The sequence below is a fragment of the Capricornis sumatraensis genome, chromosome 8 (genome assembly GCF_032405125.1).
Source record: "Capricornis sumatraensis isolate serow.1 chromosome 8, serow.2, whole genome shotgun sequence".
NCBI lineage: Eukaryota > Metazoa > Chordata > Mammalia > Artiodactyla > Bovidae > Capricornis > Capricornis sumatraensis.
In genome coordinates, this window is record NC_091076.1 from 46959033 (window position 1) to 47103211 (window position 144179).

A 144179-nucleotide genomic window follows, 5' to 3' on the forward strand; every position below is an offset into this window, starting at 1 on the left:
AGTCCCAGGTCCCAGGAACCTGAGGGGACAACAGTGTAGCCATAGAAATTTCTGAGGAGTTGAAAGACTTAGGTCACTCAGCTCAGGACTAAAACAGTTCTGAAAAGTTTCCAAAGTAACTTCATCACTCACAAAGACTCAAAATTAAAACTGTGTTTTTATGTTTTCTTACTTTGGTATGCCTATGTGGTTTTAACGCAACACATCACAATCACTGGGATCTATAATTTAAACACAATGTTAAAGTGTCACCTTAACTCTGTTGGGCTATGAGTCATAAGATGCCTTCTGTTAAACAAGTGTGAGAGATCCCTCTGGAACCTACTAGTTAAGTCAGTCTGACTCAAGAGAGCATTAAGCTAAAAAAAAAAACAGAATAAGCAAACTTTGAATAAATGCCCATGGTCCCTTGAGAAAACATTCTTTGGTTATGTGTAGTTATCCATGAAGATCTTCTTACTAGCTATGTTAAACATAATCTAGAAGTGAGCCCACAAACCCCCTTTTTTGTGCTACCAGAGTTGTAGGTTGTAATGTAGGAAAAATTATATAGCTGACCAAAATAGCCTGGTAAGTGAAATCTGGAATATTTCTTTAGAATCACTATTTTCTGTTTTTCTTGTTTTAATTTATGTTTAAGCTAAGGAAAGCTAAATGCTGCTTGTTTAGTAACCAATTACCAGGAATTTCAGATTAATATTGGTCTATTCTTCCTTATGTCCAAAATATTTGTTTATGTCCATGAAAATTATGTCTATTTAACACTACTTTTAGATAAACTCCATTCCCAGAAACCTGAGAACATATTTATGCAAAGGTAAGTTCTTGGCAATAGTTAGGTTTCTTACCCTGATTCTCTTGAAGTGTCAAAAAAAGACCATCCACTGGGCTGTATTCTTCAACTTTAAAGGCAGAATCACCTTCCTCAAGGAGGCAATAGAAACCGCATTAGGAAATCCCTAACACTCTGCTGTCATTGCTGCTACCTGGCTTCATGGTTGCTGGAACATTCTTTAAAGTGTCCTTCTGCTAGTTTCTTGTATTCCTTATTGTCACCCCCTTCTCTTAATTGCATTCTTCCTATTTAATCTCTTCTGGATGTGGAAACCATCACCTTTGCCTGCCCTCACTATCAAAGTGGCACAGAAACATGCTTGAGCCCCATTGGTCATAGTTTATAGTTTCTTCATTAACTATGGTAAAATGCCTACTATTCTTTGTTAACTGTTGAATCTAGTTATGTGTTAGTTTACTGGCTTTCACTAAATGCACTGAGTTAACCTTCTTCTAGCTTTGTTAGGTAGTAAATCTGTTAATTTGGCACAACCTTGTGTTTCCTTGCCTTGGCATCCTGGGTTAGTAATTGCTTCCCTATAATCAATGGATTTACTCATTTCCTAATAAATGCTCCTATTTATCTTCCTAATTGTAGATCTTCATCTTTATTTAAAAGCCAATTTTGGAAAAAATGGCATCCTTGCCTCTTTAAATTTGGATATTATGTAGAAACAGCATTTCCTTCATCTAATAAACATTATTAAGTGGTTAGCTAGTTTTTAGCATTCTGCTGAGTGCTGTGGAGAAAGCAACTGTGTTCTCATGCATTCATGCTCAGTTGTTCTGACTCTCTGCGATCACATGGACAATAGCCCACCAAGCTCCTCTGTCCATGGGATTCTCCAGGCAAGAATACTGGAGTGGGTTGCCATTTCCTCCTCCAAGGAATCTTCCCAACCCAGGAATCAAACCTATGTCACCTGCTTGGCAGGTGGACTCTACCTCTTGAGCCACTGGAAAAACACAAACAGTTTATATATACCACTGGCAATTTGAATAATAACTATGTAGTATAAATAGGCCCTTATATATCTATGTTTTTCACTACATGACACTTTTTAAGTGTGTAAAATGTTGTCATAAACTTCCACATTCCAAGAATTTAGCTAAAATTCTAGCTTGGATCCATCCATCCGTAAGTAAGAATCTCAGAGATCACAACTCCATTTCATAGAATCTACAGTAAAGCTTTTACTACATTTGAGGAAAATAAGAAGCATACTCATTGGGTTTCAGAACAGCCCCTGGTGGAATGTAGCCTACCTTGAATAAATGTTGGTTTGATTTTAAGTATCAGCCAAAGATGTTTGGACCAGGAAGTAACAGAGACCTGAGTCTGCTACACTCTGCTAATGTGGCCTGGGCAGTTTATTTTACTTCCCTGGGTGCTAGTTTCTTGATTAATATTACAAATGTGGTAGAATTAACACTGGTTAAGAGTACATTACTGTGTGAAGAAAATGCAATTGTATCACATGGGATTGGTAAAGTATATAAACATTTAGGCAACAGGGAACAATTCTAAGCAAATGACAAATTTTCCAGGATTAGACAATATGTATTAGATAAATTTAGAGGAGAAAGAGTTTGGGACCCTTGAGCCAAAAAGTCAATTATAGTTATTGTAAAATGATCTAGATGATCCAAAGCGACAGACCATGAGGATAAACTGAACAGGCATAGAAAACAGGGAGAAGTCATTAGCCTTCCTCAGACAGATGGATCCCCTGGTGTATTACATAACACATGTGAGCCCAAAATGAGAGGTTGCATCAGCTGTTATTCCTAGAACGTTCCTAGATGGACATGGCCAGATGGGTTGACTTCAGAGTAACTGGATATTACATTTCATCAAACTGAGAAGGAGAAAAAGCAGGTTCATGGTAAGAATATACAGGATGATCATCTTTCCCCCATAAGGTTTTCTGGAAAAGAAAAAATAAACACCACAGGCAGATTACTTATAAAAGTTGTTCTAATATAAATTTGCAGTTGATGAGAAAAGTAATGAGAAGTGAGTCATGGCATTCAAGGAAAAAGCCAGCCTCATTTGGATGAACTGGGAGCCCAAAGCACCCACTAGGACTTATAATGACTCATGCAAATGTGCAAATCAGTAGAATGTCAGATATCTGTATTTGGAGGCCAGCATCTGAGTGAAGCTGGACTAATACATGAGGAAGGCAACAGCTTTACAGTTGTGTTTTAGAAGAGAGATCTTCGAAGAAATGAGGGTAAATGTTACATCCATAATTCAGGCTGGTCTCCACAAAATGGTTGTGCTTAGTCATGTCTGACTCTTTGCACCCCCATGGACTGCAGCCCTCCAGACTCCTCTGTCCATGGAATTTTCCAAGCAAGAATACTGGAATAGGTTGCCATTTCCTATTCAAGGGTACTTTCCCAATCCAGGAATCGAAACTGTGTTCCTGCATTGGCAAGCGGATTCTTGACCACTGTGCCACCTGGGAAGTCCATAACAGGGCTGTATGGGAAGTCAGATTTTGAAAGGAGCTTGTCCTTCTATGCACTAAAGGTTTGCACTAGCAAACAATAGTGACCATGGTACCAGAAGGAGTTCTGAAAGCAGCCCAGGAGGCCAGTGGAAAATTAAGTCAGCAAGCAGGTAATTGTTCTGTCCATGATCCAATTAGGGACACAAAGAACCACAATTCACTTCCTGCAGTCATTAAAGGCAGCAAGGGAAATGAACTGCCATTGTCATAAAAACATAATTAAGCGTGCATTGTAACTGCAAATAGGGAGAAACAAACTGATTTTTCAATAGGCCACTAACATGTTTTAGCACTTACTTTTGTTCCTAGCAGGCAACAAATTGACAGCACAACTTTGAGCACAAACTGGTTGAAGGTCACAGAAGGAATGAAAATAACCCCTTAATGAAAGACTTCAGATGAGAAAGAACATCTTATCTGGGGAATCCATTACAAATATTTCCTAATGTAAGCTACACATACCTGAATCCCCTGTTTTTTGTTTGTTTGTTTTAAGGAATCAACAATTTCCATATTCCAGTCCAAAAAAATTGAATAAGAAACTCTGAAACTAGGACCCAGGTATCTGCATTGTTAAATGATTCCCAAGGTTTTGAAGCAACCAGCTTACCATGAGAATTCTGCTGACTGCTGCTGCTCATTAAATATGAAATAGAAAAGAGCTACAGTCAATTAAAATACTACCATTTTATTTTCTGTCTATATGTGTGTCAACACCAGGCTCATCAAAACTAAAGTATAAAAATGAATTCCTGCTAAGTTATAGCTATATAACTTCCCTGTCCAATTTTCAAAGAAGGTTTAAGCACTCTTTTAGAGAAAATTAAAGATTGGGAAAAAATGTACGTAAGCAAAACAATAGAGTGACTGGAATAAAATATCAAATATAGTTTAAAATCAACATAATCCATCATGATAAAAAGACAAAGAAGCAAGCACAACCAGCAAAAAATAAAATGCCAAAAAGAACAACTTGCTAAAAGTTTCATTCCATCACGGTTTGTATTATACCCTTGGGTGTTTACCTTTGTTGGGTTTGAAGAGCTGGAAGTAGACTACAAAATATTACAGTGTTTGAGTTGGGAGAAAAGATTCATTTTTAAAATAAGTAACTGCAGAGACATGGACGGACGTAGATTATCACACACGGTGAAGTAAGTCAGAAAGAGAAAACCAAATGCTGTTTATTAATTCATGCATGTGGAATCTAGAAAATGGTATGACAATATATAATAATGTGTGCTTAGTCGTGACTGACTCTTTGTAATCTCAGGAATGATAGCCCACCAGACTTCTCTGTCCATGGGAAATTTCCAAGCAAGAATACTGGAGTGGGTTGCCATTGTCTTCTCCAGGGGATCTTCCTGATCCAAGCATTGAACACAGTTCAGTTCAGTTCAGTTCAGTTCAGTCGCTCAGTCGTGTCCGACTCTTTGCGACCCCATGAATCGCAGCACACCAGGCCTCCCTGTCCATCACCATCTCCCGGAGTTCACTCAGACTCATGTCCATTGAGTTCGTGATGCCATCCAGCCTTCTCATCTTCGGTCATCCCCTTCTCCTCCTGCCCCCAATCCCTTCCAGCATCAGAGTCTTTTCCAATGAGCCAACCCTTTGCATGAGGTGGCCAAAGTACTGGAGCTTCAGTACTTTCATTCCCTCCAAAGAAATCCCAGGGCTGATCTCCTTCAGAATGGACTGGTTGGATCTCCTTGCAGTCCAAGGGACTCTCAAGAGTCTTCTCCAACACCACAGTTCAAAAGCATCAATTCTTCGGCACTCAGCCTTCTTCACAGTCCAACTCTCACATCCATACATGACCACTGGAAAAACCATAGCCTTGACTAGATGGACCTTAGTTGGCAAAGTAATGTCTCTGCTTTTGAATATACTATCTAGGTTGGTCATAACTTTTCTTCCAAGGAGTAAGCGTCTTTTAATTTCATGGCTGCAGTCACCATCTGCAGTGATTTTGGAGCCCAAAAAAATAAAGTCTGACACTGTTTCTACTGTTTCCCCATCTATTTCCCATGAAGTGATGGGACCGGATGCCATGATCTTCATTTTCTGAATGTTGAGCTTTAAGCCAACTTTTTCTCTCTTCTCTTTCACTTTCATCAAGAGGCTTTTTAGTTCCTCTTCACTTTCTGCCATAAGGGTGGTGTCATCTGCATATCTGAGGTTATTGATATTTCTCCCCGCAATCTTGATTCCAGCTGGTGTTTCTTCCAGTCCAGCATTTCTCATGATGTACTCTGCATAGAAGTTAAAGAAGCAGGGTGACAATATACAGCCTTGGCGTACTCCTTTTCCTATTTGGAACCAGTCTGTTGTTCCATGTCCAGTTCTAACTGCTGCTTCCTGACCTGCATACAGATTTCTCAAGGGGCAGGTTAGGTGGTCTGGTATTCCCATCTCTTCCAGAATTTTCCATAGTTTATTGTGATCCACACAGTCAAAGGCTTTGGCATAGTCAATAAAGCAGAAATAGATGTTTTTCTGGAACTCTCTTGCTTTTTCCATGATCCAGTGAATGTTGGCAATTTGATTTCAGGTTCCTCTGCCTTTTCTAAAACCCGCTTGAACATCAGGGAGTTCATGGTTCACGTATTGCTGAAGCCTGGCTTGGAGAATTTTGAGCATTACTTTACTAGCATGTGAGATGAGTGCAATTGCGTGATAGTTTGAGCATTCTTTTGCATTGCCTTTCTTTGGAATAGGAATGAAAACTGACCTTTTCCAGTCCTGTGGCCACTGCTGAGTTTTCCAAATTGAACACAGGCCTCCTGCATTGGCAGGCGGATTCTTTACCACTAGCACCACTGGGAAGCCTGGAGAAGGGAATGGCAACCCACTCTAGTATTTTTGCCAGGAGAACTCCATGGACAGAGGAGCCAGGTAAGCTACAGTCCATGAGGTCACAAACAGTTGGACATGACTAAGCAATTTTGAGAGAGAAAGAGAAATGGTATAAATGAACTTGTTTGCAAAGCAGAAATAGAGACACAGACATAGAGAACAAATTGCAGAAACCAAGGTGGGAAGAGGGGATGGGATGGATTAGTTCAGGATTGGCATACTACTATGTATAAAATAGATAACTAATGAGTTAAACCTACTGGGGGAGCCTGGTGGGCTGCCATCTACGGGGTTGCACAGAGTCAGACACAACTGAAGCGAGTTAGCAGCAGCAGCAAACCTACAGTATAGCACAGAGAATACCACTCAGCCCTCTGTAATGACCTAAACAGAAAAGAAATCCAGGGAAGAGCGGATATATGTAAATGTACAACCAATTCATTTTGCTGTACAGCAGAAGCTAACACATCATTGTACAGCAACTATATCCCAACAAAAAATAAGTAATAGTCGATACTTATCCTGGGTCATGCTCTGTGCTGCGTGCTGAGTGCAGATCAGTGGTTTTCAACCAGGAGCAACTTTGCCTCTCAGGAGACATTTGTCAACATCTGGAGACACTTTTGCTTGTGAAAACTGGGAAAGGTGAGGAAGGTGGGATATTCCTGGTTATCTGGTGAGTAAGGCCAGGGTTCTGCTAAACACCCTACAGTGCCCAGGACAAGCCTTCATAGGCAAGAACTATTCTGCCCAAAATGTTACACTGTTGGTGGGAATGCAAACTAGTACAGCCACTATGGAAAACAGTGTGGAGATTCCTTAAAAAATTGCAAATAGAACTGCCATATGACCCAGCAGTCCCACTGCTGGGCATACACACCGAGGAAACCAGAATTGAAAGAGACACATGTACCCCAATGTTCATCGCACCACTGGGGTGTTCATCTAGCAACCTAGATGTCCCTCAGCAGATGAATGGATAAGAAAGCTATGGTACATATACACAGTGGAGTATTACTCAGCCATCAAAAAGAATACATTTGAATCAGTTCTAATGAGATGGATGAAACTGGAGCCGATTATACAGAGTGAAGTAAGCCAGAAAGAAAAACACCAATACAGTATACTAACACATATATATGGAATTTAGAAAGATGGCAATGATGTTATGCAACACAGCAAAAAAGACACAGATGTGTATAGCGGACTTTTGGACTCAGAGGGAGAGGGAGAGGGTGGGATGATTTGGGAGAATGGCATTGAAACATGTATACTATCATGTAAGAATTGAATCACCAGTCTATGTCCGATGCAGGATACAGCATGCTTGGGGCTGGTGTACGGGGATGACCCAGAGGGATGTTGTGGGGAGGGAGGTGGGAGGGGGTTCATGTTTGGGATCGCATGTACACCCGTGGTGGATTCATGTCAATGTATGGCAAAACCAATACAGTATTGTAAAGTAAAATAAAGTAAAAATAATTAAAAAAAAAAAAAAAGAAAGAAACTTTGGTATAGACTGAACAAGCCAATAATGCTGTTTGACTTTATGGAATTTATTTAACATGGCCTTAAACAAACATGTAAATTAGTGTATGACAAAATATTGTCAAAAGTGCTTTGACTAAAAGAAGCACTAGAACATATTATAACATTAGAACTAGATGTCCATCAGATCAACAAAAAAGAACCAGTTCTAACAGATGGTAGGCATTCAGATCTGTTTTGAATGAATGAAATCCTCTCTATACCCACAGTTACAATAGCCTGTAGTATGAAGACCTTTTTCTTTCAATTTCCTTTAACCCTATTGCTCTTCAATTATTATCAACCTATGTGAAAGTGGATACCAAGAGTGTTGTCTGAACTTTATCCCAGTACCAGCCACAGCAGCCATTCCTCCAATGCCTTTCTAGAACCTGCTGCCCATGGTCTCTCTGCCACATAAACGGAATCTCAGCTGTTTAATCTGGTCATATTAGAGCAATGGTCAGTGGCTGGGAGTGGATGAAGGAGATTTTCTCTGATGATGTTAAGATAGAATATGAGATTGTATAGAAGTACTAGCAGAATAAACAGTCAGTTACAGGATACGTCTCAATTTAGCATCTATAGAGCAGCGCAACTGCATCCTGTCATTTTTTTTTTTTTTCCTGATTGGAGAACCATTTTTCTAGAGAGAAAACACTTCCTGACTGTGGATCTGAAATTTCTGGTTCTAGGGAAACACAAAAGCCTAAGAAATAAAGGCCAATGGTATTCAAGTCTGGACATTGGTTAGAATTTTGGGGGAAAAGGGTATTTTCTTTCCATTGCAATTGTTGACAGGAAAATATGAGTCTGTATTGTCTGACCACAAAGGAAGGCAAACTTTCCTAAAACAAGAGTTAATTGAGAGAAACAAATCAGGGCATGGTGCAAGGATATCACTTGATCTCCAGGATCCAGCTTTATGCCAGATAACCTGGGTGAATGTGTCAATTTGATTTAAATCATAATAAAACTAAGCAAAATTAGATACTTGTGTGGTCCTAAACTAAAATCCAATTGAACTCACAGGCAAATAAGACATGTTCCTGCCATTAAGAATTTCACAGCTGTTTAAGAGGAAACAGTTTTATTTGTGAGCATCTATCATAGCTTAGTTCTTGTATCTATATACTGGTTAGGTACAAAGTAAGACCTAACTTTGCTTTGTTTTGTTACACACTGTGCTTAGTAACTTTCCCAAGTTACAGAAAAAGTAAATTATCATCCAGATTTTGAATACAACTCTTTCTGATTCTAAAGCTTCTGCGCTTTGTTCCACCTTATGTTGCCTCTGCAATGATCATACAAAGATAATAATTTAATTGTAATAATAAGATTCAAAGACATTGCTGCTAGTATGCAGAAGTAAGAAAAGTAGAAAATTGTACAAGTGTTTCACAGACCATCATTTTTAGTTTGCAGAGTGAGGAAGAAATAAAAATAAAAGATGGTCTTTTAGGAGACTAATTTTTATGGATCCTTTGAGCCAAGCACTGTGCTCAGCATATTACTATATTAACTTGTTTATCCTCACAGTAACCCTATCAAGTGATTGATATTATTTTTACCATTTTTAAAGCTAGCATGGGGCATGGAGAGCTGAAGCAATTTACCCATATAACCTTTTCATAGGATTAAGATTTGAACCCAGGTAGTCCAGCTTCAGAGCAGACACTTTATACCCTACGCAGACACCTATACGACTATCCACAATCCTATATTTGGTCTCATATGGACTGTACACAAGTGACACAGTAAGTTTAATGAGTATCAGTGGCAAGAAATCAATGAATATGGTGAATTAGATCCCAGCCTGATATTTGCTTATATCACTTATAGAAATTTATTTTTCAGAATAATTAATTCATTTGAGATGCCCTCACTATCAATGTACACGCTATCAATCTGACAATCAATTTTTTAACAGAACAAGGACAATTATAAAAGTTAACATGTTACAGTTGAAGGTTAAACTTTAGTTAAATAGTGAGAGACAACATCTCTGACAACTCATTTACTGGCAGTGTAGTACAGTTAAGTTCAATATGTTTATTCAGCCACTATTTTGTGTCCCTACCCTTACCAAACATAGAGTCTATAAAGCTAATTGCAGTCTGTCAAATAAAATCATAAGATAAAGCTACTTTTTTAGATAATATACTTTATGTCTCTGTGTATGCATGTGTCTATGTATATACATGCATGTGTGTGTGCAAAGACACTTCAGTTGTGTTTGACTCTCTGTGATCCTGTGGACCATAGGCCTCCAGGCTCCTCTATCCATGGGATTTTCCAGGCAAGAATACTGGAGTAGGTTGCCATGCTCTCCTCCAGGGGATCTTGCTGCTCAAGAGATCAAACCAGCATCTTACGTTTCCTGCAGTGATAGGCAGGTTCTTTACCACTAGCACCATCTGGGAAGCTCTATATACACGTATGCATATACGTAAAATATATACACATTAACAAACACAGAGATGTAATTCCCTTTATCTTTTTATATATGCTGGGCTACATCTAGAAAAAGATAAATAAGTCCTAATGATTTCAGTTGTATCTGCTTTTGCCTCAAAACATGGCATAGAAGTAGTTACACTCCTTATAGCAAAATTTTAAATAAAAGATTCTACAAAATCATATTTAATCAACTCTGCTACTTGTATAATACAAAGCTTTAATAAACAGACAAATACAAATATAAATATGATCACAATGTAATATCAAATATCATGGAATTTATTGTATGCTATGAAAAAGTGGCTGTACCACACTTGCTACAAGTTTGGTGAAATTACTCAAACTCTCTGGAGCTTAGGTTTTTGTTTTTTTTTTTTTTTCTTCCATAGTTAAGTATGAATCTAAAATTGTTGTAAGATCATTGAGATAATTAAATTAATTATACTGATGCCACATTATAAAGACTTAATAAATAATTGCTTTAATTATTTAATGTGTATAAACATTGGAAAAGACCCTGATGTTGGGAAAGATTGAAGGTAGGAGGAGAAAGGGACAACAGAGGATGAGATGGTTGGATGGTATCACCGACATGATGGACATGAGTTTGAGTAAACTCTGGGAGTTGGTGATGGACAGGGAAGCTTGGCGTGCTGCAGTCCATGGGGTTGCAAAGAATTGGACACAACTGAACGACTGAACTGAATTGAACTGAGAGAATTCTAATTCTCAAGCGGGTCAAACATAAAAATTCTTTGGCAGTACATCTCTTCCATTTCTTTTCATTTCATTTCACAACTGAGCTACTGAACTGAACTGATAAACAGTTCCAGTGTATATAAGCTGTGTATTATTCATAATCCATAACACTGCTTTCTGAAATAAATCAGAATGTTAAGAAGCACTTTAATCAAAATATTGACATCTAAAAGAAATTCTCTGGAGATTTTTTAAGTTATCTTTCAAAAGGATTGAATGTACTAAGAGAAATCAGGACACATTTTGAAAAAAAAAAATTAGAAAAGCATTCTGAGAAAATGTTGCCTTCTTTTCTTTTTTCATAATCCCTTATAGTCAGTATCTACACTAGAAAGAAGCTACAGTGTTTGTCTTTTGGTTGCTTTGGAACCTGCTTTCACGAAGCTACCTTAGTACAAAAGCACCTTTAATTCTCCCCTGTGGGTGATGGATGCAAAGCAGGAGACCTGGCCCTGCTGGTCCACTCCTTCAACTCCTCACCGACCTCTGACTCCTCCCATGCTACAGAGTGAAAAACCTTCTTAAAATATGATTGTAAACTATTATATTAATTTGCTCAAATTAGCCAAGAAGCATAAGCACTTAAAAGTGCCTCAGAATATAAACAGTGTCCACTATGATGGGCACAATTTACATAGAGCAAACTGTTGGAACACAAGAAAATAGATGTACATCTGTGTTACATATACATGTAACATGGAAACACTGCTTTATAGAGACAAATTGAAAAAGAAGCTAGTATCAATTGGGTGCTGATTAAGTGGAATCCTATACAGTCACTAAAAAGAGCATTGTATATCTGTACATATTGAATCAGAAAGCTATTCACAAATGTATTCATGAGGGGAAAATAATCAAGCCACAGAGCAACATGTCTTTTTTGAAACTATTTATACAACAGTCTACACATAGATATAAATATATATATATGAATAGAGATGTATCTGAAACATTATTTTCCAAACCTTAAAAATTATTCCCTTTGAATGTTATGATTTTAGATAATTTTTGTCTTTATATGATTTTCTTATTGTTTACATTAAATACGTACATTGAAATTTTTACTAAGTAAATGTAAAACTATCAGATGCAGAACTCCAATATTCATAGATGTTGGTGGGGTACTTGTTGAGTTGTATCCAACTCTTTGCAACTCCAAGGACTGCAGCCTTCCAGCCTCCTCCAACAAAATTTTCCCTGCTGCTGCTGCTGCTAAGTTGCTTCAGTCATGTCAGACCGTGCGACCCAATAGACGGCAGCCCACCAGGCTCCTCTGTCCCTGGGAGTCTCAGGCATAAGTAAATTTTCCCAGGTGGGTTTCCAGTTCCTTTTCCAGGTTGATATTCATTGTGCCAAGCTAAAGTAAAATTGTATTGAATTTGATCCAGAGAGAAAAGAGCAAATATCTGTTCAGTTGTCATTTTGGTCTATAAACATTTAACATGCTATCTCAGCTGGACTTCACATCAATGGATTGAGAAAAGTAGGATCACACTTGTAGTTAAAATAAGCAAATTGCTGCTAAGAGAGGTCAAGTCACTTAGTCAAGTTTACACAGCTAGCAAGTAGTAGCTAAAACCAGGATTCAAACCCAAGTTCCATTTTGTTTCCAAACGCACAACACAGAAAAGAAATGGTATGAACCAAATTAAACCTAATCATAACTTCTTCCTGCTTCCATCTCAAGATTTATTTATTTTAAATATCCAACTAATATAAAAAACTGTTAAGGAGTTTATGTGATTACTTTTAGTGATAATATTTTATGTTATAGGTAATAAAGAGAAGAATTACAAGAGTTTATTGAACCAGGTTCTTTTTAAAGTTTTGACATGGATTACCTTATCTAATATTTACAACCAGCCAATGAATTACATGGACTTCCCTGGTGGCTCATATGGTAAAGCATCTGTCTACAATGCAGGAGAGCCGGGTTCGATCCCTGGGTTGGGAAGATGCCCTGGAGAAGAAAATGGCAACCCACTCCAGTACTATTGCCTGGAAAATCCCATGTACAGGGGAGCCTGGTAGGCTACAGTCCATGGGGTCGCAAAGAGTCGGACACTACTGAGCGACTTCACTTTCACTTTCAATGAGTTACATGATGAACAAGAGTAATTGAGAGTCACATAATGAACAAACTGTGGTAAATAGTTAAATAACTTACCCAAGTTCCCTTAGAAAGTGAGCGGTGAAGCTGAGGAGTCAGTCTCAGGTACCCTAACTCCAAAGCCTGCCCTCGTGACTATAATTCTTTCATAGTGGCCATCTTTGCAAGCCAGGTGTTTGCCTCACTAAGCTGCTATTTTTAATGTAAATGTGGGCATTGTAGTAGCTCCAGAGTGTCTCCTGGTTATATACATGCACTTCTTCTAGCACTGATAATTTTGGGTGCATTTCTCTCTTTTTTTTTTCTTTCTGCCACAGCTCATATCACAGTAGCTCTTCCCTATGACCTAATAGACAAAAGTGAAAGAACCACAGAGTTACTCAGCTGTTGCCCTTGGCTTTTAGTTGCTATTCATCAACTGAACAGGCTAGAAGACCCCTCACGTGTCTGGCCAGAAAACAACCAGCCTGAATTCTGTCCATTTGCACTCTGCCTACTGGCCTTATTGAGCCCTAATGAGATGACCTGGGAAGAATGAGAACTGTACAACGTCACAAATTGAAGACTACCTATGTCAAAGCAGAAAATGTCAATTTACATATGAAAGGATAATCTTCTGTTTATACTTCAAAACAAGGCTGTAATTACTCCTCCAAATACTATGCAGTTAGAGGCCATGAACAGCCACTAATAAGTAATACTCTCTCGTATTTCTTCTGTATACTGAAATTTCAAACCGAGAAGCAACACTTAGCTCATTCAAATTAATTTGCATGTGATCCAGAACTTAGACTAATAAATATTTAGAGTGTGAATTTCAGTGTGAATGCAGAGAAGATTGTAGGGTGCATATTATTAAATTCTGTGTAAATATATGTCATGTATTAAAGTTATAAAAGTTAAAAAAATTAAATTTCTGAATAAGTAATTTGTGTATACCCCAAACCAATCATCAAATCACATTTGATATTTTCATATAGTAGGAATACTGAAATTTATAATAAAAATAGTTCAAGCGTCTTCATACCCATCAAAGGATACATGCCCAGAAAGGTAAAAAAAAAAAAAAAAAAAAAGATGTCCCTAAGGGCTTTTCGCTTTAGTATTATTCAAATAATTACTCATACTATCCTGATGTGGCTACTGGGCTTGAATCCTAGGCTGGCTTCTCTACGGGAGATCAGAGGAGTGTGAGCTATTCCTGATGCACAGTAGGAAGCCACGGGATTCAAACTGCCAGAAGTTTACCTACTGATGGAAAATTAAAATGAATGAAGCAATTATAGAGCTACAGAAAAAATGTATAATTAACCTTAGTATTCTTTCTCTCAGTTTGAGTTATGACCCAAATGGTTAGTTGGATTGAGCTAATGTTACTTTTAGAAGAAATGTTGAATATATCAATCCTATAGAATCATTAAAAATTTTATTTTTCTTAAAGGCATCACAAATGATTTTTTAATGATTTTTGCAAAGAGGAGTGTAAAGGGACTGCCAAACTCACTACCTTCTAATGGACTTACTCATATGAAGTGTATTAAATCAGAAAAAAATGATTTCATTCATTACCAGCTTTAAATACATAAGTCTTCCTTATCGCTGTCATATAAATAGATAGACAGCTGGAAAATACATAAACTATGTATTCACACCACACATACACATCACTGAATAGTAGAAATGATGGAGAAGGAAATGGCAACCCACTCCAATATTCTTGCCTGGAGAATCCCAAGGACAGAAGAGCCTGATGGGTTATAGTCCATAGAGTCTCAAAGAGTCAGACACAACTTGAAGCTACTAAGGAAATGGCAACCCACTCCAGTGTCTTTGCCTGGAGAATCCCAGGGATAGGGGAGCCTGGTGGGCTGCCGTTTCTGGGGTCGCACAGAGTCGGACATGACTGAAGCGACTTAGCAGCAGCAGCAACACACATCTAGTATCATATATATTTGATTAACTGAATTGCATTGATTTTATTTTGACTATATCTATTTTTCACACACTCCGCTGAACTTCACTCCAGTCCCACAAGGTGCTTAGCCAAGCAAACTTTGTCTTTCTGACTCTGGGCAAGATGGCATTGTGGGAAAAAGAAAAAACTACAGGGATTAAGAGAAGACAAAGGATCTGTCCCTAAGAGCCCCAGGATCTGATCGATGTGACCTAAGCAAACGAGAACCAGTCACAGAAACACACAAATCAGTGTGTCAGGACTGAGGAAAAGTGCCAGGAGGAGAATGTTGGCCACTAACAGACAGAGTTCCTGCCCCCACTCTGCCCCCATGTAGCTGCAGGAGAGCCTTGGATTACAAGCTTATTTTCTCTAATCCTTTCTTTCTATCTCTGGAAAACAGGTCTGAGCAAACCAGTGAGCCTCTACATTGGGCAAGTCTTTCTGGGCCATACCTCCCTCCCTGGTGGCTCAGACAGTAAAGAATCTACCTACAATGCCCAGGTTTGATCCCTGGGTCAGGAAGATCCCCTGGAGAAGGGAATGGCAACCCACTCCAGTATTCTTGCCTAGAGAATCTCATGGACAGAGGAGCCTGGCGGGCTACAGTCCAGGGGGTCGCAAAGAGTGAGACATGACTGAGCGACTAACACACTGTAGCTAGTGGGAGGCTGCTATATGGCACAGGGAGCTTAGCTCAGTGCTCTGTGAGGACCTAGGGGGTGGCATGGGGGTGGGATGGGAAGGAGGCTCCAAAAGGGGATGTATGTATGCGTACAGCTGATTCACCTCATTTTACAGCAGAAACTAGCATAGCATTGTAAAGCAACTACCAGTCAGTCAATTCAGTCACTCAGTCGTGTCTGACCCCATGAATTGCAGCACGCCAGGCCTCCCAGTCTATCACCAACTCCCGGAGTTGACCCAAACTCAGGTCCATTGAGTTGGTGATGCCATCTAGCCATCTCATCCTCTGTCGTACCCTTCTCCTCCAGCCCTCAATCCCTCTCAGCATCAGGGTCTTTTCCAATGAGTCAACTCTTTGCATGAAGTGGCCAAAGTATTGGAGTTTCGGCCCCAGCATCAGTCCTTCCAATGAACACCCAGGACTGGTCTCCTTTAGGATGGACTGGTTGGATCTCCTTGATGTCCAAGGGACTCTCAAGAGTCTTCTCCAACACCACAGTTCAAAAGCATCAATTTTTGTGCTCAGCTTTCTTCACAGTCCAACTCTCCCATCCATACATGACCACTGGAAAAATCACAGCCTTGACTAGACGGACCTTTGTTAGCAAAGTAATGTCTCTGCTTTTTAATATGCTATCTATGTTTGTCATAACTTTCTTTCCAAGGAGTAAGGGTCTTTTAATTTCATGTCTGCAATCACCATCTGTAGTGATTTTGGAGCCCAAAAAAATGTCAGACACTGTTTTTTCACTGTTTCCCCATCTATTTGCCATGAAGTGATGAGACCAGATCCCATGATCTTAGTTTTCTGAATGTTGAGGTTTAAGCTGACTTTTTCATTCTCCTTTTTCACTTTCATCAAGAGGCTTTTTAGCTCCTCTTCACTTTCTGCCATAAGGGTGGTATCATCTGCATATCTGAGGTTATTGATATCTCTCTTGGCAATCTTGAGTCCAGCTTGTGCTTCTTCCAGCCCAGTGTTTCTTATGATGTACTCTGCATACAAGTTAAATAAGCAGAGTGACAATATACAGCCTTGATACTCCTTTCCTGATTTGGAACCAGTCTGTTGTTCCATGTCCAGTTCTGACTGTTGCTTCCTGACCTGCATACAGGATTCTCAAGAGGCAGGTCAGGTGATCTGGTATTCCCATCTCTTTCAGAATTTTCCACAGCTTATTGTGATCCACACAGTCAACGGCTTTGGCATAGTCAATAAAGCAGAAATAGATGTTTTTCTGGAACTCTCTTGCTTTTTCCATGATCCAGTGGATATTGGCAATTTGATCTCTGGTTCCTCTGCCGTTTCTAAAACCAGCTTGAACATCTGGAAGTTCATGGTTCATGTATTGCTGAAGCCTGGCTTGGAGAATTTTGAGCATTACTTTACTAGCATGTGAGATGAGTGCAATTGTGCGGTAATTTGAGCATTCTTTGGCATTGCCTTTCTTTGGGATTGGAATGAAAACTGGCCTTTTCCAGTCCTGTGGCCACTGCTGAGTTTTCCAAATTTGCTGAGTGCAGCACTTTCACAGCATCATCTTCCAGGATTTGAAATAGCTCAACTGGAATTCCATCACCTCGAACTATACCCGCCCCACAAAAAAGATAGGGGATTCTCCAAAGACAAAAAGGAGTTTAAACAGTGAGCAGACAAAACCTGAGCCTTATTCAAAGATGAATAACCCCCCCTCCTTTATGTCACACACAGCAACACAAAGGACACTCTTCAGATATGGTGAACTGTTTGAGTCAAATCAAAATGAGTGTTGAGCACAAAAGCATATTTTCAACACATTGCAGAAAGTTCCTTCTTTTTCTCCCTCAGAACACTACATTCAAAATCTTCTCCTGAATATATACACATTTTAATGTGATTAGTGATGAAGTCTGCCCTCCCCAAGCAAGATTAAGCTTAGTCTTTGTATTCTTGGCACATTTTAGGGATGAAATAAATATGTTACCTTGTGTGGTTCTGTTTGTGAAGGTTAATAGATAATAAAAGAAAAGCACATATGATGGTCAATGGTTAATTTTGTTAATACTTAAAAAATGCATGAAATTAATAAGCAAATTACTAATACTTTAACAGAAACTATATATAGCAAAAGGCACATGGAGAAAGGAAATGTAACTCAATAACAGCAAATGTGAAAATTTTCAATAACCGAAAAAATAGAAAATAATAACAAATAACATTTTCATTTATCTAATTATCAAGGATTTTTCCAAGCCATACTACATTATATAGTCTATAAAATCATGATACTATATAACTCAAGGATTCAGTGAAATGGGCAGATTCATATAATTGTAGGAGAATACAAATTCATACCACTTAAGACAAGCAATTCCTAACATGTATCATGAGTCTTAAAATTTTGATATCTTTTGAGATTCAACAATAACTATCCTAATTCTTTATGCAAAGGGGAAATGTAGAAATAAAAAAACAAAATGTTCACCAAAATGCCATTTAAGGCAATGGCAACCCACTCCAGTACTCTTGCCTGGAAAATCCAATGGATGGAGGGGCCTGCTGGGCTGCAGTCAATCGGGTCGCTAGGAGTTGGACACGACTGAGCGACTTCACTTTCACTTTTCACTTTCATGCATCGGAGAAGGAAATGGTAACCCACTCCAGTGTTCTTGCCTGGAGAATCCCAGGGACGGGGGAGCCTGGTGGGCTGCTGTCTGTGGGGTCAGACAGAGTCGGACACGACTGAAGCGACTTAGTAGTAGTAGTAGTAGTTAAACATTAGGGTAAAAACATTAGTTTCCAGAAGTTTATAAATGGTCTGGAATATAATGAAATATTTACTTAAAATTTATTATGCCAACATTGAAAATGATGTTTATGAAATATTCATACCAATAGGGGAAAATGTTACCATATGTATCTTGTACAGACAGGCATTGTAATTAATCACACCCCACTGCAATTGTTTCCTTACATGTCTGATCTCTTATAAAATCATAATCTCTTCAAAGTCTCATATCTCATCTTATTTATCTTTTTTATTACAAGTAACTAGAACGCTATTACCTAATTTGAGCCCAATATATTGTTGAAGTGTGAAATGAGTAAATGAATAAGTAAGCACATAAATATGTGTATGTCATTAGGAAGTTTTCTCCCTGAACAGTATCTATGTCTGCTACTTTATGTGTTTTGTGACATGGAATGGTGCAACAGAAGACAGTTAATCTATATCATGCAAATCCTGTGCTCAAAAAATCCCTTTTGAAATCCAACACCTCATCAGGTGGAAAGCTTTTTACTTTCCCTTTGATTTTATTCAGCAGGTATAAGGCTAGATACAATGAGTTCCTGATAAGTCACAATCCTGAATGGATTTTCAAAAAGCCTCTATAATTTAAAGGAGACATAATTTCCAAAGGCCTTGAACAATATGATAAAATTTACATATGTGTGCATGCCAGCACACACAGACACAGGAACACACAATCTGTCATGCTATCCATGCCTGCCTTTCCCAGCTCTTATTTCAGTCCTGCTAGCCCTAAATATTGCCTGCAGAGGATGCCAGAGAGTGAAAAAAATTGCTGAGCTCCTAACTGAGCATTGACAATCTCATATTGTGACTTTCAGATGTAAAGGAATGTTGAATGGTACTCACTAGAATTATAGTCATGTGTGTTATACCAGTTGCTTAATCTTCAGATCAGGCAGAGTATAATAGTACCACCAAGCCAGGTCAATTGCCAGACAGAGGCATGTATCTCTAAGATCACATAGGGATATGTGGTGCCTGCATCAAGGAATATTCATTGAAAATCTGATCTTCAGACACTCAAAAATGACTAAAATATGCTGACCCTGTAGGTAGCATTGGGGTTTACACACATATCATATCAATTATTCATGAAATGGTTTGTGCATAAAGAGTATGTTCCAAGGTTATTTATAGACATAAATAGGAAAAATTCATAGGAGGAAAAAACTCAAAGCCGTATTCACACAGCTGTTCATTCTATCACAAGTTTCTCAAGTCAGATACAAGGGCTCCAAAAAGTGCCTTGTGATATAGAATGTCTCCTGAGTTAACAAAGTAAATTCAGACAAGGCGGGAGTGATGCTGAGCTGGAGATTGGAGCTGAATTGCTAACAGAACAGGCTTTTGAGTCTGATACCAGAGCTCAGCTCCTAACACTGCCCTCATTACCTGAGGGCCTTCAGTGACACAATCAGTCTTGCTGCCACTTCCCCATCTATAAATGGTAGCGATGATGATGATAGCAATAATAGCAATGACAATATCTATCTCATCAATTCATTGTGAGAATTAAAGTGAAAGTGAAGTCACTCAGTTGTGTCCAACTCTTTGCGACCCCGTGGACTGTAGCCTACCAGGCTCCTCCCTCCATGGGATCCTCCAGACAAGAGTACTGGAGTGGGTTGCCATTTCCTTCTCCAGGGGATCTTCCCGACCCAGGGATCAAACCAGGGTCTCCTGAATTCCAGGCAGATGCTTTAACCTCTGAGCCACCAGAGGTCAGGCTGTGAGAATTAAATGATGCCACAAACCACTTAGCCTAGTTCACGTGTCAAACTAAATACTAAATAATACTATTTAGTTGACTAAAATTTTAAGTTCATGTGACTCAAGTGATAAGCCAGTAGCACCTGACAACAATGGAAATGTTTTACCAATCTGATAAGTGGCATGGGTTTTGGTTTTTTTTCAGGTACAGTCTTATAAGGAGATTAGGCAGCTTAACACAAAAGACAAGAAGGTAAAAATTAAGACTAGTAAAGGCTAAGAATATCAGGATTACCTTTATTTTTTAATATAATTTATTTTAATTGGAGGCTAATTAATTTACAATATTGTATTGGTTTTGCCATACATTGACATGAATCCTCCACAGGTGTACATGCATTCCCGATCCTGAAGCCCCCTCACCTTCCTCCTCATCCCATCCAGATGGTAACGGGATTGTTTTTTAAAAAGCTCAGAAGCATAGAAACATCGCAATGTAAGTTGTCGACTAAAAATTGTCCCTTACTATCTGGTTCAGAGTTGGACTGTGAAGAAGGCTGAGTGCCGAAGAATTGATGCTTTTGAACTGTGGTGTTGGAGAAGACTCTTGAGAGTCCCTTGGACTGCAAGGAGATCCAACCAATCCATTCTGAAGGAGATCAACCCTGGGATTTCTTCAGAAGGAATGATGCTAAAGCTGAAACTCCAGTACTTTGGCCACCTCATGTGAAGAGTTGACTCATTGGAAAAGACTCTGATGCTGGGAGGGATTGGGGGCAGGAGGAGGAGACAACAGAGGATGAGATGGCTGGATGGCATCACTGACTCGATAGACGTGAGTCTGAGTGAGCTCCAGGAGATGGTGATGGACAGGGAGGCCTGGCGTGCTGCAATTCATGGGGTCGCAAAGTGTTGGACACGACTGAGTGACTGAACTGAACTGAACTGAACGGATCTGGTTCTACAAGGACAAAGACACTAGCTGCTGCAGCTGTTGACCTTCAACAAAACTGAAAAGAGTTCAGGCTAGAGACCAGGAATGAGGTACTGAATGCTTCGGGGAAAAAGTGGCAGAATAGGCCTCCAAATATACATTTTCAGGACAAAATTTTATAAGCCAAATTTCTTGCATTTTCTCACACCTAGAAAAGCACTAGATCATTAATGGAAACAGCTGCTTCTCAGGACTAGCAGCACTCTTCTGCCAAAATGTTCGCTTGACTGCTGGTACCCACCTCACTAATACCGCATGTACACAGACCTCTTCTTTGGAGTGGTTACCTGGAGCTATCTAAGTGGCTATCTCCCAAACTATAGTTCTCATTTAACCCTAAATAAAACTTAACTCACAGTTCTCATGTTGTACCCTTTCTTTTCAGTGGACAAAGTAATGGAGTAAGTCACTTCTGGGGCCTCACTTTGATCTGATTACAGGCTTGGCATGGAGGCAGGGGAAGGGCAGGAACTGAGTGCAGAAGTTCAGATGCTTCTGCTGTTACAGGGACTTTTCAGTCACTTGACTGCATTCACAGCAAAAACACAGCCAGAGGAAGGAATGGAGGAATGGAGGGCTTACCTATAGCCTGCCTTTGAGAGATGAAAATAAGATCCTAAATAATATGGTTCAGAAAAGAAATGATGAACATTACCTATTCAATAAGCAATATTTGTTTTTCCTAGAATCCTCTGATTAACTAAGCATGCTAACCAGAATTGAAATATTATAGTAATAAATTTTTTAGAAAACATAATTTTTGTTTAAAAATATCAGTTCATTTTTGCTAACAAAAGTCATCTCAAAAATTTTTAGTGACTTTACAATTAATAAAACAATCCTTCATGATACTCAGGTCCAGTTTCTCTAAGGAGAGCATTTTAAAAAGTATTACAGCTGCAAACATTATTTTGTTCAAATATTTTGGTTTCCCCTTCATTTTTTCATTACACAGTATTTGTTTAAGTATACACAGGATAGAGGCAATCAGTAATTTAATACTTGCTGCTACTGCTGCTGCTAAGTTGCTTCAGTCGTATCCGACTCTGTGCAACCCCATAGATGGAAGCCCACGAGGCTCCCCCGTCCCTGGAATTCTCCAAGCAAGAACACTGGAGTGGGTTTCCATTTCCTTCTCCAATGTATGAAAGTGAAAAGCGAAAGTGAAAATGCTCAGTCGTGTACGACCCTTAGCGACCCCATGAACTGCAGCCCACCAGGCTCCTCGGTTCATGGGATTTCCCAGGCAAGAGTACTGGAGTGGGCTGCCATTGCCTTCTAGAGTTACACTATTACAATCATTGATCACATACTGAACTATACATTTGATCGACTGCTTCAAGTCTAGTCATCATTTCTGTCGAAGGCTCAGTCATATACTTGGTAATACAAGAAATAATAAGCTTGTGAAACAAGCAAAATACAAATGGTATAGTTAATAACATTAGTGGAATTAAAAGTAAATATTTTAGCCATGAGCCTCCCACACAAGTTTTCATTTTAAAGATTGTCAAGACTAGGGAATGGGTCACTTAGAGCAGAAATCTAATTTTACATGTGGTTCAAATATGTTACATTAAAGAATTTATCAGGTACAAAAATACAGCAGTCAGTTTGAATTATAGCACAGACATCTCCCTGAGATGCTGTGAGGTGTCAAGGGTCTTGCAGTTGTGTAGCACTGCCTTTCTCATCATAGAGATCTCAGAAATCAATAGGCTAATAGTCCGGTTGCTGCTGCTGCTGCTGCTAAGTCACCTCAGTTAATACTGTGATGTTTTGTCACATTTTCTGAACAGCCAAAAATTTCTATGATGGATACCTCGTTTTCCTGAAAGACCAGTTGTCTCATAATGCAATCTACAAGACAAGAGAAGTTTTTAAAAAAATTTAACATTAGAGTTAAGATCTGTGAATAGCTAAATGGGAAAGACCAAACAACCAAGAGGTTGTTTCTTAATTTCCACACTTCAGCTTGTTGTTTCAGGTTGTTTCCACACTTCAGCTTCCTTATCTGTAAAATAAAGGTAAAGAGGCATGCATCTATACATCAGAATCTATCATAAGCCCTAACAAATAAATTATTTTATTTGCATATCTACCCCCTGGACAATATTTTCTTCTCCATTTTACAGAGGAGGCAACTGAGATACAACAAAGAAACATCACACTTATTCAGAGACACACCCAGAATTCAAATACAAGATTCTCAAGCTTGCCTTCTTAGTCACAATGCTATATTTTGAAGTATAAACAAGGACATCAGCAAAAGATCATGGTCTATAAAGTGTACACAAATGTTTCCGGAAGATCAAACAGTTTAAAACAACTCTAGAATTAGGCATTTCAAACTCCTTCTGTCTGTAATCTGGGGCTGGGGGTGGGGGGGGGCGGATTTTCACCAAAAATCAACATTGAATTTCACAACTCTGTAGTATTCTCTTGGGTTTAGAAAGAATTTGAGATGGAAATGAGTGCTGACATAAGAATTTGCGACCAGATCAATGTGTAATTATGCTTTGGGTATACAATTCTCTGAGGAAAAACTGCACTGAAATCGTCCTGAGAGACTCAGCTTCGGCTTATGGATGATTGGAGATAGGCCACATTAGGAAGAGAAAGGAATTACTGATGAGAGGCAGCACACTGTAGAGGCATACTTCCAAAAATGCCCTGCCTCAGCCAACAGGGCAGGGAGCCTCAAGTCAAAAGGAGATTCAGTATTTCTTTCTCTTTTGCTGGTGATTGCATCAGCCGAGCATAAGTGAGTTCAGTTGCTTCAGTTTTATCTGATTCTGTGCGACTGTATAAACTTGACCCCACCAGGCTCCTCTGTCCATGGGATTCTCCAGGCGAGAATACCGGAGTGAGTTGCCATGCCCTCCTCCAAGGGATCTTTCAGACCCAGGGATCGAACCCGTGTCTCTTATGTCTTGTGAAATTGGCAGGCGGGTCCTTGACCACTAACACCATACTACTACTACTACTACTAAGTCACTTCAGTCGTGTCCGACTCTGTGCAACTCCATAGACGGCAGCCCACCAGGCTTCGGAAAAGGCAATGGCACCCCACTCCAGTACTCTTGCCCGGAAAATCCCATGGATGGAGGAACTTGGTAGACTGTAGTCCATGGGGTCGCTAGAGTCGGACATGACTGAGCAACTTCACTTTCACTTTTCACTAGCACCGTAAGTGTATACTAAGTGCTAATCTTTCTGAAGAATATTTGTGTATTTTTTTTGGTTCGAGATAAGAGTAAACAGCATATTGAAGATGATCTTTTCAAGCAGGTCTTTTTAATCTCTATCTTCTACCTCAGAGGATAGCTGTTTAAAAATATAATAAGTATAGGTTTGGTTTGCAATTAGAAGTATAAAATATCACAGGAATTAAAAGAAGACATAATAATTAATAATATCTATAATAATATAATAGCTGACTCTGGAACCACCATCACATTGCACAAGTCCAAGCTCAGTGACCACTGTGACCATCTACACTACAAATGTTGCCCTGTAGAACTATGTAACATCATGATTCCACTGGTAGTTAACTGATCTAATCACTTTTTAAGATTTTCTATTATTTGTTTATTTTGCTGCACTGGGTCTTTGTTGCTGCACACTGGCGTTTCCTTAGTTGCAGGGAGCCGGGGCTATTTTTGTTGCAATCCATAGGCTCTAGGCACATGAGCTCAGTAGCTGTGGCACCTGGATTTAGTATGTGAGATCTTCCCAGATCAGGAATCAAACCCATGTCCCCTGCATTGGCAGGGAGATGCTTAACTACTACACCATCAGAGAAGTCCCTCTAATCACTGTTTATATGTTAACTCGCTTAATCTTCAAACAATTATGAGAAAGCAACTATCATGTCCCCATTTCAAAAAGTTTTTTTTTTTTTTTTTAAGGCCAAGTCCTACTTTACACAGTAAGGAATGAAAGCATAATTCAGAGCAAGGCTTTCTGTTCCTAAAATCTACTTATACCCACCACACTCTGCTTCTTTGCTAGGAAGAAGAAAAATACAAGGAAAACAGAATCAAAAATAGTAGTGACTAGATTTAACAACGCATTTCAAGATAGACTCAGCACCCTACAGCCTATTTTCCCTACTGGCTAGAATTTAAAGCCTCAACATAATTTAAAACTTAACTATCAGAGAACACTATGAAATAAACAATAGTGAGAGGAATGGGGAAGAAAGTCAAAATGTGAAAAAGGACTCATGAAGGAAGTGATTTTTCCAGTTTGTTTCCCTCCTCTGTCTGCCAGCTGAACAGAATGAGGCCCAGTTGTGGAACATTGCAGTGGCATCAAGACATGAAGAAGAAGTTCCTCCTTACTGACCAGGAAAGGCCTCTGTGAGCTGAAGAATGTGGGAAGCAGCCACATTTTGTTTCTTGCATTTTTCTTTCCATGTCCTGCCCAGGGACAGACCCAGTTATTAAGATCTGGCACTGCAACATCAATGTGGGCATTTAAGACTCCAAAGGGGAAAGAGAGAGAGAAAGAGTGGAAGGTGGGAAGGAAGGAAGAAATGAAGGAAGCAAGGAGGAAGGGAGGAAGGGAATGAGGAAAAGAAAGAGGAAAAAAGGAAAGGAAAGGAAAAAAAAAGACAGAAAATACAAGAAAAGAAGGAGGAAGAAAGAAAGAAAGGAAATATCCTGCCTGACTTCAGACTATACTACAAAGCTACAGTCATCAAGACAGTATGGTACTGGCACAAAGACAGAAATATAGATCAATGGAATGAAATAGAGAGCCCAGAGATAAATTCATGCACCTATGCATGAATGGACATCTTACCTTTGACAAAGGAGGCAAAAATACACAATGGAGAAAAGACAACCTGTTTAACAAATGGTGCTGGAAACTGGTCAACCACCTGTAAAAGAATGAAAACTAGAACACTCTCTAACACCATACACAAAAGTAAAATCAAAATGGACTAAAGACCTAAATGTAAGATCAGAAACTATAAAACTCTTAGAGGAAAACACAGGCAGAACACTCTCTGACATAAATTACAGCAAGATCCTCTATGACCCACCCCACCCCCCCCAGAGTAATGGAAATAAAAGCAAAAATAAACAAATGAAACCTAATTAAACTGAAAAGCTTTTGTACAACAAAGGAAACTATAAGCAAGGTGAAAAGGCAGCATTCAGAATGGGAGAAAATAAAACAACTGACAAAGAATTAATCCCTAAAATATGCAAGCAGCTCATGCAGCTCAATACCAGAAAAATAAATGACTCAATCAAAAAATGAACCAAAGAACTAAACAGACATTTCTGTAAAGAAGACATACAGATGGCTAGCAAACATATGAAAAGATACTCAACATCACTCATTACGAGAGAAATGCAAATCAAAACCACAATGAGGTACCATCTCACACCAGTCAGAATGGCTGTCACCAAAAATTCTACATACAATAAATGCTGGAGAGGATGTGGGGAAAAGGGAACCCTCTTGCACTGTTGGTAGGAATGCAAACTAGTACAGCTACTATGGAAAACAGTGAGGAGATTCCTTTAAAAACCGGAAGTAGAACTGCCATATGACCCAGCAATCCCACTGCTGGGCATACACACCAAGGAAACCAGAATTGAAAGAGACACATGTACCCCAATGTTCATAACAGTAATGTTTACAATAGCCAGGACAAGGAAGCAACCTAGATGCCCATCGGCAGATGAATGGATAAGGAAGTTTGTGGTATATATACACAATGGAATATTACTCAGCCATAAAAAGGAATGCATTTGAGTCATTTCTATTGAGATGGATGAAACTGGAGCCTATTATACAGAGTGAAGTTAGAAATTAAATATATTAATGCATATATATGGAATTTAGAAAGACGGTAATGATGACCCTATACACAAGACAGCAGAAGAGACACACATGTAAAGGACAGAGTTTTGGACTATGTGATTTGAGAGAACAGCACTGAAACATGTATATTACCATATGTGGAACAGATCATCAGTGCAAGTTCAATGCATGAAGCTGGGCACTCAAAGCTGGTACACTGGGACAACCCAGAGGGATGGGTGGGGAAGGGAGGTGGGAGGGGGTTCAGGATGGGGCACACATGTACACCCATGGCTGATTCATGTCCATGTATAGCAAAAAACCACTATAATATTGTAAAGTAATTAGCCTCCAGTTAAAATAAATTAATCAATTAAAAAAAAAAAAACAGAAAAATGTCCAGAGAAACTCAGAAAATGGGTCCTGTATCTAGAAGTCTCAGTACAATCTGTTATTTTTCTTTCTTTTTTCTCTTGCAGTTTCTCCCTCAGAATTGCTACAACCATGTAGAGCTATGTGACTGAGCAGCAGGCTAACACTATGGGTAAACACTGCTTTTCTGACCAGTAAAACTGGGAATGAGGTGCTCTACATGCTGGATGTAGATTCTGCAAAATAAAATCTGGATAAAAGATCTATTAATTCTGTAAATAAACTAACATGTGTCCCAGACTCAGCCCCAAGCTGTGTGTGCATGGAGCAAGCAGATAGAAACATATCTAAGGCTATGAGAATTAAACAGCAATATAAACCACCACCAACTCCCAAACTAAGACCTGAATTGCACACAACAAGAGCAGATCTAAAACAGCATAGCAAAAGATTTGAAAACTAAGCTAATCTTGGAGTTTAGCTAAAACTTGCTGTTTGAATCTGACTTTAATGATTGACTGCTAAAACAAACAAAAAATAAGTTTTCAGAGGATTTTAACAGGGCCCAGAACTTGGCAGGCAATGTTCAAAATGCCTAGGATAGAATTCAAGATGAATTGGTATACAAAGAACCAGGAATATGTGACCAATTAAAATAGATAATTAACAGATGCCAACCTTGAGATGGTTTAGATGTAATTTTAAATCATCTATTATAAGCACACTCTATGATATAAAATTAAGTACTTTTGAAAGACAGGCATTCTCACTACAAAAATAGAAAGTAGAAAAAAAGGAAACAAATTTAGAACTAAAAAATAAAATATCTGAAACTTTAAAAATTCACTCAATAAGATAAATAGAAAAATGAAGAGGTTAGAAAAGAATCAATGCACTTGAAGACAGAGCAATGAAAATAATCCAATCTAAAATTTAATAAGAAAAATATATTAATGAAATGAGAACACAGCCTCAGGAACTTATGAGAACTATAAAAAGTACTAATATTCATATCACTGAAGTCCATTATAGATATATATATACATATATATATGGGCTTCACTGATGGCTCAGTGGGTAAAGAATATATATGCGATGCAGGACACACAGGAGATGTGAGTTCGATTCCTGGGTCAGAAAGATTCCCCAGAGGAGGAAAATGACAACCCTTTCCAATATTCTTGCCTGGAAAGTCCCATGGACAGAGGAGCCTGGTGGACTACAGTCCAAAGGTTGCAAAGAGTCAGACATGACTGAGTAACTAGGCACCTAGATATATGTGTGTGTGTGTGTGTGTGTGTGTGTGTGTATGTGTGTGTGCATGTGTGTATATGCAGAAATATACATATAACATAAATATATGCAGAATACATACATATATATGCAGAAATAATGGCTTAAAGCTTCCCAATTTTGCTGAAAGATACAAATCTATAGATTTTTATGATCATTATATATATATATAATAAAAGAAAATTATCAACTAGAATTCTATGCTGAATAAAAATGTCTTCCTTTGAATAAAGACAAAAAACTTTTCCAAATGAAGATAAACAAAGAGCATATTTTGCTGTTAAACTTATTTCAAATGAAATGTTAAAGTATATTTTCAGGCACAAAAGAAATGACACCAGAGGGAAACTTGAAACTTCAGGAATAAAGGAAGAACAAGAACAACAAAAAATGGTAAAGATGTAGGTGAATGCAAAGTGATTGTTTTCCATCTTGATTAATTTAACATGAATGACTATTGGAAGCAAAAATAATACTGTCCTCCAGTGATTAGTTCAAAGAACATAGATACATTACATATGACAATTATAACATAAAACAAGGGAGTTAAAGGAGTAGGGTTAAAAGGTTTATATATTTTCTTCAAGGTGATAAAATATGAATTCCAAGTATACAGAGAAAGTGAGATATGTATGTTTTATTTTCTAAAATAACCTTTAAAAAGTAATACCATGAGATACTAGAACTCCCTGTGGCTCAAACAGTAAAGAATCCACCTGCAATGCAGGAGACTATGAGAGATAGCTAAAAAGTCAATAGCTGTTGGTGTTCGGTCTCTAAATTCTGTCCAATTCTTTGTGATCCCATGGACTGCGGCATTAAAGGCTTCCCTGTCCTTCACTATCTCCAGGAATTTGGTCAAATTCATGTCCTTTGAGCCAGAGATGCCATCCAACCATCTCATCTTCTGCTGCTTCCTTCTCCTGACAAAACATGGTCCACAGGAAGAAGGAATGGCAAACCACTCCAGTATCCTTGCCACAAGAACGCCATGAATAGTATGAGAAAGTCAGTAGATAAGCTGGAAAGAAATATTAAAATATCAAAGGTATTCAAAAGAAGATAGGAAAAAAGGAGGCAGAGAAACAAAATCATAGAAACAGAAAGAAATAAAATAGTTGACCAAAAACCTACCATACTGTGTCATTTATTGATGCAAGAAATTGATCTATTAATGTCATGAAGACACAAATTAAACAAAAGTCATTGCCATATTGGACAGAAAAAAATTAATACCCAATTTTATGTTGTTTACAAGAAACATGTTTTAAGCATAATTATCTAAATAGTACAGCAATGAAAAGAGACTATGCAAGTATCAGTCTAAAGAAAGCCACAGTAGCTATATTAATATATGACAAATTAGATTTAATATCAAGGAAAAATGCCAGATATATTACTTAACGATTTTAAACAGGCCTTTCCATCAAGAAATACAATTTTAAATGCATATGCCCTTACAAATCAAGTTTCTAAATAAATGAAGCAAACTTTTAATAGAACTTGAAGTAAAAATAGTCAAATTTGTTTACTTTGTGAAAGACACTGTTTTAAGAATGGAAACAGACTGGGGGAAAATACTTGGAAATCATATATTTGACAAAGCACTAGCATCTAGACCATGTTAAGAATTCTAAAACTCAACAATAAAAAATAAATAATCCAATGTAAAAAGTGATCAAAAGATCTGAATGTTAACTTCACCAAAAAGATATATGGATAGTTTGGGAAGCTGTACAATGGTCCCTAGAGATGTCTACATCTTAGCCATCAAAACGTGTGAAAGAACTTTAAAATTGCACTTGTATTAAAGATTTTGAGGTGAAGAGGCTAGTTTCCATTACTCAGGTAGGTTTTATATAATCACAATGGTCCTTCTAAGAGGGAAGCAAGACAATCAGAGGCAGAAGATATAAGTTGGAGAGCAGAGGTCATAGAACAAAAAGCGTGTTATGCGCCTTGCCTTGATGATGGAGGAAGTTGTCATAAGCCAAGGAATGCAAGCAGTTTCTAGAAGCTGGAAAAGGCAAGAAAGTAGATTCTTTCTTAGATTCTCAGAAGGAACACAGATCAACCAGCACCTTAATTTCAGGTGCTGCTTTTAGCGAAACTGATTTTAAACTCCTGACATACTGAATTATTGGATAATAAATCTGTGTTGTTTCATAAGCCACTAATTTTTTTTAGCAAAAGTATATAGAAATATATCAAAACTACTACAGGTGGTGAATACTTAAATGAAAACTCATCATTATCATTTGGGAAATGCAAATTAAAATTACAGTGGAACACCACCACAAAGATACTAGGATTATAAAAGAAATAAAACCTAATAATATCTAATGCTGATGAAGTTGAGAAACTAGAGCAATTACACATTGCTGACAGAGCTGCAATGCGATGCAACTACTTTGGGAAAAAAGTTGGGCAGTTTCCTCTAAAATAAACACTTACCCAGAAATTCCTAGTTGAGGCATTGACCCAAGAGGATTGACAGTTTATGTTCACACAAAAACTGAATGCAAATGTTTAAGGCATCTTTATTTACCTCCAGAAACTAGAAGCAACCAAAAGGTCTTTCAACTGGTGAATAGACTTAAAAAAAAAATTTTCATGATACAATCATCAGTAGAACTCTACCCAGCAATAAAAAGGATTTAATCAATTATTGATACATGCAAAACATGGATAAATCACAAATGAAATATGTTAAGGGGAAAATCAGAGTCAAAAGGCAATGTATTATGCAGTTTCATACATGTATAGCATTTGGTGACGGACAAGCAAGCCTGGTATGCTGCAGTCCACGGGGTTTCAAAGAACTGGACACAAGTGAGCAACTGAACTGATAGTATTCTGGAAGAAGCCAAAGGTCAGAGAAGAGCTCAGTGGTTGCCAGGGGGAGAGCAAGAAAGATTTAGAGAGTGATGATGCTAATGATACTGATGATGAGAGCTATATGACGATATTTAATTGTCAAAATTCCTACTGCCATGCACCAAGAGAGTAAATTTTACTGTATACAAATTCATAATTTTTTGAGAGTAGGAACCAACTTACTGTTTTCAACCTAAGTATGGTTCTGATTGCACCACAAAGTGTAACAGTTATTTTAAACAAAATTTTAAAAATTCTCTGGTCAAGAATGTTCTGTCCAGAATGCAGGCTTGTAAGTTACATCGTAATACTGTGAATATTACAAGAACACATATATCAGTAAGGTAAGTGGATTTTTTAAATGTCCCATCAGTCCAGTCACTCAGTCATGTCCTACTCTTTGCAACCTCATGAACTGCAGCACACCAGGCTTCCCTGTTCATCACCAACTCCCAAAGCTTACTCAAACTCATGTTCAGTGAGTCACTAAGGCCATCCAACCATCTCATCCTCTGTTGTCCCCTTCTCCAACTGCCTTCAATCTTTCTCAGCATCAGGGTCTTTTTAAATGACTCAGTTCTTCACATCAGAAGACCAAAGTATTGGAGTTTCAGCTGCAGCATCAGTCCTTCCAATGAATATTAAGGACTGATTTCTTTTAGGATTAATTGGTTGGATCTCCTTGCAGTCCAAGGGAATCTCAAGAGTCTTCTCCAACACCACAGTTCAAAAGCATCAATTCTTCAGCACTCAGCTTTCTTTATAGTCCAACTCTCACATCCATACATGACTACTGGAAAAATCATAGCTTTGACTAGATGGACCTTTGTTGGCAAAGCAATATCTCTGCTATTTAATATGCTGTCTAAGGCTGTATATTGTCACCCTGCTTATTTAACTTATATGCAGAGTATATCATGAGAAATTCTGGGCTGGAAGAAGCACAAGCTGGAATCAAGATTGCCAGGAGAAATATCAATAACCTCAGATATGCAGATGACACCACCCTTATGGTAGGAAGTGAAGAAGAACGAAAAAGGCTCTTGATGAAAGTGAAAGAAGAGAGTGAAAAAGTTGGCTTAAAGCTCAACATTCAGAAAACGAAGATCATGGCATCCAGTCCCATCACTTCATGGGAAATAGATGGGGAAACAGTGGAAACAGTGTCAGACTTTATTTTTTTGGGCTCCAAAATCACTGCAGATGGTGACTGCAGCCATGAAATTAAAAGATGCTTACTCTTGGAAGGAAAGTTATGACCAACCTAGAAAGCATATTGAAAAGCACAGACATTACTTTGCCAACAAAGGTCCATCTAGTCAAGGCTATGGTTTTTCCAGTAGTCATGTATGGATGTGAGAGTTGGACTGTGAAGAAAACTGAGCGCTGAATAATTGATGCTTTTGAACTGTGGTGTTGGAGAAGACTCTTGAGAGTCCCTTGGACTGCAAGGAGATCCAACCAGTCCATCTTAAAGGAGATCAGTCCTGGGTGTTCTTTGGAAGGACTGATGCTAAAGCTGAAACTCCAGTACTTTGGCCACCTCATGTGAAGAGTTGACTCATTGGAAAAGACTCTGAGCTGGGAGGGATTGGGGGCAGGAGGAAAAGGGGACAACAGAGGATGAGACAGCTGGATGGCATCACCGACTCAATGGACGTGGGTTTGGGTGAACTCTAGGAGTTGGTGATGGACAGGGAGGCCTGGCATGCTGCAATTCATGGGGTTGCAAAGAGTTGGACACGACTGAGCGACTGAACTAAACTGAATTGAGGTTGGTCATACTTTTTCTCCCAAGGAGCAAGTATCTTTTAGTTTCATGGATGCAGTCACCATCTGCAGTGATTCTGAAGGCAAAAAAAATAAAAGTCTATCACTGTTCCCACTGTGTCCCTATCTATGTTTCATGAAGTGATGGGGCCAGATGCCATGATCTTTGTTTTCTGTATGTTGAGTTTTAAACCAACTTTTTCACTCTCCTCTTTCAGTTTCATCAAGAGGCTCTTTAGTTCCTCTTCACGTTCTGCCTTAAGGTTGGTGTCATCTGCATATCTGAGGTTATTGATAGGTCTCCTGGCAATCTTTTTTTTTTTTTTTCTTTAGTTTTTTTTTTTTGTATTCTGTCTTTTTTTTTTAATTTTAAAATCATTAATTCTTACATGTGTTCCCAAACATGAACCCCCCTCCCACCTCCCTCCCCATAACATCTCAGTGGGTCATCCCCATGCACCAGCCCCAAGCATGCTGTATCCTGCGTCAGACATAGACTGGCGATTCAATTCTTACATGATAGTATACATGATAGAATGCCATTCTCCAAAATCATCCCACCCTCTCCCTCTCCCTCTGAGTCCAAAAGTCCGTTATACACAGCTGTGTCTTTTTTCCTGTCTTGCATACAGGGTCATCATTGCCATCTTTCTAAATTCCATATATATGTGTTAGTATACTGTATTGGTGTTTTTCTTTCTGGCTTACTTCACTCTGTAAAATCGGCTCCAGTTTCATCCATCTCATCAGAGCTGATTCAAATGAATTCTTTTTAATGGCTGAGTAATACTCCATTGTGTATATGTACCACAGCTTGATTCCAGATTGTGCTTCATCTAGCCCAGCATTTCTCATGATTAAAATTAAGTAAGCAGGGTGACAATATACAGCCTTGATGTGCTCCTTTCCTGATTTGGAATCAGTCTGCTGTTCCATGTCTAATTCTAACTGTTGCTTCTTGACCTGCATGCAGATTTCTAGGGAGGAAGGTAAGGTGGTCTGGTATTCCCATCTCTAGAAGAATTTCCCATAGTTTGTTGTGATCCACAGAGTCAAAGCCTTTGGCGTACTCAGTAAACCAGTAGATGCTTTTTTGGAGCTCTCTTTCTTTTTCGATGACCTAAAGGATTTTGGAAATTTGATTTCTGGTTCCTCTTCCTTTTCTAAATACAGCTTGAACATCTGGAAGTTCACGGTTCATATACTATTGAAGACTGGCTTGGAGAATTATAGCATTTACTTTGCTAGCATGTGAGATGAGTGCAACTGTACAATAGTTTGAGCATTCTTTGGCATTGCCTTTCTTTGGGATTGGAATGAAAACTGACCTTTTCCAGTCCTGTGGCCACTGCTGAGTTTTCCAGATTTGCTGGCATATTGAGTGCAGCACTTTCACAGCATCATCTTTTAGGATTTGAAATAGCTCAAGTGGAATTCCATCACTTCCACTAGCTTTGTTTGTAGTGATGCTTTCTAAGGCCCACTTGACTTCTCATTTCAGTATGTCTGGCTCTAGGTGAGTGATCACACCATCGTAGTTATTTCAGTCATGAAGGCCTTTTTGTATAATTCTGTGTTCTTGCCACCTCTTCTTATATCTTCTGCTTCTGTTAGGTCCATACTATTTCTAGCCTTTATTGTGCCTATGTTTGCATGAAACATTCCCTTGGTATCTCTAACTTTCGTGATGATATCTCTAGTCTTTCCTATTCTATTGGTTTCCTTTATTTCTTTGCACTGATCACTGAGGAACGCTTTCTTATTTCTACTTGCTATTCTTTGGAACTCTGCATTCAGATGGGTATATCTTTCCTTTTCTCCTTTGCCTTTCATGTCTTTTCTTTTCTCAGCTATTTGTAAGGCCTTCTTGGACAGGCATTTTGCCTTTTTGCATTTCTTTTTCTTAGGGATAGTCTTGATCCCTGTCCCTGTACAATGTTAGGAACCTCCATTCATAGTTCTTCAGACACTCTATCAGATCTAATCCCTTGAATATATTTGTCACTTCCACTGTGTAATCATAAGGGATTTGATTTTAGTCCTACCTGAATGGTCTAGTGGTTTTCCCTACTTTCTTCAATTTAAGTCTGAATTTGGCAATAAGACATTCATGATCTGAGCCACAGTCAGCTCCTAGTCTTGTTTTGGCTGACTTTATAGAGTTTCTCCATCTTTGGCTGCAAAGAATATAATCAATCTGATTTTGGTATTGACCATCTGGTGATGTTCATGTGTAGAGTCTTCTCTTGTGTTGTTGGAAGAGGGTGTTTGCTGTGACCAGTGCATTCTCTTGGCAAAGCTCTGCTAGCTTTCGCCCTACTTCATTCTGTACTCCAAGGCCAAATTTGTCTGTTACACCAGGTATCTCTTGACTTCCTACTTTTGCATTCCAGTCCCCTATAATGAAAAGGACATCTTTTGGGGTGTTAGTTCTAAAAGGTCTTGTAGGTTTTCATAGAACCATTCAATTTCAGCTTCTTCAGGATTATTGGTCAGGGAATAGACTTGGATTACCATGATATTGAATGGTTTGTCTTGGAAATGAACAGAGATCATTCTGTCATTTTTGAGATTGAATCCAAGTACTGCATTTCAGACTCTTTTGTTGACTATGATGGCTACTCCATTTCTTCTAAGGGATTCTTGCCCACAGTAGTAGATATAATGGTCATCTGAGTTAAATTCACCCATTCCAGTCCATTTTAGTTCACTGATTCCTAAAATGTCGATGTTCACTCTTGCCATCTCCTGTTTGACCAGTTCCAATTTGCTTTGATTCATGGACCTAATATTCCAGGTTCCTATGCAATATTGGTCTTTACTGCATCAGACCTTGCTTCCATCAGCAGTCAGTTCCACAGCTGGGTGTTGTTTTTGCTTTGGCTTAATCTCTTCATTCTTTCTTGAGTTATTTCTACACTGCTCTCCAGTAGCATATGGGGCACCTACTGACCTGGAGAGTTCATTTTTCAGTGTCTTATCTTTTTGCCTTTTCATACTGTTCATGGGGTTCTCAAGGCATGAATACTGAAGTGGTTTGCCATTCCCTTCTCCAGTGGACTGTTTTGTCAGAACATTCCACCATGACCCATCTGTCTTGGGTGGCCCTACATGGCATGACTCATAAGTTCATTGAGCTAGACAAGGCTGTGGTCCCTGTGATCAGATTTAAGTGTCAGGGTTTAAGGTATGCCCACTTGACTGGATAATCCTATTTTGTTGTGTTCTGTCCTTCCTCCCTTGCTTTTAAGTCAGTCTTAAAGTAAGTTTCATTTCTGTTTCAGTTATGATGAAAAAGCCCATACCTATAAAAACAATGAGCTAATTCAACTTTATCTAAGATAGCCCATAAAGGAGAGAAGGAGATATTTGACATCAGTGTTTTAAATAGCCATTACATTTGTCTCCTTTCTCCAATCTCCCTGAACTCAAACTTGAATCATTTCTTCATTTCCGATCCCTGTTAGAAACCCAACCTCCCTAACAGCCTTCTGAGTGCTAGAGTCTTACTGCAGGCTCTCTTCATCTCTTAATATGTTCTTAGCCAATGCAGTTTGAGACTTACCTATCATTGCATTTTTGTGTAAATGTGGGTGAGAAATTCTAATAGAAAGGCAAAGATAGCAATCAGATTGGAATATTTTGAGTAACAGCAAGGTGAATTAGAGGCAAAAACTAAAAAATCTTTCAGGAAAAGATATTGAATAAACAAACCTTACAAACAAGGCTTCCAAGCTGGCACTAGTGGTAAAGAACCCATCTGCCAATACAAGAGACTTAAATGACCTTGTTTGATCACTGTGTCCGGAAGGTTCCCCTGGAAGAAGGTATGGCAACCCACTCCTCTATTCGTGCCTGGAGAATGTGATAGACAGAGGACCCTGGTGGGCTACAGTCCACATGGTAGCAAAGAGTCAGGCACGACTGAAGCAACTAAGCATACAGACGTGCACACGCAAAACATGCCGAACACCTAAACCAGAGGCCCTCTAAAAGTATTAAACTGTTCAGTTCAAGTTAAGTGATGAGAAATTTCAAATAAGAGAGGGTGTTTCACTTTCTTTTTTTTTTTTTCTTTTAACCTGTAAGGTAATCAATCTATTGATTGATTAAATCTCTGTTGGGTACTCAACCCAATCTTGCATCATGAACAAGCTCTACTGCTTCCCACTCAGACACACACACAAAATAAAACACCAGTATATTGGTGTATGAATCGGCCATATAATAATTCAAATAGAGTGATTAAATTTCTGCTAGCTTATTCCAGAAAAGTAGAACTTTCTACTTCTGGTTGACTAAGAACCCATCTTCCTCCAGAGAAAAATGAAATCATTTGCTTCCAGATGAAGTAGAGATAAGTCTCAAAAGTTGGTTCCCTCTTTTCATATTTTCCACATACTTGAAAATAACTACATCTACAATTTATGGTAGAGATTAGGAGACCCAAGAGTTTCTATTCACTCCAAATAAGACTATCAGATTTTTGTGCTTTCAGACTTAGACTTAAAAAATATCCACTACAGTGAAGTAAAAAATATAGAAAAACCTTGAAATCTAGTAGTTAGCAATTTAGTCTAAAATAATATTTGTCCTCTTTGCACACAATTAGTTTGATTATAATTAAAGTGATCTGGTAATATAAGTCCCATATTCAGAAATATTGAATTGAACATCAGTTATATACAGAACCCAAGTAGCAGGTAAGTTAAACAGAGGACAAAATTTGACACCTAACACTTTTAAAATAGCACCAGGATCAGCAAAATACTGCTTGCTTTTACAAATAAAGTTGCATTGGGACATAGTCGCACCCATTTGTTTATGTGTTATGGGATTCCCAGGTGGCTCAGAGGGTAAAGTGTCTGCCTGCAATGCAGGACACCTGGGTTTGATCCCTGTGTTAGGAAGATCCCCTGGAGAAGAAAATGGTAACCCACTCCAGTATTCTGGCCTGGAAAATCCCATGGATGGAGAAGCCCGTAGGCTACAGTCTATGGTAGGCTACAGTCTATGGGGTCACAAAGAGACACAACTGAGCGCCTTCACTTTCTTTTCCAGGCAGAGAAAAGACATGGTAGACAATTGAAAAATTTAGTCCATAAGCACTTATACATGCTGCCTGGGCAGATCCAGAATTATTTTATGGAAGTAAGAAATGTGATTTCTGCAGATTAGATAAGAGAAGACCCAGGGAATGTGGCTTAAGATAAATATTATCAAATTTGTGACATAGGTTTTCCTGACTCCATTCCTCACCAAAAGGCCAATGAGCAATGTCCACAAATAAGACATCATTGTGAAAATTCCAGAACTGGAGGTGAGACTGAAGCATGCCCTGGACCTCAGAGATGGAGAAGAAGCACATTGGAAGAGAAAGGGGAGCAACGTCACTCTGGGGCACTGCCCCTCCCCACATGGGGAAGGACTCTGGGGTGTCTAGGTTCTGGGAAGGGAAAAGAGAATATAACATGGGCATTCAGTTCCCCAGAAGTGTAGGAGGCTTCCTGGGAGGCCCATTCAGGTCTTGTCTCATGGAGATCACTGAGGAACCTGTGGGACTTGACATGTGGGGATTAGATGGTGATGGGGAAGAGGGCCCAGGCTGGCAGCAACCAAAGCTGAGATCTCGCGGGCTGTGGTCCTGCTTGCAGCAGCACCCATGCAGAGATCCCAGCCATCCGGGATGCTCTGTCCATCTGCACAGCTGAGGGTGACCTTGTAGGGCCAGGGCACTCAGTGCTACCTAATCCGGGCCCCACGCAAAAGGTTGTACTGGTCCTGGAGCCTTTAACCACCACACCAGGGAAAGGAGGCCATTTCACAGTCCTGCCCAACCGCTGAGTGTAGCCACCAGTCCCGCCTAACCAGAAAACCTTGGCCCCCGGAGCTCCTACTATAGCCCCTCCAGGGCATGAAGCAAGCCAGCAGCTCCACGTAGGCTCTGGCGCCACATAACCAAAGGCCCTGCAGAGCACACCAGGCATCCCAGAGCCCAGCCTGCTGTAGCCCTGAGCGGTGGAGTCCAGCCTGCAGCCAACCCAGTGCCAGAGTCTAGCCTACAGCCCACCCCAGCAGAAAAGCCCAGCCTGCACTCCTGCCTAGCTGCTGAGCAAGGCTTGAGGCTTTGCTCAAGTAGACAGCCCAGCCAGCGATGCCACCCAATTGCAAAGCAGAGCCTGCAACCCCCTCAGACAAGGAAACACCTTGACTGCAGCCTTTTGTTAGCAGCTCAGTCTTGGCTGACTCTTTGTGCCCCCATAGACTGTAGCCCACCAGACTCCTCTGTCTGCAGGATTCTCCAGTCAAGAATTCCAGTGTGTAGCCATTTCCTTCTCCAGGGGATCTCCCCCACCCAGGGATAAAACTTGCATCTCTAGCATTGCAGGCGGATTCTTTGATGTCTGAGTCACATGGCATCAACATACTAATGATGTTCTTTACAATTCCTATTATATATTGACACATTCCAAATCAACTCTATGCAAGACATTATCTAGGACTCCATAGAAGATATAGATATGAAGCAATTTTCTTCAAAACTACTAATAATAAGAGAAAGTAATTATATACATGTCAGAAGGAAATGGCAATCCACTCCAGTATTCTTGCCTGGAGAATCCCATGGATGGAGGAGCCTGGTGGGCTACAATCCAAGGGTCGCAAAGAGTTGGACATGACTGAGCGACTTCACTTCACTTCACTTCAGAAACACAAGTTAGAATGTGATGGAACGTTTTTGTTCTGAGATCCCTTTGTATTGGAGCCAACTTACTCTAATGTGTTTCTATGACCTCCTCGCATATACCTTATTGCTCAAAATTACCAGAAACCATTTTATGTTACCTCATTTCAAATTTTTTTCGCTTAAAATATTAACTTGTGACATGAGTTGTATATCTATACCTTCCAAAAAAAAGGTTCTCATAATTAACGCTAAACAGATTTCCTTTTAATGCCTCTTTTTCTACCTTATCAGAGGACTGCATAGTATTAACATATATATATATACATACCCAAAATGTTTTTTATACATGTGCAAGTATGGAGCAATATACTTCCACAACCTGTGTCTTCAGCATACTTTTCAAAGTTATATTAAGGATGTCTTGCAAAAAATAAGAAACAGCCTAAATTTTCAAGATATCTGAATTGGTAATTCACTCTAATGATTAAATGACTCTGTTCTGCCTGCCCACAAGATATTGAAATTGCAGTTATCTTAAATGCATTAATGCATAAAAATGACTAAGATATACAAGTAACTATATTGCTATATTATTCTGTCCCGCAAATGTCACAGGCAAATTTAACAGCATGTGTTCAAACAGTATTGACACAATGGTTCTTTTATATATTACTCCTCTGAATGCAAACTATAAAGACATGAAATGTACATCCCTATCATAGAGATGCTTCATAGTGAAATATAAATTCTGTTATGAAAGTAATTTCAAAGTTAAGTCACAAGTTGACTCAAGAGTATAAAGCTAAAAGTGATACTCTAAGATTTGGATGTTCACATTATATTTTAAATGGACATTAGTGCAAGGTGGCGACTAGAGAGTAGGTTTCACAGCAGGAGGAGTCTTGCGTGTGAGTCACACAGTCTGGCGATCCCAGTAGCTCTCAGGAGCGGACCAAAACTGATAGCTTGAGTGAGCAGTGAGATGCAGCACCTCTGTTGAGCATCTGTGAGGTTGTTCTGCTGATATATAAGGTCTGGAACACAGACCTGCTTATATGGAAGATCTGGAAGACCCTCCATGTGGGCATGGAGGAAGGCACACTGAACCCATTCAGTTTAGGACACTAAAAAGTTACAAGAGGTTAGTTAGGGAGCAGCGTAGCCCTCAATGATTTTGTTTGAAAATTTCAGAAAATAAGCAATCAAGTTCAGCACAGTTCAGGAAATCTTTGTGGAAGTACAACGTACAAACCTTCACACTCCAAAATTTCTAATCTTCAAGAGGTAGTTGGTTAACTGGAAATGGCAAGTCATGGTAAAGCAGAAAGAAACTATGCTGGTGACCTCAGTTTTACTGGCAACCAAGAAATCAACAAGCTCTGGGAGACAGTGAAGGACAGGGAAGCCTGGCGTGCTGCAATCCATGGGGTCACAAAGAGTTGAACATGACAGAACAACTGAACAATAGCAAAAAGACACCAAAGCAAAGGTGATGATAAATTAATAACATTTCATATCTGCCCTCACCCTTTATTTCAAACACTAAGTTTTTGCAGCATATTTGACTTGGTACCATCTTTGAGAAGTGATGCATATTAACCAGAACTGTATAGACTGTATAAAATAGTAGTTAATGTATAAAATATATATATATAATGATGTATAAAATAGTAGTTAATTAGCATAGAATGAGAATCACAATAACCAAAGAGAACAAATGCATATAGATTATAGCCAGTTCAATCTCTCTTCGGAGAAGGCAATGGCACCCCACTCCAGTACTCTTGTCTGGAAAATCCCATGGGTGGAGGAGCCTGGAAGGCTGCAGTCCATGGGGTCACTAAGAGTTGGACACGACTGAGCAACTTCACTTTCACTTTTCACTTTCATGTATTGGAGAAGGCAATGGCAACCCACTCCATTGTTCTTGCCTGGAGAATCCCAGGGACGGGGGAGCCTGGTGGGCTGCTGTCTATGGGGTCGCACAGAGTCAGACATGACTGAAGTGATTTAGCAGTAGCAGCAACCTCTCTTAGCAGGTAAGTTACATAACAAGTCAAATAACTCAAAATGCCAGTGTATTACTTGTAATTAATTAGACAATACTATGATGTGATTAATTAGAGAATTCTACAATTCCATGATGGTGTGATCACTCACCTAGAGCCAGACATCCTGGAATTTGAAGTCAAGTGGGCCTTAGGAAGCATCACTATAAACAAAGCTAGTGGAGGAATTCCAGTTGTGATGGAATTCCAGTTGAGCTATTTCAAATCCTAAAAAGTGATGTTGTGAAAGTGCTACATACAATATGTCAGCAAATTTGGAAAATTCCGCAGTGACCACAGGACTGAAAAAGGTCAGTTTTTATTCCAATCTCAAAGAAAGGCAATGCCAAAGAATATTCAAACTACCACACAATTGCACTCATCTCACACGCTAGCAAAATAATGCTCAAAATTCTCCAAGCCAGGCTTCAACAATACATAATCAGTGAACTTTCAGAAGTTCAAGCTGGATTTAGAAAAGGCAGAGGAACTAAAGATCAAATTTCAAACATCCGTTGGATCATCAGAAAAAAAAAAAATAGAGTTTCAGAAAAACATCTATTTCTGCTTTATTGAGTATGCCAAAGCCTTTGACTATGTGGATCACAACAAACTATGGAAAATTCTGAAAAAGAATACCAGACCACCTTACCTGCCTCCTGAGAAATCTGTATGCAGATCAAGGAGCAACAGTTAGAACTGGAAATGGAACAACAGAGTGGTTCCAAATCAGGAAAGGAGTACATCAAGGCTGTATATTGTCACCCTGCTTATTTAACTCATATGCAGAGTATATTATGCGACACACTAGGTTGGATGAAGCACAAGGTGGAATCAAGTTTGCCAGGAGAAATATCAATAACCTCAGATATGCAGATGACACCACCCTTATGGTAGGAAGTGAAGAAGAACGAAAAAGCCTCTTGATGAAAGTGAAAGAAGAGAGTGAAAATGTTGGCTTAAAACTCAACATTCAGAAAACTAAGATCGTGGCATCTGGTCCCAACACTTCATAGCAAATAGATGGGGAAGCAATGGAAACAGTGAAAGACTTTATTTTGGGGCTCCGAAATCACTGCAGATGGTGACTGCAGCCATGAAATTAAAAGATGCTTGCTCCTGGGAAGAAAAGCTGTGAGCAACCTAGACAGCAGATAGCATATTAAAAAGCAGAGACATTACTTTGCCAACAAAGGTCCATCTAGTCAAGGCTATGGTTTTTCCAGTAGTCAAGTATGGATGTGAGAGTTGGACTATAAAGAAAGCTGAGTGCTGAAGAATTGATGTTTTTGAACTGTGGTGTTGGAGAAGACTCTTGAGAGTCCCTTGGACTGCAAGGAGATCCAACCAGTCCATCCTAAAGCAGATCAGTCCTGAGTATTCATTGGAAGGACTGATGCTGAAGCTGAAACTCCAATTCTTTGGCCACCTGATGCAAAGAGCTGACTCATTTGAAAAGACCCTGCTGCCGGGAAAGATTGAAGGTGGGAGGAGAAAGGGAAGATAGAGGATGAGATGGTTTGATGGCATCACCAACTCGATGAATATCAGTTTGAGTAAGTTCTGGGAGTTGGTTGGACAGGGAGGCCTGGTGTGCTATGGTCCATGGGGTCTCAAAGAGTCGGACACAACTGACCGACTGAACTGAGAGATTTCTAATTGTCAAGTGGGTCAAACATAAAAATTCTTTGGCAGTACATTTCCTTCATATAAGGAAGATACATTGAGAAGTAATTGGTAATCAAACGTTTGCTGGTATATCGTAGACTTAAAACAAGTGATATAGTTTGAAGTTTTAATGCTTATTGACCCAGGCTTGGGTAGCCTGACCCACTCAATCTGGAACCAGACAGATAGTATATTGGGAAGTACAGCCTTTCCTTGGACCATGCATGGAAGACCAGGGCCTCAATGGCTAGTTATAGCCTCCTCAAAGCCATCTTCCTAATATTTACATACAGTTTTTAATCCATCTCCTCCAAGTCAACCCCTTGGCTTTTGAATTAAATATAGTTCCAGGCTGCTTTCTTCTACCCTGGAGTTCAAGAAATGAAATACATTTCTTAATGTGAGCCTTCAAGATCCTGGGGGTTTGACGGTGGTGATGAGCGAAGTCTCACTTAGTTTTATGGTTTGTTTCTCCCTTTCTTTTACAAAATTATACCATTTAAAGTTGCATGGCATATCAATTTTTTCCTAACAGCACTTTGTTGTCCGTGGCTCCACACTTAATTTTTAAAAGCTGTATAGATCTCCCATGATGCCTTTTAGGAAATGTTACACCCCTGCATCCATTGTACACTCCCCCTCTCTGGCAGTGTATTTCTTCAAATTTGTTATTCTTCCTCAGTCATGCTAGGCAAACTAGTCCAATGAGGAAGTGTCACTGTAAGACACACAAGCAATACAGTGTGGGTGTTTACTTTAAAGATCTCTATACTAGTATGGTTACAAAAATGCTTTAAGGTTCTTGCAAAAGTATACTGTTGGCTAAGACATATGTAACCAGTCCCAAAGGAAAACATTCATCCATCCTAGGAAGATAAGCATTTTGTCACCTCTTCTGTTATTTGCAAAATCCTCTGTTTGCACTGGAGCTAGCTTGTGTACTCACCATGCAAAGTGATGCAGAGCAGTCTTAGTTTCTTTCTGCTACCTCTACACTCAAATCATTGCTCTCACCTCCATCTTTCGAATTATACTTTGCTAAAAATCTGTATATGGGGGCTTCCCAGGTGACTCAGTGGTAAAGAATCCGCCTGCCAATGCAGGAAACTCAGGAGTTCCCTGGGTTGGGAAGATCCGCTGGAGAAAGGAATGGCAACCTACTCTAGTATTCTTGCCTGGGAAGTCCCATGGACAGAGAAGCCTGGCATGCTACTGTCCATGGGGTCATAAAGAGTCAGACATGACTTAGTGACTGAGCAGGAGCACAGAAATAAAACAAGAAATTAAGAAATAAGCATATGACTTGTGCATATCCATCCTAATGGCTGCTCATTAGCTACACAAAAATCTCAGCTAAGGCTTTTAAAATGAACACTGAGAAATGATAAAAATGTAGATCTGACATTATGTATATTTTACCACAATTCAAAAAGAACACCTGTAAAGTATTTATCAACCTGCCATCTTCCTTCTCAGACTGAGCAGAGAGCAGGGAAGGAGGATGGTTTCCTTAGCCTAGTAACACCCCTTTAATTCTCCTTTTTGTGTTGTTTATTTCCATTGCAGAATAATCTCCCTAATGATTGACACATTCTTTCTTTAGATATGTTAATATCTTAACAATGCCTTAGAGCTTTCAACAATATAGTTCAACTAGCCTGGAAATCATTCTTTGACAGAGGACATTCAGGGAAATCATTATTGCTTGCATTTCAAAGTTACTTGGGAACATTTTACCATTATTTCAGTGCATCACCTACTTTTGCTTTAGAACATTTTCCTTTATTACTTAACTTTTTATAGGTAAGAAGGTATTATATGTAATAATGACTATGTTCATTAAAAGCATGAATTCCAGAGTCCGATTTCCTGGATCTGCATTCCGACTAATCCTCAAACAAGCTGTGTGGCCCTGAACAACTTATTTTATCTCTGTGTATCTCTGTTTCCATAGATGCAACATAGAGATAATAATTATATCCTCCATTAGGGTTGTTGTAAGAATAAGTGAGTTAACAGATGTAAAGTATTTGGGATAATGTATGGCACATTAGTGCTTCCCAGGTGGCACTAGTGGTAAAGAGCCTGTCTGCCAATGCAGGAGGCATAAGTGATGCAGGTTTAATCCCTGGGTTGGGAAGGTCTCCTAGAGGTGGGCATGGCTACCCACTCCAGTATTCCTGCCTGGAGAATTCCATGGACAGAGGAGCCTGGTGGACTACAGTCCATAGGGTCCCAAGAGTCAGACACAACTGAAGCGACTTAGCTTGCACACACATAGCACTATTATTTATTGAGCTTATTCTGTAGGCTATGTATAGGAATCAATGAAGAGAAAAGGGGGAAATGCACTGTTTTCTTTTTATACTGTTAATACTACTTTAAATATTTGGGGATTTACTCTCATAATGACCAATTCTGATAACAGATGGCTATCCAATTCAAGTCAGCTCAGTCACTATCTACCCGGAGTTAGCATCAGATTCCTCAGGTTAAGGGCTCAACTCTCACAAAACTGCCTCCACTTCAGCCATAAATTGCAAGTCCCAGGTTGCCCCAAGTGCCTCTGACTTAGCAGCTATAAGTCAGGGTTCTCACAGCTCGCTCCTAGGATTTTATTATTTGTTATAACAGCTCACCAAGCCCAGTGAAACACTGACTTACAGTTAGCAGTTTATTTTCTAGTAAGGGATCTGATAGAAGATACAGATGAACAGGCAGATGAAGCAATGCACATCTCAGAAGGCTCCTGAGTTCAGGACCTTCCGTCCCCTGGTTATTGAAGCACACCACTCTCATGGTACATGGATGTGCTGACCAACCCAGAAGGTTTTCAAACCTTATTACTGCAGGGATGTTTTATGAAAACTGCATCCCATAGGTGTGATCCATTGCTAACTTAGTGTTCAGTCCCTCTCCCCTTTCTGGAGATTAAGGGGTGAGGATAAAAGTTCCAAGCTTCCATTTATGGCTTGGTACTTCTAGTAACTAGTTGCCGTCTAAGAACCCACCAAGAGTTGCTTCCTAAGGACAAAAGATACAGCTATCATCCAGGAAATTCCCAGGGACTTAGGAGCTCTAGGTCAGACACACCTATTGAGTGAGTTTGAAGACTGAAGATTAGCTGAAGTGGGACAAAGACATAGTTAGATAGATAGATAGAGATATACCTTCTTATTTCAGCTCCTTTCTCAACAGGATACATGGAGTTTATATTCCATTTAAAGTGACAGGCCAAAAACTCAAATAACACAGGCAAATAAAACATGCAGATGTTGGGCTCAATCCCTCAGTCATGCTCAACTCTTTGTGACCCCATGAACTGCAGCCCACCAGGCTCCTCTGTCCATGGGATTATCCTGGCAAGAATGCTGGAGCAGTTGCCATTTCCTCCTCTAGGAAATCTTCCCAACCCAGGGATCAAACCTGTGTCTCCTGCATTAGCAGGCAGATTCTTTACTATTGAGCCACCAGGGAAGTAACAGCATGTTACAGTGAAGCTTATGAAGAAAAGAGAACAAGAGTTGAGATAGAAAATAATAAAGGGAAATTTGTTCAGATAGAAAAGTCAGGGAAATTTTCTCTGAGGTGATCACATTCAAGAAAGTGAATAATTACCTATTTAGAGATCAGTGACAAGAACATAGCAGTGTATAATCATGAAGAGCTTGGTTTTGAGTAGCTAAAAGGAAGTGTTGGGAAAGATGCAGTGTGTTGTTTGGTGGTATTTCATAAAGTCAATCATCTACCAATATTAATGCAAAATTTCTTTTTACATTCATGAGCCCAGTGCTTGATCCCAGAAGCTTCCCATGTTGGTTTCTGTAATTCAAGCAAAGCTTATCAAGTTATCAAGGGCAAAAAAGAAATGCTATAGGATCATAGTACAAAAGATATTAATTTTGAAAAGTTACTGTTTTAGCATATGTCTTGAGATAACCTGTTTTCCCAAATGTCTAGTGACTTTACAATTTTGGTTCCGATTCCTATATATGCATCTATAAAAGGATTTAAACCTGGATGCAAGCTATGAGATTTCACCTGTGACACCATAAGTGGCACCAAAACTCTGTTGACAATGATCCACTGTGAGCAGCGGGAAAGGGACAGACCCAGAGCCAGAGAAAGACAAAAAAAAAAAAAGAACAAAAACACAAATGGTCAAGAAACAATGGACTGCAAAACCAGGCAGGTGTGAAGACATCTAATGAATTGAGACGAGAGAGACAGGTGTACAGTCCTGAAGGACCAGAGGAGGTCACCCAGGCCAGATCTCTATCACAGATGATGCTATGCTGCAGCATCAATTTATTATTCCATATTGAATATCCCAGTTGTAATTCTAGCATGTTTTCATGTAAATAATCTGACCTGCAGGTTTTCACAGAAGGAATTCTGGCAGATGGAGCCAACTTCTAGAACAGTTTAACACCAAAAGCAACATCTGGTAGGGCCCCAGGAGCAGTTCAGTGAACCCTAAACTATCAGCCAGGTGGAATGCTTATTTGATGAGATCTCATGGAAGACTCAAAGCAAGCACAATGTAATTAACCACAGGGAGTGTCAACTGGATACCACAAAAGGTTCTTGATGTAACAGCCCCACCTTTATGATCAGACACAGCTCATTGCCTTAAAGTCATAGACAGAAATATCAGTCACTTCCTAAAGTATGAGTAACCAAAGATCCCAGATACCTTTTGTACAACCATCTTACCATGAAGTCGTGAATACTGATGCTTAGAGGTTGATAGCAGAGTGATTTTTTTTTTTTTTTTTGAGATGTCCTGAAGTGAAGTGAAATGAAGTTGCTCAGTCGTGTCCAACTCTTTGCAACCCCATGGACTATAGCCCACCAGGCTCCTCCATCCATGGAATTTTCTAGGCAAGAGTACTGGAGTGCCATTTCCTTGTCCAGAGGATCTTCCTGACCCAGGGATCAAACCTGGGTCTCCTGCATTGCGGGCAGATGCTTTACCATCCAATCTCCTGGAGTGTGGTAAAGAACACACTACCCACCGGTCAGAATGGCCATCATCAAAAAGTCTACAAACAATAAATGACTGGAGAGGATTGGAGGGAAAGGAATCCTCCTAAACTGTTGGTGGGAATGTAAACTGCTACAGCTGCAACAGAGAACAGTACAGAGGTTTCTTTAAAAATTAAAAATAAAACTGCCATATGATCCAGCAATCCCACTCCTGGGCATATATTTGGAAAAAACCATACTTTGAAAAGATACATACACCCCAAACTTCACTGCAGCACTGTTTACAATAGCCAAGACATGGAAGCAACCTAGATGCCCATAAATGGATGAATCATTAAAATTATATTTTAATTCTCCTCTAAGAATCTCACCAAGTCATAGAGCATTATAGTCTACATACTGGAAGAATTAAAATATGTATTTCCTTAAATCTTTTTTGAAACTGATTCATCATTATTAAACACATCATTAAGAAAGAAAAACCTCCTCCTATTAAACTTAGCACATGGCTAGGATATTATCAATTGTAAGATTTATCCCAATTTCAGAAACATTGAAATATGCAAAAATAAATAAATTTGATAAAAGTGTGAGGTAACAATCATCTGGCTTAGTACCTGTTTACCATGAAGATATGGAGAAGGCAATGGCACCCCACTCCAGTACTCTTGCCTGGAAAATCCCATGGATGGAGGAGCCTGGTGGGCTGCAGTCCATGGGGTCGCAAAGAATAGGACACGACTGAGCGACTTCACTTTTCACTTTCATGCATTGGAGAAGGAAATGGCAACACACTCCAGTGTTCTTGCCTGGAGAATCCCAGGGACGGTGGAGCCTGGTGGGCTGCCATCTATGGGGTCGCACAGAGTTGGACACGACTGAAGCAGCAGCAGCATGAAGATAACATGACCTTTGGAAGTGGAGGTATGTGACAGACAAATTTAATTTCTTATTATCATAGGAAAGAAAACTCTGTAAATATGAAAGAAATAACAGATACAATTTGTGGGTCATATAAGACATTTATTTACCAAATGATATTTTCCTCAGTAAACTCAGAATATATGATGCAGACAATATTATTCCAATGAAGCTTGTTGAATGATGATGTTTTCTGACACATTCATTGATAAGAATCCATATACAGACACTTCATGGATCTAAGGTGCAGAGAGGAGTAATATTCACAGTTAGTTTGTGAGTGAGTGGGTCTATGTTGAGGGAAACTTTTAGAAGTGTGAGTGGAGGTGGAGAGAAGAATCTGGGACCTGAGTTGCTAGAAAATATTATCAGTGTCATAGATGAAAGAAGGATCCTTTCATTCATGTGGCAGAAAGTAACAGTTTTTAAAAAACTAATTAAACTCGAAAAGAGAGAAACTAAATGCAAAGTAGACTTGATCAAGTAATTATCTATTCAAATATGCAAATAGTCAATAGCTGGTAGTAGAAGATACAGTCTGGAAATTAAAAACAGCCGTCTAAATATAGAATTGGAAACAATATGCAAAACAACCTAGAATGGGCCTAGACATTAAAAAAAAAAAAAAAATAGAGAACATGAGTTTTGTACTTCTCAGTCAGCTCAGTTCAGCTCAGCTCAGTCGCTCAGTCGTGTCTGACTCCTTGCGACCCCATGGACTGCAGCATGTCAGGCTTCCCTATCCAACACCAAATCCCGGAACTTACTCAAACTAATGTCCATTGAATTGGCAATGCCAGCCAACCATCTCATCTTCTGTTATCTGTACCTGCTTAAAAAGGATTTGCAGAAAAATCATGGGAGGAGAAAAAGCTAAAGGCAAATCTTGACAGGATGAAAGAGCTATGGAGAGTTACCTAGAGAGAAACTAAAGGAAGTACTGACCTTTGTCTGCCCCATAAGAAGGGAAGGACAATTTAGCAAGGACAGTTAGCACAAGTTAGACCTTTTCTGTAGGGCTTCCCTGGTGGCTCAGATGATAAGGAATCTGCCTGCAAAATAGGAGACCTGGGTTCAATCCCTGGGTTGGGAAGATCCCCTGGAGAAGGGAAAGGCTATCCACCTCAGTATTCTTGCCTGGAGAATTCCTTTTCTATAGGGTCATCGATAGAAAATATCGCAAAGAAAAGGATTTCAACAACATAAAAAGTAAATATGCAATTACCATCAATTAACAATGTTATCCCACAGGAAGTGATCAGGTCATTAGTTAAATATTCTTTCTAAATTCCTGTGGCCACTTGCCATTGATGAGATAGTGCTTCCCAAAGTACTTTTGACAAAGCAGCTCTACAGATGACAATATATTGAAACGGGGGAAGAAATGGTTACATTATATAAATATGATAGAGAAACTCTGGGTTAAACAATAGCAAACAAGTTGCTTTATCTGAAGCATCTCAAAATTTTTTAATGAAATCGTGTAGGAATCTTCAACATAATCTCTAATTTAGACTTGACGATGGTACCTTCTTTCTCATAGGGCATGTTTATGGCGCTGCTGGAGCTCTATAGAGATCAATTCAGAAAATCCTGATGCAGGTGAATCTCTGCCCTCAAAGAGGGCCTGTAATAATATCTTCCTCAGACTATACCATTTCTTTTTTTAAATATAAATTTATTCATTTTAATTGGAGGTTAATTACTTTACAATATTGTATTGGTTTTGTTTTATTTGAAAAATTATGTGAACTTTTTGTTTCACCAAACAATGAAGGTGTGGAGAAGATTCTTCTTTAGAAAACAGAGAGAAGGGGGCATTATCAAATAGTTCTAAAAATAAACAAAGGACTCCCAAGGTGGAAATTTTTACTTGATACAGATATGAACATTGTCTTGGGGATCTAATTCTAATCTCTTAGAAATGTGGCGGCTTGATTATAAAATCATTTTGCTTTCTTTCCTTTTGAGAAGCTACTGCATAGACATTATGCTTATGAGATTGAGTTACAATCTTCTAGCTCAACTTTACAGATTTTATTTTCTCAAATGGAGAAGTATTAAATTTATCTGTTTGTGTATCAGGTAGTATTAATCTAGGGAGTGATGAACATTGCCTTTATAGCTCAGTTGAGCCAAACACCATTTCAGACCCTGCAGCCTGGGTTCTATTTGCGAAGAGTTAGAGCAGAAATTTAGGAATTCCTGCACGTCCAATGCCATCATGTGGATCCTCCCATGGAATTTAACATTATGTCTGGTGAAATGTTAAGGTATGTAAGCAATACATCTTTGCTAGTGTCAGGAGAACATCAAATTCATATTAGACTCTAAGAAATAAGTGTTTATTCTGTTCTGGCTGCAAACAGCACTTTGGTAGCCTGGCTGTTCTATTCATTTCTGCCTGTCTCATAACGCTCATAGAATATGGATTACTTAGCCTCTCATTTAGCCCATGATCAGATTTAAACATTGAAATATTTTTTTATATAATAACACTGTCTGATGCTATTTTCCATGTAGCAAAGATACTAATCTTGTGAATTATCACTCTTATCTAATATAATTAAAGTCCTGTTGCTTGTTGTTCAGTCACTCAGTCATGTCGGACTCCTTGAAAGCCCATGGACTGCAGCACAGCATGTTCCCCTGTCTTCACTTTCTCCTGGAGTTAGTTCAAATTCATATCTATTGAGTCAGAAAGAGTTGCTTTTGACATTGCTGCTTGGAAAAAGTTAATTCAAGTATCCAAAGTCACACACCAAATAAGTGGCAAAGCTGGGCTTTTTTATTTTAAAGTCCATGCTGTTAGGGACTGAGTACTAGTTATTCAGAAGATCAGCACTCTGTGGCCTTTATACTATAGGCTAATTGATTTGAATGGTCAAATATGTGATGCTAATGAGCCCCAAATCACAAATCACTGTCAGGATTGCCACTGGTTTCACAGTTGGCCTATGAATAGGTGAAAAGGTTTAGGCTTAGCTAAGGTCAGCTTAGACTACAAACCGAAGAACAACTTTGAAGTAGCCAGTGCTTTCTGATTACCACCACACATGCCTTTGCACATTTTATAGTGACTTTTGAGTTTGAGACTAGAAGCATAGGTCAATTGATTCAATAAAATTATAGAAGTTAGATGTATAACTCATAGTCTAAATACTTCCATCTTCCCATTTTGTGTTTCTTCTCAAATAGCTCACTCTTCCCAAAGCCAAAGCACATTCAGTCTCCTTATTTCATATCACTTACACTTCTTAAATATATATGCTTAAAAATGATCGTTTTTGCACATCACAACTTATTTCATAAATACAGCATCGTGCACCATGTGCACATGCTCTGTCGGGTCAGATTCTCTTGGACCTTGTGACCTGTAGCCCACCAGGCTCTTCTGTCCATGGGATTTCCCAGACAAGAATATAGGAATAGGTTGCCATTTCCTTCTCCAGGGAATCTTCCCAATCCAGGGATCAACCCCCATCTCCTGCATTGACAGGCTGATTCTTTCCCACTGAACCACCAGAGAAGTCTGTGTGTATGTGTGTACTTTACATTTCTTAGTTCATTTATTCATTAACTGACACTGGTTGTCTTCCTTTCATGGCTGTTGTGAATCATACTATAATGATCGTGATAGTACAAATGTCTGTTTTAGCTGATAATTTAGTTTTCTTGGGATATCCACCTAGAAGAAGGATTGTTGGATCATATGGCAGCTCTATTTTTTATTTCCTTTAAAATCTCCATACTATTCTTCACAGTGGTTTTATCAGCTTCTATCCATACCAACAGTGTACAAATGGTTTCTTTTCTCTATGTTCTTGCAATTTACTAGATTTCATGTTCTTAATGACACAACAGGTGTGAGATGATAGCTTACTGTCATTTTGACTTGACTTCCCTAATGATTAGTGATGTTAAGCAACCTGTCATGTACCTATTAGCCATTTGTATGTCTTCTTTGTAAAGATGTCTAGTCAGATCTTTTGCCCTTTTTAAAATTATGCTATTTGTGATTTTATGCTGTTGAGTTGTATAAGTTTACTTGCATATTTTAGGTATCAAAATGTGATTTGATCACATTATCAAATATATGATTTGCAAATATTTTCTCCTATTCTCTATGTTGTCTTTTCATTTTGTTGATAGTTTCCTTACCTGTGTAGAAGCATTTTAGTTAGTTGTGGACTCATCTATTTGTTTTTCCTTTGTTGCCTTTATTTTCAGTATTGAATTGGAAAAAATCTTTGCCAACGTCAAGGAGTTTCAGTTTAGTTCTATTCAGTCTCTCAGTCCTGTCTGACTCTGCGACCCCATGGACTGCAGCACACCAGGCTTCCCTGTTCATCACCAACTCCTGGAGCTTGCCCAAACTCATGTCCATCAACTCAGTGATGCCATCCAACCATCTCATCCTCTGTTGTCCCCTTCTCCTACCTTCAATCTTTCCCAGCATCAGGGTCTTTTTCATGGCGTCAGTTTTTGCATCAGGTGGCGGAAGTATTGGAGTTTCAACTTCAGCATCAGTCCATCCAATGAACATTCAGGACTGATTTCCTTTAGGATGGACTGGTTTGATATCCTTGCAGTCCAAGGGACTCTCAAGAGTCTTCTCCAACACCACAATTCAAAATCATCAATTCTTCGATACTCAGCTTTCTTTATACATCCATACATGACTACTGGAAAAACCATAGCTTTGACAAAATGGACCTTTGTTGGCAGAGTAATGTCTCTGCTTTTTAATATGCTGTCTAGGTTGGTCATAGCTTTTCTTCCAAGGAGCAAGTGTCTTTTAATTTCATGGCTGCAATCACCATCGGCAGCAATTTTGGAGCCTCAAAAAATAAAGTCTGTCACTGTTTCCACTATTTCCCCATCTATTTGGCATAGTGATGGGACCAGATGCCAAGGTCTTAGTTTTCTGGATGTTGAGCACAAGCTGGAATCGAGATTGCAGGGTCAAGGAGCTTATTTACCCTTTATGTTTTCTTCTAGGAGTTTTCTGGTTTTAGGTTTTATATCCAAATTTTTAATCCATTTTGGTTTGATTTTTGTGTAGTTTCACCATCATTCTTGACTGATGTCCTTGTCATTATTTCCTCCATAGAGCATTTAAACCCAAGACATCTTATCTTTCTATGTTCCTCACTTATGATTATGATTTTTTTTTTCACTTCCACTCTACTATTCTTATAATCCTTAGAAAGAATCAATGAAAAAATAATCTCTGGTCTATATCTGGAAGGAAATCACAATTATTCATACTTTATCTGATTCCTCCAAGTCCTGCTAAATCTCTCTACCCCACACTTAGCAAATTCAAAGACAAAGGTTTAACATAATTCTTAATACTCATAAAATATCCATCTGTGGGTACTAAATGTTCTTACTAAAGATGTCTATGAGACTAGAAGAAACTGAAATGATGCCTTAATTCATCTCTCATGTACTAATTAAGAAAAATATTTTTAAAAATTCAGGAAGTTTCCATACATACATTTTAACAAGAATAGGAATATAGCAGAAGTTCTGCTAAAATGTTTACCACAGTATCATTTTCATTGAAGTGTCATATTTAAAATTAAAACACTCTTTCCCAAGCAATTCCACTGAGCAAAAGTCACTGTGTGTGGTTTTCAGATTATTGTATAATTACCTCTCTGCATTTAACATTCATTATGATGGGAAAATGAATCTGTGCAATCAACATTTGTTTAGACACACTGTTTTGTCAGTACTTGGGTAGTAAATGTCACTAAGCTAAATAAAAGCATTTCTTACATATGCCTGTGTAACAGAAAAGACACTTGGGAAGTTAATTCTGTCCTGCTGTTGATTTTGAATGTCAGTTAGCTTTGACAATGCAATAAAAATTGGTTCAGGTAGTGTTGACAGCTGATGAGGATGGGCTAGAGCAAGCAATTCACTGTTGATTCAGAATCTTAACACGGTAGTCCTTGAATGGAGAAACCTAGGTGACTGATATGTAATTCAATACGTACTAAAATAAATTATGGATCACTTTTGTTAAACTGATTCAGATTTTTGGATGACATAGACTAGAAAAGATAATCCTTTCCTATCATCCAGACATTTTGATAAGACTCCTCAATATACTATCTTAAACCACAAGTTAAGGGCATAACAACTGATGAAATGTTTTCAAAGATTATCATGACTATTTACATGGAAACTGGCACCAAATTCCATGCTATCTGCTGGACCAGGGGGTCAGCAAACATTTTCTACAAAGGGCAAGATGGTAAAGACAAGGGCCCAGACACTCTCTGTTGCAACTACTCAGTTCTACAGTTGTAGCATGGAAGTAGCCATAGATAATGCCTAAGCAAAAGAGCACACGAGTTCCAGGAAGACTCTGTTTACAAAAGCAGGCAGCAGAACAGATTTGTCCTGTAAGCGATAATTTCTTGACCCCTATACTAGATTATGACTCCTCAGAAAGTTGATGGTTGGTGTGAGAAAGGTAGTATTCCCAACAGCACAGTGTGTTTATGAGAGATGCTTCCAATCGTCTTTGAAAGGCTCTTGGGTTCTGAACCTATGGAGGTTTAGAGTGGAGTCACACAACAGAGCAATTGTACATATATGTCACATGTACAATTCATCATGCATGTCCATTGAAAGCACTCCTTCCAATTAAAAGGGGTTAACCTAATCATCTAAGACTTTGGCTTAAATTTTCTGTCCATGACAGTACTCTATTTAAATGTTAATGTTTTTGTGCAGTGGAAAAAGCACTACAAAAAAATTTTTTTTTTCTAATTCTGTTCTAATCTCTCTGATAAGTAAGTATACAATCCTGGGCACTTAATTTTAGGCCTTTGAACCTGAGTTTTTTCTGTATAATAAAAGCATTGAATTTGATTATTTCATGTCTCTTCCTGCTCAAATACTCTGTTCTATATATGGTCCATTTTCAGTATCTTTAGTACAATTGCTGCAGATAATGAATTAGCAAATGCTAAGCCATTGATCCCAGGAGGAAAACTAGAATTAGGTTTCTGAGAGCCTCGCACGCTCGTGCTCAGTTGCTGCAACCATGTTTGACTCTTTGTGACCCCATGGACTGCAGCCCACCAGGCTCTTCTGTCCATGGGATTCTCCAGGCAAGAATACTAAAGTGGGTTGCCATGCCCCCCTCTAGGGATCTTCCAGACCCAGGGATCAAACTCATGTCTCCTGCATCTCCTGCCTTGGCAGGTAGATTCTTTACCAATAGCACTACCTGGGAAGCCTGAGTCAAAACATGGTCTCTCTGGTCAAAACATTCTTTTAACCTATCCATACATATACTTGCTTTATGTGTATTTATATTCAAAGATATTGTATTCAGTAAATGGTATTAACTTTTTAGCATTAAATTGATAGCCAAAAGCATGAAAACTCATATTTGAGCAGAGTTTACCTAAGATACACTTTCTCCCTAAGGCATAGCACAGCCTTCTGGAATGTATGAACCCTAGACAACACTTCATTGTCTTTGGATACCTTTTTGAATAGTGAAATCAGCAAGATAAAGCACCAAATGGTCAAAGTTAGTTCAGTTTCGTCACTCAGTCATATGTGACTCTGCGACCCCATGGACTGCAGCACACCAAACCTCCCTGTCCATCAGCAACTCCCGGAGTTTACCCAAACTCATGTCCATTGAGTCGGTGATCCCATCCAACCATCTCATCCTCTGCTGTCCCCTTCTCCTCCTGGCTTCAATCTTTCCCAACATCAGGATCTTTTCAAATGAGTCCGTTCTTTGCATCAAGAGGCCAAAGTATTGAAGTTTCAGCTTCAGCCAGTCCTTCCAATGAGTATTCAGGACTGATTTTTTTTTAGGGTGGACTGGTTGGATCTCCTTGCAGTCCAAGGGACTCTCAAGGGTCTTCCCCAACACCACAGTTCAAAAACATCGATTCTTCAGCGCTCAGCTTTCTTTATAGTCCAGCTCTCACATCCATACATGACTACTGGGAAAACCATAGCTTTGACTAAATGGACCTTTGTTGGCAAAATAATGTCTCTGCTTTTTAATTTGCTGTCTAGGTTTGTCGTGGCTTTTCTTCCAAGGAGCAAGTGTCTTTTAATTTCATGGCTGCAATCACCATTTGCAGAGATTTTGGAGCCCCCCAAAATAAGGTCTGTCACTGTTTTCACTATTTCCCCACCTATTTGCCATGAAGTGATGGGACCAGATGCCATGATCTTAGTTTTCTGAATGTTGAGTTTTATGCCAACTTTTTCACTCTCCTCTTTCACTTTCATCAAGAGGCTCTTTAGTTCCTCTTCACTTTCTGCCATACGGATGGTGTCATCTGTATATCTGAGGTTATTGATATTTCTACCAGCAATTTTGATTCCAGCTTGTGCTTCCTCCAGCCCAGTGTTTCTCATGATGTACTCTGCATATAAGTTAAATACACAGGGTGACAATATACAGCCTTGACGTACTCCTTTCCCTATTTGGAACCAGTCTGTTGTTTCATTTCCAGTTCTAACTGTTGTTTCTTGACCTGCACACAGATTTCTCAGGAAGTAGGTCAAGTGGTCTGGGATTCCCACCAGATGGTCAAAATACCGTCTCCTTCCTGTCTGCCCCCGAGGGCTCTGGGCTTTTGGATGCGCACTGGGCTCCAGGCCTTTGAACCGCCACCTGGCGCCCGATTTGGCCCCTGTTCTGGAGACACCTCCCTGGGCCTGTGCGCGTCCGGCTGACCCGACTCGTGGAGCCACTTCTGGCCTTCGGCCAACCCGAGGTGGTGGGGCGAGGTGGCATGGGTCTTCTGCCTCGTGTGACCCCACTGTGGAAACCCGGGGTGGCCTGGACGACCCCTCCCTGAGGCTCCGGCCGCGTGTCTGGCGTCCCCCGCTCGTGCCCTAGAGCAAGCATGTCCCCGCTCTAGCCCGCGGCAGGGGAGGCTGCTGAGGAGGCCGAAGGCAGCCCAGGTGACTGTCCTCACCGGGCCTCCCCCTCGCCGTGGCTCCACTGACGGCTGTGGCGATGCCTGCTCTCCCGGGCCGGCCTGAGCCTCACCGCATGAGGGACCGGCATCCCGGCCCACGTATCGGCTCCCCTCGGTCTGTCCAGGCCCTCGCCGTCTTTCCCCTGCGCGGCCGGCGGGGAGGGCGAGGATGGCAGGGTGCGCCGGCTGCACCTTCGGTCACCTACCCGCTGCCTCACCACGTCTTATGAGGCAGCAGACACTCTTGCTTCGCCTTCTTGGTGAAATGGTCAAAGCACGGTGCTAAATTGCGTACAGGACACAGCTCCAGCATGAGGACAGAACCAGGGAAGAAAACAGCAACAGGAAGGCAGCTTCAGCTGGGACCATCCTTTCGGGTGACTCAGAGTTGCTGCCACTCAGTATCTGTCTGTGAATGACCCAAGTGCTACACGTTTTGCTTTGGGGTGTTACAAACAAATCGAGTTAAGTAAGCAAATTTGCAGTACCGAATCTGCAAATAATAAGTATCAACAATAATTTTATTTAAATAAAGTTATTACAAATCTCTGTGTCCAGTAATCTTATTTTAATTTCTTTTATGTTTTTCATTAAATTCCTGATGAGGACTCTATGTATCTAATCCACTCAAACCAAATACCTTCAACTGTTATGCCTAGATAGCTACCACAGTCCTGCACTTCTTGCTTTTTCTTCCGCACTGATTCCCGAGTTATCTTGCTGAAAATAAATATGAGTTTTGACTTCACTACCTAGCAATCCATGTTAATTCCTCATTAGCCTTAGAAGAAAATCCTAAAATCCAAACTTCCTAGATTGGTATGTAACACCCTTTAATCTAAACTTGACTCATCTTCCATCACCACTCTTCTTATATTCTCACATCCATATTTACTCATTTTTTAATAGGCCTGTGCCTTTGCAGTTGCTATGTTCTTCGTTTACTATGCTCATAGCTCAGAGTTTATCTACTCTGAATTCATTCTTGATTATCTTAGTTAAAAAACGAAAAACATTGCCTATAGCATTGAAATTACCTGTTTACATGAAATGGTATGCACTAAAGAGTCATTTTCTTAAGGACAAGAGAAATCTCTTAAGGATATTTTACATTCTAAGAGCTCAGAATGAGGCTGTGGCATAATGGGTGCTCAATAAAGCAGGACAGCACAAGCAGAAGACTGCTTCTGCACTTAGTATTCATTTAAAATGTTCATTTACTACCTATTAGTTACCAAGTATTATTCCAGATTTTATGAATAAGACAAAATAGTGTTTGAAATTATAAGCAAGTTACTGCATCGTTTAATATGTCAATGTCCTCATCTACTAAATGAAAGAAAAAAGTATTGTTTCCTAATAGGGTTGTTGTGAGGAATGAAGGAGATAATAGGTAGATGCCACGTAGCACCTTGCCAGAAGGTAGTAGATATTATATAGTAGATATTAATATTATAGAAGGTAGTAGATATTAATCTTATAGGACTTAATGTTGGATAAATTATCATTTCCAATGGTGTATACCTAAAACTCCTATAAGGGTTTTAAAATGTATTGAGTCACAGAACTCTTTGCAATCTGATAAGGCTTTAGACAATCTCCTGGGGAAGGTAGAAAGGTTATATACTCACATGCATGACGTGATTTACATAACCTTTAGAGTCTGTCTATAAATTTCTTACTCAGGGTCATTTTAGATCACTCTCTGTATTTCATAACTGTATTCTTAAACTTCCCTTGTTAAAGGTTTTTCCTAATTCTTACTAAGGTGATATATCCTTTCTCTACTGGAAAAGAAAATATTCTCCTATGGATATTCATGGTAAACACAGCCTATTATCTGGCTGCAAGCTACAGAAAAACCTAACTAGTTTGGCTTTAAAATATGAGTTTGTTTTTCTCATAAAGTCCAGAGAGAAGTGGAAGCTGGAATTGGCTCAGTGCCTCAGTGTTAAGGTGAATATGTCTGTGATTCTGTAGTCCTTTCCATCATGATTTCTGAATGGCTGCTGTGATGAAGCCACCAAGACTGCACTCAAAGAAGAAGAGAAAGAAAGGGAGGCAGTATGCACACCAGAAGGAGGTCTCTTTCCCAGAAAGTCGCAATGTCGTCCTATTTACATATCATGTGTGGTGACCGTATTTCCTAACGATCCTGTAAGCCGCATGCCAGGAAGGCGTTCTCATGGGTTGCTTTGAGGTATGTTATTAGGATGTTATTTTCGAATTTTTTATAGTTGTAAAATACACATATCATAAAATTTGTCATTGCCACTGTTTTTAAGTGTACAGTTCATTGACATTAAATATTTAACATGTATCATGTGAATATCCAGAACTGCCATCAATCTCCATAACTCATTTCATTTTGGAAAACTGAAGTTCTATATCTACTATAGAATAACTCTTCATACCTCCTTCCCTCCTGCTCCTGAAAATCATCAGTCAGACGTTGTATCACATTTTGCTCATTCATTCTTTTGTCGGTAGACACTGGGGTTCCTTCCATGTTCAGCCATTGGGATTTTCCATTTGACTCATTCATTACCATCTCAAATAGATTTTATTTCTGTTGACAAGAAAGAGAAGGAATAAATAGATTTTATAAGCACTAGTGCTGTTTCCATACAAAGTAAACAGCTGGGGGCAGATTTCATACCCCCAGAAGGAGTTAGAATAATCCAGAATTATGAGCCTTTCTCAATACATTTTAAAGATAAGTTTACAAATATATTTCTCTGACTCTAAGGTCCCTATTCAAAACATTAAATATAGGGTATCTCTTTGTATTAATAAAAATAAAAATTTACCTATTTCTAAATTTTCCTAAAGATTGCTTCTCCTTCAGTACCTCTAAGATATGAATTCTGAAGACATGTCTTAAAATCTAGACATTTCCCTGAGAAACATAACTATTCTCAAAAATACCATCATTTCAAATGAGGATAGGTAGGTGTGAGAGAGAGACAAAGATAGCAGGGTGAGAGGCATGTGCCCTAGAGGTGTTAGAAGAGACAAAACTAACCACCTACATGACCAGCTTCCTCAGATAGGATAGGGGTAGGGGCTAAAACCAACAATTGGTTTTAGGTCACTATCTAGAGGAATATTGGGCTTCCCTGGCACTCAGTGGTAAAGAATCCACCTGCCAATGCAGGAGATGTGGGTTGGATCTCTGGGTTGGGAAGGTCCCCTGGAGAAGGATATAACAACCCACTCCAGTATTCTTACCTGGGAAATTGTATGGACAGAGGAGCCTGGTGGGCTACATGGGGTCACAAAACAGTCAAACTCTTCTTAGCAACTAAATGACTAACATAGATTAACACTAACCAACAGGTTTCACTGCTTGTGTCAATACAAATAGGTTGATACCAGCTGCTTGCAGCACTGTACTGAGTAGTGTGAGGCTACATCTAAGCTCAGAGGGAAACACCCGGATAATTTTTTACCAACATCTTTCATGAGTAAAGGAGAAGGAAGCCAATGTTACAAAGCGTTTGCTATATCTCATGCAAGCTAATATATTCCTGACTATTGGGGTTGAAGCATGGAGATTACCTTGTCCAATTATCTCATTTTCAAGATGAAGTAACATAGATTAAGCTAAAACCTGGTCCCCAGCCTTCGCTCCCTTGTAAGGGAGGTATCAGGTTTGAAATATAATTTGGAATCTCAACCTCTTTGGTCTCTAGAGAAGATCCTCAACACAACTATCACGCCTTCTTGACATCACTAAAAGTTCAGGAACAGATATACCCTAAAGTCTCAAGATCTACATGGCTTTAAGAGCTGTAACTCACTAGTCATTCACTGAAAGTCCAGTTGGTTGCAAGAGAAAATCTGGTATGCAGGCCCCTTTTTTTTGAGGCTCAGGTTTCCTCTAGGATAACTGGAGTGCCCTCCATACAGCTACATGTGCAGAAGGAAGGTGAGGAATCACCTGGGATGTGAGTAAGGACCAGGTCTGTAAGAAACATATATCACTTCCAATAATATTCCATTTGCCAAGACCTCAGTCACATGATCACACATAACTACAAGAAAGCCTGAGAAATGTGACCTAGATACACATTATCCAGAAGGAAAGGAAATCTGAGTCAAGTAAATGATTAGCCTGGCTCTGCAACAATAGTTAATCATATTGCAGAACCTTTTCTAGGAAACAGTTACTAACTAGTTGTTGTGTGCATATGTGTGTGCATTTTAGACATCTTTTAATGGCAGTTCAGAGTAGTAAGGAAAAGAGATATACAAGCACACATATTTTTGTCTAAAAGCACACACATTTTTGTCTTAAAACTTTATTATATAGTCAGCCTTGATTTCACATAATGAAAATGATTTATTGGAAATCAAGTTGTAAGCAATGTTTAAATTTGTGATACATATATTTCTTTTTTTATATTTTTCTTTTGAAGTAATGGCAAATGTGTGAGGCATTAGAAAATAGTACAGAGAGGTCCCATGTACTGTTTGCCCACTTTTCCTCAGTGAGTACATTTTGTATAACTAGAGTGTAATAGGAAAACAGGAACCTGGCATTGGTACAAAGTGAAAGTGTCAGTTGCTCAGCTGTGTCTGGCTCTGACACTATAGACTGTAGCCCTCCAGGCTCTGCTGTCCATGGAATTCTCCAGGCAAGAATACTGGAATGGGTAGCCATTCCCTTCTCCAGGGGATCTTCCTGATCCAAGGATCAAACCCAGGTCTCCTGCATTATAGACCGATTCTTTACCATCTGAGCCACCAGGGAAGACCTTCACTTTCCTTTCATAGTGTAACAGCCAAACCAGGAAACTGTCATCAGTACAATGTGCTGGGCTGCACTGGGAGTTCCAGGACCCTACTGCGTCTCCACTGCTATCCCCCTGGTTTAGAGGGGTAGGGAACACCCCCCACCCCCCCCCCCCCACTCCCTGCCCTGCCCTCGTAACCTCCATTACTTCTGGGAAAATCCTGACTCCCCTCTAAGTCTCTTCTGATACCACCCAGCAGAGAAGAAACTTCTTGCTTCTTCCCACCAAGTTGGAGTAAATATCTGGACTCTCCATACACTCTCCACTGACACTCTTGGGATTGGAGCTGATTATCGCCTGGCAATGATATGTTGAGTTTGACTTTACATCTGAACTCAGAGGGAAAGACACAAGCCATTTTTAGCGTAACATTACAGTCTTGCAAGGATGGAAGTTTAGGTTTTTTACTCCCTCTTTGCTGGCACAGATGGACAGCGTTTATTCTTTGGTGTTTGGCTACAATAGAAGGTAACATACACAAGCTTTCTGTCTTGCTAATGCTGCTTTGGCCAGAAGAGCAGGCTTTTGTTGGGGATTATTGTGTCTGTGCTGCTAGGTGTTTCTGAGGTGCTGCCTTCTTCAGCTCCAAGCCTGGGGCATAGGTGACCAAAAGAAAGCCAAGAGAGTCACCACCGTGTTTTCCTTGGGTTCCTGTGTCCCTAGCATATCTGCCATCTTTTCACACCTTTCAGAGTTTACTGATTCTTGGTTTGTATACAATATCCAGAATTTTAGTTGCACTTAGTTAGAGGGATAGAAAAAAAAGCTATTTACTTTATCTTCTTGGAAACAAGTTTCCTGTGTTAAATTAAAAAAAAAAAAAAAAACGGGAATCATAAAGATAACTTCCAAGGTAAAAATCATAGACCTGGAGATGACAGGCATACCTCTCCTATCCTGCATTCAGTCTGGGTATTTGTTCATTTTTTAAAAAATAATTCTTCTATTATAATTAAAAATATTTTTTATGTGGACCATTTTTAAAAGTCTTTATTGAGTTTGTTACAACATTGCTTTGGTTTATATTTTTAGTTTTTTGGCCATGAGGCATGTGGGATCTTAGCTTCCCAACCAGAAATGGAGTCTGAACTCCCTGCATTAGAAGGTGAAGTCTTAACTACTGGACTGCTAGGGAAGTTCCCTAGACAGCTGCCTTTACAAAACAACTCCACCCTGTGAAAGGGCTTGGAAATTAGAGTTATTAAGCACTTTTCCTCCATGTATATCATGAGAAAAAAATAGTTCCATTTTTTCATGTATGTGTATTTTTTACCATAAACCAAATGCTTATTTATATCTACTACAGTGAAATTCTTACTTGTGGTAGTTATTCAATAAATCTAAAATAAATATTTACATGAATTAATACATTAATGAACTAGAACTAGCATATATGAACCCACAAATAGGTCACAACATTTTTTCTTAGAGATATTTAAGCCACTTATTTTCCCTAGCCCATAAGAAAAAGAGTTCTGCCTTCAGGGAACTGCCTCTCCCAGTTATCACCAAAAGGCTACCAAGAATTGACACAGTGACTTTGCTTCACAAACATGCTTAAGGCTTCATGCCATAATAAAGTAACAGTAGAAAAATACTCCTGAGAAATCACAGGGGAAATTCAAAAATTGGGAAAAATCTTGGATCACAGAAGAAAAATAAAAAGACAATTTGCATGAATGATATATTCAAGAAGAGGCAGGCAACAGGGCAAAGCAGCACTAGTCATTCTGGAAATTTCACTCTGTTTCTCCAGCACTCTGCTTTTTAAATGTCAAATACAAGGTTACAATGACAGTTGTCAGCAGAGAGGAATTACAGACCTACAAAACCACTCACTGCATTTCAATGACTTAGCCCTCTTCCCTCAGGGAAGAGTCTAAGTAAACAACACACAGATAACATTTACCTGACATTTTCTCTTTCTTTACCCTGATTGGTAATTCACCAATAATTCATGTTCCCTTGGGCACACCTCTTGGGATCAACATGATCCTCAGACATCTTGAGAAAAAGAGAGAGAAGATGGACAACTTCCTTTCTGCCTCCAGTCTTCACTCAGATTCTATTCACTAAATGACCTCACTCTTATCTGGGAATAAGAAGACTAAACATGTCGGGAAGCACAGGCAACCACAGCTAAACTGGTGGAGTCTCAAAGTCCTTGAGAGCCAGCTGACAAACTAACAGGATTACCCTCACTCACTGTTGCCAGTTATATCTGATGGGAACAAGTGACCTATGTCTCATCTAGACAGAAAGTCATGTCACTGCCACTTTTTATTAGAGGTCTGATCATGTGAGAATTTTTCAGCATGCATCTTAATTATTCCCCTAAGAATGGCAACTGGGTTGCTGAACAAAGTATTTCTGAGAAACCCTGACAGAAACCACTTGACTCAGGATAAAAATGTTCTGTTAGGTGTCTCTGCTTGCTGCAGCCCAGGATCTTTAATCCAAGCCTGCCTAGCCACTAAGCTCACAGGGTAGCTGAGCCCTGTTCTCAGGGAGAGTCCTGTTAGCAGGGAGAGTCTTGTCCTCAGGGAGTGTACCTTCATTTCTGATGATGTTCTAACTCTGAACTCCATTCCATGCTCTACCCTTCAAAGCTGTGATTGCTTTGCCTCCCATTTCTGATACCTGACTCATTCTCTAAGAACTGACATTCATGTCTTTGCTATTGACCCCTCATCTCTCTCAGAACTTGACATGTAACCTCTTTCTAGTTCTTTCTGCAAATGGCCTTTCAGGATAAAAATCTACCAAGTTGATTTTATACCAAACTTCCATACATATATATGGAAGTTTGGTGTATATATATATATATATATACACACACACACATATATATATATATATATATATATATATATACACCAAACTTGGTATATATACCAAACTTGGTGTATGTATATACATATATATACACATATATATATGCATATATATACATATACATATATACATATATATACACATATATATGTGTATATATACTGTGTTTTCAATTTATATCAAGAGGGAGACACTTGGCTGCAGCCTTCCCTAGAAGAAGGCAGTGAGGATAATACTGTCTATAGAACATATTTCAAACTATAGTAAAACTGACTATAATTTATTATCCTTTTCATCTGTATCATGTACCAGAAATTCTAAGCAATGTCAATTATAAACACTCCTAACTACCAGGATGGACTGTTCCCATTGTTTTTTTCCGCATCTTGGTATACATATATACATTGCCCTCTTCTGTCTTTTTGATAAATTTGTGTATCAGTGAATACATATGAACAAAATACTACATGGTTTGAATTCTAAATGTCTAATAAGCATAATATATGGTAGGATACACTTCCTCTCCTTGTTTTTCTTGAATAAGTCTTGTTCTTGACCTTTTCCTCATGCACATTGACTTTGACATCAGTTTGCCTAATTCCACAAAAACAAAACCAGTTGATGTTTTAATTGTATTACATTGAATATATAGATCAATTTTGAGAGAATTGCCATCTTCTGACATATTGAATATTCTCAATTATGGATATTATTAATCTTTTCACTTTGCTCTGTTTTCTTTAACACTCAACACGATATTGTAACTTTCTCCAAAACAGCATGCCCTTGTTAGATGAACTCCTTGGTACTGTGGATCCTTTATTATTCTATATGAAGAGCTTTTTCCCTGCTATAAATTGATTATTTCTGATGTGTAGGACTGTCATTGATTTTTATATAATGAGCTTATGTCAGGAATGATGCTGAACTTTTTATTTCTAAAGTTCGTCTATAGATTCCATCATGTCTCTTCCTTTCAGTTCTATATTTTAATTGTTTTCTGCCTAACTGCAATGCCTATGTCCTCTACTACCAAGAAGAGTTGTAGTAACAGCAGGCTACCTTCTAACTTCAAAGAGAATGTTTCTTATATCTCATTGAATATGATTCCTGCTACAAGATATAATAGATTCCTAACAAGGTAAAGATTTTCCCTTCTTATCCTATTAATAGTCTGAGAGTATTTAATCATTAACAAATGTTGAATTGATTAGTATTTTATCTGTGTATTAAGGTTAGAGATGTTAAAGTAGAATAATTGAAATAACAGATTTTCTAATATTCAACTATTTATTGTATCCTTTATAGAAGCCCAATATAATAATGACATTTTGATATAGTTTTGTTGAATTGTATATACATACAATGGACAGCAAGGCTATCCAACCAGTCCATCCTAAAGGAAATCAGTCCTGAATATTCATTGGAAGGACTGACACTGAAGCTGAAACTCCAATACTTCAGCTACCTGATGCAAAGAACTGATTCATTTGAAAAGACCCTGATGCTTGGAAAGACTTAAGGCGGGAGGAGAAGGGGACAACAGAGGATGAGATGATTGGATGGCATCACCGACTCAAAAGACATGAGTTTGTGTAAACTCCAGGAGTTGGTGATGGACAGGGAGGCCTGGCGTGCTGTGGTTCATGGTGTTGCAAAGATTCACACATGACTGAGTGACTGAACTGAACTGATATACATATATCCACTATATGTCAATTTCTCTTTTCTTTGGGTTAATTGAAAACTGTATCTAAAAGAAAACCCAAGACTTTACAGGAAAGCCTGTTTGTTTCTTTAAAGACATACAGGTAAGATTTCTAACAAAAAACAAAGAATTGAAGCTTAAACAGAAGCAAAAAGCAAAAGCTTAGGTAAAATTTTGTCACATTATTGTTTAGTATGAAGGCTCTGCAGCCAGACACATGCCTCTTTTATTTGTTTTTCAAAATGCTGGATAATAATAGTACCTTCTTTGCAAGGATAAGTTGATTCAATGCATTAATACATGTAAAGTACTTGGACATAAGTGTTAGCTATTATTACAGAGAATGGAGGAGTGATTTAGGACCTAAACTAAGTTCTACATATTTTTGAACAGCATGCTTTCAATACTGAAAATAAACTGACAGCAAAGAAGTCCTTTCAAGTAACTAGATTTAGGTTGCAAATATGGATAGCCCTCTAATCTCTCCTCTGAGCTTCCCACCAGAATTCACAAGATTGGGCTTCCCAGGTGGTGCTAATAGTAAAGGACCCTCTTACTAATGCAGGAGACTTAAGATACTCAGGTTCTATCCCTACATCAGGAATATCCCCTGGAGTAGGAAATGGAAACCCACTCCAGTACTCTTCCCTGAAGAATCTCATGGACAGAGGAGCCTGGTGGGCTATTGTCCATGAGATCACTAAGAGTCAGAAACAACTGAAATCAACTTAGCATAGCACAGATGAACCAAGAAGTATTTTGTCTGAAAGTACTTTGAGAGTAGCAAAACACTGCAGGAGTGAAAGGTAATGACAAAACAAAAAGTAACCCAAATTGCTTTGCATAACTGTCCATGCTTCTCTGGACTTTCTCTTGCCATTCTTACCAGGCCTTGATAGACATCAGAATTCTATTGAACCCTGTGGATATTTTATTCTTTCCCATGCTTAAAAAGCTGCTTTCCAGTGAATATATTCATCACTAATTGCTTGCCCTTCACACTCTTTCAATCAGGAAGAGGTAGGTAGGCTCCCTGTTATATACTTTCATATTTACTATACTGGGTTTCCCTGGTGGCTCAAAGATAAAGAATCCACCTGCAATACAGGAGACCCAGGTTCAACCCCTGGGTGGAGAAGATCCCTTGGAAGAGGGCATGGCAACCCACTCCAGTATTCTTGCCTAGAGAATCCCATGGACAGAGGAGCCTGGTGGGCCACAGTCCATGGAGTAGTGAAGTATCAGACACGACTGAATCAATTGAGCACGTTTACATATCTGGACTATAGTTAGAATGAATTATATGTATAATGGCTTTGTACTCTGCCAGACCTCAAGCACCTTAAAAGTGAGGTCTGTATTTACTTTGTCCTACACATAGTAAGAAATTAAAATATGATTGACTAAGTGGGTAAATGAGCCATCCATATAATGTGGTAATGAATAAAGTAAAAGAAGATGCTACTGAAAAAAAGTCAGAATCCCCCAATTTTTCCAACACAGTCCTTTTATTTTCATAAAACTTTAAAAAAAAAAAAAAAAGTCCCCAGTGGACTTTGTGGGAAAAGAAAATGTTTTTGAAGTTGGCCCATAGTAAATAACTGAAAAAGGAGACCAATGCTGAATTTTTCCATAAACATACTGAAAAATTATGCTGCTTCTGTGTACATTTTTCTAACTTTGTGTAAATATACAATGAGGACATGTTTTCCTTTTTGTATCATAGTATGATTCTAAATATTGTTTTCAAAAGCAGTAATCATTTGATTACTAAATTAATTTTAGTGTCTAAAAATAACCTCAGGTCTTTATTCTCATCAAAGCCTGAGTGGAATGCCAGCATTCCAATGCAGCCATGCCAGACCCACCACACTCAACAGATGCACCAGTGACTACTAGAGAATAAAGCAAGGATCCAGGTAAATTCTTTCAGTTTCTTGTAGTTTAGTGACAAAGTTTTAAATTTGGATGCTGTCCAAATTCAGAAGAAATAGAAAGATTGTTTATTTGAAATACTGTCTTAAGCCCAAATAGTGTCTCACAAAAGAAACAGAATCATTTATCTCAGAGAGGACAGAATGTACATTTTATCCTCAGCAGACCTTACAAAAACAAAATTCAACTTGGAGAATAATGAGCATGGATATACCTAGTTGGGGGAAGTAATCTACAACAGAGTTAGTCAATTGCTATAAAGAAACTTAAACAATATCAGAGAATAAAATCCAGGGCTACTAATAGGGAACAAATTGATAGGGATTAGCAATTAAAAGGGCTTCCCAGATTGCACTAGTTGTAAAGAACCCGCCTGCCAATGCAGGAAACTTAAGAGACTCAGGTTTGATCCCTGGGTCAGAAAGATCCCCTGGAAAAGGGCATAGTGACCCATTTCAGTATTCTTGCCTGGAGAATCCCATGGACAGAGGAGCCTGGAGGGCTAGAGCCCACAGGGTTGGAGAGTCAGACGTGATGGAAGTGACTTAGCATGCATGCATGTACACATAGCAATAAGTGCAGAGTCTGCAGAAAGTCAATTAGGAGAAACAGTCGAGATGCCGGGAAGTAAGAGGTCTCAAAGTAGGGCTCTGCAGCCACTCCTCCCTTCCATGATGACCCTGGATCAATGAGCACCTCTTTTTCTTGCTCTCTCCTCTGTATCTCCATTTCATTAAGCATCCTGTTCCTCTTTGGTGTCTACACCCCCTTCCTATAACGGCAAAAGGTACAGACCGCAAAGAGATGCCAGAACAATGCAAGAGAGGAGGGTGGAGACAGATGGAGGCAGCATGAGAAAAGGAACAAATTCATTGATCTTTTATATATCATTCAGTTCTCATCATAGTCTTAGGAAGACTTTTCAATCATTTTCACTTTACAGATGGGCAGATTGACATACAGGGAGGTTAAATAACTTGCCCAGGGTCTCACAGCTAGTAAGTTTCAGCACCATAATTTCAACTTGAAGTCCATGCATCTTTAATCATCTAACTTGGCTTCTTTTTACCCTCTCCTGATTGGACCTTTCTCTATTTTAAATGTGCAAATATGTTTTCAAAAGACTGCCAGATATCTTCTGAATGGCAGGCTTCAGGCTGTTCTCCAACTTCCTCTTTCTTCTTAAGCTAATCCCTTAAGCCACCACTCTCAGAGTTTGTACACTCCATCTAAAAAATATCCTAAACTATCCCAGTGTCCTGTCATCTGTTTGGAATATAGCCATCTCCCTAGGCATAGCCTTCTGTAGAATTGTTTCATGACATTAATCTGTTTAAGGAAGCCAGTTTCATCTCAGTTCAGGCATACAGTCACTAACTCAGGCCACACTTGGATTCTGTAACCATTTATCCTTCTCTTGATCTTGCCTTGAGGGCAAGAACTGAAATCAGTGCTTTGGTTTATTTAGTTCAGGAGTTAATAACACTTTTTCTATAAAGGACTAGAGAGTAAATTCTTTCAGATTTGTACTCTATACGGTCTCTGTTGTATCTACTGAATGCTCTTTTAGTCAAAATAACCACTGACAGTACATAAACAATGCTACTGAATCTAGGGAACTGGATGGTGGCATTCAGAGTATGTTGGTTATAGCTGTTCAGGGAAAGGGAAGTCGCTCAGTCGTGTCCGACTCTTAGCGACCCCACGGACTGCAGCCTACCAGGCTCCTCTGTCCATGGGAGTTTCCAGGCAAGAGTACTGGAGTGGGGTGCCAGTGCCTTCTCCGATATGTTAATGAGTATCTGCAAACCAGTAATCTAACAACAGAGCTAGTGCAATCCCGTTACAGTGGAAGCAACCCATACAGTCCTCATCTTCACAGCAGCCCGATGAGAAGGCAGGGGAGACACAGGCTCAAAGCGACCCAACCAAAGTCACAAAGCTATTAAACGTCAGAGCCAGCATTCAAACCAGGTCTTCTGACTAAGATGCCAATTCTCTTTCCACCATATCTATTCTGTTACTTGGATTTACTCTTCTCTTCTGCCTGGCTAAGTCCTACTAGCACTCTTTAAGCTTCAACTCCTCCAAGAAATCCTCTCCAGCTACCACAGGTTACACTTTTTTCACTTCTCTTTTCATCAAAGTTGAATGAAAGAAAGGTCTAAATTTTACACTTCCTTGGTTGTTGCCCCCAGTTTTAGCACAACACCCAGAGCAGTTACTTAATTGCTCTGTGTGTGTGTGTGTGTAAATATATTTGCCACATATCTGAATATGTACACATTTATGTATGATTAATATATACATAATATAAACTCCTTACCCAGGTTTACAAAGTCTCAGCTGATCTGGCCCCTGCCTACCTCACCAAATTCTCATCTGTATCTCACTCTCTGGCTCTTCCTCTCTCTCCCTCCTGGTTACACTCCAATCACGCTGTCCTCCTTTTTGGCTCCTCCCACATACCAAGTGTGCCCCTGCACTGCACTAGCAGTCCTCTCTGGCTGGCAGAGTCTTCCAGCCAAAGAGACTCTTTCTTAACCTTCAAATCTAACTATAAACAAGATCTCTTCAGAGGCCTTCCCCGATCATCCAATTAGGTAGCCACCCCCATCACTCTCCTATCTTAATATCAACCTATATTTTAATTATCTGCATAGCGCTTAATGGTGTATTTCTTGATTGTTATTTTCTACTTCAACACAGGAACATAAGGTCAACAAAAGTAGGGACCTTGCCTGTCTTATTTATCACTGTATTCCAGTGTCTAGAACACTGCCTGGCCCACAATAGATATTCACAAGGGTGTTGAGTAAATACATTTATGAATAAATTAACAATTACTTCCATTCCCATTACTCTATTTACGTTTCTTTTTTAGCACCAAAGTGGGGAGGGGGGCTTAAAAAGTTAACATTTTGCTAGCTATAAACAAATCTCTCCATCTAATTGAAGTAGAATACATTTTCTACAGAATTCTTTCTCTCTAATCTCATTCCAATATCTAATCTCATTCTGGTTTCAAACCAATGGTAAAGATGCACCATAGTAAAGCTACCAATTTCCCCCAAATTGATCCACTGATTTAATGAAATTCCTATCAAAATTTTCCTTACACAAACTTATTCTAAAATGGCAAGTCACAAGATCTAGAATTGCTGAAACAATTTTGGAAAAGAATAAAAGATGAGGAGTCATTCCCCACCCAAGTTAAAGACTTACTATACTGCTACAGTAATCACGCCTGCTGGTAAAAGCAGAAGAGTACATTTAGATCAATGGGACAGAATAGAGACCCAGAATTAGAATCACACAAAACTCGGTCCAACTGGATTTTGAAAAAGGTCCAAAAGTAATTCAATGAAGGAAGGATAGTCTTTTCAACCAATGATGCTGGAGGACTTGGACATTAATAGTCAAAAAAAAAAAAAAAAAAAAGAAGCAAACAAAAGAAAAAAAAAAAAAAAACTTTGACCTAAATCTCATAGCTTACATAAAAACTAATTCAAACAGATCACAGACTTAAATGCAATACTACAGAAAATCTTCATAACACAGGGCTGGGTCTACAGTTCTCAGACTTGACACCAAAAACAAGACCCATAAAAAGAAACCTGATAAACTGGACCTCATCAAAGTTAAAAACTTTTCTTCTATGAGATCCAATTAAGATTTAAAAAAAAAAAAAAGAAAAAGTTAAAAACAGAGAGAAAATATCTGCAAACCCAATATCCAACAAAAGACTTCTGGCTAGACTACTGGGTAGCCAAAATGTTTGAACAATACATAAAGAATGTTCAAAGCTCAACAGTAAAATAAAACAAAACAAAAATGAGCAATCCAATTAGAAAATGAGCAAAAGACATTTCACAAAAAAGGACATATAGATGGCAAATAAACACTTTAAAAGATGCTCAATATCATTAGCCATTAAAGAAATACAAATTAAAGTCAAAATGAGAGATCACTACATATTGACCTGAATGGCTAAATAAAAAATAATTCATTGCAAAATAGTACAGCCACTTTGTTGGGAAGATCTCTTGGAGAAGGGAAAGGCTACCCACTCGAGTATTCTGGCCGGGAGAATTCCATGTACTATATAGTCCACAGAGTCACAAAGAGTTGGACCTGGCTGAGCTCCTTTCACTTTGGAAACCATTTGGCAGTTTCTTACAATGCTAAGCACAGTCTTTCATCATATAATACAGGAATCACACTCCTAGGTATTTATCCAATGAGTTAAAAATTTGTGTCCACCTAGACACAGATGTTTATATCAGCTTTATTCATGATTTTCAAAAGACTGGAAACAAGATCTTTCAATAGGTGAATGAAAAAACTAATATATCCACACAGAGGAATATTATTCAGGAATTTAAAATATGAGCTATCAAACCACCAAAAGACATGGAGGAACCTTAAATGCATATTGCTAAGTGAAAGAAGCCAATCTGAAAAGGCTGTACATGTATAATTTCAATTACAGTCATCCCCTGTACTCAATCCACTCATCTGCGATACTCAAATTCATTGGTATCCATAGGTTCCACATCTGTAAATTCAACCAAATGAAGACTCAAATTCCAAGGTTAAAGACCCACAGTTATGGAGGGCTGGTTGTATATGACACTCTGGAAAAGGGAAAATTATCATTGGAAAAAGATCCGGAAGTGGGAGAGGGATAAATAGGTAGAACACAGGGAGTTATTTTTAGGATAATGAAACTATTCTGTATGATACGGTGGATATAGATGTACTTGTCAAAACCCATAGAACAAATACACAAATAGTAAACCCTAATGTAAACTATGGACTTTAGATAATAATGTATCAATATTAGTCCATCAAATTTAACTAGTGAAAGATATTAATAAAAGGGGCAACCAGTGAAGGAGAAAGATATATATAGGAACTCTGTATTAACCTGAAGTTGATCTCTGCTCAACTTTCTGCAAACCTACAACTATCCTAAATAATAAAGTCTGCTAATATTCCTTAAAAAACAGTATTAACAACAAATGCTAGTAAATGTAGAGAAATTGAGCCATTCATACGTTGCTGGTGAAAATGTAATGCTGCATCCTCTCTGAAAAAGTCAGCAGTGTCTTATAAAACTACTGTATTCACCATACAATGAAGCAATTGCACTCTTGGGCATTAATCCCAGAAAAATGAAAATGTATATACAAAAACCTATATACAAATGTTCACGTTAGCTTCACTGGTAACAGCCCCAAACTGGAAAAAATCCAAACATCCCCCAATTAAACAAATTGAGACATTTCTGTCTACCATGAAATACCACTTAGCTATAAAAAGGAACAAACTATTGATACATATAACTACTTGGATGGATCTCAACAAAATTGTGCTGTTAAAAAAAAAAAAAGCCAGTCTTAAAAGATTACATACTGTATGACTCCACTTTTATAACATTCTTGAAAGACCAAATTATCTGTTCAGGAGGCAGGAGCAAAAAAAAAAAAAAAAAAAAAGAAGAAGAAGAAAAAGCAGCCAATGTGGTAACCAGGAAGTTCATATTTTCAGAGACCACAGTGAATAGTGAGTATGTGGAAGTGTATGCCTGTCTGTAACTAGGATAGTCTCATCAAACAAGATTTAATTCTAATAACTTCTAATTTTAGGGTTTCTCTGGTGGCTCAGTAAAGAGTTCACCTGCAATGCAGGAGACCTGGGTTTGATCCCTGGGTTGAGAAGAGCCCCTGGAGAAGGAAATGGCAACCCACTCCAGTCTTCTTGCCTGGAGAATCCCATGGACAGAGGAAACTGCCATGGGTCACAAGAGTCAGACATGACATAATGACTAGACCACCATCACCAACTTCTAAATCATAAATATCATAAAGCACAAGTCACATCATGTCACTTTAATGTTTCCCACTTCTTATAATATTACCTAATAATAGGCCCAGCATGCTTTGGTCTTCCACCTTCTAGCCCCATCCCCTAAATCTATTTACTTCTCTAACTGAATATTCACTACTCTACTCTCCACTCCCTCTGAACACTTCCTTCTTGCTGTTCAACTACTCTGCTAGACACATTCCATCTTAGTGCCTTTGTTCCATGCTTCTTTTTTTCTGGAATGTTCTTTCTCCAGATAGCTTCCTGGTTTCACCTTCATTTCTTTCAAAACTCTACTTGAAATTCACCTTTTAAGGAAGATTTTCCTGGCCACTTTTACTTAATATTGCAAACTGACCACCCAATGATTTCCAAATATCTGTTACATTTTCCTATAATACAATATCATATACCTTTTCTTAAGGGCTTGCCTGGTGGCTCTGTGGTAAATAATCTGCCTGGCAAAGCAGAAGACATAAGAGACTCTTTCAGTCCCTGGGTTGGGAAGACAAAATGGCAACCCACTCCAGTATTCTTGCCTGAAGAATCTCATGGACAGAAGAGTCTGGCAAACTACAGCCCATAGAGTCGCAAAGAGTCAAATATGATTGAAGCAACTTAGTACACACACATTTTGCGTGCTCACTTGCTTCATTTGTGTCTGACTCTTTGCGACCCTATGGACTGTAGCTTGCCAGCCTCCTCTGTCCATGAGATTCTTCAGGCAAGAATACTGAAGTGGGTTGCCAAGCCCTCTCCAGGGGTCTTTCTGACCTAGGAATGGAACCTGTGCCTCCTGTATCTCCTGCATTGCCGGCGGATTCTTTATCACTGGCCACCGAAGAAGCACAATATCTCATTTTATTCACTCATTTATTATATTGTTTCCTTTTTAAATTATTTTTTGTTTTATTCTCTGATAATCCCAACCATCTAAAACAGTATCTAGCCTATAGCAGATCTCAGTAAATTCTTGTTGAATATGAATGAATATACTCAAGCAAAACTTTATTGAGCACCTATTATGTTCCAAGTGTATATTAGATTTCTTCACATATGTTTTCTTGTGTAATCTTCACTATAACTAACAAATACATTTCTATTTATTAAAGCTTTAGAAGAGGCTCATTATTTAAATAGAGTGAACTAAACACTAGAGGTAATCAGAGGTTTGTACTTTTCCCAATTTTGCCTCCAGAATTTTGATGATTATTTAGAGACAGAGGTCTACATGTATCACAAATCTTCATGTGAACTTGCTTTAATCCTTTGTTTAGGCTATTTCATTGGTTTTCTAAATAGTATTATTGGAAGTTAATGAACATGATTGTGGTTGGCTATATTTAGTAAGACAGTACAAGAAAGGATAAGCTCAGAGAAGGGTGGATTCATTTGAAAATAGAAGCAATAGAGAATAGCATCCATAAATTCAGAAACTTGGAATATAGAAAGAGGAAAATGTTTTGTTTTGTTTTTAAAGAAGACAAAAGAGAAATTCTTAGAGTAATGAAGTTCAAGTGAAACCTCTTGAGACAAGGATAAAAATAGATTAAGAATTTGATCATTACATTCACTGATAAAAGTCTCAGCACATTAAACTATTATGCTCAAACTTCAGCTTGACCAGAACAACCTGGAAGACTCGTTAAAACACCAATTGTTGGACTACACCCAAGTTTCTAATTCAGTAGACCAGGGTAGTGTCTGATCATTTGTATTTCTAACAAGTTCCCATGTAATGCTGATGGTGTCAACTTTGGAACTATACTTTGAGATCAACTGGGTTAATATTCAGTTCATGGGGTCACAAACAGTTGTACACAACTGAGTGACTAACACTCTCATTTTCAACACTTAAGTATATCATTAACTGAACTAGATGCTACATACCATGAGTAGAAAAAGGGGGCTTCCCTGGTGACTCAGACAGTAAAGAATCTGCCTGCAATGTGGGAGACCTGAGTTTGATCCCTGGATTGGGAAGATCCCCTTGAGACGGGAATGGCTACCCACTCCAGTATTCTGGCCTGGACAATTTCATGGACAGAGGAACCTGGGAGGGCTACAATCCATGGGGTCTCAAAGAATTGGACACAACTGAGCGCTACAATAAGACATGAAGAATTAGATAAAAAATACTAAATATGAGATTTCCTCATTAATATTGATAGACCAAGTCCTGCAAAGAGACCAACAGAGTCAGACAGATATGAAATGAATGACAGACAGATAAGAAAATCCAGCATATCTAAAAAGTATGCCCAGAAATAGCTATGGCTGTCTGTTGACATATAAGACTGATGAAAATCAGATAGATGTGAAGCCTTCAAATAATTTAAAAGCATTTTAAAGGAAAAGAAACCAGAGTAGTGAAATTTTAAAAATGGCAAATCTATGCAAGATTTAACATTACCTTTACAATTTCATTCATGTATGAGGGGAAAAAATCTGCCTACCACCCAGGGAGGGAATATTTTTCATGCCCTCTTTAGATGTGGACAAGAAGAATTATGAAAAAGGAATGTCTCTCAGAGTTTAGAACTGGGGGTCAGCAATGGGCTGCAGCTACTATGTCAGATTACCAAATAGGACCCTTAACATGTCAGTCAAGGGCTATTTCAAAGTTACTAGTGACTACCAGATAACTTTCATTCTCATCAATTGCAAATGGAGGTTATTACAATTCTGGTACTAATGGTCTACCATTGTATATTAGTTGTGCCTAGGATATATCACATGTTTCTTTAATTCAGGCTTCTAGATTAAACTTGCATTCAAACTGGATGTAGTATTTTTCCTTCAGTAAAAATCCTGAGCAATTTCACTTGCCTAAAAAAGAATTAGCCAAATATTTGATAATCAGAGGGCTCTTTGACATATTTACCAAATATCTTAAGACTTCTTTTGCAGATAGAATTTGACTTCTCTACCTATGCTCCAAACTTAAGTATAGCCATGTAACTTTCTTTGGCCTAGGGAAGGGGAGCAGATGTAATATGTGTCACTTTTGGATGGATGTTTTAAGAGCACACTGAAGTCCAAAATATGGTATTAGAAGAGTATTTCAATGCCTTATTTTTAGCAATAAATAGACTGTCCCCAAACAGAAAATCAATACTTAAATGTAGGACTTCAACTAAACTTTAAAGCAAAGGGACCTAACACTTTATACATACATACATACATACATATATATATATATATATATATATATATATATATGAATGAATATATATATATATAGAGAGAGAGACAGAGAGAGGTAGAACATTATTATATATTTATATATATAGAGAGAGAACATTCAATTTAGCAGTAGCAGAATGTAATGTTCAAGAGGACATGGAACGTTCTGCAGAATAGATGACAAAACAAGTTTTAAGAAATTGAAGAAGATTCAAACCATGCCAATCTTCGTTTGTGACCATGAAACTAGAAACCATAAAAAAAGGAAAAGATTACAAACACATGAAAATTAACACATTACTGAACAACTAATGGATCAAATAAATAATCAAAAGCAAAATAATCCTGAAGCAAATAAAACTGGGAACACGAAATTCTTAAATTTATGGGAGACAGTAAAGCAATTCTAACAGCAAAGTTTATAGAAATAAAATCTTACATTAAGAAAAAAAAAAAAAAGAAATGTCTAAAATAAACAACATAACTCTACACATAAGGAACTAGAAGAAGACCAAATTGAGCCCATAGTTGGCAGATAGAACAAAACAAAGATCAGGGCAGAAACAAATGAAATAGAGAATAGGGAAAAAATAGAAATGTTTGATAAAATCGAGTTGATTTTTTTAAAAGGTTAAACAAAAATCCAGATCGTAAGCTAGATTTACCAGGAAAAGAAAGAAAAAGAGAGGGGATTCAAATAAATGAAATTAGAAATGAAAAAGGAGATACCATACAAATATAAGGAATCATAAGAGACTACTGTGAAATAGTATATGCCAACAAAGTGGATAAACCTAGAACTGGATAAATTCCTAGAAATATACAAGCTACCAGCACTGAATCAAAAAGAAATAGAAAACCTGATCTGACCAACAATGAGTAACAGAATTGAATCAGTAATGCAAAACCTCCCAAGAAAGAAAAGTCCAGAACCAGATGGCTTAAGAAGCATTAATTCCAGTCCTACTCAAACTCCTCCAAAAACTTGAAAAAGAAATACTCCCACACAGGAGTTACAGGCCAATGTTACCCTGATACCAAAGTTAGGTTAGGATACTACAAGAAAAGAAAACTACAGGTCAATATCCATGAAGAATATACTTGCAAAAATTCTCAGCAAAATACTAAAAAAACTGAATTCAATAGCACATTAAAAGAATCATACACATTGATCAAGTGAAGTTTATATCTGAAATGCAAATATATTTCAACATGTGCAAATCAGTAAATATGATATTTTTACCGAAAGGTGTAGGGTCCAGCTGCTTGCTGCTCAGAAACCAACAAACAGGCCAGACTGATGGAAAGAAAAGTTTGCTTATCAGTGATATTGGCCTGTAGTTTTCTTTTTTGTGTGTTGTCTCTGTCTGGTTTCGGTATCAGGGTGATGGTGGTCTCGTAGAATGAGTTTGGAAGTGTTCCTTGCTCTGCAATTTTTTGCAGGAGTTTTAGAAGGATAGACATTAGCTCTTCTCTAAATGTTTGATAGAATACTCCTGTGAAGCCATCTGGTCCTGCGCTTTGGGTTTTTTGGGAGAGTTATTATCACAGCTTCAATTTCAGTGCTTGTAACTGTTCATAATTTCTATTTCTTCCTGGTTCAGTCTTAGAAGATTGAGCTTTTCTAAGAATCTGTCCATTTCTTCCAGGTTATCTTTTTTTTTTTTTTTTTTTTGCCATTTAGTTGTTCATAATATTCTCTTATAGTGAGTGAGTGAAAGTCACTCAGTAATGCCCAACTCTCTGTGATCCCATGGTCTGTAGCCTGCCAGGCTTCTCTGTCCATGGAATTCTCCAGGTAAGAATAGTGGAGTTTGGTGCCATTATAATCCTCTGTATTTCTGCATTGTCTGTGGTAACCTCTCATTTTCCATTTCTAATTTTGTTGATTTCATTCTTGTCTCTTTTCTTCTTGATGAGTCTGACTAAAGGCTTGTCAATTTTGTTTATCTCCTCAAAGAATCAGTGTTTAGTTTTATTAATCTTTACTACTGTTTCTTTCATTTCTTTTTCATTTATTTCTGCTTGGATCTTTATGATTTCTTTCCTTCTACTATTTTTTTTTTTGATGACCATAGATGTAAAAATCCCCAACAAATTTTTAGCAAACAGAATTCAGCAACATATCAAAAACTCATAACCAGGATCAAGTTGAGCTTATTCCAGGAATGGAAGAATTCTTCAATATACACAAATCAATCAATGTGATACACCACATTAACAAATTGAAAGATACAAACCATATGATCATCTCAATAGATGCAGAAAAAGCCTTTGACAAAATTCAGCACCCATTTATGATTAAAACTCTTCCAAAAAATGGGCATAGAAGGAACCTACCTCAACATAGTAAAGGTCATATATGATAAGCCCACAGCAAACATTATTCTCAATGGTGAAAAACTGACAGCACTCCCTCTAAGATCAGGAACAAGATAAGGGTGTCCACTTTCACCACTGTTATTCAATATAGTTCTGGAAGTCCTAGCTACAGCATTCAGAGAAGAGAAAGCAATAAAACGAATTCAGATCAGAAAAGAAGAAGTAAAGCTCTCACAGTTTGATGATGACATGATACTGTACATAGAAAATCCTAAAGATAGTATCAGAAAATTACTAGAGCTAACCAGTGAACTTAGCAAGGTTGCAGGATACAAAATCAGTACATAGAAATCACTTGCATTTCTATATACCAACAATGAAAAATCAGAAAGTGAAATTAAGGAATCAATCCCATTTACCATTGCAACAAAAAGTATTAAATATCTAGAAATAAATTTACCTAAGGAGACAAAAGAACTGTACACAGAAAATTATAAGACACTGATGAAAGAAATCAAAGATTACATAAACAGATGGAGAGATATTTCATGTTCCTGGGTAGGAGGAATCAATATTGTGAAAATGACTGTACTACCAAATGCAATCTACAGATTCAATGTGATCCCTAACAAATTACCAATGGCATCCTTCACTGAACTAGAACAAAAAAAATCACAATTCATATGGAAACACAAAAGACCCTGAATAGCCAAAGTGATCTTGAGAAGAATGGAGCTGAAGGAATCAACCTTCCTGACTTCAGATTATACTACAAAGCTACAGTCATCAAGACAGTATGGTACTGGCACAAAAACAAAAATATAGACCAATGGAACAAAATAGAAAGCCCAAAAATAAACCCATGCACCTATGGGTGCCTTATTTTTGACAAAGGAAGTAAGGATATATAATGGAGCAAAGACAGCCTATTCAGTAAATGGTGCTGGGAAAACTGGACAGCGGCATGTAAAAGAATGAAATTAGAACTCTTCCTAACACCATACACAAAGACAAACTCAAAATGGTTTAAAGACCTAAATGTGAGACCAGAAACTATAAAACTCTTATAGGAAAACATAGGCAGAACACTCAGTGACATAAATCAAAGCAAGATCCTCTATGACCCACCTCCTAGAGTAATGGAAATAAAAGTAAACAAGTGGGACCTGATTAAACTTAAAAGGTTTTGCACAGCAAAGGAAACTATAGGCAAGGTGAAAAGACAATCCTCAGAATGGGAGAAAATAACAGCAAATGAAACAACTGACAAAGGATTAATTTCCAAAATATACAAGCAGTTCATACAACTCAATGCTAGAAAAACAAACAATTCAATCAAAAAGTGGGGGAAAGATCTAAACAGAGATTGCTCCAAAGAAGACATACAGATGGTTAACAAACACATGAAAAGCTGCTCAACATCACTCATTATTAGAGAAATCCAAATCAATATCACAATGAGATATCACCCCACACCAGTCAGAATGGCCATCATCAGAAAGTCTATGAACAATAAATGCTGATGAGGGTGTGGAGAAAAGGGAATGCTCTTGCATTGTTGATGGGAATGTAACTTGATACAGTCACTGTGGAAGATGGTATGGAGATTCCTTAAAAAACTAGAAATCAAACCATCATATGACCCAGCAATCCCACTCCTAGGCATAAACCCTAAGGAAACCAGGGTTGAAAAAGACACATGTGTCCAATTGTTCATTGCAGCACTACTTACAATAGCTAGAACATGGAAGTAACCTAGGTGTCCATTGACAGATGATTGGATAAAGAAGTTGTAGTACATATACACAATGGAATATTACTCAGCCATAAAAAGGAACACATTTGAGTCAGTTCTGATGAGGCGGATGAACCTAGAACCTGTTATACAGAGTGAAGTGAATCAGAAAGAGAAAGATCAATATCATATTCTAACGCACATATACAAAGTCTAGAAAATGGTACTGAAGAATTTATTTACAGGGCAGCAATGGAGAAACAGGTATAGAGAATAGAGTTATAGACATGGGGAGAAGGGAGGAGAGGGTGTAGAGTAACATGGAAACTTACATTACCATATATAAAATAGATAACCAATGGGAATTTGCTGTATGTCTCAGGAAACGCCAACAGGGGCTCTGTATCAACCTAGAGGAGCGGGATGGGGAGAGAGATGGGAGGGAAGTTCAAAAGGGAGGGGACATATGTAAACTTATGGCTGATTCATGTTGAGGTTTGATAGAAAACAACAAAATTCTATAAAGCAATTATCCTTCAATAAGATAAGAAATTTAAAAAAATAAAGGAAAGTTCGCTTTAATTCAGATGCCAGAAACTGGGGGGAGGGTGGACATCTGTTCAAAGGCCAACTCCCCCAACCTGCAACCAGTGGAGGAAGAGCTTTTATGGACAGAGGGAGGGAGCTCCTTGCAAAAACAGTACAGGTAAGCTCTGACAGTCATCTGCAAACTGGTCATCGGTGGTCTGACCAGCATCACCTCGGTTGCTTTAGGTACAGTTCATCTTCAGTTCCAGGGTTGCCTTGCTTGCATTTCTTTGAGGCCGGTTCCCATAACTGTGGCAGCTTACATCATAGCTACAGTCTGTTCATGAGGTAACCTCTTCATCTGAGGAGGGGTTCAGTTTCTATCAGACAATTCACAGGATATGGCTCAGAATAGTATCTGTGGCCCTTGAGGAGAAACTAAAGGTCCTTGACTACACTTAATGAGTACATTATTATTATTTGGTCTCCTTTGACTGTTTTCCTTTGTTTCTTCATGTTCTCATTTCTCTGATTAAACTTATTCTTTGACTAAAGTTCTCCACAGACAAAAGGCAAGCAAGGGACATATGGTCCTGCTCTGTTTCAATCTCCCCTTTTCTTTGATACTTCTCAATATTGTGGAGTATTAATAAAGGGGATATTACCTTGTCATAGTACCTGGTATATATATGGCACCTAGTAATCATGACTGGGGGCTTCCCAGGTGGCACTAGTGGTAAAGAACCCACCTACCTTGAGGTTAGACAAGAACCTCATGTCTAATTCATGTCTCAGGTTAAACATGAGAAATAAAGGTTCAATCCCTGGGCTGGGAAGATCCCATGGAAGAGGCAACCCACTCCAGTATTCTTGCCTGGAGAATACCATGGACAGAGGAGCCTGGTGGGCTGCATACCATCCATAGTGTTGCACAGAGTCAGACACAACTGAAGCAACTTAGCATGCATGTAATCAAGACTGAGTAACTAACACAAACATTTGAAAATTACTAGGCATATTACAACAAGGATAATAATCAAAATGCATCTTTGTATTATCCTCTGTCTTAATGATTAAGGAAGATGTACAATGTATGTATATTAGGCCACAAATAGGCTGTTTTGGTTAGCCTAAAATTTAAATTAAATCATATATAGGCAAAAATGATTTCCCCAAATCTCAATATGTGAACATTTCTTCCATCAATTTCCCCTTTTAATTTTAACTCCTTTCATAGAAAGCATTGATAATCAAGATATTTTCTCATTGTTTCCAGAGTGACTTGATGGTCTGCTCTGGGTCCATCTACATACTTCAGTGTTAGGTCTCCTTTTTGTTTCTTTGCCTAGTTATCAGTGTTTGGGGAAAACTAATCATGCATCATGAAAAGGCACAGAGGTATGTTAATAGGGAAATGCATTATAGACCATACATTTTATCATTTATACCCAATTGTCACACAGACATTTTACATGTGCTTTAACTAGTAAACTCAAAGCCAGCAGTGCTACCCATCATGAGAATTTTTACTCTGTGAGAGTAAAATTGTCTCTGGACAATTTTTCCATAATCATAATACTGATGATGTACAAAATTCTCTTCTTAAAGTTCCTTTTTCACAAACCCTTTATCACTTTCTGGATTCAAACAAATTTGTCCTGTATTTCTCCATCCAGAAGCAAATAACTGTAGGACAAAATTATTATCATCATTTTTCCTCAACAAAATTGTTTCCATTCTTTCTACCACCTCTTCACCAACAACCCATATTCTACTTGCTTTACAAACTGAAATGCTTCCCTTAGCATTTTTATGCAATACAATTTTTAACCCTTGCAAATCTTAACAAAACCAGGAACACATGACTGAAGCATTAAGCCAGCATTTTCTGATTTGCAAACTTATTTGAAAACTTAATCCATAACCTCTAAAAACATATATTTTTTCATAGCATAATTTTTCTTTAATGATACAGCATGCATGTTTAATAAACCCAACTTGGGCTTACAAGTTGGTCTTACAAGAAGGCAAATTAGGTAAATTTAGATTTGTTCAGATTGTAAGCACTTATTTTTTTTTTACAGCAATTAAGTAGAACTCCTTTACAAATTAACCTCAGTAATCTTATCGAAAGACAAAAGCACATACGAGACATAAAACCAAACAAACAGAGGTTTCAACTTTTTACATTTCATGATTTAAACATTGCAATTAAATTTATAAGTTTATAAATAATAAAATAGCCAAATTTACCCACTCAATTTTAAAAGGCTTGTCTCCTTTTATTCCCCTTTGCTTTGAAGTTTTACTAATTATCCCAAGGCTGAAGTTTCAGGGAAAGTAGACTATGTATTCAAGAACATGACAAGAGTTAACTTCAAGCTTTCTCCTGGGTTTATTTTTGCTTTCTCAGGGTTTGAAAAAGTGTTTTGTTAAGCTAGTTTTTTCTAGCTGCATACACGAAAAGAACTGGTTTTTGGAATTTCAAGATAGCTTCATCTTAACCAATTTCTCCATGTGAAAATGTTATTTGCTCAGTCGTGTCCAATTTTTTGTGACTCCATGGACTGTAGCCCGCTAGGCTCCTCTGTCCATGGAATTCTCTGGGTGAGAATACTGGAGTGCATTGCCATTTCCTTCTCCAGGGGATCTTCCCAACCCAGGGACTGAACCTGGGTTTCCTGCATTGCAGGCAGAATCTTTACCTTCTGAGCCACCAGGGAAGCCACATACTGTTGGCATACATTGTTCAAAAAATCATCTTTCTTTTACTTTAGTCATAATTTCATAGCTAAAATTTTTCTTAATGAATTGAACCTAAATTTCTCATTTCGCCTAAGGTGACAAGAATACTAGTCACACAAATGGAATACACATTCACAAACCAGCAACAGATTTGTCACAAACCCTCTCCAAGGGTGACTGGTGCTGTGCTGGGTGGGCTGTGCTGAATCACTTTAGTCGTGTCCAACTCTTCATGACCTTATGGACTGTAGCTCACCAGACTCCTCTGTCCACAGTATTCTCTAGACAAGAATGCTGGAGTGGGTTGCCATGCCATCCTCCAGGTGACCTTCCCAACCCAGGGATCAAACCCATGTCTCTTATGTATCCTGCATTGGCAGGTGGATTGTTTACCACTTGTGCCACCTGGGAAGCCCCAAGTGTAACAGGTACAGAGGCCCAAACAAATACTTTCTCAGCACAAAGGGTCCTCAGTGATAATCAGACATCAGAACCAATTGGCAAAATGCCCAAGTGACACTCAGTACTCAACAGGAGATAGATGTCAGAGTCAACTGGCAAGAATGCCCAAATAGCACTTCCTGCTGACAAATGGTCCTCAACAGCAGACAGACATCAGAATTAACTGGCAAAAACAACTAAATAGCAGTCAAGGCTCACAGATGATCCTCAACATCAGACACACATCAAAACAAATTGGCAAAATGTTCAAAATGTCCCAAACAGTTCTCAACATCAGACATGCATCAGAATCAACTGGCAGGAATGCTCAGATACTACTAGTGCTCACAAATGGGAAGGCTGCCTGTGTGCATGCCCCTGGATTTATCCAGTCTCAGAATTCATCAGCTCATCCCAAATGCAAGTTTCCATTCCAACAAGGAAAAGTGTAAGTTGGCAGTCAGTGCTGAGCATGAGAGAAACAGGGAGGATTCTTGAAACAAATGGTTTTTGTAGCATATTAGAAAGCAGAGACGTCACTTTGCCAACAAAGGTCCATCTAGTCAAAGCTATGGCTTTTCCAGTAGTCATGTATGGATGTGAGAGCTGAACTATAAAGAAAGCTGAGTGCCGAAGAATTGATGCTTTTGAGCAGTGGTGTTGGAGAAGACTCTTGAGAGTCCTTGAACTGCAAGAAGATCCAACTAGTACATCCCAAAGGAAATCAGTCCTGAATATTCATTAGAAGGACTAAGGCTGAAGCTGAAACTCCAATACTTTGGCCACCTGATGGGAAGAACTGACTCATTGGAAAAGACCCTGATGCTGGGAAAGATTGAAGGCAGGAGGAGAAGGGAACGATAGAGGATGAGATGGTTGGATGGCATCCCCGACTCTATGGACATGGGTTTGAGTAAGCTCTGAGAGTTGCTGATGGACAGGGAGGCATGGCATGCTGTAGTCCATGAGGTCACAAAGAGTCGGACATGACTGAGTGACTGAACTGAACTGTACTGATGAACATCTCCAAATCCCCTACTTGGGGCCAGTTAGCCACAAGCAGCAGACTTAGACTCAATCATGACCACAGCTTTCCCACAGAAAACCCAGGAGAGCCAGGTGCCATGGAGGCACGGTTGCCATCAGCAGCCAGTGCCACACTGGGCATCAAAATCTGTTACCAAATGTTTGTGGGGTGCACCTGCTCACTGTTCAAAAGGCAACAAGCACAGTTTGGTGGAAAGGAAAGTTTGTTTTATTTCAGATACCAATGACTTGGGGGGAGGGAAGCCAACTTTTGGACAGGTGTCACCCCGCTCCCCCAACCCCCCAAGCTGCTGACATCTGAAATACAGCACACTTTCCTTTTCAACAATATGATCTGTTTATTGCCTTTTAAGCAACAACCAACCAGAATCCACACAACTTTCAGTAACAATATGTCACATTAATATAATGAAAGATAAAAATCACTCAGAAATCTCAATAGACAAAAAAAGCTTTTGACAATATTTATCATTTTATGATAAAAATATCAACACATTGGCTAGAGAAATAATATATTTTGACAGAATAAAGGTCATATATAATAAGCTCACAGCTAACAATGTGAAAAAAGCTGAATACTTTTCCTCTACAGTCAGGAACAAGAATTCCCACTCTTAACACCGCTATTGAACTTAGTATTAGACATGTTGGCCAAAGCAACTAGGCAAAAAAAAAAAAAAAAGGAAATAAATAAAAGTCATCTAAATCAGAAAGAAAGAAATAATATAGTCTCAGTTAGAAGGTGGCTCAGTAGAAAAGAATTTATACTCCCAGGTGGCTCAATAGTAAAGAATTCACCTGTCAATGCATGAGCCACAGAAGACACAGTTTGATGCCTGAGTCGGGAAGTTCCCTTGAAGGAGAAAATGGCAACCAACTCCAGTATCTTTGCCAGTATAATCCCACGGAAAAAGGAACCTGGCGGGCTACAGTCCATGGGGTTGCAAAGAGTCAGATATGACTGAAGCCACTAAGCATGCGTGCACAGTTTGAAGATGACATGATCTTCATAGAAAATCATAAACACTTCACTATAAAACTTTTGAATTAATAAGAAAATTCAGTAAATTTCAAGATACATAATCAACATACAAATGTCAGTGGTGTTTCTATACATAAACAATGAATTGCCTGAAAAAGAAAAAAAGAACATCTCATTTACAATAACATCAAAAAATAAAGTAAAATGAAATAGGAACAAATTGAACCAAGGACAAATGTATGCATTGAAAACTACGAGATACTGATGAAAAAAGCTGAAGACACAAATATAAATAAAAACATAACCCATGTTCATGGATTGGAAGAGTCAATATCATTAAAATGCTTATATTACCCAAAGCCATATATAGATTGAATGTAATCCTTACCAAAATTTCAGCAGCATTTTTCACAGAAACAAGGAAAAAACAATTTTATAATCCATATGAAGACAGGAAAGACTCTAAATGTCCAAAGCAATCTTGAGAAAGAACAAAGCTAGAGATGTCACATTTCCTGATTTCAAACTATATTAGGTATAGCTATAGTAATCAAAACACCAGCATGAGAACAGACACATAGATCAATGTGACAGAACTGAAAAGCCAGAAATAAGCCTATACTAGTTGTTAACTAAGAATATGGTCGACTAATACTTTACGAGATAGCCAAGAACACACCTTGTGGACAAGATAGGCTCTCCAATAAATGATATCCAGAAAACTATACTTTAGAATGAAACTAAATGTCTAAGTTACATCACTTATAAAAATTAACTTATGGTAGACTAAAGACTTAAATGTCAGAGCAGAAACCATTAAACTCCTGGAAAAATATAGGGGGAAAATTGGTGACACTTATCTTTGCAATGGAACATCAACGCATAGGCAAAAAGAGGAAAAATCAAAAAGCTGGACTACCTCAAGCTAAAAAGTTCTACAGAATCAAAAAAAAAAAAAAAAAGAAAAGAAAAGAAAACATGATAGATAAAGGCAACCTACAGAACGATACAAATTATTTTCAAACTATATAATAATCTTACAAACAGTTAATATCCAAAATGCATAAGAATCTTGAACAACTCACCAGAAAACAAGTCAAACACCACAAATCCCACATAATCTGATTAAAAATACCAAAAAATCAAAGCTGTATAGATATTTTTCAAAAGGAAACATACAAAGGCCAAGAAGTTCATTGAAAAGTACTCTACACCACATAATCAGACGTGCAAAACAAAACAAAAATAAGATGATCTTACACTTGTTCAGTTCAGTTCAGTTCAGTCGCTGAGTCATGTCCGACTCTTTGGGACACCATGAACTGCAGCACGCCAGGCCTCCTTGTCCATCACCAACTCCCACAGTTCACTCAGACTCACGTCCATTGAGTCAGTGATGCCATCCAGCCATCTCATCCTCTGTCGTCCCCTTCTCCTCCTGCCCCCAATCCCTCCCAGCATCAGAGTCTTTTCCAATGAGCCAACTCTTCGCATGAGGTGGCCAAAGTACTGGAGTTTCAGCTTTAGCATCATTCCCTCCAAAGAAATCCCAAGGCTGAACTCCATCAGAATGGACTGGTTGGATATCCTTGCAGTCCAAGGGACTCTCAAGAGTCTTCTCCAACACCACAGTTCAAAAGCATCAATTTTTTGGCACTCAGCTTTCTTCACAGACCAATTCTCACATCCATACATGACCACAGGAAAAACCATAGCCTTGACTAGACGGATCTTTGTTGGCAAAGTAATATCTCTGCTTTTCAATATGCTTTCTAGTTTGGTCATAACTTTCCTTCTGAGGAGTAAACATCTTTTAATTTTGTGGCTGCAATCACCATCTGCAGTGATTTTGGAGCCCAGAAAAATAAAGTCTGATAGTTTCCACTGTTTCCCCATCTATTTCCCATGAAGTGATGGGACCGGATGCCATGATCTTCGTTTTCTGAATGTTGAGCTTTAAGTCAACTTTTTCATTGTCCACTTTCACTTTCATCAAGGGGCTTTTTAGTTCCTCTTCACTCTCTGCCATAAGGGTGGTGTCATCTGCATATCTGATGTTATTGATATTTCTCCCAGCAACCTTGATTCCAGCTTGTGTTTCTTCCAGCCCAGAGTTTCTCATGATGTACTCTGCATAGAAGTTAAATAAGCAGGGTGACACTATACAGCCTTGATGTACTCCTTTTTCTATTTGGAAGCAGTCTGTTGTTCCATGTCCAGTTCTACATATTGCTTCCTGACCTGCATATAGGTTTAAGAGCAGGTCAGGTGGTCTGGTATTCCCATCTCTTTCAGAATTTTCCACAGTTTATGGTGATCCATAGTCACAGGTTTTGGCGCAGTCAATAAAGCAGAAATAGATGTTTGTCTGGAACTCTCTTGCTTTTTCCATGATCCAGCCAATGTTGACAATTTGATCTCTGGTTCCTCTGCCTTTTCTAAAATCAGCTTGAATATCTGGAAATTCACGGTTTATGTATTGCTGAAGGCTGGCTTGGAGAATTTTGAGCATTACTTTACTAGCATGTGAGATGAGTGCAATTGTGTGCTAGTTTGAGCATTCTTTGGCATTGCCTTTCTTTGGAATTGGAATGAAAACTGACCTTTTCCAGGCCTGTGGCCACTGCTGAGTTTTCCAAATTTGTTGGACTATTGAGTGCAGCACTTTCACAGCATCATCTTTCAGGATTTGAAACAGCTCAACTGGAATTCCATCACCTCCACTAGCTTTGTTCGTAGTGATGCTTTCTAAGGCTCACTTGACTTCACATTCCAGGATGTCGGGCTCTAGGTGAGTGATCACACTTTTGTGACTCTCTGGGTCATGAAGATCTATTTTGTACAGTTCTTTTGTATATTCTTGCCACCTCTTCTTAATATCGTCTGCTTCTGTTAGGTCCATATCATTTCTGTCCTTTATTGAGCCCATCTTCGATGAAATGTTCCCTTGGTATCTCTAATTTTCTTGAAGAGATCTCTCATCTTTCCCATTCTGTTCTTTTCCTCTGTTTCTTTGCATTGATCGCTGAGGAAGGCTTTCTTATCTCTTCTTGCTATTCTTTGGAATTCTGCATTCAGATGATTATAGCTTTCCTTTTCTCCTTTGCTTTTCGCTTCTCTTCTTTTCAAAGTTATTTGTAAGGCCTCCCCAGACAGCCATTTTGCTTTGTTGCATTTCTTTTCCATGGGGATGGTCTTGATCCCTGTCTCCTGTACAATGTCACGAACCTCATTCCATAGTTCATCAGGCACTCTAGCTATCAGATCTAGGCCCTTAAATCTATTTATCACTTCCACTGTATAATTAAGGGATTTAATTTAGGTCATACCTGAATGATCTAGCGGTTTTCCCTACTCTCTTCAATTATAAGTCTGATTTTGGCAATAAGGAGTTCATGATCTGAGCCACAGTCAGCTCTTGGTCTTTCTTTTGTTGTTGTTGACTGTATAGAGCTTCTCCATCTTTGGCTACAACGAATATAATCAGTCTGATTTCAGTGTTGACCATCTGGTGATTTCCATGTGTAGTCTTCTCTTGTGTTGTTGGAAGAGGGTGTTTGCTATGACCAGTGCATTTTCTTGGCAAAACTCTATTAGTCTTTGCCTTGCTTCTTTCTGCATTCCAAGGCCAAATTTGCCTGTTACTCCAGGTGTTTTTTGACTCCCTACTTTTGCATTCCAGTCGCCTATAATGAAAAGGACATCTTTTGGGAATGTTAGTTCTAAAAGGTCTTGTAGGTCTTCATAGAACCGTTCAACTTCAGCTTCTTCACCGTTACTGGTTCAGGCATAGACTTGGATTACGGTGATATTGAATGGTTTGCCTTGGAAACAAACAGAGATCATTCTGTCGTTTTTGAGATTGGATCCAAGTACTGCATTTTGGACTCTTGTTGACCATGATGGCTACTCCTTTTCTTCTGAGGGATTCCTGCCCGCAGTAGTAGCTATAATGGTCATCTGAGTTAAATTCACCCATTCCAATCCATTTTAGTTCTCTGATTCCTAGAATGTCGACATTCACTCTTGGCATCTCTTGTTTGACCACTTACAATTTGCCTTGATTCATGGACCTGATATTCCAGGTTCCTATGCAATATTGCTCTTTACAGCATCAGACCTTGCTTCTATCACCAGTCACATCCACAGCTGGGTATTGTTTTTGCTTTGGCTCCATCCCTTCATTCTTTCTGGAGTTATTTCTCTGCTGATCTCCAGTAGCATATTGGGCACAGCCAGACATCGTGGAGTGTGAAGTCAAGTGGGCCTTAGAAAGCATCACTATGAACAAAGCTAGTGGAGGTGACGGAATTCCAGTTGAGTTGTGTCAAATCTTGAAATATGATGCTGTGAAAGTGCTGCACTCAATATGCCAGCAAATTTGGAAAACTCACCAGTGGCCACAGGACTGGAAAAGGTCAGTTTTCATTCCAATCCCAAAGAAGGCAATGCCAAAGAAGGCTCAAACTAGCACACAATTGCACTCATCTCACATGCTAGTAAAGTAATGCTCAAAATTCGCCAAGCCAGACTTCAGCAATACATGAACTGTGAACTCCCTGATGTTCAAGCTGGTGTTAGAAAAAGCAGAGGAACCAGAGATCAAATTGCCAACATCGGCTGGATCATGGAAAAAGCAAGAGAGTTCCAGAAAAACATCTATTTCTGCTTTATTGACTATGCCAAAGCCTTTGACTGTGTGAATCACCATACCCTGTGGACAATTCTGAAAGAGATGGGAATACCAGACCACCTGACTTGCCTCTTGAGAAATCTGTATGCAGGTCAGGAAGCAACAGTTAGAACTGGACATGGAACAACAGACTGGTTCCAAATAGGAAAAGGAGTACGTCAAGGCTGTATATTGTCACCCTGCTTATTTAACTTCTATGCAGAGTACATCATGAGAAACTCTGGACTGGAAGAAACACAAGCTGGAATCAAGATTGTTGGGAGAAATATCAATAACATCAGATATGCAGATGACACCACCCTTATGGCAGAAAGTGAAGAGGAACTAAAAAGCCTCTTGATGAAAGTGAAAGAGGAGAGCGAAAAAGTTGACTTAAAGCTCAACATTCAGAAAATGAAGATCGTGGCTTCCGGTCCCATCACTTCATGGGAAATAGATGGAGAAACAGTGGAAACAGTGTCAGACTTTATTTCTTGGGGCTCCAAAATCACTGCAGATGGTGATTGCAGCCATGAAATTAAGAGATGCTTACTCCTTGGAAGAAAAGTTATGACCAACCTGGATAGTATATTCAAAAGCAGAGACATTACTTTGCCGACCAAGGTCCGTCTAGTCAAGGCTATGGTTTTTCCAGTGGTCATGTATGGATGTGAGAGTTGTACTGTGAAGAAGGCTGAGTGCCAAAAAATTGATGCTTTTGAACTGTGGTGTTGGAGAAGACTCTTGAGAGTCCCTTGGACTGCAAGGAGATCCAACCAGTCCATTCTGAAGGATATCAGTCCTGGGATTTCTTTGGAGGGAATGATGCTAAAGCTGAAGCTCCAGTACTTTGGCCACCTCATGCAAAGAGTTGACTCATTGAAAAAGACTTTGATGCTAGGAGGGATTGGGGGCAGGTGTAGAAGGGGACGACAGAGGATGAGATGACTGGATGGCATCACTGACTCGATGAACCCCAGTCTGAGTGAACTCTGGAGTTGGTGATGGACAGGGAGGCCTGGCGTGCTGCAATTCATGGAGTCGCAAGGAGTCGGACAGGACTGAGTGACTGAACTGAACTGACTGACCTGGGGAGTTCCTTTTTCAGTACCCTATCATTTTGCCTTTCATACTGTTCACGGGGTTCTCAAGGCAAGAATATTGAAGTGGTTTGCCTTTCCCTTCTCCATTGGACCACATTCTGTCAGACCTCTCCACCATGACCTGCCCATCTTGCATGGCCCCACAGGCATGGCTTAGTTTCATTGAGTTAGACAAGGCTGTGGTCCTAGTTTGATTAGATTGACTAGTTTTCTGTGAGTATGGTTTCAGTGTGTCTGCCCTCTGACGCCCTCTTGCAACATCTATCATCTTATTTGGGTTTTTCTTACCTTGGACATGGGGTATCTCTTCACAGCTGTTCTAGCAAAGTGCAGCCGCTGCTCCTTCCCTTGGACAAGGGGTATCTTCTTACCACCGCCCCTCCTGACCTTGAACGTGGGATAGCTTCTCTAGGCCCTCCTGCACCTGTGCAGCCACCATGTCTTGGACATGGGGTTGCTCCTCTCGGCCACTGCCCATGACCTTGGACGTGGGGTAACTCCTCTTGGCCACCGCCCCTCGGGCATGGGGTCCTCCTGGCTTCTGCCCCTGACCTCAGACATGAGGTAGCTCCTCTCGGCTGTGCTAAGTGTGCCGGTCACAGCCGCCTGCGCACTTGTTAGGATGGCTATATCTAAAGGATAAGATATCACTGTTGGTGAGGAAGTAGAGAAAAGAGAATCCTTTACACTATTGATAGGCATGTAAATGAATTTAGCCACTATAAAGAAGAGTATGAGTTTTCTTTAAAAATTGAAAGTAGAACTACCAGAATATTCAGCAATTCCACTTCTGGGCATGTACTCAAAGGAAATAGCTTCTCCATCTCAAACATGAAGATCGACTCCTTTATACTCGTTGCAGCCTTATTTACAACTGGGGCTTCCCTGATAGTTCAGTTTACACACAAATTCGTGAAGCACTCCATATTTTTTTAGGGTCTTCCCTGGTTGCTCAGTTGGTAAAGTCTGACCACAATGTGGGAGACCCAGGTTCAATCCCTGGGTCAGGAAGATCCCCTGGAGAAGGAAATGGCAACCCACTTCAGGATTCCTGCCTGGAGAATTCCATGGACAGAGGAGCCTAGGGGGCTAAAGTCCATGCGGTTGTAAAGAGTCAGACATGACTGAGTGACTAACACACACTTTCACATTTTCCATTTACAATAGCCAAGACATGGAAACATCTTTTGTATCTACCAGGGATGACAGAGAAAATATTATACAAATATACAATACAATATTATTTAGCCATGAGAAAGAAGAAAATCCTGCCATTTGTGACAACATGAATGAAACTTTAGGGCATTATACTAAGTGAAATAAGTCTTTATGCTAAGAGAAAGACAAAAATTGTGAAATTGACTTACATGTGGACTCCAAATAGTGAAACTTTTAGAACAGAGAGTGGAAGAGTGAGTCTAAGGATTGGAGAGTGGGGGAAATGAGACATGGGTTAAAGGGTACAAATTGTTGGTGATAAGATAAATAAGTTCTGTGGATCTAATGTAGGGGATAGTGACTATAGCTAACAATACTGTATTGTATACATGAAAGTGGCTACGAGAGTAGACTTTAAATGTTCTTATCACATGGATGAAAGAATGATAGTTGTTTAATGATATGAGTTCAGTTCAGTTCACTCAGCCATGTCCAACTCTTTGTGACCCCATGAACTGCAGCACGCCAGACCTCCCTGTCCATCACCAACACCCGGAGTTCACTCAGACTCATGTCCATAGAGTCAGTGATGCCATCCAGCCATCTCATCCTCAGTCGTCCCCTTCTCCTCTTGCCCTCAATCCCTCCCAGCATCAGGGTCTTTTCCAATGAGTCAACTCTTCACATGAGGTGGCCAAAGTACTGGAGTTTCAGCTTTAGCATCATTCCCTCCAAAGAAATCCCAGGGCTGATCTCCTTCAGAATGGACTGGTTGGATCTCCTTGCAGTCCAAGGGACTCTCAAGAATCTTCTCCAACATCACAGTTCAAAAGCATCAATTCTTTGGTGCTCAGCCTTCTTCACAGTCCAACTCTCACATACATACATGACCACTGGAAAAACCATAGCCTTGACTAGGTGGACCTTAGTCGGCAAAGTAATGTCTCTGCTTTTGAATATGCTGTCTAGGTTGGTCATAACTTTTCTTCCAAGGAGTAAGAGTCTTTTAATTTCATGGCTGCAGTCACCATCTGCAGTGATTTTGGAGCCCCCAAAAATAAAGTCTGACACTGTTTCCACTGTTTTCCCATCTATTTCCCATGACCGGATGCCTTGATCTTCGTTTTCTGAATGCTGAGCTTTAAGCCAACTTTTTCACTCTCCACTTTCATTTTCATCAAGAGGCTTTTTAGTTCCTCTTCACTTTCTGCCATAAGGGTGGTGTCATCTGCATATCTGAGGTTTTTGATATGAGAGGATAGATATATTAACTAATCTTATTGTGGTAATCATTTCACTATAATATATACTTGAATCAAATCATCACATGGTACACCTTAAATTTCTAAAATGTTAAACGTCAAATATATATCAAAAAAACCAGAAACAAAGTTTAAATTAAGTTCAATAAAAGAAAAAGTTCCATAACTTTTGAGAGTATTAGCCACCTCCCTTTCTCCCACTAGCTGTTCCCTATGTCACCTTGTATCTTGACAACCTGTACCTTGACAGCCACACACTGTTAAATCTTATTGAAGTTTCTAAGATGAATGAAGATTTAGGGAATACTTACAAACTTTAAACATGAATATGGGCATTAGGTGGCTGGGATGGTAAAGAATCCGCCTGCAATACAGGAGACCTGGGTTCAATCCATGGGTCAGGAAAATCCCCTGGAGAAGTGCATGGCAACGTACTTCAGTATTCTTGCCTGGAGAGTCCCCATGGAGAGAGGTGCCTGGTACCAGGGCTACAGTCCATGGGGTCACAAAGAGTCGGATATGACTGAGCAATTAAGCACACACATAGGCATTAGGATTGTCCTTACACATCTTTAACAAGTGTTCATCCAACATCTATTTAGGAAAACTTCAAAGGCAAAGATGTGAACATACTTACTAGCAGGCAGGAGCTACTTGTGTTGGATATTATTCATTCAAAATCAAAAATTTTTAACACCTATCTGTACTAAATGAAGATGAGTAAGACATTTCCCTCATCAAATATTCAGTCAAGCTAAGTAATTAAAAACTAATTTGCAATTAAAAGTTACATTTTAATTAATTACTAAGTAATTCAAAGTTAAATTCTGTAATAAAAGCCATATAAAAGATTATGTGGGATACTAAATACAAACCTTTATTTTTAGGATCTCTTGTAGATGCAGATGATAGCAAAGATTCTTCCATTAAGTTAAAGAAATAAGAATAAATAAAATAATTGTGCCAAATACATTCTCATCAACCTTACTTGACATCAACCATCCTCAACGGATTAACATTAAAAAATGTGTCAATCAGAGGCTTGATGAGACTTTTCATCTGCTTCTGAGACCAAATGTTGTCAGGGTCTTTTACAGGTACCATTCAAAGGAGCAAATTTGATTATTGGATTTTTCTGGAGGGCATATATTTTTACCATTACAATAGATACATCAGACTATCTCAGCCTCCTGAGATTAAACATTCAAACCCTAAAATTAACTCCCCTTGCTGATTTAATGTTCAACCAGTAACCTCTGATAATTTGGCTTTTTGAGTGGCTTGCTCATGGGGATTAAAAGTAAAGCTCAGTTTGGTGCTATTATCTATTCTCTTGAGCAGTTTTAGCTTTTCTTGTAATTTGCGAGTCTGGTATTCTGATTGATGCATCAGTCTTCTGAGAGCTTTGTTATCAAAAGCCAATGTCCCACAGGGGGACCACCTCTGGAACACTGTGACAGGAGCAGGTTTTAAATATGCAAACCTAAGTTCCAAACCTTGTGCAGTAGGGAATCCCTTGCAGCAGTATAAGGAACACTGTGGAGGTAAGGGTTCCACCACTGAGAGATTGCTGAGAGGGACCTGGAAACAAGCCTCTTGCTCATTTGACAACAGTAGCAGGCCTGTAGCCTTCCAGGGATGTGAATGTGGAGTCCTGTCAGAGTCTTCAGGGCACTCTTTCTGTGTATTATACTCTTTGACAAGGTGGACAATATAAATAAATACTGGAAAGTTTTTGATTCTTGAAATTTTCTGATTTCCTAATATCCACTAGTGACTTTCCTTTTCCTTATTAGACTTTCCAACAACTTTAAATAGCTAATTTTTTACTTGAAATGCCTCCTGTTGAATCTCTACTTTTTTAAATTGAAATAACATTGTTTTATAACATGAGCTCCATGGATACATTAAATTTCAATTTCTGTATACACTACAGTATTTTCTTCTGTCACAAAGAATGCCCCGGTGCTGTTCACCCTTTCCCCAACCCCTTTTCTCTGGTAACCACTACTCTGTACCTGTTTATTTTTGGTTCGGTTTGTTCTTTAGTGTTTATTTTTTACATTCTACTTGTGGGTGAAATAGTTTTTGTTTTTCATTTCTTTAAATTTAATTTTAATTGGAGGATAATTGCTTTACAATGTTGTGTTGGTTTTTGCTATACGACAACTTGACTAAGTTCTAAGTATACACATATCCCTTCTCTCTTGAGCCTCCCTCCCCTCCCCCATCCCACCCCTCTGGGTTGTCACAGGCTGACTTCCAGCTGTACATTACACATGGTAATGTATATATTTCCATGCTACTCTCAGTTTACCCTACCTTTCCTTCCCCTGCTGTGTCCACAAGTCCTTTCTTTACATCTATGTTTCTATTCCTGCTCTGCAAATAGGTTTATCGGTACCATTTTTCTAGATGGGTGGAATTTTGAAAGAGAAAAAAAGTAGAACCAGTACACAGTTAGCTTGCAAATTTCTTGGATTTTCTGCATGAATACAGTGGGGAAGCCAGCAAGAAACAAGTTGGTTCTCCCAAATACTAGAAAAACTCAGGAGATAGAGGGTCCAATTATTTTTCAGTGTGATGAGATCATAAATAGGAGAATAGATTGAAATTTTGCATGAGTTGTTAGAAACCAGATCCCCTCTGGCACATAAGTGAAGAAGAAAATTTATCTCCTCCAAGATCTCTGACTACTCCTTACCCTGTGAAAGAAACTGGAGAATCCCTATCAAGAAAGATTACCCACCAATACATTTAGTAGTATAAATGCCAGTTCTCTACCCATTTATTCACTGGGAGGCCTGTGAATCAAGAAGCTCTGTCAAAGTGTAGAGATCTTTAATAAACTTTTTCTTCTAAAAAACAACTCATTCTTAATTTCCGATAGGTATATTGCCTAAGGGCTTCCCTGGTAGCTCATTTGGTAATGAATCTGCCTGCAATGCAGGAAACCCTGGTTTGATTCCTTGGTTGAGAAGATCCCCCAAAGAAGGGAATGGCTATCCACCCCAGTATTCTGGCATGGAGAATTCCATGGACTGTATAGTCCATGGGGTTGCAAAGAGTTGGACTTGACTGAGCAACTTTCAATTTCACTCACTTTATATTGCCTAAATATCTTAGGAAAGTCTCTAACCTTAAAGACAGGCTGTAGCAAAAAAGAAAATGATAAGAAACATAACACAGTAGAAGATAATTTCAAAAATCATTCTGCATATTTTCACAAATATATATATATGTGAATTATATACATATATATGAAGTAAAAAGAAAATATTGATTTCTATAAAGAGAAACACAGCATAAAAAGGGAGCTTTTGAATTAAAAATTAAGCTATTGAATAGAGGACTGGAAGATAAACTTGAGGAAACTACCAAAAATTGGAAAAATATTAAAAGATACAGAAGTTATTTGAGAAAATTAGACTCAGTTCAAGATGTCCACCATCTAAGTCATATAAGAATTCCAGAGGAGAGTAGAAAATTTTCTATAACTGGGAGGTGTTTTTCCAAATGAAAAGACCACAAAATACCCAACATAATAAATGACAACAACACAAAGATTCTCAACCAGGTATACCATTGTGAAATTTTAGAATGCACATGATAAAGAGAATATGCTAAAGATCCCTGAGACCAAAAAAAAAAAAAAAAGGTTATATGCAATGTATATGAAATTATAATACCATTTGTTTTTTCACCAACATTGGAAGTTGAAAGACACTTAGCATTGTCTTCAAACTTCTAAGGAAAAATTGTTTGAGAATCCCTGAAATTCTATACCCAGCCAAGCTATTAATAAAGTAAATGAGTAGAATTACAGCATTGTTGGATTGAAACATTTTTATCTCCTATATGTTCTTTAATATGAAATCACTAAAGGTTGTACTTCAGTAACACAAACAGCAAAATAAATAAAGGAGCAGGATAAAATAACGGAAGTAAGAGAAAAAAGAATTTCTAAGATAGTAATAATGAAAAGTTCCAAGATAACAGCTGTGAATAATTCCTAACCAATGAATAACAATTAAAATAGGAAGATAGTAGACTACAGAAGTAATGCTTGCAAGAAAAGAAAAACTGAAACATTTCCTCATACAGAGAAGATTTTCATTAATATTAGAGAATTTGAAAGATTAGGTTCATGAAAAGTTAATAAAACAAAATAATTATTAGCTTCAAGAAAAATATATGAATAAGAAAGGAAATAGCCAATAATGCAGTTCAACAATAAACATTTTCACTATTATAAACATTATAAGAGCATTCAAAATTTATAATATAAATGTATCCATATATGGTGGATGGAAGGGTATTTCTGATTGTTGAAGAAAATATAAGATAAACCTTAATGCGATAAGAAGTTAATAATAGAATACACCTGGAAGCAATAGCAATAACAAAAAGTCAAGATATCAAGATATAGTAAGCTAGGTAGGTTATACAGAGGTAACAATGGGGAAAAATGGCTGAAAGTTGTTGCCTCATGGAAGCTGAAATAAAAGAATGGGTTCAGCAAATCTCTAATATAATTTTTTAGTTCATTTATTATTGTTTGAAATTTCAAGTTATGCACAGGTATTGAATTGATAGAAACAAATAATTAAAAGAAACATCAGAGAAAAGGGAGGAAAAGATTATTTGTAATTTCCCTCTCATTGATAAGCACTAAGATATTTCGATATGAATTATTTTAGTCAATTTACTTTCACTTTGCACTTTCACGCATTGGAGAAGGAAATGGCAACCCACACCAGTGTTCTTGCCCCGAGAATCCCAGGAATGGTGGAGCCTGATGGCCTGCCATCTATGGGGTTGTACAGAGTTGGACACGACTGAAGCGACTTAGCAGCAGCAGCAGCATTCTATATATAAATGCTAATATGCATTTTGACCAAGTAATAATACTATGCAATATTTTCCCAATTATGAAAATATGAACATGTTCTGTAACAAATTTCTTCCACATTTGCAGAGAGTACACATCATATCATTTTAGGAATATATCACAATTTATTTAATCAACTTCTGTATCAGTATACTTTATATGTTAAAAGACTAAGGTTCCTCCCTCTTCTTCTGACCAATTTGTCTCCCCCTTGCAGGTGATAACATCCCTGTTGAAATTATGTGAGCAAAACATTCACTGGATTTTTTAGCACACATTGTCAAATTCTTCTCCTCCAAGTAATTCTCAATTTCAAGATTTGTCAAAAATGGAAATAAATTTCTCCACTTCACAAGCAACCATAGAGTTTATAAAATAATTACATAAATTTTTCTAAATAAAACATTATCAATGGAAATCTTAAAATTATTTATTTGCTTGAAAATATTCTTTAACATAAAATGCTAGGATTGAAAATATTTACTTGTTGCAGACTTTGTCTAACCATTATGAGACAATGGCTCATTTCAAAACTTTCAAGCAATTTACATTTAAAAAGTGTACTTCTAAATGTCATCATGATCTTCACTATAATTTAGACTGTTTTAAGTCAATTTGTTATTGATTGAACCAGAAGGTCAATTATATCCTGCAGTTCTTCTTCAGTTCTGGAATTATTGACTAGGTAAAGTCAATTTGTAATTAGACAACTTTTAAAAAAGTGCTTTCTCTCCATAACTATCATGATAGTTTTTGAAATGTGGGAGTTCTCCCAGACTTCATGGTTATTCAGGTTTTACACTTTTTATCTATGGTGATTTTTGTTTTATTGATGTATAGCTTGTGTTTGACAAAGGACTTGCAAGAATTGCATAAAACACTCCAACCTTGCACTGGGTTTGCTAGTTCAGTATTAGGTAAGAGCCATATAAAACTGTCCTTTTTAAAGTAAAAATGATTAAACATCAGTAAATCCATATAATTCAATTTAATAAATTCATGTCCCTTTATACACCTTAGAAAAGAAATGAGTATTTATGAAGTATTAGGATTGCCTAGGCCCTGCCACATAGATTTTGAATGCTTTGTTGAGATTTATACTGTTCATAAGGAAACAATAGCCAAACCAACCTAACCATAGCGGGTTTATAGTTTAGTCACTAAGTTGAGTTGGACTCTTTGTGACTCCATGGACTGCAGCATGCCAGGCTTCCCTGTCCTCCACTATCTCCAAGAGTTTACTCAATCTCATGTCCATTGAGTCAGTGATGCCATCCAAAAATCTCATCCTCTATCACCTCCTTCTCCTCCTGCCCACAATCTTTCCCCACATCAGGGTCTTTTCCAATGAATTGGCTCTTCAAATCAGGTGGCCAAAGTATTGGAACTTCAGCGTCAATATCAGTCCTTCCAATGAATATTCAGGGTTGATTTCATTTAGAACTAACTGGTTTGATCACCTTGCAGTTCAGGAAACTAAAGAGGAGTTGATAACTTATTAATTTACAGATTGATACAAATATGCAAAAGCCTCCCTCCTTCAAATTAGGAAAACAGTCAAACCCAAACATTGTGTCATGAAGAAAGGGAACCAGAACTGCATTCTAGGCTTTTCCATTTCCTGTCCGTGTGAGTTTGAGCTAGGCACCATTGCTTTGCCATTCTTCAGGTCTCAGTAACAGTTTAGGTATTAGCTCCCCAGGGAGGCCTTCTCTATGTAGCACTAAAATTAAAGTTTCCATATCACCTTCTGCTTTCCCTTTGGTAAAAGCATTTTTTTGCACTAAAAAATCATTTATTTAATGTCAGTGTTTCTCGCTAAAAAAGCATGAGGGGCAGGAGATGGTTTTCTTGTTTATTCCTTCATCCCTCGTTGTTGTTGCTGTTTGTCACTCAGTCGTGTCTGACTCTTTGGGGCTTCATGGACTGCAGCCCTCCAGGCGCCTCTGTCCATGGAATTCTCCAAGCAAGAATACTAGAATGGGTTGCCATTCCCTTCACTAGGGGATTTTCCCAATCCAGGGATAGAAAGCAAATCTCCTACATTGCAGACAGATTCTTTACCATCTGAGCCACCAGAGAAGCCCTTTCACCTGGGAAGCCCCTCCATGGTACCTGACACAACGCCTAACACACAGTAAGTGACCAGTGTGCGTTTGTTCAGTGAATACGTGAATGAAATGAGCTTGATGGTTCAAAGTCTCAAGTTTCATGACTTATAAAGGAATAAAGGAATAAACAAGATAAAGGGCAAATAGCAACTTCCAGGTTTGCTATGGTGTTGAGATAAGACTATTGAGTAGATTCAGGTGAGGACAGAGGATACATATATCACCTCTCCACTGTGAGACCTCTCTCAAATCTAAGAGGGTTAGTGTGCATGAAAGTGTGTTGTAAGCTGAGTATTCTCTATAGGCAGATTTTGCTGTTAGCTTTCATATAAGTAAATATTTTATTATATCCACATATAAAGATACCCTTAAGGTGTCTTTCCAGTGGGCTAGACTTCTCATGGTTACATACACATATTTGCTTTTTCCCAATTCATAACATGCACCATTTCACCCCAGCCTCCTAACCTCTACCCACTTTGGCAATTTGTTATCACTCACTGAGAACACACCCAAATCATAAAGACCCTATATCAACCAGAATTCATAGAGAAAAACAGAAGCCATTCTAGGTATTCCAGAAGGAGTGACTTAATATAGAATTAGAGGCTTATTCTGTAAGTATAAAACTTATCCTGTAACATTGGAAGAGTTGAGAACAAAGACCAGAAGGGTAGCTACCAAAGATACTAGTTGCCCACAGCCCTGAAGTGGGCGATTCTTAAAAACTAATGCACAAGTCTTTGCAAATGTCAAGTGTCTCCAAGAAGCAACCACCAAAGGTCCCAGCGGTGTGCAACACCCATGATACACAGGATCTTAGCGAACACGCTGCTGAAAAACTCATGCAGCTGCTCACAAATCTGCCTAATTTCTCTGGGAGATAATGACTTCTCCTAATACCACTTTAACTCTCTTGAAGACAAAAATAAAACTGCTTCAAGTGGATCAATTAGGAAAGAGTGCAGCAGTCACTCTCTATTTCTCATTGCTACATATTTTGGCGGTGGGAGAAACGGTTCCATACATAGGTCACTGACTATAAACAGCTTATTAGATAACACAACAGTAACTACAAGGTGCTTGCCACACCCCCCGAGCTGTAACTGTGTCTTCAGCAGTTGCTTTGGGGTAAGAGGGTACATAAGTCCTGTGACTCCTATAGGCATGATCCAATACCTCTTTTCATCTCTTCCATCGACTTTTTTTGGAATGCTATAACATAGTGAGTAAAATATGAAACATTTTCTATCTCTCCCCAGAAGCATGTGAGTTTGCTTCTGTCCCTTCTCCAGAGGTTTTGAGGATGGAAGGATGTCCTTCGACATCCCCTTCACCTCCCCAAGGGTCTTAAGACTGTTTCTTTGGAGTGAAGAGTCAGGGAAGCAGATGTCCTACGTGTCTCTAAAGATGTTTCCTACGTGTCTCAGCTGGTAACTTCTCACACATCGGCATCTCCAAAGTGGGGCCTCTTTCTTGGATTCAGGGTAGTGATTTTTATGTTTTATTCGCTGCTGTATTTCTAGACCCTAGGAATCTACCTGGCTGGTACACGGTGATACTTGGTGATGACTGGATTGGATGGACACATATTAAATAAGAAAGAAAGTCATAACTCAAATGATACAATTTAAATTTTAAAAAGTGCCTTCAATATGAAAATGTTTAGACAACCTGGCAATTTTCTCACTTTTAGAAAGATCTTTCTAAAAACATCTTAGGATCTTTTCTCACAATATGAATGTTCTTACCAGCCTGTCCAAATACATTAATCCTTTAGGGACACACTTAAACTGAAAGCATTAGCTGATGCCTCAGACCATGTGCTATCATTGCTATTTTCATCAGAAACACAAATTTGAAGCTTATTCACATGACAGAACTTGGATATTTGGTCTTATGCAGATCTGAATTTAAATCCCAGATCGTCTATGTGACAGTTAGGAGACTATGAATAAATCAACCTTTTTAACCTATTTTCCCATTTGTATGGTTAGGTTAACTATACTATCTACTACAGTAACTGTGATAGTTGCCTTAGAAATTGTGCAAATGAATACAGACATGTGTGCATGTCTCATATAGTATTGAGATACTATATTGAGTATAGACATACTATATGATCTCATATAGTATTTGTCATAAACAAGGCTTCCCAGATGGAGCAGTGGTAAAGAATCTGCCTGCCAATTCAGGATACACAAAAGATGATGCAGGTTCTATCACTGTGTTGGGAAGATCCCCTGGAGTAGAAAATGGCAACCCACTCCAGAATTCTTGCTTGAAAAAACTCCAAGGGCAGAGGAGACTGGTGTGCTACAGTCCGTGGGGCTGGAAAGGGTCGGATATGACTGAACAACTGAACACACACACACACACACAAATAATAAATACTAGTTTTAATCATACTATTATTTTTCATGGTTTCCTGTGATCATATCTTATCTCTGTAACAAAGTTGTAAACTCTGTAGGATGAAAAGACTGATTTCAAGATTTGAGTCCCTTTAGTCTTGAGAGTCCCTTGGACTGCAAGGAGATCCAACCAGTCCATTCTGAAGGAGATCAGCCCTGGGATTTCTTTGGAAGGACTGATGCTAAAGCTGAAACTCCAGTACTTTGGCCACTTCATGTGAAGAGTTGACTCATTGGAAAAGACTCTGATGCTGGGAGGGATTGGGGGCAGGAGGAGAAGGGGACGACAGAGGATGAGATGGCTGGATGGTATCACTGACTCGATGGGCATGAGTCTGAGTGAACTGTGGGAGTTGGTGATGGACAGGGAGGCCTGGCATGCTGCGATTCATGGGGTCACAGAGAGTCGGAAACGACAGCGACTCAACTGAACTGAACTGAACTGAACTGAGTAGGAACGATCCTGAAGAGTTGGTTGCAACTGAGCGATTTCACTTTCACTTTTCACTTTCATGCATTGGAGAAGGAAATGGCAACCCACTCCAGTATTCTTACCTGGAGAATCCCAGGGACAGCGGAGCCTGGTGGGCTGCCGTCTATGGGGTTGCACAGAGTCAGACAGGACTGACGCGACGCAGCAGAAGCAGCAGCAGCAGTAGGAAGAAAGAGTGCACTAGGTCCATAAATCCTTCCCAAGTGAATAATTTTGAATGTAGAGACATCAACATGGAGGACAAAAGAATTTCCTTTTGTATTTTTTCCTCCATTTCTATTACATAGAGTTTCCTTCCACTTTGCATTTTTTATTACATCACCCACTACCTGGATTAGAATCTGACTGAGAAACATTTGTTTTACCTTAGCAGAAATGGAACTGGCCACCAGGGAATCAAATTCCTTCCATTCCACACACATTTACTTGTTTGTTTTTTTTTTTTTAATGCATAAGACACAATGCAGGACTCAAGCATGATCCAGACACGTTCCCTAAATGTAAAAACCTTAGACATTGGGAAACATCAGAGACTTGCATCTGAGACAAGCTGACCTTGCCTGGAAAAATGGAAATCAAAATTGTTACAAAGAGCTGATACTGGATATCCCACTAAAACATTTCATTGTTCTTTGTTCTTGCCCTTTGAAAATAATGACAATATCTTACATTGGCATGGTGATTGTAATAACTGAAGGCGTGCTTGCTTGTTTTACCTCATTTTATCTTTGCTTCTTTCCTATTCAGTGGAACAAATACTATATCTTAACAACTGGAGAAACCAAGACTCAGAAGGGTTTCATTTCTTTAAATGAATTGAGCAGATTATTAAGAAATTATTTCAAACCCTGAATTATAAACAAAAGACAGGGGTGGGTGCAAAAACTTATTTCCACAACCTGCACATGGATATTTGTAACAGCTTTATTCATGGTTGCCAAATCCTGGAAGCAACCAAGATGCTCTTCAGGAGGTGAATGGATTAAATAATCTATAGTACATCCAGAAAATAATACATTTTTAAGCACTTAAAAAGTGAGCTATCAAACCATGAAAAACATGGAGCACCTTAAATTCGTATTATTAAGTGAAAGAAGCCCATCTGAAATGACTACATGCTGTATGATCCCAACTGTATGGCATTATGGAAAAGGCAACAGTGTGGAGAAATAGAGGCCACAGATGCAGAGAACATAGTGGGGGTGGGGGTGGTTGCTTCTCATACCTGCACCTGTCTCAGAACTGCCATTGGCTGATGGGTCTACTTAGCCCAGAAGCTTTTAAGATGGTTCATTCTGCTTCTTCCAGAGAATCAGTCAATTCTCCAAGGATCCCTGATTTCTCATAACAGAGAATGGTGTTTAAAAACCAAAGTCAGTCTTGCAAGTTCTCATTTCTACCAGGGAGTGACTGCTTCTAGGCTCTCAGTGGACAGATCTAGGAACCATGTGTATGGATAATAACTCATGTGTATATACATATATACACATACATATATATATACATATATATATTCTTTTGTAACTCTGTTTACCTTATACACATTTTAAAAAACATACCTTTGAGCTTTATTAATAACCATATGATTCATTCTGACAGTCAACTCTATCCTGATTGCAATTTGTTTCTCAGACAGTAAGCAATATGACTCATTATCTAAAGTATATTGACTTGTATGTTCAACCCTAGTATACATATAATGCAATTTCAGAATTGCTGAACCCATTCCACTCTGGGAAAGGAATTTACCAACTAATGTACAGCATTTGTGGACAGTTCTTTTCATCTTTCAGAGAAGGCAATGGCACCCCACTCCAGTACTCTTGTCTGGAAAACCCCATGGATGGAGGAAACTCGTAGGCTATAGTCTGTCTTTAACAGTCAGATCACTGTTTCCATAGTTATTTAAGTTGGTTCCTTTCTTTCTGGCTTTCTTCAGAGTGGTTAGGTGAGTCATTTGTAACTCAGTTAGATTCCTTTGTCACAGTCTGCATTTCATTTTAGGTACCTCTGGTTCCAAATAGGAAAAGGAGTATGTCAAGGTTGTATATTGTCACCCTGCTTACTTAACTTATATGCAGAGTACATCATGAGAAACTCTTGGCTAGAAGAAGCACAAGCTGGAATCAAGATTGCCGGGAGAAATATCAATAACCTCAGATATGCAGATGACACCACCCTTATGGCAGAAAGTGAAGAGGAACAAAAAAGCCTCTTGATGAAAGTGAAAGAGGAGAGTGAAAAAGTTGGCTTAAAGCTCAGCATTCAGAAAACGAAGATCATGGCATCCGGTCCCATCACTTCATGGGAAATAGATGGGGAAACAGTGGAAACAGTGACAGACTTTATTTCTTGGGGCTCCAAAATCACTGCAGATGGTGATTGCAGCCATGAAACTAAAAGATGCTTACTCCTTGGAAGAAAAGTTATGACCAACCTAGACAGCATATTGAAAAGCAGAGACATTACTTTGCCAACAAAGGTCCATCTAGTCAAGGCTATGGTTTTTCCAGTAGTCATGTATGGGTGTGAGAGTTGGTCTGTGAAGAAAGCTGAGAGCCTAAGAATTGATGCTTTTGAACTGTGGTGTTGGAAGAGAGTCTTGAGAGTCCCTTGGACTGCAAGGAGATACAACCAGTCCATTCTGAAGAAGATCAGCCCTGGGTTTTCTTTGGAGGGAATGATGCTAAAGCTGAAACTCCAGTACTTTGACCACCTCATGTGAAGAGTTGACTCATTGGAAAAGACTCTGATGCTGGGAGGGATTGGGGGCAGGAGGAGAAGGGGACGACAGAGGATGAGATGGCTGGATGGCATCACTGACTCTATGGACATGAGTCTGAGTGAACTCTGGGTGTTGGTGATGGACAGGGAGGCCTGGTGTGCTGCGATTCATGGAGTCACAGTCAGACACAACTGAGCGACTGAACTGAACTGAACTTACAAACTGGTATATATCAAACATTTGTAATTTTCATACAGTAAACTTTACTATCATGACAGATAGTTCTATAGGTTTAATCAATGCAGTAGCTGTGTACCACTGCCACAGTTCCGTATAGAAAGCTCCTTTATCCCTACACTGCCCCTTTATAGCCAGCTCCTATTCCCAAACCCAACTGCAGGCAGTCATTAATCTGTGTTCCGTCTCTATAGCTTATCTTTTTTGTAGAATATCATATAAAAGAAACTTTACAGAATACAGCATTTTTTGCTTAGCTTCTTTCGCCTAGTGTAATGATTTCTGAGATGTACCCTTTAGTTTTGCTTATCCATAGTTACTTCATCTTTTACTGTGGAGTAGTATTTATTGTATAAATTTTGTACAATTTGTTTAAACATATGTCAGTGGAAATTTGGGCTGTTTCCCACTTTTGCTATGATGAAGTTGTTAAACATGTTCACACACAGGTCTTTGTGTGGACATATGTTGTCATTACTCGAATAAATTATTAAGAGTGAGATTATTGAATCACATAAGAGGTAAATCTTACATTTATAAGAAAGGTCCTGTTTTCCAAATTGTCTGTACTATTTTGCATTCTCTTTTAATCTTTTTAAAAATTGTATTCAATTTAAGTAGACCAAAAAAAAAAAAAAAAATCACCCATTCCTTGCCCCTCACCTTTCACCTCTGGCAACTACCAATCTGTTTTCTATACCTGTGAGTTTGGTTTTTGTTTTGTTTTGTCTAGGTTCCATATAAAAGAAATATCATACAATTTTTTTTTGGTCTGATTTGTTTTACTTAGCATAATGCCTTCAAAGTCAATCCATATTATTGCAAATAGCAAGATTTCATTCCTATTTATGGCTGAATAATATTTCATTGTCCTGGATCAGGAAGATCTCCTGGAGAACTTAATGGCAACCCACTCCAGTATTCTTGCCTGGAGAATTCCATGGACAGTGGAGCCTGATGGGTTACAATCCATGGAGTCACAAAGAGTCAGACATGACTGAGTGACTAACACATGCACACGATATTCCATTGTATATATAAACCCGTACCTTTTATCCATTCATTCACTGACAGACACTTAAGTTTTTCCATATCTTGGCTAATATAAAAAATGCTGTAAGTAATGAGGCTGGGAATATTTTTAAGTTAGTGTTTCTTTTTCTTTTGGTAAATATCCAGAAATGGAGTTGTTGGATAATATAGTAGTTCTATTTTTAATTTTTAAGGAACCTTCATACTTAAATTCCCACCAATGAGGGTTCTCTTTTCTCCACATTCCTTTCAATATCCATTATTTCTTGTCTTTTAGATAATAGCCATTCTTATAAATATGATGTGACACCTCATTGTGGTTTTGATTTGCATCTCCCTGATAATTAATGATGTTATTTTTCATGGCCATCTATATGCCTTCTTTGGAAATATGTATATTTAGATTTTTTGCCCATTTTTAATCAATAGTTTATTTGTGCTATTGAGTTGTATGAGTTCTTTATATGTTTTGGGTATTATTCCCTTATCAGAGTTATGATTTGCAAATGTTTTCTTCCATTCAGTAAGCTGAATTTCATTTTGATCATTGTTTTCTTTTCTGTAAAAAGGAAAACATATATCTATCAATAAATATGGGTTTCCCTGATAGTTCAGTTGGTAAAGAATCTGCCTGCAATGCAGGAGACTCTGGTTCAATTCCTGAGTCCAGAAGATCCTCTGGAGAGGGATAGGCTACCCACTCCAGTATTCCTGGGCTTCCCTCATAGCTCACCTGGTAAAGAATCCACCTGCAATGTGGAAAACCTAGGTTCCTTATCAATAGATACCTCTATCAATATGTCTCTATCAATAGATATAGGTAGGTAGATGATAGATAATAGATATTTATCTACCAAGAAATTTTAGTGAAACTCTCTAAATTATGTATTAATTTCCATAAACCAGAGGAATCAAATGGAGTACAAACTGGAAAATATGTTTCTGACCACACTTTATTATATTTTCCAAGAAGAGTGGGATTCAAAAAGTCAATAGTCCTTCTGATGTCATTAGCAAGTGTGGCAATGTGGAAACACAATGTCACACTCAGCAGATAGAAGGTCCAAGTGAGCGCGTGTGTGTACATGTGTGTGTTAGAAAGGTAGGTGGGGAGAGGGACATTCTGGAAAACAACTAGTTTTACTTTTTTTAGTAAACAGCTGGCAAAAGTCAATTTAAACCCCTGGTGTGAATTCTACACTTTCTTGCTTCTTCTGGACTCCATCTCCATTAATCGAGCTATTTTCTTCTGTATATTCAGATCATTTTCCCATAGCATATAAACAAGAATCATTTCTTACTTTAAAAGAAAATTAAAGTCTGCCATCGACCTCATGTGGAGAAAGAAATGGCAACCCACTTCAGTAGTCTTGCTTGAAAAATTCCATGAACAGAGGAGCCGGCACGGGGTGGGGGGCTGGGGGTAGGGGGAACTATAGTCACAGGGTCTTGAAGAGTCAGCCACAACTGAGCACTGTGACCTCAAGACTCATATCTCCCTTTTTTTCAGAGGTACTTTTCTCGGAAAAGTATTTTCTCTTTTGATGTGAAGAAAAAAAAAATTAGTAAGTTCTAGGAGTTGGTAGGGGGGTAAGGGATGAATAGGCAGAGAACAGAGGATTTTTAGGGCAGTGAAAATATTCTGTACAGTTTTATAATCAATACATGTCACTGTACATTTGTCCAAATCCATAGAATGTACAACATCAAAAATAAACTCTAAGGTAGATTATGGATTTGGGGTGCTTATAGTTTGCCAGTGCTATGGATCTCAGTTTTGTCTTCTCAGGTGCAAAACAGCATGATGACAATATTGCACACATCACTCCTCACAGTAGTGATCCAATGGTATAGTGTGTGTTAAAAGGACATACATGCAAGCTAAAGCATATGATATCTCTACACGCATTAGTCATTGTCATTATGACTTGGCCTAGCTAGGGCCTGAGATCATAAATACCATGAAAGTACAACTAAGGCTCAGATACTGCCTCTCACTGCCAGTGTAAACCCTCTTCCAAGATCAGGATATAAAAATAGTGGTAGGAAAAAAAAATACAATCCAGAACAATATAACAGCAGCAAAACCAAAATTGTGTCAGACTGACCTGGAATAGAATTTTGGTTCAATGATATATAAGATAGGTGTTCTGGAGAAAGTTCCTTCTTTCAAAGTTTTATTATCTTTAAAAATGGAGACGAGACAAAGGTTTTTAGTATTCTTGACATAACTTAGAAATGTAAATAAAACTTTTTAATATCATGCTGCATATAGATTTTTGAAGCATGTTACTTTATTATTCCTGCTTCTATTCATTTTTATATTTGTCAAGAGTTATTTTAATATCTCTGTTTGCCAGATTTCATGCAAGACATCAGGGATGCTGGTCTTTTCTCTCCTCTGCCTGTTATTTTTAGAAATGATAATTCTGAAAAGCTAAGAGCCACTATTAATGTTCTGCTTCCATAGAGTAAGTTGATTCAACTCCTCACACTTTCTCTCTCTCAAAAAGAGCTATTGGTTAGTAAGTCCAATTACAAATAAAGTCTACTGTGATTTAGCAGAAGGAACACTATGACTGAAGTAAAAAGATGAATAGAAGTAGGTATAACCAGCATCTATTGGGTCAGAGATGAGAAGAAGGAATTAGCAGGTATTAGAACACAAATATTGGCTTCTCCCTGGGGAGAAGACAATGGCAACCCACTCCAGTACTCTTGCCTGGAAAATCCCATGGATGGAGGAGCCTGGTGGGCTGCAGTCCATGGGGTCTCTAAGAGTCAGATACGACTGAGCGACTTCACTTTCACTTTTCACTTTTCACTTTCATGCATTGGAGAAGGAAATGGCAACCCATTCCAGTGTTCTTGCCTGGAGAATCCCAGGGACGGGGGAGCCTGGTGGGCTGCCACCTCTGGGGTCGCACAGAGTCGGACACGACTGAAGCGACTTAGCAGCAGCAGCAGCAGTAGCAGCAGAACACAAATAGAGCTTCCCTGGGGAGAAGACAATGGCAACCCACTCCAGTACTCTTGCCTGGAAAATCCCATGGACAGAGGAGCCTGGTGAGCTGCAGTCCATGGGGTCTCTTAGAGTCGGATATGACTGAGCGACTTCACTTGCACTTTTCACTGTCATGCACTGGAGAAGAAAATGGCAACCACTCCAGTATTCTTGCCTGGAGAATCCCAGGGACGGAGGAGCCTGGTGGGCTGCCGTCTATGGGGTCACACAGAGTCAGACACGACTGAAGTAACTTAGCAGCAGCAGCAGCAGCAGGGCTTCCCTGGTGGTGCAGATGATAAAGAATCTGCCTGTGATATGGGAAACCCAGATTCAATCCTCGAGTCAGAAAGATCCCCTGGAGAAGGTAATGGCTACCCTTCTTCTAGCAAATTTTCTTGCCTGGAGAATTCCATGGACAGAAGACCCTAGTGGGCTACACTCCATGTGATGAAGAACCCCCCTGCCAATGCAGGAGACATAAGGAATGCAGGTTCAATCCTTGGGTTGGGAAGATCCTCTGGAGTAGAGCAAGTCAACCCACTCTAGTATTCTTGCCTGGAGAATCTCATGGACAGAGGAGCCTAACAAGCTATGGTCCGTAGGGTCACAAAGAGTCAGACATGACTGAAGAGACTTAGCAAGCAGGAACAGAAGCCAACTATACCAAGCTTTTAAAGAGGTTTTTTACAGACCAAGATACTGAGATATAAAGCTGAGGCAACTTTCATGTCCTGAAGGCTGGATTTGCAATAACTTTGCATGACTCTCAGACTCTTGTACTTTCCTCTCCAACAAGGTAACACTGAAATAAAGGGAAGCATCTTCTTCCACTGTCTGCCAAAGTAAATTGCTCATGAGGAGAGTAACAAAACTTATGAACCATTTGTCTGTCACAAACCACTCCATTGTCGATGTTTGCTTTGTGACTCGCACATTTTAGCATTGACTGAAAGACTCAATCCCCTTCCCACTGTCTCCTAAATAAGAGTTAAGGGAAAGATAGGGGGAAAGTTCAGTCAGATGACAGAAGTAACTTGTACCTTCTCAGCAATAAAGGCACCACTTTCTGGGCTTGAGAGGAGGACAAAGCAGATGGAGGTGGCATGTGTGGTCGGTGGTGAAGACCTCCTGCTCTGGGGAGACTCACCTTTTGTTTTCCTTTAGTAGTAATTTTTGCAGGGAGATTGATAAGGCTCTCACATGTTGGGGCTTCCCAGGTGGCACTTGTGGTAAAGAATCCACCTGCAATGCAGGAGCCACAGGAGACCTGGGTTCCATCTCTGGGTCATGAAGATCTCCTGGAGAAGGGCATGGCAGCCCTCTCCAGTATTCTTGCCTGGAGAATCCCATGGACAGATGAGCCTAACCGGCTATGGTCTTTAGGATCACAAAGAGTCAGACACACTGAAGGGACTTAGCAAGCAGAAACAGAACCCAACTATGCCAAGCTATTAAAGAGGTGAGGATCAGAAGAGATCTGAGTATGGACCAAAGACTAATTTTTTTCTTTGTTGATCGTTTCATTCAGTAAATATGTATTGAGTATCTATTATTTGCCATTTGTTGCCTCAAGGTGTTGAATCCAAACACCTTTACTGCAACTATGTGGTGATGCCTCAGAATTTAGGATTTACTACAAGCCATGGCTTAAAGGTAAACGATTTCAGATGCCATTACCAATCTCCAAAGTCATTTAGTCACCAGTATGAGCTATAATGGATTATTGATTTCATAGAGTATAAAGGCTTTCAAAGATCTATCATAGGCTATGGGGTTAATCCGGAGGCTGAACTTGCATACTTATTTGTGTGTTGTCTGTCCTCATTCTCATGTATAATTCCTCCTTCTGGAGTTAATGGGAGTTATGCGCTTGCTTCCAAGGGTGAAAAAATACTTTCTTTTAGCTTTCATGCTTCAAATGCCAATGAAATAATAGCTCAGAAAATGAAGTCTCTGAATGTTTAAACTTGAATCCTTCAAATGTCATACTCAATCATGTGTCCATCATCATTAAAATTGTTCAGAAATAAGGTCCTGGAAAATTTCATTTTAATTTAGATTCTTCATGAAGCTGAAGTACACACAGGTACTAGCTCTTACAACTTCAGTGTTTTCATGCTTTTGTTTTGCATTTCGTTAGGAGTGTGTGTGTGTAAGAGAGAGAGCATAAAGGAGACAGAGTCAGAGATGGAGAGAGAAGCCAAGAGCCCCATGCGGTCTTCTGCCAACATTCTAAAATTAAATATCCTTAGTTGAGAGCTCACTCATGATTTGCCGAGAGTAAACACTCCCTGAAAAAAGTCTAGTCCCCTGAAAAATAAGCTACTTAAAGAAAACTTTTGCATAGTTGTCACCAGAGAGTCGCAAATATACATCACCAATGATCTTCCTCTATATGAATGAATGAGATATTTCAATAATGAGAAAAAAAAGTATAGGTTCACAGTGAACCTATCTTTTCTGTACAAAAAGTCAAAGTGGCAAATTCACTCTAGTCAAGTTGTTGACTTAAATAAGTGTGATTACTCACTGAGAATGTATATGTGCTTTTGCTCAGTCACTTCAGTCATGTCCTCACGGACTGTAGCCCGCCAGGTTCCTGTGTTCATAGGATTCTCCAGGCAAGAATACTGGAGCAGGTTGCCATTGCCTCCTCGAGGGGATCTTGCTGACCTAGGAATAGAACCTGCATCTCTTGCATCTCCTGCATTGCAGGTGGATTCGTTACCGCTGAGCCATTGGGGAAGCTAAGGAAGATAGATAGATAGATAGATGGATAGATAGATAGATAGATAGATGGATAGATAGATAGATAGATAGATAGATATTTCAATTAGAAATGACTTGAATAATATCTCAGAAGTCAGGAAAATATATGAAACCATTACCAGGGTTGCCTCCTCCCAGCATCACTCCAGGTAGAGGCATTATAAAGGAGCTCATAGATGCTCCACATAGACTCAAAATCACGGAATTGTATGTTCAAGTTTAATTTTTCATTTGCTTGATGAAGAACCTGAGACTACAGAGGTCATGATACTTGCCCAAATTCTTCTAAAAATAAGCAAGTCATGAGGAAGAATGCACATCCCTGTTTTTCAACCATTTTCTGTTCCCTTTCCATCTCCTCTCACACATGATAGTCTGAAAGGAAAATGTAACCAATAGTTTTCAGAGAGTCTCAAGATCAAAAAAAAAAAAAAAAAAACCTGCCTATTACTCCAATCCAGGTCTATTGATTGAATAAGCATCCATGTCTACCTATTGCTTCATCCATGTCTATTCTCTACTTTTAAAACTGTACATAACATTAGCATATGTTATTTAAAAGCTAACTGTAGATACAAGGTATATTCAGTTTTAATAACTATACATAGGTGCAGTCTTTCATCTATTTAATCCATCCTAGAGCTTAGTGAGGGGCTTCCCAGATGGCTCAGTAGTTAAGAATCCCCCTTCGGATGCAGGAGATGCCAGTTAGATCCCTGAATCGGGAAGACCCTGGAGGAGGAAATGGCAATGTACTCTGATGTTCTTGCCTGAAAAAATCCCACAGGCAGAGGAGCCACAGTCCAGAGTTGCAAAGAATTGGATGCAACTAAGCATGAAAGCATGCAGAGTTTAGTGAACATCTAGAATGTTCTGTAGGAACTGTTCCAGTATTCATTTCGGTGTAAATCAGTAAGAATACACGGAAAATTCTCAATGATAGAGAATACAGCAATATTCTACTGTTAAAAAGGCCTTAAAAATGATGTTCAAGTCTCAGGAATTGTCAAATCCTTGCTTCTCCAGGTCCAGCTTAAGATCCATCTTATCCATGAAGTCTTTGAGGACTTCTAACCCTGATCTGCCATCTCTGCAATATAATTGTGCTTATAACTTTGAGTATAGTGTGTACTTTATTTATTTAATTATTTTTAGTTTTTCCTAGAGGCTACCTTTGCTTTCAGCCTAGTTTATCAGGAGGAAGAAAATGTTCTCTGGTGTCCATAGTCTTCATTGTCACCTTTTCCTTGACATTACTGGCTTCCCTGGTGGCTCAGATGGTAAAGCGTCTGCCTGCAATGCAGGAGACCCAGGTTCGATCCCTGGGTCAGGAAGATCCCCTGGAGAAGGAAATAGCAACTCACTTTAGTACTCTTGCCTGGAAAATTCCATGGATGGAGGAGCCTAGTAGACTCCATGAGGTCATAGAGCTGGACACGACTGAGCAACTTCACTTTCTATGACATTACAGGAAAAGGGCCAGCATATGAATTAAACCTATGAGCTCAGCACTGGGATGAATATGATGGACATCTTCATTGATTCTTTATGAATCCAGGCATTCTATTTATTTTGACAAAAATCCCTGTTCTGTCTGTAGACTAATAGGCCATGATTTTTATCACTCAAGCATGGGTTTAATTACTTGAACATGGAGGAAAGAAAAGCAAAAATGCAGTCATTTTAACATCTCAGATTTTCACATCTGTATTCACTCTAGAGTTCAACAGCCACATACATTCTTCATGTTTACAAGTCATAATTAACCCTTGCTATAGTTTACAAAATAGGTAGTATAAAATAATGGATAAAATTATGATTTCCCTAGTCAGACAGCCCCTTGTTTTGATCAAGCATTCAGTGTGATTTTAGTTTCATCCTCTCTAAAGTTGGGATAATAATGTCCTTAGTTTTATTGTAAATATTAATGGAGATGACGCAAGCAAAGCAATTAACTCTTGGCAGAGAAAAGTGATCTGTAGATCTTAATTATTAATATTACTGCTTTTCCAAATAATTCTTGAATTATTATTATTACAAAAGTATTACCTCTATGCTTTTCCCCCTTATTCATAGTTCCTGGCATGTGACTCAGAGTCTGAACTAACCAATTTCTGCAGTTATCTTGGGTGATTGTAATATCCACTCACATCTCTGTTTGTTGACCTCTTCATACTCAAAGCCTTCTCCTCCACTTAACTCAGCTACCAGCTCACACAGGCAGGGTTGTGCATTTCCAGTATCCTAATCTCTGTGCCCCCAAACCACTCATTCAAACTCCATTTCTCAGATCACATAATTGCTCCTCTCTCTATTTCAGTCTCTATGTGAGGGCACACATGTGTGAATATACACATGCACACACATACACAGATACACACAGAGAGAGACACACGCATATACAAAGACACATCTTTTGAAATGCTCACGATCTTTAGGCTTTGGCCCTAGATTTTCCTTCCCTACATTTCCCTCATTCTAAACACGACACAGTGGGTTTTCCCAAGATGGCCTCTGCTGCTGCTGCTGCTTATTCACTTCAGTCGTGTCTGACTCTGCGCGACCCCACAGACAGCAGCCCACCAGGCTCCCCCATCCCTGGGATTCTCCAGGCAAGAACACTGGAGTGGGTTGCCATTTCCTTCTCCAATGCATGACAGTGAAAAGTGAAAGTGAAGTCACTCAGTCGTGTCCTATTCGTAACAAACCCATGAACTGCAGCCCATCAGGCTGCCCCGTCCATGGGATTTTCCAGGCACCTATGCCCAAAGCATCAGTTACTATTCATATATCATGGAATTCCTAATTTATATCCAGTTCAGACCTTTCTTTTGAGTTCCAGATCTATATGTCAGCTTGACTCCTTGCCATCTCCACTTGCACACCTTAGTAGCATTTCAATTTCAACATGCTGAGGACTCAATCCACCTTCCCCTTCACACCTATTTACGTTATTTTTCATTTCCACAAATGATAAGACCATCTAACCATCCTAGTGCCTAAGTCAGGAATCTATAAATTATTCTTTCATTTCCCTCCTCGTCCAACAAGTACGTTACCTCAAATCTCTAAAATCCATTTATTTCTCCTCCATCTTTAATCACCACTGCTGCTGCCAACTCCTGTCTAGACTGATGTCTTTCTTCTTTTGCTATAACTTTTTACAGGTCATATGCCTCCTCATTGTTCACTACTGAGCCCAGACTCCAAATTTACTTTAAAAATAAACCTGAGCATGTTACTCTTATGTTTAAAATCTTTCCATGATTTCACAACCCTGTTAGATAAAGAAAAGTTCTGGAACCTATCCTGAACCATAGATAAGGCCCCTCCTTATCCTTCCAGCCTCATGGCATCTGGTCCCATCACTTCATGGCAAATAGATGGGAAAGCAATAGAAACAGTGAAAGACTTCATTTTTTGGGGGGTAGGGGGGAGGGGGAAACTCCAAAACCACTGCAGATGGTGACTGCAGCCATGAAATTAAAAGATGCTTGCTCCTTGGAAGAAAAGCTATGACCAACCTAGACAGCATATTAAAAAGCAGAGACATTACTTTGTCAACAAAGGTCCATCTAGTCAAAGCTATGGTTTTTCCAGTGGTCATGTATGGATATGAGAGTTAGACTATAAAGAAAGCTGACCACCAAAGAACTGATGCTTTTGAACCATGGTGTTGGAGAAGACTCTTGAAAGTCCCCTGGATGGCAAGGAGATCCAGCCAGTCCATCCTAAAGGAAATCAGTCCTGAATATTCATTGGAAGGACTGATGCTGAAACTCCAATACTTTCGCACCTGATGCAAAGAGCTGACTCATTTAAAAAGACCCTGATGCTGGGAAAGATTGAAGGCGGCAGAAGAAGAAAAAGACAGAGGATGAGCTGGTTGGATGGCATCACCAACTCAATGGACTTGCCTTTGAGTAAACTCCGGGAGCTGGTGATGGACAGGGAGGCCTGGCGTTCTGCAGTCCATGGGGTCGCAAAGAGTTGGACAGATTGGGCGAATGAACTGAACTAAACTGAACTGAACTGAAGCAATTAATTAGCTAAGTGACTTGAACAAAGCTCTTAGTATGACACTCCCCCCCCCCCAAAAAAAAAGTCCAAAGTAAAAACCCAAAAAGATGTTTAAAAGAGTCTAGACTCGTCTCATCGTTAACATATTAGGGATGAATTGAGTTGACTATGGGTCAGGAAAAAGCAAAGGAAATGAATGGTATCTTTTCAGTAAGACGCATGCCCGCAGTCCCTTTGATCATTAATATAATTAACCCTAAATAATTCATAATTCTAAAATATCACCCAACATGAAGGAAGAGGAGGAGGAAGAGGAGAAGAAAAGAGGAGGAGAAGGAGAAGAAGGAGGAGAAAATAAGAAGCAAGAGAAGACATAAGGAGGAAGGGAAGAAAACAAGAGGAAGAAAAAGAAAGCAGCCGTGGCTTTGTCAGATTCATATCCCACCTATCACTGTAAAGCTGTTCATTAGAAATGTAAGATAACTGTACAGAAGAGAGCTTAAGGAAAGCAAAACTGAAACTATTTTGTTCTCATTTTCTTTTTAAAATGCTTCTCTTTCATTTTACCTTTATTGAAGTGGGTCTTTGAAAAATCATCATTTTTGCACTACAAACTAAACAAGCTCTTGGCATTTCTCATACAAAAAAGGTGCCATAATTTCATGCCTTTGCAAACACACACTGTGAGCAATCAAGGGAAAAAGAAAATTAAAAACTAATTCTGCTGTTTATTCTCCTCATTTATTTCATCAGCCATCTCAGTCTTACACTGAATAATAATCAACAGGATTTGATAGACACACCTAGGGGAGGCTAGGCATCTTCTCTCAAAATCTCCAGAAAGCTGGAAAGGAAAGTCAAATAACAGTGCTTTGGGAGGCATCTCTAATTATACAATCAAAACTACCTGTGCCAACATTTCCAGGCTGTGGAAGTGTTCTGAAATCAGAAGTTACATGGGGTAATAATAATTTGAAAGCTGGAATTTATCATGGACTCAAACATTTGACAGCACCAAACCATGACCCAAAAAGACTCCAGAAAAGTACAGGCAGAAGAATTGTTACCAATGACTAACCTGCATCTGTACCTGCATCTCGATTTTTCCTCCTTGAATGTTGGAAGTTCAGAGTTCACCTGGAGGTCCCGATGATGTCTTTAGTATAAATTCCATTTACACTTCTGCAGCATCATGGACACAATTCATAATGCATAAAACCAAATTATCCATCAAAGAAAAGTGTGTTATTTCTGAAACTCTCCTCAAGAGTTTGATTTGGGAGCTATACAGGATGAGAGTCATTTACTTTATCTTCAAACATCAACATTACAAGTAATAGAGGAACCTGCAGAAAAAGTGAAACTGATCATTGCACAGTCATGTCCCCCTCTTTGTGACCCCATAAACTGTAGCCCACCAGGCTTCTCTGTTCATGGAATGCTCCAAGCAAGAATGCTGGAATTGGTACCCCTTCCCTTTTCCAGGGGTTCTTCCTGACCCAGGGATCAAACTCAGGTCTCCTGCATTGCAGGCAGATTCTTTACCATCTGAAACACCAAGGAAGTTTATTCAAAGCACCAAGAAAAGGTGCAACTGAGCACACTTTACAAATGAATGCTACTGAAACATATGGATCTTAGTCTTGAAAAGGTTACCCCTCATATCTGTAGCTGTCAGTAATAATAATTAATATATGTTTTGATGCCCTTTTTATTCCTAAATAAATTTCAATCAAGCAGACAATCAATAAGTACTTATTGAGGATTCATTGTAAGTCAATTTCCCTGGAAGCAAACTGTGATGGATAATTGCCTGCAGGAGTTTATTGAAGATCAACACTTGCAGGGGAATATAGGCCATGGGACTGAGTGGAGGGAGAAACTGAATTGCCATGAAGTCATAGCCAAGACCTCAGCTAACCATAGATTCCAAGGTAGCTCTGAACCTGAACAGACCTTCAGAGCTTAGAGAAATCTTCAAATGTGGGTGAGAGAACTAGCCCTTTGGCATCTCCATTGCCTCAGATTGACCAGGCCTGTATTATTGAATACAGGCTCTCTCTTATTATGGAAAGTGAAAGTGTTAGTCATGTCAGATTCTTTGCAACCCCAAGGACTGTAACCCACCAGGCTTCTCAGTCCTTGGGATTCTCCAGGCAAGAATACTAGAGTGGTTTGCCATGCCCTTCTCCAGTGGATCTTCCCGACCCAGAGATCAAGCCCAGGTCTCCAGCATTGCAGGCAGATTCTTTACCATCTGAGCCACCAGGGAACACATTATGGAAGGAATTTCTAAAACAGTGATTCGTTTGAGTGGTACTGATAGTCTGGGTGACAGAGTACAGCATGTACTAAAAAGCATGTTATGAATCTATCCCATGAGCCCTCTGGCATTAGCAAATTATAGAGAACACATAATTTGTGTCTAGCATGCTCCTACTTTACTTTGTATCCCAGCCCAGATATTTATGAGGTCTGTGCAGATTTTCCAGAGCAGAGAGCTGTTCCCTCCTCTTTGTTCTCTCATCACTGCACTCATAGATTTGTGGTACTACTTATCAAACTGAATCATATGTCATTAATCCCTGGTCTGTGTTCCACACCCAGCTATATGTTCCTTGAGGGTAGGTTGCAATTCACATGTCATTTTCCTCACTAAACTCTCCCAACCCCCTATCTAAGTAACCATAGTCCATTTGTTATTCTCAGTCACATCGAGCTTATAACATTCATCCTGACTCATAATTTTTAGGTTTATGTGTTTACTTGCTTATTATCAAACAATTGGTGAAGCCATTATTTTATGACCACATTGAAATAAAAGCAATCATTTAAATAGCTGATGGCTTTATATTTCCACTGAACGTATTCAGTGACACACAATGAATTGAATTCTGGTTATGCATTATAATGATGATGGAATTTAGCAAGCCTTTCATTTTCACACCAAGAAGCCAGTTTCTGGACAACACTGTTACATATTTTGTTTATTTCAAAGACTTGATTTGAGGTACTTACTTCATGGCAGTTTTTTTTAAGCTTTTTATTTTAGAGGAGTTTTAGGTTCAAGGCAAAATTGAAAGTACATAGCGGAAAGGGGAAGGATTCCAGAAACACAAAAGGGATTTGACCCTAACGTTTAGATCCAGGCTAGACCCATCCCACATTAGTTCATTTGCCCCAAAACATCTTCCCCAGACTGCTTGACATGCCTAAAATTTCTTCAAGGAAATTACCCCTACTCTAATACTGGATAAACAATATGGTTACATACATTGATTCTAGAGTCACTTTGTTAGGGTTCAAATCTCAGTTTTACTCTTGCAAACTATGTCACATAAAGAATAAATGTTATTTCATTCTATGTTCATTTTCTCATCTGTAAAATAATGTCAATCGTGGGATTTACCTCACAGGATGTTTGTGGGGCTAAGTGACTTGCAGAAAATGCTTATAGCCAAGTGTGGTGCATATGAAAGTGAAAATTAAAGTCACGCAGTTGTGTCCAACTCTTTGCAACCCCATGGACTACACAGTCCATGGAATTTTTTAGGCCAGAATACTGGAGTGGGTAGCCTTTCCCTTCTCCGGGGGATCTTCCCAACCAAGGGATTGAACCCAGGTCTCCCGCATTGCAGGTGGATTCTTTGTCAGCTGAGCCACAAGGGAAGCCCATCGTGCATATGAAATATCATTAAAGGTATATCTGTTAATTGGTGTTATTGGATCATGCTTCACCTATCTCTATAACGAGGTAACTGAGGCAATGAGAATTCTGATAGAAGGAAAAAAGATAATAAAACCTGGAGTGATGTAAAGTGAAGGGGTGTTTATTCAGAAGTTAAAAAAAAAAAGGCATAAGGTGTCAGAAAGAAAAGTTGCCAGAAGAAGAAAGGTGCAGAGTCGGGTGTAGGAGAGTGTCAAAAAAGATTTAACATGATAATTAAAATCTTGGTCATGATTAATGAAATTACATTAGAAATAAAGCAGCCATTTCTTTCTTCTTCTACATTTTTCTTCCTTTCACACAAAATGGCCAATGGCTGTTAGAATTCAGAATTCAATCTGGTGCCAAGGTCTTCAAAATCTTTTAAGCAGTCTAAGAACTAACTGCTTTTAGCATTGTTTCTATTGTAAGCCAAGTTCCAAATTCTGACTAAGGCTCTGCAATGGGAATGTTTCAATATCATCATTTACCAAGTCTCTTGCAACTATAAGTAGAAGCCTGAAAGAACAGCTTACTTATGGCATCCAAGGACTAGAAATATAGTGAAATACAGTGCTGATGACAATCGGTGATTACCAACCCCAGAATGGAAACATTAAAAAAAAAAAAAAAAATCTGTTAAAAAGTGCTTCAAGACTTGTAAGCTACTAGGACCTTTAAGAGGTTTCATTATGTTCACCATGTCCGGAATCAGTCTTGTTATTGGGTACTCGGTAAAGGAAGCAGGCCCCAGCTTACCTGAGCACTGGTAGTAGAATTGGACATGGAACAACGGACTGGCTCCATATCAGGAAAGGAGCACGTCAAAGCTGTATATTGTCACCCTGCTTATTTAACTTATATGCAGAGTATATCATGAGAAACGCTGGGCTGGAGGAAGCACAAGCTGGAACCAAGACTGCCCAGAGAAATATCAATAACCTCAGATATGCAGATGACACCACCCTTATGGCAGAAAGCGAAGAACTCAAGAGCCTCTTGATTAAAGTGAAAGAGGAGAGTGAAAAAGTTGGCTTAAAGCTCAACATTCAGAAAATGAAGATCGTGGCATCCGGTCCCATCACTTCATGACAAATAGATGGGGAAACAATGGAAACAGTGACAGGTTTTATTTTCTTGGGCTCCAAAATCACTGCAGATTGTGAGTGCAGCCATGAAATTAAAAGATACTTGCTCCTTGGAAGAAAAGCTATAACCAATCTAGACAGCATATTAAAAAGCAGAGATATTACTTTGCCAACAAAGGTCCATCTAGTCAAGGATATGGTTTTTCCAGTAGTCATGTTTGGATGTGAGAGTTGGACTATAAAGAAAGCTCAGCACCGAAGAATATATGCTTTTAAACAGTGGTGTTGGAGAAGACTCTTGAGAGTCTTCTCTCCCTTGAACTGCAAGGAGATTCTTCCAGCCCATGCTAAAGGAAATCAGTCCTGAATATTCATTGGAAGGACTGATGCTGAGGCTGAAGCTACAATACTTTGGCGACCTGATGCAAAAAACTGACTCATCTGAAAAGACCCTGATGCTGAGAAAGACTGAAGGCAAGAGGAGAAGGGGATGACAGAGGATGAGATGGTTGGATGGCATCACCGACATGATGGATATGAGTTTGGGTAAACTCCAGGAGTTGGTGATAGACAGGGAGGCCTGGCATGCTGCAGTCCATGGGGTTGCAAAGAGTCGGACACGACTGAGTGACTGAACTGAACTAAGTAGTCCAACAGAAGGAAAGAAGACCATTAGATAGCTCTCCTCAGGTATCCTCAGGGAGTATCTCGGGTGAAACAGAGGAAGGAGACTGGACAGGTCTATTTCCCTAAATGCTGTGAATCATTATTTCAGATTCTGACATTTTTGATCAGTGCTTGGTTTTTCAATAAGGAGAGCCACTTCAAAAAAACATTATGTTAAGGCCAGGTGAGAGAAATGCTTTTGCCAAAAGTTATATAATTCAAGAAACATCACTTTTCCAGGAATTATGTAATTCAAGGTTTTTAAAAGACCTCTCGGGTCTTATGCTGAGCAATTATTTTCTGCCAAAATGAGGACAAATCACTCATAGGAAATATCTTGGTTAATCTTTTAAAAAAATCCTGTGATTGATCTTATTACTCCACTTTCAAGATAAGGGAACAGACAATCACAGTGAATAAGAGAGTAAGTCATTTCTATAAACTCATAAAACAAGTTTGTAGTAAAACTTCAAATTTCTCAGTAGAATCTATAAAGCAATATGGTTTGCACTAATAAAGAGGTCATTCTATAGAATACATTGCTCTCTATTTCCTAAAAAAAGAGAGAGTTATAAAAATAATCCAGAATTTCACTAAAATCTTTAAACTTGCTTTAAACATAATAGACTTTTGCAATTTCAGATGCACTGATGATTCCTAAAGGCAAATAATTGCCTCTGGCACATATAATTTAGTGAATCGTCTTTCCCAAGGAGATTCCATTACAAAGCCTTCTAACAGACCATATAAGTTAGTAGACCCAAGAAGACAGTACTTTTGTTTTTCTTTAAGAAAAATAAAACTAGTTGAAAACAAGTAGCATGGTCTTGTCTCCTTTTCCAATGTACATGACTTCATAGGCACACACATGCATCCTCTTACTTATTCACATCTCTGCAAACAGAACTGAAAATATACTATAAACACATTGAATTAATTTAGTCCTGTCTTTTCTGTACTGTTAATTTATTGCTTTATTCTTGCTCTCTATATGTCAGTGTACATCGACACAAGAGAAAAATTTGAATATCTGTTCCAAAGCTTAGCTAGACTTTATCATAATTCTTCCTCCACAATTTGGTCTTTTGACCCCTTTTTAATCTATGTCCCAAATTTCCAGTTAGAGAAAGAATTGAGAGAATGATGTTAGTGTCAAGTAGCAATGTGCTTGGCCTTGGTAATTTCAGTATATAAAATCATAACTCCAGGAACCAGAATAAAATTTAAAATACCATCTCTTAATATTATTTTAAAAAGATCTTTCAAGCAAACACAAAAATAGGAATGATGGAAGCAGACTGGTGGAGGCATATCAGACTGTAATTAAAGCCATAGGTGTGCAGAGTACTGTCAGCCCAGACGTGTACTGTCACTGATAAAGAAAAAAAGAAAACAGCTACAGACTTAAAAATCTTTTGCAGTTAAATATACCCAAAACATTCCAAGGCTTTGGAAATGTTATACAATATGTGTCAAAGAGAAGTCTCTTTCTCTTTGCAGCTCTGCTCATTGTTTTATGTTCCCATCATTTCTGTTCCTTTCTCTTTTGATGGCGTACACATCACATGCCTATGGACCAAAAGGAAAAACTCACAAACACAGCATCTGCACTGACAAACTTAAAGTTCGTCCAGAGTAAAGACAGCATCTGTTGAGTGTGATACACTTTCACTGTCAGTGTTGCATCTACAGACTTCGTAAAAGAGAAAGCCTAGATGCTGAGTGCCTATTCTACCTACTAGATAAATTATGTACATTACTTACTTTTCCCTAAAGTTGAATGCTCCAGTTTGATCAAAGATTAGTAAGTTAAAAAAAAAATTATTTTTTGATGCCATGGTTTCATTTCAAATTAGGGAAAAGTCACTTATTGATCTCAGATGAAATTCCTATTTGAGAACATTGGAAGCTGATTTCCACAACATTATGTACTCTAAGAATAGCTCATTAACTGAGATCTTATATATCTAGCATTTTTATGGAAGGCCATGACGATAGCAAATATTTGACTAAACTAAATGAATAAGCAAAACTGATTTCTTAAAAGAGGCAAAGGTCCAACAGAGGCTAACTTAAATCATAATGATAAAAGTGGTAACAAATAGCATATATTGAGAGCTTACTATATTCCAGACATTTAGCTCAGTATTTCATATATCTTCACTCTTAACCCTCAGAACAATCCATGAAGTTAGTACAATTTTCATCCTCTTTTTTTGACAGATGAAGAGTTAAGTTTAGTAAACTCAACGCACTTGTCCACACCCACAGAGGGAGTAAGATGACTTGAAATTGAAAGTGAGACAGTTTGACACTGAAACCCAAGCTTCTAATTATGCATCCCACCAGGAAAGAAGAAAGGAAACTTATCAAAGAAAACCAGGAGTGGCCACAAATCAAAGAACATACCAATGCCCCACAAGGCAGGAAAGGGAACAGGAAATGAACTCAAGAATTCTTTTATACCATAATCTTCCTGCATCTTCTCTTGCACACTAGTGGTCTCCATGTGGCAGGAAGAGTGGTTTCCCAGCCTCCTCCCTCCACTAGCAGAGTGGAAAGGACATAGCCCTACCATGACCAACACCCAAGACCGGAATATCCTGCAGAAGGCCTCTGATGAGAACCTTCTCTTCAACCTCTCACATTGTGCTGGGAAAATGCTTCAGATGGACCACTTACAGGCTTGAAGGGGGTGAGAAAGGTTTTTGAACCATGAGGTATAGTTACTCAGAGAAGAAAGCTACTGTTGACAGGAAAATTAAAGGCCGTTGTGTTGTTCAGTTGCTAAGTCATAGCTGCCTCTTTGTGACCCCATGGACTGCAGCATGCCAGGCTCCCCTTCCTCCACTGTCTCCTGGAGTTTGCTCAAATTCATGTTCATTGCCTGAGTGAAGTTGTATTAGATTAACAGTATATGTCCATTTTGCTTGAGAAGTTTCTGAATTCCAGCCTTGGCTCAAGTATGGATGAATCAGAGGCATTTGTGAATGTGTCTGCATTCTAATGTCTTTCAAACTGTCTGAAAAGGATAACTATTCTTGTCCAACCTTCTTCACAATCCTTTCAAATAAGGTAATATTTTCAAAAAATTAAAAATTACCCCTGGGCCTTATGACCATTCCAACAAGAGAATCCTTTGTACTATTTATAGGGACAAAAATGTTTATGAGCTAAGTAAATTGTGAGCAAGATCTTGGCTTGCTCAAGAGAAAAAACTCTTTTCAAGTACTTTAATAGTACTGCAGAAGATACCAAACTCTAAGTGTGAAAAGTATACTAAATACAAATTTTTCTAATTTACTTATTAAGGCAGATATAAAAAGTCTTTGGTTGATAGGAAATTCTATGAACAGTGTTCATACTTCTGTAATAAAACAATTGATATCAACACTTTCTATAATATACTTTATACTGAATTTGTATTTTTGCAATTCATTCCTTAACTTACCTCTTCATGTACTTACATGTTCATCTAAGCTGTATTAAATTCCTACTGCAATGAACCCAAATTAAAAGGCCTGACTATAAATTAGCAGCCACAAGGCTATAATGGGGCTTCCCTGGTGGCTCAGATGGTAAAGAATCTGCCTGCAATGTAGGAGACCTGGGTTCAGTCCCTGGGTCAGGAAGATCACCTGGAGTAGGGCATGGAAATCCACTCCAGTGTTCCTGCCTGAAGAATCCCATGGACAGTATAGAATCCGCCTGCAATGCGGGAGATGTCTGTAATGTAGGAGACCTGGGTTTGATCCCTGGGTCAGGGAGATCCTCTACAAAAGGAAATGGCAACCCACTCCAGTATTCTTGCCTGGGAAATCCCATGGACAGAGGAGCCTGAGGAGATACAATCTATGGGATCACAAGAGTTGGACACGACTTAGCAACTAAACCACCACTACATTGTTACATCAGACTATGTCTATCCAGTAGACTATACTACTGGATGGCTTCACCCACATGTATCCACTGGAAGAGTTAAAACACCTCTTAAGAGAAAGAACTCCTCCTATGTATCTGAGAAAGAGTTTCAAGAAATATTTTAACCAGAAAGATGCCTACTAGGATTTTGGAAACCCCTTTAACCATCTTATTCTTCTGAGCCCCTAATTTAGTTTACAGTCTTAAGAGAAAATAACTTCACAACATCTATTCAAAGAATTAAGTGAGTAAAAAACATTCTTAATTTATCCCAGCTAATAATATGCAAACTAAGAATCGATATGAGCAAAGATTCTTCCTACTTGTCTAATGCACTATCACTAAGCTCCCAAGATTATGTTTGCTCAAATGTTTTCCATCAGATTAATAAACCTCTTCTTATATATGTATATTTCTGCTTCAGTCATGTCCAGATCTTTGTGATCCTCTGGACTGCAGCCTGACAGGTTCCTCTATCCTTGGGATTCTTGGGCAAGAATACTGGAGTGTGTGCCGTGCCTTTCTCCATCAGATCTTCTCAACCCAGGGATCAAACCCACATCTCATTGTATCTCCTGCATTGGCAGCTGATTTCTTTACCACTAGCACCACCTGAGAACTCCCTTCTGGTATAGAAATGCCCCCCAAGAGATAGTTCTTCTCACATTCCTCAGTGGTTCTAAGAAAGATTTCATATTTACCACCAACCCTTGAATGTATGTCACCATGTAAATAAACAACTCCAGTGGGGCACTTTATTTGTCACAAAGGAAACCATGAATATTTTGAAAGAACGGATCAATATATTGAGGTCAACTGGGTCCATACTTCCAGAAAATCAAAATAGGACTAGAAAGAAATTTCTCATCAGAACACTCAGCATTGGTTTCTCCCATACTGATAGGAATCAGAGTAGCCAGTGCATCTTCCCGTCTTTTAGATTCATTTTATTCAACGACTAGAAAGAAGTTACAAAAATACTTTAGAAGCCAAAATATTCTGAGATAAAAAGACACATCCCGAGTGGATTTGGACATGAAAGCTCTTGGCCCCATTTGGCAGAATAGAAGCCAGAAGCTCAGATAATGGCTATCTCTAAGGCAAATCCCCTGGAATGATCCAACCCATGTTCCCAGAACATTTAAATTTAAAACATAATTTACACAGAAGTCCTCCAGATCTAACACGTTCACAAGCTCTCACTGAGTGAAGTCATATTTGTATTCAGCACTGGATGGTGCTAACTGCTACTTGCTAAAAGTGGTGCAATTTTCTGAAATTTCTATTCTGTGCCCGACATCCTGTGTTATAGTGCTTAGTTTATGATGCTGTATTCTGTTCCTTGCCAAAAGGCAACCCCCTTTTTCTGAAAGTAGTGAACAAGTGTTTCCATCATGATTGAACCAGACTGTCCATCAGTCTGTTTTAAGGGGTGCTCTGTTGTGATCTGAACTTTCTCATCAGTTTTATGCACTGGTGAGGAACTCTCCACAACATGGGGGAAATTGTAATGTAAAAAGAAGCTACAGAGAAGGGGGAGATCGTACTGTCTTCTGCTTGCCCTTGAAGACTGTTATGTTTGCCCCTGTAACACCCAATGGCAGCAGAAATCTAAAAAGAAAATGAGAACAGGAGAGATTTGTTTTAAAAATGTTTCAAAAGAGTGACAAGCAAAGAGAAAACCCTCATTATTCAGAATTGCTCTTGCTGGGTTGCTAACTCATGTCTGACTCTTTTGTGACCCCATGGACTATAGCCCACCAGGCTCCTCTGTCCATGAGATTTCCCAGGCGAAAATACTGTAGTATATTGCCATTTCCTTCTCTAGGTGATCTTTCGGACCCAGGGGTCGAACCCACGCCTCCTGCATTGCAGGAGGATTCTTTACAGCTGAGCCATCAGGGAAACCCATTATTCAGAATAAAATTCCCAAATGTCTGAGTACTATCTCCCTAAGGGTTTCCTGACAAGCTCTATCCCTAGATGCTCAGCATCCACAGTCTGACGTCCTACTTCTCTTGAGTTCCAGGGTTGTGCCATGCAAGGCTAGTCCTGCTTCCAGCAAAACAAAGAGTAAAACTGTCACCCAGACTTTAGGTCTCAACTGAAGTGGCTCCTCCTCAGAGAAGGGTTCCCCAACCCCCAGCTTGATAGAGTCCCCCCATTGCAGATCTCATGGGAATCCTGAACTTTTCCTTCCTAGCACTCATTCCAATCTCATAAGTGTATTTAAATGATTATTTACGATGTTACTTGGTTACTATAGATTGCTTGGGGGAAATGAATAAACAGATGCCACTGAAATATGGGGAAATGTCTGGGTTAAAACCATGAAAAAAATAATTGTTTAGGATCCTTTGCTCCAAAATATCTAATGAAAAAGGAAAAGAAGAAGAAAGGAAGAAAGCATTGGGGGGAGAGAGAAGGAAGGAGAGGGAAAATGGTTCACTTGAGATACTAGTCCAGGATAATCACGGTTCAAGATGATGCTTCATCTGTAGTTCAAACAATGTGATCCAGTTTGCCTCTCTTTTCTGAGTTCTGTCTCCATACCTTGGCCCCTTTCAATGGCCTTGCTTCCTGGCTCTGTGTTTACTGGCTCTTGCCTAGTGGAGAATAAGGGAGGCTGCTTCCTGAACAGATTAACTGAAGTCACAGAATCGAGTCCCCTTGGCCGTGCCTGGACTTGGCGCATGTGCCCATCCCTGAGCCAGTCGGCATGGCAGGGATTTGTGGAGAGGCTAATGTGCTCACACCAATCAAAACTCATTCTCAGAGCCAAGCACAGTTGTTAGCTCCCAAATGTCAGTATTGGAAAATTCAGAGTACTATTCAAAAGGCAAAAAGTAAGAATGAATGCTCTGAGGAAAAGAAACAAATCTCCATATCAGTGACCAATTAGATTTTGTATTGGAAGCAAACAAAGGGATTTTTAGTGAAGAAATAGCTAATCCAGATTTAAGTTTGTAAATGGCATTAAGGTGGAACAGTTAGGTTTAAAGGGAATTTTTAAAGCAAAACAATAGGATTTGCTGATTGAATGAGAATGATACGAAAAAGTATAGAAAGGAAGATGAAATAGATGATTCTGCTATGGGTTAAGATGAAGGACTCTTAAAATCTATTACATTTTACATTCCGTAGGAAACCACTTTTATTCAAACAGAATTTTGGTAAATATTTGAGGAATTTGTTAACCACTATTGCTGCTGCTACTGTTAAGTCACTTCAGTTATGTCCGACTCTGTGTGACCCCAGAGACGGCAGCCCACCAGGGTCCCCTGTCCCTGGGATTCTCCAGGCAAGAACACTGGAGTAGGTTGCCATTTCCTTCTCCAATGCATGAAAGTGAAAAGTGAAAGTAAAGTTGCTAGGCTTACATAGGCTACCATGTCCCAAGTGTATATTAAACAGAATATTGACTTTCGGCAAACTGAACACATAGTGCCTAACCTCACTGCTCTCTAAAAAGATACCAAAAGAGGATATCATGTGCTTTAAGCAGACTTTTAATTATAAAACCTGAAACTCCAACTAATCTACTTTTGACTAAATGTTTATAATCTCCTAAATTCATGTGTTGAAATAAATCTAGCCCCAAAATGATGATATTGGAGGTGAAGCATTTGGGAGGTGATTGGGTAATGGGGTAGAGCCCTCCTGAATGAAATTAGTGCCCTTTTTGAAACAGTTTCCAGGGAGCTCCCTCCCCCTTCTGCCCTGTGAGGACACGTGGGGTCTACCCCATTACCCCATCACCTCCCAAAGGCTTCACCTCCAGTATTGGACCTACAGTAGCCAATCAGAAAGCGGGCTCTCACAGACACCAAATTTGCCATGCCTTGTTCTTGGAATTCCCAGTATCCAGAAGTGTAAGAAAAAGTTTGTTGTTTAAGTCACTCAATCTTCTTAATTTTTTAAATTGTCATCCTAACAGACTAAGACATAATTCCAGAATGCTCTGCTGTGCTTTAATTCCAGTATGACTTGTGCTAAATACAAGAAGCACACCAGCCATCTCATCTGAGGTCACACTAGCTAAAGAGTATGCCCATTAGCTTTGCTGTATAAGAAACACACCTAAAGTTAGTGGTTAAACAGCAATCCAGTATTTAGCACACAATCCTGTCAATATCTGGGCTTGGCCGAGCTGATTTAGGCCTAGAAGTTGACCTCAGCCAGGACAGCTGCCAGGACGAACGGATCCCTAGCCTGGACCTGAATGTGGTCTGTCAATGCCTGGCAGGGTAGCCCAAATTTAGACCTGGAGTGGCAACATGGCTTATACACAAAGCAGCAGAAGAGGAAGAAAGCAAGACCCAAAGTGCAAATGCTTTTGAAGCTCCTGCTCACATTTCATCTGTAAATGTGCACAAATCAAGCCTCAGGGGCAATGCTAGAGTTAGTGTGAGAGCACTCCTGAGAGGCGCAGAAGGGAACTGCATGAACAAATCGGGATGCTCTGACAATCAGTTCCCCACAGGGACTAACAGCGTGACTAAACCAAGTATTAACCACAGGACCAATTCTTCCATTTACTTGAAAAAAAAAATTTTTCTAACTAAAGCTTCACAAATTCTTATAGCTGAAAAAATTTTGAATAGTATCTCATATTCTTTTCAGCAAGCAATTACTCTAAGACTCTTGTACTAGAAAACTGGGGTGATGAATTTTCCCTTTACTCTCTCAGTTGTCATCACTGTGTTAACCTTCTCTAACACAATCACAGCTACCTTGCTAGTAAAATTCATGAGGCTTTTTTTTTTTTTAACTAAGAAATTTAATATATAAATTCTAATGAGTACCAATGTAATTTAATTCTGATCTTAATATTAGCAGCGCTGTTCTCATTATTAATCTGCACTAACTAGTTTCCTGGAATGCTGCAGTCCATGGAGTCACAAGGAGCTGGACACAACTGAGCGAATGAACTGAACTGAACTAGTTTCAATCAATCCCCCAAAGTGAATCTCATCTAAAGGTTCATGTTGAGCTTGTTGAACTTGCAAATCAGGTTTGCTTAAGTTTCTGACAGTAACATAGGCCTGCTAAAAACTCTGTAGTTTGGATAAATAAATATTTACTTTAATTAAACTAAGAAAGTGCTAAATCAAATCTAAAACTCCAACTTCTTCTTTTAGTTTTGAGGGAGTAACAAGGACCAAATTTACCTCCTCATCTGATATAACTATATATATATATATATATATATATAATATATATGAAAAAATAATTTTGAGACTTCAAATGACAAGCAGTTCAGGATAGTGATCTCTTACAAAAAGGAAACTGTGCAAAGTGAGCCTATTATTTTCTGCTTTCTGACTGGAAGCAAGAAAGAGAACAAGAGGATGGAAGATTCAAAGGCCTGCAGAGTTCCTCTCACGTCTTCAGCTCAGCATTGATCGTAGTGTGTGCCTGGGGCCAGGTAAAGAATCACCAAAAAAAGACCAGGTAGGATAACCCCTGGGACTCATACAGGGCTTGAAGTAGTTTGTCTTCTCATCAGCTGCATTGGAAAAACCTTCTAATACACAGGGAGGATACGCATAAGGGAAAAAATTCCCAAGGTTAAAGGTTGCTTTGGTACTACCCAAAATGTCTTAAGAACAAGCCATGAAGGAAGCAAAGAGTTTCCAAGTAACTTAACTGCATTCCAAAATAAAAATCAAGGGTATTCACTAAAGTTAAAAAGTATCTAGCGTGCAACAAGATAAAATCTACAATATCTTGATTCCAATAAAAATTAATCAGGCAAGTAAAGAAGCAAGAAAATACAACCCACAATGAAGGGAGAAATTATCAGTGAAAATATATACAAAAATGACAGAGATGATAAACTTAGTAAAGACTTTAAAACAGTTGTTATAAATGTAATTAATATAATTATCATTCCTATGATAAAGAAGATAAAAGAAAGTATGACCCCAGTAATGTTTTGCATAGAAATTTATTTTAAAATTTCTATCATGTAAGCAAAGGACCTACAGGAGCCAAAATAACTTCAGGGGAAAAAAAAAAAAAAAAAAACCTGTGTTGAAGGATTATACTATCTGATTTCAATATTTTTTGTAAAGCTACAGTGATAGAACAGTATGGTATTGATATGAAAGTGTTAGTCACTCAGTCATATCTGCCTCTTTGCAGTCCCTTGGACTGTAGCTCACCAGCTCCTCTGTCCATGGGATTCGCCAGGCAAGAATACTTCATGACCCAGGGATCAAATCTGGGTCTCCTGCACTGAAGGCAGATTCTTTACCATCTGAGCCACCAGGTTCAAGGCTAACAAATAGATCAAAGGAACAGAATTAAAATGTGCCTATATAGTTATTTGGTCTTTGACAAGTTGTTGAGGCAGTTAGATGGGGAAAAGCAAATATTATCAATGATGATACAAATATATATGAATATATAAGATAAAATAAATTTTAACCCTTACCTCATACCACATTCAGCAATTAACTAGAAATGAATCAGAGTCTTAAGCATGAGACAAAATTATATGAGAAAAGGATAAGGGACTTTCGTTTCGCGAAAGTTTCTTAATCAGGGAACAAAAAGCTTAAACTACGAAAGAAGAAAAAATCAGTAAGTTAGACTTCAGCAAAATTTTAAAACTTTTGCTTTTCAAGATAGTTATGAAAGTGACTAAGCAGCCTAAAGTTTATGGGAAATATTTTCAAACACATATCAACAAAAATTTGTACTTAGAGTCTATAATAAACTCCTACCACTCAATAATATGACTTGGAAAAACCCTTAACCAAAGAAGTATGGATGGCAAATAAGAGCATAATATTCATTAGAGATATATAAACTGAAACCACAGTAAGATACTAGGATGCATACACAAGAAAGGCAAAAACTAAAAAGATTGATCACACAAAGTGTTGGTAAGTTTATAGAGCATCTAGAACCCTCACACTATTGATAGAAATATAAAATTACTAAATAACTTAGGGAAATAGTTCAGCAGTTTAACACACCTTCCATATGGTTTAACATTCCATTTCTAGGTACTTAAAAAAAATAAAGGCTTGCATATACATTTTTACTGGTAATATCTAAAAAGTGGAAACAGTCCAATATCTAACCAACTGGTAAATGGATACACAATGGGTGGTATACCCATTCAATGAAATATTGCTCTGTAATAAAAGAACAGACTATGGACCTGAATGGCAACATGGTTGAATCTCAAATAATTATGCTGAGTAAAAGAAAGTAGACCAAAAAGAAGAAATACATAAGATATGATTTCACCTATATAAAGTTCTAGAAAATGCAAATTAATATATCAGAAAGGAAATAAGTCATTATCTGTGAATAGTGGTGTTGCAGAGGAGATGGATTACATAGAATCACAAGGAAGTTTTAGAACTGATGAATATATAACTATCTTGGTTGTAGTAATAATTTCACAATTTATACATATGTCACAATTCATGAAATTTAAATTTAAATTTATACATCAATCATAGTTCAAGAACACTGTAAGGGAAATAAATCTAAAAATCTAAGCAACAGCACCAATTTTGAAGTCGTGTTTTATTTGAGCTTGGATATGCTACTTATAGTTTCTGAATTTCGCTTTCCTCATCCATAAGGCAGAAGTGTTGATTGGGTTAAATGACTTCTAAGGTCCTTTCAACTTTAAAACTCTAATTGTTCTATTTTATGTAACTATTATCTCAGTTATAGTAGATTATATATTTCCTGCTTCTCCCCATGATCCATACCCAAGTGACAGTTTCTTATGAAATTATATTTATTGCTGCATTAAAGTTTGGCTTGGACTTTTGATTTACTTTAGTCAATGAATTATGATTGGGAATAAAATGATCAGAAGCTTTGGGAGTATGATTCTGCCTTATCTATTATCCCCTTCTATGAGATGAGCAGGTCCATAATGAATATGTAGAGCAAAGCTACAGACATGTGCTGGACGTTAATGTAAGCCAGAAAGGAATCTTTGACTCTCTTAAGTCTCTAAGCTATAAAGGGTCTTTTGTTACCACAGGTAACAGAGTCTAAGGTGACTGTTAACAGAAATTGGTATTTAGAAATGAGATGATGCCATAATATGTAAATTTGTAAATATGTTGTACTGAATTAAGAATGTCAGGGAAATTGCTGTTGTGAGCTAAAAAATGGTGATGCAAATTGTGCACATTTGAGAATATTTGGTAAAACTCTCAGGTGAGATAACTTTGAAGTAAATATTTTTTACCTAATGAACTTTTGGCATTAGCAAAAGAACTTAAAAAGCAGAGAGTTAGTATTACTAGTAAAACTGAATGGCAGTTGACTCTTGAACAATGTGGGGGTAATCCTTGTATAACTGAATGTTGTCCCTCCATTTTATGTATAGTACCTCCGCATTCTCTGTTTCAACTGACCAGGTAACATACCTGCATACCCTTGGACACATGTTGTTTCAGGGCTAACTGTAGTTGCCTGTGCCAATTTTTCTATCTGACTGCAAATTCCATGAGGGCAGGTGGTACAAATCTTTCATTTGAGAGGAAAGCAACGAGCTCAGGGAAAAAAAAAAAAAAAAAAAAGTTGATTTTCAAGCAGCACTTAAATATAGAAATTCTAGGATTTATAGAGTTGAGAAGATGGAACTGATCCTATTTCCAACCAGTAAATGATAAAATGAAGACCTGGAGCAATTAAGGGTGATCAAGATTCAGCCTCTAAACCATCGCTATGTCAACCGTGTGACCATTAATCAATTTTATCAGTGATTGTCAAATTGTCATCAGTGTTCTTCTCATTGTTAATGCTTTACCTTCAAAAGAAAACCCTGTGAGTGACTTATGTTCACTAAGGCCACAGCCATATGGGCCATGCCTGACCTACTGCAGGTATGTAATATGCATTAAGTGGAGAACTGCTGAATGGCTGACTCCCTTCATGAGATAGTAAGACCCATGATCACATATTCTCAAACAAAAGACCCCTTCTACGTTATTCTCCTGGCTTCTGGCACTTCTGCAGTCTTTCTTAATCAAGGGTTTCTGCTAACAGTACTATCACCATGATTTAAACTGCATTACTTAGAACACTTATTTTGTGAAATGTTAATTCCTTAAGCAAAAACAGATTCTGTTATCAAATTAGTTTAGAAAGCACTTAATTAAACAAAGTTGCAATTTTTACTGAGTGCAGTGCAGGACTTCTCAGAGACTAAAATGGCAATGTAGATAGTAAATCTCCAAGAGGGGACACGGTGCACATTTGCCAAACTTATCTGATCACGGAGCACTGTGTTTCCCTAGAGCATCTCACAGACTATATTCTATGGAAAACACATACAATTTTATATTTTATGGAAAAGCATTCTAACACTGTTGGAAATATAGATATAGTATCTTTGCTGCTGACCAATTTTATTCCTTTTTCCTGTGAAAGTATACTTCCTCTTGAGGAAAGAAGTAGTTAGGGACAATGATAACAAATATTAAATTTTTGCTTCCAGTCTTTTTCTGTGCATACTTACATGCCAAAAGGACTCAGATAATCAATGCATCCCTTGTTCCCCCATTCTGCCACGATAATAGGTCAGTTCCAGCTTTCTCTCCAGCTGAGAAACTACCATATGTTGCCCTCAACACAGCAACGTGTGGCTCCAGTTCAATGGGAAAGAAGCCAAACATGTCTTGTTGCTGGCACTATGCCTGTCACACCTCCTGAAAGCTATAAATGAGCGAACAGCCCTAGAAAAAGCCCTGAAAAAATGTGGGAACAGTGTCCATATTTCTCATTCTTTCTTCCTTGTTTGTGCTTTCCCCTCCTTTTCTGTTCCTGTCTCTTACCCAGTGACTTCAAACTATATCATTGCCTGTTGCTGCATCAATCATTATTCCCCTTGATCTCAGTCTTCTCCAGAACCTGCTCCCTGCTTTCACATCTTCCTGAGCCTGTTCTTATTGTTTCTTCCTCCCTTACCTCTGCATATATCAGTTCAGTTCAGTTGCTTAGTCATGTCTGGCTCTTTGTAACCCCATGGACTGTGGCACACCAGGCTTCCCTGTCCATCACCAACTCCCGGAGCTTGCTCAAACTCATATCCATAGAGTTATAAGGAACAAATTATCTCTGTTTCTTCTGTCTTAAAAGACAGTTGGGCATAATTTCTATTTTCAAGTCCTCTCCTTCGATTCTCTCTTATGTGCAATTGCAAATGTTAGTCACTCAGTCATGTTGGATTCTTTGCAACCCTATAGACTGTAGCCTGCCAGGCTCCTCTGTACATGAAATTCTGCAGGCAAGAATACTGGAGTGGGTTGCCATTTCCTTCTGAAGGGGATCTTCCTAATCCAGGGATGGAACCCAGGTCTGCAGCATTCCAGGCAGATTCTATACACTTCCCAAATATTCCATTCAGTTCAGTTCAGTTCAGTGCAGTCACTCAGTCGTGTCTGACTCTTTGTGACCCCATGAATCGCAGCACGCCAGGCCTCCCTGTCCATCACCAACTCCCGAAGTTCACTCAGACTCATGTCCCATTGAGTCAGTGATGATGCCATCCAGCCATCTCATCCTCTGTTGTCCCCTTCTCCTCCTGCCCTCAATCCCTCCCAGCATCAGAGTCTTTTCCTATGAGTCAACTCTTCACATGAGGTGGCCAAAGTACTGGAGTTTCAGCTTTAGCATCATTTCTTCCAAAGAAATCCCAGGGCTGATCTCCTTCAGAATGGACTGGTTGGATCTCCTTGCAGTCCAAGAAACTCTCAAGAATCTTCTCCAACACCACAGTTCAAACGCATCAATTCTTCGGCGCTCAGCCTTCTTCACAGTCCAACTCTCACATCCATACATTACAGCTTCCCAAATAGTACATTTTTATAGTATCCCTACTATTAATTCATGGCTTCTTCTCAGTCCCATTTGGTGATTTTATTTCTTCTCTCTAGCCTCTAATGCTATAGCCACTAGGAATCAGTTACTGGATATTTTATCACCACTTTCTACATTTGTTAGTGACCTTGTCCAGAGCAACAGCATAGATGGCATATGTATCTTAACTACTCTTACATTTATATTCCAGCTCAAATTTTTCTCCAAAAATCTAGTTTGCTACATTCAACTTTCTAATCAGCATCTCTGCTTGATTAATACATATCTGCAAACTGAATGTTTGTTTTTAATAGTATATAGATACTATTAATTTGTAATTTAAAGGAGAAATTATAAGGAGAATATTGACTAGCCTTACTATTCACTACTCTCATGCCTGGACTTGTTCAAATCATTGTTTTCTTGAGTTATAATTTACATACAAAAAAGTATACATGTAGTATGTCTAGTCTATAATATTTGACTATTGTAAACATTAACCCACTTCCAAAGATATGGACTACTTCTACCCCAAAGATAAGTTCTGTTATTCCATTGTCTATTAATGTCATTCATCTGCTCATGAGTCAGTCATTGTCCTAATTTCTACTCTTAGATTTGTTTTACCTATTCATTGCTTCTTATATATGGTGTCACATGATACATATTTTTCTGAGTCTAATGTTTTCACTCAACATAATGGTTTTGAGATTCATCTTTTTTGTTGCATGTATCAGTAGTTTGCTCTTTTTATTTTCTGAGAATATTCTATTTACAAATATACCACACTATTCTTATTAATTCACCTTTTCATAGAAGGCTATTTCCAGTTTGAAATTATTAAGAATAAAGATGCTATAAACATTCTTAAACAGGTGATTTTGTAGAAAAATTATTTTACTTCTCTCAGTAAAAACAGGAATGAAATTAAAATTCACATTTCTCTGATGACTTATGATATTGACAACTTTTCATATTATTTTTTGTTATTCATATATTATCTGTTGTGGAAAGTCCAAGTCTTGCCCATTTTGATTGAATTGCTTGTTCTTTGATATTTTATTTGTAGAAATTCTTTATATGTGCTCAGTGTGAATCCTTTGTCAGAGACACAGGCCAAAGATCATTTATAGGCAGTTTGCTATTTATTTCCTTAATTGTGTATTTTGATGACCAAATATTTATAAGTTTTATGTTATCTGCTGTATCTTTCTTATAGCACTTTTTGTGAAGATATGAATACATTGAGAAAGATACCATTTTCCTGAAATATGAAAGACTAAATATTATTAAGATGTCAGTTCACTGTATTTTTCTATAGATTCAAGGTAATACCAGTGTAAAATGTGGCAGAGATTTTGAAGAAATCGACTTTCTAATTCTAAAATTTTATAATAAAATGCCACATACCTATACGTGTTAGGTTAAGATGGAGGAAAAAAAGAACTAGTTCAAATTACATATACTATCTTTTTAAAAAGACTTTCTATAAAACGGCAGTAATCAAGCCAGTATGATATTTGCATAAGGGTAGAAAATAGGTCATGGGACATCACAGAGTCCATATCTATTAATAGACACATGTGAATATGTCAATTGCTTTAATTAGAATTCCAGTGTATTAAATGGGGGAAAGAAAAGGATTTTGAACAAGTTGTGCTAGAAAAATTAGATGCACATAAGGAAGAAAAAAGCAAGAAAGAACCTCAATCGCATGCCATTCTCAAGAATTGTTTTAAGATGTATAATAAAGCTAAACTTAAAATATGGAACAAAAATGTTTCTGTAAGGAAATAAGAGAAAATCTCATTGACCTCTGAAGTAAGAAAAAATTTCCTTGACAGAATCCTTTGCTCTACTTATTAAAATTCTTCCCAGGTTATTTAATAAAGGATTTGATTCATTCAACTGAGCTCATTTACTACTGTAGGAAGAAAGGTATAAAATGTGACCTTTCAGAGAACACAAAGAGAATACTTGGATAAATTCAGACTTAGGAGCAATTGATTACCTAAAATTGGGAAGAAAATGATTTTGAGCAGAAGATATTGTCTCATTACTGTGTATGAAAAGACAACCTTCTTATTCGTAATTTGTGTCTTGTATAAGTAGTTATCCTGTGTGACCACTGTACTGGTGGAGACCTAAAAGGACTAGTCTGCATCCTTATGGATGAGATTTCCTGGAAAAAGAGGGCATTTTCTGGTGTCAATTCTCTGGTAAAAGATGGGTCATTGGATAGAAGAGAAGAACCATGAGGAATGGTGAATTTTCCATTTCTCTTGGATTAAATGTAGACCAATAACTTACCAAGAATGAAAAGTACCTGCAGAATGGCCACTATTAAAAAGTCTACATGTAACAAATGCTGGAGAGGATGTGGAGAAAAGAAAACTCTCCTACACTGTTGGTGGGAATGTAAATTGGTACAGCCACAATGGAGAACAGCATAGAGATTCCTTAAAAACTAAAAACAGAGTTGCCTTAAGATGCAGCAACCTCACTCCTGAGCATATAGCCAGATAAATCTATAACTTGAAAACATACATGCAGCCCTATATTCATAGCAGCACTATTTACAATAGCCAAGACAAAGAAACAACCTAAATGTCCATCAACAAATGAATGAATAAAGAAGATGTGGTATATAAATATGATGGAATATTACTCAGCCATAAAAATGGATATGGTGAACTTTGGTGTTGGAGAAGACTCTTGAGAGTCCCTTGGACTGCCAGGAGATCCAATCTGTCAATCCTAAAGGAAATCAGTCCTGAATATTCATTGGAAGGACTGATGCTGACGCTGAAGCTCCAGTAATTTGGCCTGATGCAAAGAGCTGACTCATTAGAAAGGGCCCTGATACTGGGAAAGATTGAAGGCAGCAGGAGAAGGTGACAACAGAAGACGAGATGATTGGATGGCCATCACCAACTCAATGGACATGAGTTTGAGCAAACTCTGGGAAATGGTGAAGGACAAGGAAGCCTGGCATGCTGCAGTCCATGGGGTCACATGACTCAGAAACTGAACCAACAACAATAAAGTGAATGAAATAATGTCATATGCTGCAGCACAGATGAACCTAGAGATGTTCATTCTAAGTGAAATAAATCAGAAAAAGAAGACAAATATCATATGATACCACTTATATATAGAATCTAAAACACCACACAAATGAACTTATATATAACATGGGAATAGACTCATAAATATATAGAATAGACTTGCCGTTGCCAAAGGAGGGAATGGGTGTGGATTGGGTGTTCAGTACTAGCAGATGCAAG

General features: G+C 38.7%; 1 non-coding gene across 1 annotated transcript; it reads left to right on the forward strand.

Moving 5' to 3' along the window:
- The first annotated feature begins 117908 nt into the window (after positions 1–117908).
- On the forward strand, positions 117909–117981 carry TRNAC-GCA (transfer RNA cysteine (anticodon GCA)). Its single transcript has one exon. It is a non-coding gene; the product is annotated as a tRNA-Cys (tRNA).
- The last annotated feature ends 26198 nt before the right edge of the window (positions 117982–144179 follow it).